The 133,267-nt window shown below is 37.6% G+C and overlaps 1 protein-coding gene across 1 annotated transcript; it reads left to right on the top strand.

The window, feature by feature from the left end:
• Positions 1–35,822: 35,822 nt before the first annotated feature.
• tox2 (TOX high mobility group box family member 2) lies at positions 35,823–132,868 on the top strand (the record flags this gene model as incomplete). The annotated part of the gene is made up of 10 exons (XM_079241771.1): positions 35,823–35,924; positions 65,025–65,117; positions 84,074–84,133; positions 101,948–102,235; positions 121,531–121,824; positions 123,113–123,343; positions 128,444–128,524; positions 131,588–131,998; positions 132,091–132,239; positions 132,826–132,868. The coding sequence occupies exons 1-10, from the start codon at positions 35,832–35,834 to the stop codon at positions 132,866–132,868; spliced, it is 1,743 nt and encodes a 580-aa protein (XP_079097897.1). The 5' UTR covers positions 35,823–35,831.
• Positions 132,869–133,267: the final 399 nt, after the last annotated feature.

Genomic DNA, 133,267 nt, shown 5'->3' with positions numbered 1-133,267 from the left:
AATGACTGCACAATCAATATTGTTTTATTATTCTCCTTGCAAAATAAACCACACTCTTGGTGGATGGGCGCCTCTAACTCTTGCTATCATCTATTATTGCCTATTTGTTGACATCAAACCAAATGAACCTTTGCCATTTAATTTTGCTGCTGATTTTACATGTATTACTATGTTTGGCCACTAAGTGGCGCCATTACATCATGGTACCATTTAATTCTGATCCCTCCTTCAGACTACAGATGGAGTCATTTTTAAGCTGTGCTGCTTCTATATTGTTTCAGATTTCATGCAAAAATGTGTTTTCAGACGTTCCTTTTACCTCATATGATTTTTATATTATTACCATGCCAACATCTTTTGACCTTTATTAAATGGTGCAAAGTTGAATCAAACGTTATGGCTTTGTTTAAACTGCCAATCATTGCTAGGTCAGTATTGTTGTCCCATTATTTATATTGTAAAGAATGTATAAGCTGCATACAAAAATAAAACAATTCAGAAAGACTTGTGCTCTGAAATATAAGTGTATTTTTGTATGTGTATACCCTGCAGCATTTCTCACCTTGTGTGATTGACTCATATCTCTAAACCAGGCAGGAATAAATGTGATTTGTAGGACTGCATTCTAGTTGGAGGTTAAAGCTAGTGAATGACAGAGAACCAGATTTGGCCCTACTCACACATGCCCTTGGGTGTTTTCTGCCTGATGCTGATGGACAAGAACACGTGGGGTTAAAGGCCTGTCATATAAATCAGGTACAATCACTTTAGAGGTGAAAACATGCATGATGCCTCTGACAGGGAAGGAAGAGTGGGGAACAAGAAAAGAATTTAAGACGACTAAAAAGTAACAACACAGATTTTCACAAGTTATCTGGGGTGTATGGTATGTTTGGCTCGCTAAACGTATGAAATTATATGGCAGAATGACCTCTGCTCAATGACTCATTTACATATCCTGCATTATATTTGGACTGCATCCCACATATTTAGTAAAAAAAAAAAAAATCAACATAGCCCAATAACATATGCTTTTAGATAAATACATGAACAGTTTTAAAAAATCCTGTAAGTGTTGTGATCATGTGTATCAAATGGAGCTAAAGTTAATATTTGAATACATCAAATAAGAAAACCTTTATTTGTTCACCATCAGGAAAATTGCAACTACAGCATAAAACATAATGTTGGTATAAAATTTAAAAACAGAAGGAGTACCTTTGCATAATGTGTGGCATAACCTACACATGGTAAGCCAGTGTCCAACCATGCAGAAGCAATCCTCTCTCATCATTCTGCAGTCACCTGTGTACTTAAGGTTCATTTACAATTTCACATCTGGTATCCATCCAGCCATTCTGGACTTCATGTTCTGTTTATGTAGTTTCTTTCTCTTCCCTCCCTAAAGCTTTTAAGAGTCCTCTAATCATACATAATTAATCAGGGTTTTCACTTAAATGCACTGCATTTCTCACTCCCATTATTACTTCAGAGGATGTTTTTAAGGTTTGAAAACACCTGATTATTATTTAGTTGCCTTAAAGCCTGTCGTTTTCTTTAGTGTACTGTAAGCCAAAATCTGCATAAGATGTTGTGATAGACTTGGTTGAATCCTACGGAACACTAAACATGTACATGATCTTTGACTGGCCATTTATCAACTTTTGCATTTGGTGGTCTCTGCTGATGGAAAAAATTAAACTTTATGAAACTGCTTTTTGTCTCCCACTCTGCTTTCTCTGTCTGAGTTTATATTACTTGTCTCCATTAAGGGACTCTCCCTCCACAACTCATTTCTCTCAAAACACTTCATTGTCAGAAAACGCATGTTCTTTTTTGCAACAGGAGACCATGTTGTTTGACCACATCTGAAAGCAATGGTGATGCAGAAAAATGACTTCCTTCATGACAAGCTGAAAGGCACTGGAGCAGCATTTAGACATTTGTCTTTGTAAGTCTATAAGAGCAAATGGATACCCACCAATCACATAGCAGCAAGGAAGACACATGTCATGTAACACCTCTGACTCACCTGATGTTTTCTTTTTTATTGAAAACAGAAGTTTTCTTTTTAACTTTTCATTTATTCTTTATTTCAAGCACTGCAAAATCCATCTTTGAAATAACTAATCTTATCATCTAACAAATCATATTAAATCATCAGAAGTCATCTAAATGTTAAATAAAACAGTTAAGAAGCACAGGTACTGTAAAATGGATATGAACATACAAAATATAAAATTGCAGAATGACTTCACCGAGCTGATTTTTATTAAGTGTAGTCCTTTTCTTTTCTTTTTTTTTTTTTTATTAACGCACAAGTCCAGCCAACTGTAAATGGAAAAGGCCGCGATTAATAATACATAAGAATTACCTTCATGCAATCGAGGTCTTCATTTTAAGAAAAATCAAAAGGCACAGTACACAAATTCAAACAACCAGCATTGTAAGCAGCTTGTCAGTAGTTGCAAAAGCCTGAAGAGGCATTACAATACTTTTATAAATGGGATAAATTGTGTGCAGTTGGGAAAAAAAGAGTAACAGAATTATGGTTGTGCATGTAGATCAATCCCTTCCTTTTTAATGTAAATGAAGCTGTTTGTGTGTGCACTGTGAGATATGTCTGATGTCATAGTATACTGAGGAACCCTATTTACATTTTTTTCTCGTCTCGTTTTCTTTAAAAAAGAAAGGTTTGCCAATTTCCAGAAACCAGATGTGAACCAATAATGAAAGTCCAAATCCACAATCCTAACATAAACAAACCTACAGCCAAAACAGCTCCATAAAAATGAAATGAAAAATAAAAAAAAAGCATAGAGCAGGTTCTTTATCATCTGAGGAGCTTTTGAATCATGTAAAAACACGGTGTTCACGTGAAATATGGTTTTAGTTTAAAGGAGAGATACATCTGTAACAAGGACAAAATATAAATCAAATCAACAAGATTTTTTTTAGTGGGTATTTAGTGTTATTTAGATCCTCCTTGCCCATCATGTCTCATAGTATTATTCATTTTTCCTACAAGTAAAATTTATATTATTATATTACAGTAGTATAATATTATGACCTCATATTACTTGTTGTTGTACTTAAACCATTCTGATGAAACAACATACATGCTAAATGCTAATGCTAGTTATCATATTCACAGAAAGCTGAGGTTTAGCTCAAAGATATTGAATGAAATACACTGAAATATGTTATTGTTCTTAGTTTTCTGTGTCAGCATACAAATATAACATAAAGTATGATGCAATAATATTGATATTTGTTCCAAGAGTATTATGATAATCATGCTAGCTGAGAAGCTAAAGCACCATGGCAAAGTCGTGGCTGTTTTTCTGTGGGGAGAAATGATCCGCATTGGTCTGAAACAGGACCGAGGTGGCTGACTAAGGATTTATATGTGAGGCTTGGATTATAATGATAACAGTAAACATTTTGATCTCAGTTTAATAACAACAGCCTGACGGGGGGGGGGGGGGGGGGTTATGCTGCTTATGTAATTTTGTTTTTGCAAATAACCATAATTAAGAGCATAATGTCATCATCTGGAGCAGATAGAGATGTTGCAGGGCTGCCTTTGTGTAGAAATAATGTTTGACATCTAATTTTGTTTGATTGTTTTATTTATTAATTACTGCTTCAGCCTCCTGACAGTACCTGTCAAAAGTTTAGAAACATTTTCCCAATAATTCAATGGGAGAGCTTGTCCACACGTTTTAGTTTTTGTTTTGTTATTATGTGCATGTTAAGAAAATTGTAGAACTGAAAGAGCGTGTGCTTTCTTTTTCACATGACTGTAACTTCAGGGTAACAGTTATACAAGAACTCTTGGTTTATAAGCCCTCATCTCAATCCATCAACATTTCATTGACAGTGACTTTGACAAATTCAATGAGGTTTAACTGAGATCATGCAAGCGAACACAACATTACACGTGTTGCTGTGGTTTAATTCCTCCATCTCAGTCAACAAGCCACAATTGAAGTGACTGATGTTGAGAATTGTGCAACCTTTATGGGATGTTTTCAGAGATGACTCAATGACAAGCTAATTTTACAGAGATTTGAGCTTAAACTTGACCTAGAAATGTACGATTATAAAACATGAAACAGAGTGACACAGACTGAGAAACAGGCACGCTCAGCTGCTGTGAACAGTATTACCTTCATGCTCATAGTTAGTGGAAAAAGAAAAACAGAATTTATGCGGGACTTAAAAATTATAAGAGATATGCTCAGTCTTTACACCATTACATAGTTCTTGATTGATGACTGCGGCATTTCATTTAAACCTACTACCCTTTGTCTTTTTTAATTTTTATGGATTGGTCAGTTTTGGCAGTAATTTTAGACAGAAACAAAACAACCAGCCTCCACCCACAATGCATGTGAGAAGTAGCTGCGATGTGAAATGAAACTGCAATAAAGCAGATTTAGTAACTGAAAAGAACACCCCCCCTCCCACCCCAAACATCCCCTCAATCAGGAAGAAAGTAACTTAAGTAACTTTCTTAGACCTTTGTATGATATAAAATACAAGTTAAAGGACACTGACAGAATCACATTATATGAGTGAAGGTAAGGAACTCAGTTTTTATCCAGCCATTCACTTCAATGTGTTGATTGTCCTTTATCTGGAAACTGTTGGTTTAATTAAAATAGTTTTTGACTTGTCATGTCTATGTCATCTAGTTATAGTTCAGGATTTAGTCTAACTCCTTGAAAAATGCTTCCTAAAAATAATAATAATAAAGGAAAAAAAAATCACTAAGTTCAAGTATCCAGTAATATTGGCCATCTGGCGAAATATATACCTACACCCTTGGAACGATGCACATTTTACAGCTTGCAGTGAGTTATTTAAGATTAATATTTTTCCCCAAATCAAACTGTGTCCTGAACTGCAGGCTTGTGTTTGTGGAGGAGATTCTTGGAAATGAGCCCACAGCCACACAGAAGATTACAGTTTCTCCTTTATCCAATTCTAGAAACGTAACAGAGAAATTAAACTAATCTTTGTTTTTCTGTTTTAATAATTTTTCATTGTTGCCCCTTAGAATTTAAACTGTGATGATTAAAATACTCTTTAAATGAGCAAATGGTCGAATGAGAATGGTTGAGAAGAGAGATGTATTTTTAAAAAAAATCTAGTTAGCAGTAAGCACCGTTTAAAGAGTTAGAGTCTAAAATGGGAGCTGAACTTTGGACTTAGGACATTATTACAAGTAGTTTTAGTTTTACATTGCCCTGACCTTTATTAAAGTGTCAATTTATTTGACTTTGTTCATAAAGTTTGATTGCCACAATAACCCACCTAGTCTACATGAAAAAAAACCTAGGTTATATATATATGTATATATATAATTTTATTTTATTTTATTTTTTTACTCATATTGTCGTCTGTTAGTCACTCACTGCCTTCACATTTAAGCTTTACCTCACTTTTCTGACAGTGTCAGTGCAGAGGGCAGCATGAGAGATGATTGTAGAACACTGCAGCAAAACAAAACTCCAAATTGAACCCCAGCTTGATTCGCCTCCACGTGTCTGACCTTTTAAAGCAAAACGAGACTCGTTAGTGTCACCCGGAGAAAACCCTGTTGATTAATGCGGCTACTTCCCTATCCCTGACGTCATTCCAAATCAGCATTACCTGGCCACTGGTATTTGTATTAGTCGAATACTGCATCAGATGTGAGGAAAACCCAGATTAAAACTGACAGCAGGGTGGGAGGGAAGTTAGCTTTCACATTTGTGGGAGTCTTTTTACATGAAACTAAAATCTGGGGCAAAGTAAAGATCACGCCCTTCAAGTCAAGATAAAATCTAAGTGAGGAGTCTGTGCAAAGAACTGATTCAGGCTTTTGTTGACTTGTGTAAAAAATATTCCTGCTCTCATTTGAAAGCAAATACTAGATCAAATTGTATCACACAAGCTAGCTTGTGTAAACAGATGAATGGCAAGCAAAAGGTACACAAATGTAACCGATTATAGGAGAAGAAATTATTTTCCACATAATTTGTTTATACATAAACTATTTAAATGCTGATTACAGCATCAACATGCATGTTATGTACTTCCAAGGTAATGTGGACTAAAATGTTCCCTGGACTGACAGTATGCATGGTCCCTGGACGCTGGATGGAAATCCTGATCTGTGACCATGTGACTGATAACAACACTTATCAGCTCCATTTAAGCTGCAGAAAGCTGCAGCCCATAAAAAAGTGCAGAATATAAAATTTACACATTTTTTTAGTTGAGGAAAAAATTGCATAGATCCTGTCTTTGAAGTTATTTTTTTTTCTTCTCCAGTGCATATTTTGTGATTTGCAGAAGCTGTGCATTTTCAAATTCCTTGCCATCTGTATAAATGTGATACCTCTCCTTAGTACAATGAACTGGAAATGGAAGCTGTGTTTCATATAATCCCCAAATCCATCCAACTCTCACATCCTATCATGCAAATTTGGTGCAGTTTGAAGAGAATCCGGTCTCCCAACCATATGCTTGAGCCATGTAAAAGATACAACTATTTATTATGCATGCATTGCAGCAAGCTTATGGTAATAAGGTTTTAAATTAGTGCTGGACATTATTGCTCTTCTGTATCACTTCTTCTAAAAAGATTTTTGTGTTCATCCCAAAAACAGAAAAAGAGATGAGATCTTTTCAATAGATGTATTGGGAAGCTATATGTGTCTGTGCCTTTCATGAGTATAATGTTTGACCATTTAATTCCACCTCGGAGCAGAGTGTCTTTCATTAGTATTGTGTTGTTATTAACCAAAACTTTAACAAAAAGAACATATGTTTGGTTATGTAACGATAGTGATTTGCCCAAATAGCTTGTGATTCATTTGAATTTTCACTCACTGTGGAATTAAAAGAACAAACTATATATAATTTTAAGTAAATTTGAGTTCAGGTTTAAATTGTCATGTCATATTCTATGTATTGTAGATGAGAAATTATGAAGTTGTATGGGCATTACAGCTCACAAACAATCCCCCAAACACAATAGAGTTTTATATAGTATTATGTATTACACATGAACCCCAATTAACAAAAGAAATGAAATGCACATTAGATATGAGTCAATAATTTCTCAAACTGTACTCTTGGCAGAATGTGCAATTCTTCTTTTAGCACATTGTCCTCTAAAGGCTCATATTCACAAAACTGATATGAAAAAAAAAAAAGAAAGAGTCAAGTACAAGCCTCTGGCTGAGTCTCTTTAAGTGTATGAACACTCAAAAATACACTTGCACAACAACCAAAAAATGACTTCCAGCTGTTACCCAGAACACAGAATCTGCACCTGTGTTAGAACACATTGTCGACCATTGCAGGAGAGAGAGCTAGAATATAGATCATGCATAAATGGAAAGAAGATACCTTGTCAATACCTTGTATTGAAAAAAAAATGAAGACAGCAACTTACTTTGGGTTTTTAAGAACTATATGGTGCTGCTGTATCATTATTATCGGTTGGTCTTCAGTAAATTCCTTCAACATAATCATGTTGTGAAGAGTGAGTCACCAACAGAAAAGAGGAGATTGTGTGTAAAAATGCACATGATAGATGTTACTGTGTCATCAAGCAAGTTCGGGACCCAGAGTTTTATGGTCAAAAAGTTATGGAATGCATCTTTGAGGTCAATTTAAGATGATTAGTAGAAAATTCCCATAATTCTGCTTTTAAAGCATTTTTATATTGTCTGTTATTTTCTATAAATGTAATTTGACAAATTCAGAATTTAAAAGAACTGAAAGGCAACACAGTCAAATGTCTTCACAATAAAGTGTGCCACAAAGGCCAACACACTATAAACCAAAGTTAAATGGAAATTCACCTATGAGACGTGATGTAAAATGTTTCTCTTGGTTTACAGTAGACATAGTTGAACAAAAATGAGCTTGTTATGATATAATTACCCCCCCCCCCAAAACTTTCACAATACTGAAACTCTTGCTTTGTTAGATTGTGTTAATGATGTGGAAAGACTCAGAAGTGTGATTTCTGTAAGTTTCACATTTCACCTCTAACTCTCAGGTTTTCATGGCTAGGCCAGGTCTGGTAGTTTCCCCAACACAGCAAGAATCTTCTGGCTCTTTTGTAATGGACAAACCCAAACAGGCTTAGTGTGCCAAACAGGAAAAATACTAAATATTTGCTGCCATGTTCTCAAATATATAATTTTGCTACACGTTACTTGAAGCAGAACAACTTTTTGCGAGCGCAGTATACGTGCATGCATGCTTATTTTCCTTTATTACCCCGGGTTTGCTCAGTGTGAAGTCACTCCCTGTGTTATTTTATTGCATGATTGTACAAAATGTGAGAAAACACCCACACTCTCCACACTGTCCTTAACGTATGTGCTTGTTTTTTCACCAGTGTAATCAAGTGCCTTGTGGCTGTTATTTCCCACCGTACAGATTCAATGTGAACTTGTGCAATGCAACGATTTACTTTCAGATCCAATGCAGCATTATAGCTGTTCTCACATATGAATCACCCTTAGTAGCTTGTGATGCCAGTGCTGCTACTATTGTTGTTTATTTTGTTATTACAAATTTGTAATCTAGGCTCTTTAGGCCACAAACCTTATGCAGAAGTAATGTGTGTCTCTTGTTTACATGGCTGACTCATCAGTGAGAGAGAAGATGCTAGTGTTACAGCTGCCACTTTGTATGATGGATGAAAATCTACCCGTACAGTAACTGTGGCACGGGGGATACGGAACATTGTAAGCTGTGACACTCATTACTCCATCTGTAGCCAAGACTGATTGAACACGCTACATATTAACTGTCTTTTCCTCTTAATCCAATTGTGTTCTGTGAGATTAAATTCAAACGCTAATAAACGTTTTTTTAATGACTAATTAATGTCACCCACCTTGCCAAGAATTATCCTCTTCCTCTACAAAATCTAATTGGTCCAATTAATCATGCAAAAGGTAATTAGCATAGTTTGATGTGCAGTAAAGCCACTGAAAGCCCATAAGGGGATTCTAAGAGCTTTTGTTTCTTGATACAAACAAGAAATTAGTCAAGGATGGAACAAGCGTAATGCAAAAGCACAGTAAATCACAATACAAAGGAGTGTGTTCTATTGTGATGGTCTTTACAGGACTGACAGCCATATTTATACCAAAGGCAGATGTGCACTGCACACAAATGAAGATGATGGTGGCTGTTAGAGTTCTGTACATTATCCTAGAGATTTACATGACGAAAGGCCATTCTGTAATACTGAGATGCACAGTGAAGCATGCAGGAGATCATTGTCTGGTATACACAGGCTTTCAAAGGTCTCTTGCTGTTGTGTGTAATGGACATGCAATGATAAATTTTTTTCTGTATGTGCAGGTAATTCTCTTTATGAAATCATTGCTTAGAGCTCAGGAATGTCACGAGGAGAGTTTTCAATTATTGTTCATTAAATTATTATTATTATTTGTTAATATAAACTTGTTATGTAACCTTTCATTATGACAAAGATAAAGCAGCAGATTATTCTGAAATAAACTATGTAATAATTACTGAAAACATGTGGTTTGTTTGAGCAGTTCTCTTCTGGCAAAAGAATTCATAGAATAATAATACCAAATGCTATTGAAGCTGATGCTTGGAAAATAACTTGTATAAACCAGTTACAACATGACCATCTTTAAAAATGTAATTGTGGAGCTTTGTACTCTTACCTCAAAGTAAAAATGTTTCTCACATAAAGGGGAACATTTTATATTTGGGTCAAGACAGCATATGTACAAGGCCCCTAATTATTATACAGATGCAACACTTAAACTAAGAACAGGAACCCAAGAACAGAAAATATCAAAACAGTAAAATAGTAAAAATGTGACAATCAGTATTTTATATTTTACAAAGCAAAAAGTTTAGTTGTGTCTAAATCTGCTAACTGAGATGTTTTTGAAGAAAAGACGTCTGCCAAGTCATTACAAAGTGTAAGTGGCACCAAAACAGTTATGTAATCTCTTACTAAGTTAACCACATGAAGAAGTTGACACAGGCCAAATAGCTGATGTTAATCTGACGTATATTGATGACCATTATCCTTTCCAGTGTTCTTCCTGTTGCTTACTCTCTGCCTAAACAAAGTAATGCATTTCTGCTCATCCTGCTCTGGGCAAGATTTATTAAATATTTACATAGTTATGCATCTTAATATCTGTAACCCTTTCGTAGGGATAGAGACAGTATAGCCTGCTTGGTGATGTAATAGTTTGTTTTTTTCCCAGTAACTTAGCTGTGTTGCTGGCAGTAATGCAAAGAAAACCAGTGATTATGTCATGATGAATGATTGCATTTTACTTTCCGTAATGTATTCATGTACAGTCAACAATGAATGACAAATAACTTTAACAAGTGTATAAAAAAAAAATCATTTTATTTAATTTACGATTTTAGTTTTGTATCTTTTTTTTTGGCACGACTAATCAGATTAAGCACATTTTTTCAGAAGAGCTGAGGGAGATTATGTTTCTAAGTGAAAGTACAGTTTAACATAATTGTTAAAAAAGAAGAAAATATCTAAGTAAAGTGAGTGACTTTAAAAATTGGAATTTCTTTTTTTTTTTTTTTTACTTCAGATACAATATTATTATTTATAGGTAGCTGAGCAGAATAGATTATTTAATGTCTGCACCAAGACATTGCATATCTTCTATAAGTCTGCTGTGGAAAGTGCAATCAGCTTTGCAGCCATCTGTTGAGGCAGCAGCATCAGAGTTACAGACTTAAATAGACTGAACAAACTGATCAATACGGCTGGCTCTCTGCCAGGAATAACTCTGGAGCCGCTGGAGTTGATTGTCCAGGAAAGAATGCTGCACAAGGTGCTGAAAATAATGGACAATTCTTCACATTCTCTTCACAACACAGTCAAGAAACAAAAGTCTGTTGAGTGTGATGCTCTATAAAGTCTGATGCAAGACAAAAAGACACCAGAGATCATTCCTGCCAGCAGCCATCACCAACAAGGCAATTTTTTCTTCTGATTATTATTGTTTTTAGTTTAAAAGGAGGAAAAAAAAAAACATTTCACAGATCAATATGCTGAGATAGCATGTAATACTGCATTATAGAGTCATATGGTCTTACACAGTTCATTTTAACCTCCTTAATCAATAATTAATCAGACCTCAAATCAAAAAAAGTCATTTAGTTTTGAATAAAAATGATTTTACAAGACAATATTGCCCTCCCATCAGCACTTTTAAATTTTTTTTGCACCATCTACAGTTTAGCCCTCGCACGTGTCTTATCATCTCAGTTATCACTCGTTTACACCACAAAAAAGGAAGAGAGAGAAAAAAAAATCATGCACAGAACAAGTGTCAGCAAAAATAGCAGGGTCTATAATTTCCTTCTACAAGCTGAGGTTGATTATGATAGTGAAATTGGCAGCAGAGCGTGGAATATCCCTACGGTGATCTTTTTTCTAAATCCAGCTCATTTCACGGGCCATCTCTGGGTCCTGATCTCTGAGACTGACTTTACTTGGCCCTAGCCTTTGTGCTGCTGGCATCTTGATTGGTGTTTCATAGACTTCCACATGTCAGTGCAGCAGCACCGAAGGGACCTGCAAGAAGGAAGTGATGCAACCACAAAGACATGTAAGAGCAGCTTGAAAACACTGACACTGGGGTTCGCTGACCTCAAAGGAAGGAAAGAGACTAAGATAAGAAGACATAGAGGCAGAAACAAAGAGAAAGAGAGAGTGACTGTTTAATAGGTGGTCAGAAGGCCTAAATGTCAGGTGGCGACAGTTTGAGACATGAAGGTCAAAGAGGTGTTGAAGATATTTTTGCACAACTGTGGCTTTGTTTCTTGTGCATCTGTCAAACCCATAAGCATAACTCTACGAAGAGACTTGCATGCCACAAGTAAATGTTTCCACAAAACTTGGATAAACATTCATTCGGTTTAAGACAGGTGGAACAAAGCCAAACTGCAGCGATGTGAAATTTAACCATAACAGCTTCAGCAAGAAACATTTGATTTTTGAGTAATTTACATCTGTAGCTTAAAAAACAATCTTGGTAAAGAGAGCTTTATCTGTTAGTCAAGGCCATTAGCAGTCCTAGTTTAAAGTGCCCTAGGCTCCATAATTAACTCCGCTCAAGCGCAACTAAACATTTTTGACATTTTTTCCAGTCCAGAATTAACTGTCACAGCACAGGGCGAAAGTAACCATCTTGTCACACTGAGTTTATTTGAGGACTGTGAAATGTTGTTTTTTCCTCTCTCACTTGCTCTTTGCCTTTCTTCCGCATTTTCTCTCTGCCTTCTTGACACAAATCTGCACATGCTTCCCAACCTGGATTTCATTTCCAGTAATGATGAACAAGATGGTGGAAAATGTGACTGGGTCTATTGTTTACATTGTTTGGCCAGTGCCATCATCAGGTTACATTACACTGCTCAGTTTTGAGGCAACATCCACAGCGCTAACTTGTCTGTTTGGAGTACAGCTTTGGAGCTCAGCCAGAAGAGGTCACATGACACAAATAAAAAATACTACAAAAGATTTTATGGGAGGGAGCATGTGGCTTCTGCAAATGCATGCATTGTAGGGAGGCTGTGTAGAGAAGCGCAGTAACATTACTGGCTCAGTTGAAAAACAGACAAATGGGAAGGCTGATGTAAATAGAAAGGCCCAGAGTACCGTAAATATGTAGCATAAATATTTAAAAAGAGACAATTGAAATTTATTTTTCAAATTTTATTATTTGTGAATTTTTGCAGTTAACAAATTTTATTCATAGAAAAAAACTGAATTCTCATTGCTGGATAAAAGAACAGAATGCAGCAAAAAAAAAAAAAAAAAAAAAAAAATCATGTTATAAACATTTCCTGTTTAGCAGATGGTGAACTGAAAGCAGTTAATCAGCTATAAAGTAGACTGCATTTTCTATTCAAATACTACAGCTGCTTAAGAGGGTTTTTCAGACTGTTGGAGGGCTCTTTAATGATGGTAGAATTGAGCTTAGACATCGCCCACACAAGTTACTCATAATATACTATATCTGCTAAGTTTCATTTATTGAGAAGACTTAGCTTTCAATCATCCCAATATGCTGGACTGACACAATGAGTTGGGACGTTATGAAAACCACATGTTAATGTCTGACAGGCCTTAAATGAAATACCACCCAGGAGTACTCACAAGTCAGTAAGGTGCAAATTCCCCACTGATGAACATGCATTAAACCCATCGCTGCATGGTAGCATTTCAGTCGTCCACAGACAATTTACCCAGTGCTGTAATTATACCACGTATTCCATATATTACTTTGAATGAAAGAATGCCAATTACAGTCCTTTCACTCTGTCTTTCTGTGTGTTGGCTGATGCCTACATTAAAGTCTGTAATTAAATTACTCACAGTAAAGCACTTACATTTTATATGACAACCTCTGACTCATCACTCAGCTGCATATTCCCCAACCAGCAGCAAATTTTCTTCAAGGCTCCGACTTTGGACAAGTGGGTCCAAATGACTGAGAAAGCCAGACGGATTATTACTTCTAACTCCATTCCTGTTGATATGGATCGAATTTATGTACAATATATTTTATTATCATCTGACAGGGGCATAAGACATTTTAAATTCTGATTTCCTTTTTTCTTCAAATGTATTTATTCTTTATCAATTTAAAAAACAAAACAAAAAAGCAATGCAGTGCTAGTTAAATATGCTGGTGAGGCACAAGTACAGTGCATGTGAATGAAGGGACTCTCCGATTAAAATCATAACTAAACAGAGGTTATTCAAAACTTTTCGCCCTGTAATAGTTTAGGCTTTTAACCACCTCAAACAGCTTTGCTTTCAGTTTAAATAAAAAGTCTCAAAATACATATACAGTAACTTCATACTCCCACATGTTTCACTGAGGCTGAAAATTCCCTCATCTGAGATGAGCGACTGCTGCAGGCTGCCGTTGCTGCACTGAAGAATGCTGGACATGGACACCGCGAACCACCCTGTTCAGGTCACACAAGCGGCAAAGTGAGAACTTTACACTAAATTGATAGCTTATTCGAGAGATTTATCCTGGTTTTGACGTACAAGAGTAATTTTAGCTATGCAGTGCGAAAAGCAGGACTTTCACTTGTATTTCACAGAGGAGAAATTCAGAAGTAGTTCAGATCACAGTGCAGTGTAAAAATGTGAGTTCTGGGAAGGAATAGGCCAGGCAGACAGAAGAGGCCCTTCTGATAAGGACGGAAACCTTCACTTGTCGATCACGTCACTTCTCTGTCAATATCTGTTTAATCCTTTTCTGAAAGCTGGTAGGTGCGGGATCTAAAGGCAAGTAGGAGGTTAAAGGTGATGTAAATGACAGCCTGCCCTACTTCACAAGCTTTTTCCCATCGCCTGTGCATTGTTGGCTAAAAGGTAAGATTTCTAATCATATTATTGTTTTTTGTCAGAGTTTATCTAAGTTATTGATATCATATATATATATATATATATATATATATATATATATATATATATATATATATATATATATATATATATATATATATATATATATATAATATATATATATATATATATATATATATATATATATATATATATATATATATATATATATATATATATATATATATATAATGTATATATATATATGTATATATATATATATATATATATATATATATATATATAAAAGAAAGGAAAAGAAAGAAAATATGTTTGATGCAGTGCTTTATACTGTATCTATCTGAATAAGACAGAAGCAGTAAAATTAATTACTCTTAAATGTGTGGATATAAACAAATCATAATGAAATGAGCACTGAGAAGACAATACACTTGTTTTGAACAAAAATACATTAGAGCTTATGTAAGCCCTATCGTCTCCATGACAACAGCTTTACTGGTAACATGGAGACACATGATTTGTGTACAGCCACAACAACATCTTCCAATTGAATTAAGCTGCACCTGTGCACATTATGGATGGAAATGGCAGACTGAGAGCGACTGTTAGTGAACCTTTTGATGGCTAGATATGAGCATGAGGCTGTTTTATTCTGCACTCTTTTCTTCACCACCGAGAGTACTTTTTTTCCTCAGACACCAGAAATGATTCATTAACATGTGAATGTTATCTGTTAAACAAAACTGATGGCAAAATATTAAATGGTTCATTTTCACGATGTTATTTTGATGCATGTGATGATAAAAATTCCATTTTTTAGGGGGAAGGAGGGTCATGTTTCCTTTTTTGTAGTAGTAGCAGTAGTTTAGCTTGTTTTTTCCTGCCTGTCACAGTCTCAAACTTGCATAATTACCTACACAAACAGAGAAAAATTTCAAATAAATGATCTCATTCTTACCTTTTCCCTGTTCTGTTTACAATTATTTATGACTAATTAAACTGAATTTGTGGAGAGAGGGCAAAAGTTGAAGTGCAACAAAAGAAAATTGTGTCTCAGAAGCTAAGGGTACACTTCAGATGTGGTCAGAGCTTCGCATGACCACTGTTAGCTCCGGTGAATAATTGGATGATGTTGGGCCAAATCTACATCCATATTACGGATGACAGTCATATAGCCATTAATACTTATGATTAATGCTTCCATTTGTCATATATATTTTATGCCTTCATTCAGCAAGGTAGTTAAATAAAATGAGGATTGAAGAGAAAGTGAAATATAACATATTTGTTCTGAGTGCTTTTTACTTTTCAGAACAAGAATCATTTCACAACTTAATCATACTTAGTAATTCTTTGTAGTGCGTTATGCATTTCAGGTTTCAGAGTGACAATGTGAATTTTTGATGTATTATTGTGTAATGTGTCATGTCAGCCAAAAGGTAATCTATTTTATGATTGCTATATTTGTTATTGTGGTGGAGTGCCAGCATTATTACTTTTTTAAAAGGACATCTGACCTCTTCTGCTCACTATGCATGATCCTTTCTTGTATTTTCTTGCTCGGTGGTGAAATAGAATAGTCTTATGGAAGGTTTGAAAATATTAAATATGACTAAAATAAATTTTTAAAGATAATTTTTACAATATTATAAATGAAATACCACTGGACTTTCAGATGCTCCAAATTGTTAAAGAAGCCGACAGCACTGAAGACGATGCATGTTACCATCAAAAGCATTATGGTGTGAGATTCAACAGAGTTTAACATCACATCAACTCATCGTGACTGGCCTGCTTTATTGCATGATAAAAAAATTTGTCCTAACTGTTCATTTTCACTATTAGGTGTAGGCTGTGTGCTTCAAGTTCAAAACAGAAAATAATCTGTAGTCTCTCAAGGTCTCAAAGGTTGACCTATCAACCCACTTCCACGTTCTGTCAAGAACAGGGAAGGTCAAATCCAATTTTCCCCGAGTTTTTATTATATACTATAACCTAGTCTATTGAGAGCAGAGGTGGCTCACTTCTCAGCAGTCCTCAAAAACTGCAATCCGGCAAATGTTAGGAGTTTCTGTGCTGCATATATCTATATCTATATCTATCTCTATCTATCTATCTATCTATCTATCTATCTATCTATCTATCTATCTATATATGTATATATATATATATATATATATATATGTATATATATATATATATATATATATATATATATATATATATATATATGTATATATATATATATATATATATATCTATATATGTATATATATATATCTATATATCTATATATGTATATATATATGTATATATATATATATATATATATATATATATATATATATATATATATATATATATATATACATATATATATATAGATATATATAGATATATATAGATAGATATATGTTTATATTTTATATAATTTTTTGGACTACTGGGTGTAACTATAAAAAGGAAGAGATGCAACATATACAACCTTAAAAAAAACACAAAATGCCATATTACACAAGCCGAATCATAATAAGAAATAAATCCAAGCCAAACCCAAAAACCTAAGCTAAATCTAAACCACGTAACATTCAACACATATGATTTAATTCCCTTGCTAAAAACCCTCTACATTCCTGATTGTTTACCACAGACAGTGTAAGTCGACGCAACCAGTGGCACCAGAATACAGATTCACCAGTCAAAAGATTTTCATTTCAGACATAAGGAAATTTGACAAATGAAAAACACACCTCATAATGCACTACTGAAGCTTTTACCTATCTCTTTTGTTAATTGTATTTGGTATCAAAACTGCAATGCGTGGAAATTAATTGCAGGTTTTTGGGAACAGAAGGTGAATGACCTAGTTGTGAGATACTACTGAAATGCATGATTTAGCCTGACTGATTCAAACTTGTACAATGCCTCTAACATGACAGCTTCACTTTAGAGCTCTTGAAATTTAAACAAGCTACTTGTCAGAATGAGACTTAAAAAGTGCATTAAGGTCTGACACCATAGCACTCGTTTTTGTGGAAATCTAAGTGAAATTAATTTCACTGAATGAGCATTCTCTGTGATACAGAGCAATAGACTGGAGGGAACTCTGGTCAGTATAAGCTGCCAAGAAGATCTAGCCAGGTTCACAGAGGCCCAAATTACTGACTTTTAGAGCTTTGGCTGTAAATACAACATCCTTAGCCAAACCATTAATCTTGCTGTGAATCACATTCATCAGTCCCTTATTACATTAATGTTAAAATAAGATAAGATTTTTAAGATTTATTTCCTGTTTCAGTCACATTAATGCCTGGTTTTACAAATACAGCCAAATAAATTTATTAATGCCAAAAAAGAAATGCTAATAAAATGTTACAAAATGAGCATTTGCAACCTTTATTCCACAGTTTTAGTAAACATGACATTTATGTCTGAAATGTTATCGTGAGCCCTCAAGTTGCTTTAGTTTGTCATTTTATATGGAAATCAACATGAAAAGTTCACCAGGCAACATCCTGACAGCAGCAAGGAATGACTGCAACTCTTGCATGGTATGTGACAGCTGAGGCAAAATAAAATCAGCTAAGCTGTAAATGAGTGCGCATATATCATAATTATCTTTTTTGTCCGGGAAGTCATTTTTGGGGTTATTGTTTGTGCTGTTTATGAATTTATTGTCATTTATTTATATAAAATCTTGCATCTGTCGAAATGTAAAAGGGACAGATTGCTTATATTATCTAGTAACAATAAATAGTCTTGCTGCTTGCATCTGTTTTCATTAAGTCTGAGTGGTGAAAAAATACAGCAAATTAACAATAAAACAGAATGCCAAAGCAGATGTTTGGAATTATTGATGTGTGCTGTAAATATTTTGATAATAGAAGTAGAGAAAACATCCATGAGAGAAACAAAAGGCATGGCCTTTTTGCACAAGTAGAAACTTTAATTTGTGATCTTGAAGGGGGGGGGGGGGGTGTGAGCTCCATAGAGGTATTTGGCTGAACCAAGCAAGATAAAAGCAAAACCCTGTAATACACTGTGACACAAGGCTCACATCAGAGCAGAGAAAAGAAATGGTAAAACCGTGCGTCTGATAAAAAAGCCATGTTTTACGTCAAATATTAATGACTTCATGAAAGGCTTTACTCATAGCAGTCGCTCTTCTGAATTTATAAGAAGCTACAGTTACACAGAATAGTGATAAATAGCATTTTCTAGCTCTAAAGCCACACCCTCTCTTTTAATAGATGGGTGCACAACACAAGCAGTCTCATTTCTCTGTCTCTCTCTCTTTCAGTACATTGGGTGTGCATGTGACCATGCATGTGCGTGCTGTGCTTTGTATTGGTGTAGCTTTGACTTATTTTTCACTTTTCCCTTTAACTTCCCGTGAGTAACCCGCCATAGGGGAAATACTTTACAGCTGTACGTTTATTTTTACGTGAAAACTCTGCTTAATGCACACAAAGAACAAAAGCAGGAATTTGGTGCAATGTTGGGCTTTACTTGTAAATTCCTGTGCTCATACTTAATTTGCTTTTCTGCTCAGTGGTAAAGTGCAGTTATAGAGCTGTTATATAACCTTGCTTATTTAAGTATGTCATGAGCCTAGAGTGGCTTATGTAACTTTACAAGATGGTATAAATCTGTAAATCCTCTCCTCTTTTCACTTATCTAAAATACAAGATACATCTTTTGTCCGGATGGGAATTGCTTTCAGAAAATCTGCGTGAAACTATCTTTGGTAGTGCTGCATGAGATTAGAGTTGCTAAAATGCTGCTGTCGCCACAATTCGTGGGATGTGCTGCAGTTGCAAATATTTCCTGTCACAAGTGAGATGCGGAAAGATGAAAAGGAAGATTATGTGTTATTTCAAATGTTCATAATTAATGTTTTCAAGTCACCAACAAAGAAATGAAAGCTCTTTGATGACTGTGGAGCTTGATAGTGGCTTGTTAAGTTTGTCACTAAGTGAACTATAAATACAGATTAAAATGGCTGCAGAACAAGGTTTAATTATTAAGTTAAAATATAGAATATAAAATATAAGAAACCTAGAATTTGAGTTAACTATGATCCTGGCTGATAGACTTCTGCTAAGTGAATGCTTGGGAATGTTTGAGGATGACTGGTTAGAATACTGCCTTGGCCTTATGTAACCAAAAGATGGTGTGTGTAGAGTGGATATTAACGTCTCCCATTTTGAGCTTTAATAATTTTATATCTTACAGCAATGGAAAGGTGATGGTTTTTACATACAGATGAGTGTTTTTCTCTGAGCAAATCTACAGTCAGAGCCTGACTGAAGAGTCCTTCACAACCCTTCCTGACCATTTCTGCTTTGACAATGATGTTTGTTGATGATGTTGTGATAGTAGCGAGGAGTGGATGCCTAATAAGATTGAAACAATCAATGATTTACCCACATGTGGGTGTTTTAGATAAGGTAAACAGTAAAAACAAGTTTTTCTTTAAAATAACAGATCAATAAAACATGCATTTTAACGCTATTACGTGGTAATGCACAACAGACCCAGTCGCACTGTTTGACTCCTTCACTCTTATTTTGTTTAAAAGTATTTTTGCACAGAATACAAATGTTCTGGGTGGGGGAAAAAACTTTGATACATTACTAGATTTCTATAAATCACAATATCAACATCGATTATGAACCAGTTGTTTAACATTTCTGGGTTTCTAACTATTCTGTGTTGTGTGGAATGCAAATTATGTCTTCAATTGCATGTGAAAGGCAGTTTTAAATATTTGTCACGCAAACAAAAAGAATTGTTGTGGGTCAACTATTTTACTGGACTACTTTTAGTCGAGCCTTGCTGATGTAACAGGATTGCGTTTGCTGCAGTATCATCTGCTGCTGGAGTACATTATAGCTTCAAAGATTAATAGCATTTGGGACTGATCTGAAATAAGTGTTTATTGAATCTACAGTTATGATTGTAGCGTGCAATGGTATGCACCAGCTTTCCTATGATGTATAACATGTTTAGGTAGAAGGCAGACTTAGTGAAATATTTATTTTTCATGTCACACTCATGGGATGTCTGGTACCAACAGGTTTTAAGAAAGCAATGGCCTGAGCCGTCTTGTAAAGGAAGGGGATTATATATATAGAACTGAGCTGTTATCATGCTTCAGGACCCACAATGGCCATGTTTATTTTCCACACCAAATAATAAACTAATCATTCATGTGATCCGTCATGTGGGTAAGAATTGCTTTATACTGTCTGCCCTTTCCCAATAGAATACCAGTTATCATTATAGGAAATAAAAAATAAGATAAACAACAAAATAAAAATAAACAAAAAGAGAAACACGTTTAGACAAAGGGACGGGTACTTTCAAAAACTGAGTGACAGATCGAGCCATCAAAGTCCCAAACAAACTAAAACCAAAGAAATGAATCAAACAGAAGCATAGAGTGACCAGTCAGTAACTAGAAGCAGTAATTCTTGCTTGCTGCATCCACCTGTGATGACCAGTACAAGACAGCGTGGAGCCTGGCAAGATGGGTCCTTTTATGATGCTGCACTTGCAAATTTCATGAGGATTCAAGTTCTTTAAGTACCAACAACACAAGTAAAGTTTGCTAGCTTACTGTTGTATAGTTATTAGCTGTAGTTCATTTGTCACTGAAAAAGGCTTTTGACCTTTTATGATGTGACATTATGGTATTATACAGTATATACTGCCAGAGGAGGTGCTCACTGTAAAGTTTAAGCAACAATGTTCTGTCTTTAGAAAGGTAAGTCTTGTTATGTTTATTGCAATTCTATCTATTCCATCATGCACTGTAGTATTTATGGTTAAAATTTTCATTACACCATGCATCCTTTTCCCTTTTCCCATTTCAGTCTGTCTCTTCCTGGCTATGAGGCACAGTTTCAGACATAAAAAAAATTCTATCAGCCCGGTTTGGCTTGCTGCCTGACCTGCAGGTCGACCGGCCACCAGAAAAACTCCAGGATTTCCAGATGGCCAATCCATTTTGGAACAGAAATATCAAGCTTGCCTAAACATCAGTGAAATGTAAATCGGAAATTATATTGAATTGGTCTAAATTTCTCTATTATATCATAATATCTATCTATCTATCTATCTATCTATACATACATATATATATATATATATATATATATATATATATATATATATATATATATATATATATATATATATATATATATATATATATATATATGAATATACTTATAGTACAGAGCTTGATAGTGGTGGTTTAATGAAAGAACATGCAAACAAACAAGTCTATCAGCTGTTTGCTCTTTATTATTATTATTATTAAGCTCATCAATTCAATAATGAATAACAAAGTCAAAAGGTACAAAAGGAAGTTTCTTAGTTTGCTTCCTGTAGGATGCTGATACTATAAAAACAACCCCCACAGTATCAGTTCCTGCAGGATTTGTTCCAGACACATAATAATGGGTCGACAAAGCCTCTCCCACTTCAAAGGCCTTTCAAATATGCAGCTTTTTGCTTTACAGATTCTGAAAAAGGACTTTTTAAGCCTTATCCAACTCATAAAATCCACAGAGAAATAGTGAGTGGTTCAATGAGTGTTCAAATGATTGTCATGTTTTCTGCGGTACATTGACAAGTCATTTTGTTTCAGTTTGTTTTGTTTTTTTCTTTCACGTGAACAGAGCCAATGAAAACATTGAGACAGAATGTAAATAATTGAAACCAGGCATAAACACCATGGTTCCTAAAAGCATCTTAGACATGATGATGTACAGCTTAGAAGTTAAAGTTTAAAGTTTTTCTAGTGAAGTATTCGACAGATGTTTACAGAATTATCGAAAAACATCAAAACTTCCTATGTAAACTTTGGCATTGCAGAACTCCACACATTACCACGCAGGCTTTACTGGGATAAAGTTTAGAATATAGTATTTTTGAGCTAAAGAAGAGAGGAACATCTGAATGTAATAAGTTCTCTGCAAAGCTTAAAAATGATTTGAGGATAAGGTGCAGCTTTACTCTGACCTTCAGAAACTGGGTCACAGCTCACAGGTTTCTGAGGAGCGACTCCGTTGCTTTGATCTGTTTTTGGAGAAGTAGCTTTAACCTGTAGATTTTTAGTTTAAGGCACCGCAGTGACCATGAACATAGTACACACCCCCCTGATTATGTTTCTTGATAAATGTCATGAAGATTAAACATAAATAGTCAATAGCATGCACGTGTAAAGTGAGTTATTACACCCTGTTGAATTTGGTCACTACATCTTCAGCATTGTTAATAACATTATGGACTTGTCAGTCGGGATATTCATGTGAAATGTTGTGTGTAAACCATATGGTGTGTTTCCAAAGGGTGTAAAGACACCTCACCTTTGCCATCTGAATTAATGGACTTAAGCTGTCAGTAACTGCACACACATTTCATTTTTCAAAGTGATGGCTCTTCTCTCAAACATGTAAATATTTTAATAAACTTAATGTGTTTGGATTAGATCCATGGGGTTTAAAAGCAAGGTTTTTACAGATAACACCAAACCCAATGAAATGAATAAATATACTGTTTATATGATCAAACTACATTTAAAAGCATTCTAATAAAAATGAAAAAAAAAAACAAAAAACTTTAACCGAGTTGAAGCTGGGAGACGCTTTTTTCTTCTGTGTCAAAAATGCCTCTCCAGCCTCTTTTATATCAGAAAATACTGTTTCATTTTAGTCAACTAAATTGATTTTTATTTGAATGCATAGTGCTATCACGTATGTTAAATACTCTACTAATAAGGCTACAGATGTTTCACTTTTGTTAAGGATATTCTACAGTAATTTCTCCTCAGAACGCAGCCACATGCACAAAGGGTAATTACTTTGTTTTGTTTTGTTACTGCCTGCTTTCAGCCATGAGCGGAGTGATTGGCAGCCAAACTGTTGACTCCATTTTCAGATGATGGGCAAATTATAGAACAGAGCATTAATTACATTGAATAGAAATAATTTTTAAGACAGTTATTGAGGCGTTTATATTTTTCAGTTGACAAATAACCGCAAATTATGGGAAACTGCTATCTTTCTGTTTTTTTTTTTTTTGTTTTTTTTGTTTTTTTACCCAGGAAGTGCCGCCTTAAGAGTAGAGGGATTAAGAAAGGTTTATCAAAATGGCCAATGCAACCTACAGTGCGGCACAACACGGTTCAAATTCAACAACAGCAGAAGGACTGCTGAACTCTGTGTCTTTGCTTCTCTCTTGCTTCAGTACCCTTTACATTCAAATGACCTCTAAAGGCACCAGCAGGATTAGCCTGATAGATATTACAGTATTTTGTCTGTGTCTGCTTTGTGCTCGACTTCATCGTAACCCTCCCCCACCATGTGAGCTGACCTTTCATATTTAATATACCATGTTGGGTAAAGGTCAGAACTGTTTTGGCTTCTCTCCACTGGTTCTGTTTTGTGATTGGAAATGCCCACGGAGTTTTCGATATATAAATATTTTCATGTTGCTGTCAGAAACATGCAAAGGGCAAATAATCACGGTACAGTTTACAGTCTGTGATTTCTGAGATTTCTGACAGGAAACGGCGGATCAGCTCGCACCTGAGTTTGCAGACTTTGTCCACTCATTAATTTCCATTACTTCCATTCAGTCAAAATCCGCTTTGACCTCAGGTTCATGGCGTGCAGGAAAGTCTTGAAATTACTGCGGGACTTCATGTATCATGTATCATGAGCTGCAAAATAAAATGCATTGTTATCAGGGAGAGCATCAACTGTTCAGAGTTCAGAGTATTATATTGTCAAGATATATACACATTTTTGTATTTTAGTTGCCGTACTAAAGCAGTGGATTGTCTTACATAAGATTTTGCAATCACATAAAGTGCCTACATGCAAGCTCCTCGTGACAGGTGCAGAAACCTCAACAGCCTCTTTGAAAACCGAATACCTCTTTCCTAAAGCATGTACATCATTACAGTAAGATGTTAAAATGCCGGGTAAAACATGGCACTCTCCCTCTATATTCAGAGTACTGTTGAAACAATTTTGACCTTCAACATAATTTACTCATCTACGGGAATTTTAGACTTTGTTTCATCACTCTGTCTTTCATTCTGTCATCATCTCTCTTTGTGCCGGTTCTGTTTTAAGACTTCAGAATGTGAAAGGCTCCCGTTAAGCCACCCCCCTACACACACCCCCCCCACCCATCCCTTCTCAATGAGATGGAAACATTAATCAATTAGGTTGGGCCCTTAAAGGATCTGAAGGAGATGAAGCTCCCCTCTCTCTGAAAATGAAATGCCACAGACTTTTAAATCCAGTCAAAGGGCATTTTTCCCAATCTTGCTCTCTTCTTTTTTTTCTCCTCTCCCTTTCATTCCCCACTCTGTGTTTCATTCATCTTCCCTCCCATCCCCCTCTCATTTCTCATGTGCAACATAAGTAGAAGGTCGGGGAATGAGAGGATGATGAAGAGGGGGGTTTATTCTGGAGTGGTATGGGAGGATGAGGGAATGATGAAACTGAAAACATGGGTAAAAATAGTATTGTGTGTAACTGTATATAGAAGCTCATGGAAGATAAGAAATAAAATTAACAGAATGATTAGGATTAAACTGTTTCTGAAACAAAGTCAAATCAGAAGAAATCCGCTTTGCTTTAAACCAGAAAACAAATGCAACAAATGACATATAATCTAATTAAATGCCATGTATCTCCAAATGAATAGTAAATATTGTGCGAGGTTGGTTTGCATCTGGTGAGATGCAACAGCAGCTAATTACTAGCAGGGAAAAGGGTCAGGCAGAGGGTGGAGCAGAGCCCATGAATGGCAGTTGTTTCAATGGATGATTGTCCAAGAGAACAAGAGACAACATAGTGTCATTATTGAATGTCAGTGGCCAGAAAAGGTTAGCAAAGGTTCAGCAGTGAACAGCCCTTTGTGGTGCGCTTTCCACAGCCTCGCACGATTTTTACACGCAAGCTTTGATACAAAACTCAACTGTCCCTTCGTAAAGAGAAGTGCAAATTCTGCAAAGCATTCTTTGGTAAATAATTGTAATATTCTACAATTGAAATGCAATATTTACACATACTTACAAATAATTTTTGCATGGTACATTATTATTTTGTTTTGTATTGTTTTGTTTTTTTCGTTGAAAGAAAATCCCAAAATATAGGCTCAGTGGGGTGTCAATGAAATTTATTTAGTGGGAGAAGCAGCCAACTTAAACCATAGCGAGATAAGAGCAGTTATGTATGGAGCAATAATGGTCCTTACTTACCTTGTTTCATATCCTATTATTCCATCTCTTGTCATCGTTTTCAATTGTTTCCTTGAACTCGGTCTAAATTAATTTACTCTTTTTGTGGCTATAATTATGTCTCTGTAGGCAAGCAAGCATCATTTTATGGACATTAATAAGGAGAAAAGAGCAAACATGCTAATCTGAAATGTTTTTGTTTGTTGGGTTTTTTTAATTTTATTTTTAAAGCTAAAGTTGGAAATGTGGATTTAGAAAATTAAGCAGCTGCATTTGAGGTTGCTGAAATTTGCCTAAAACTAAATTAAATTTCCTTTTCTGAGTAGCAAAGACATTTTTAAAGGCATGTACAAAGTGTTCGCACAAGCTGTTCCTTGACAAAGCGATTCGTGGAACAAACATAACACAAATCAAGCACAGGTGAGTTTTTTTCTGTTTTTCTTTATAGTTTGTTTCAAAAAAACAAACTATAATCATCTTCCACGGATTTGATTATATTTTTCCTACAGACATGCTGCTCTTGTTTTTAAACTACAAAAACAGAGTGTTTTCTGTGTAAATTAAGTTCATTAATTAGTCATCTCTGTGCTTAATGGACCTATTGAACTATTTCCTGTTTACCATCACTTTGCCGTTAGATGTACTCTGGACAACCTTAAATGGAACTGCTGTGAGTGGAGCTAGGCAATGTTATTACCACATCTACGTGAGTGTTAAATTAGATCTGAGAGAACAGAAGCAAAATACAAGACCTCAAATATAGCTTAAAAGCTGAAACACCTCATGCTAAAGCTCCATCATGCTCTTGTTGTCCTGGTGTTCATAAAGACACTGTTTGACCCAGAAATGTTCTGTTAGTCATTTCTGAAACTGAATGCTTTGAAGTGTTTTACAAGAAAAAAAAGGCATTAACATTTTAAACAAAATGATCAACAACAAGAAGTCTTGTGGTTCTCTGATAAAACTGCACCTTGACGGCTGCACTTCCCATAACTAATGTAGAACTGAGGCTCTTGTTACAGAGACATTAAATAGCACTTGCATAACTCTGCTTATTTGTTACAGATGAGAGAGTAGCCTAATGTGGCCTCTCTCATGTCGAAGAAGAGAGGGTTGCCCATTTAAGAAATGCAGAGTTTAATGCAGGAGTTCAAAAGTAAAGCCCATGCAATATATTGTACTGATCATCTGAGTCCTCCTCATGCAGTCAAAATGGTCATCTCCAGACAGAAAATGAATAAACACTCTTGTTTATTCATTTTCTTATTTAATTTTGATTAGCATTTATTTCACCCAGCAAAACATTAAATACAAAATCTCATTTACAGGATTGTTGTGACAAGTGCCAGAAAGCACTTGTTGGAAAGGGAAAAAACATCAAATAAAACATTACACATAAATAAATGTGTACGGACATGTTAGCAGAAGACCCTGAGGACCTGTGGAGCGTAGGTATAGGGTATTCATGGAAGAGACACAAGCTATCAGTATGAGATTGTGCTCAACAGGATTTGTTACTGTAAAGTGATGCAAAATGTCTGTGAGTTTTCTGTGAGTTTATGAGTTTCTACATGTGAAGAGCACAGAACCTGAACACCGCCTGTCCATGTTAAGTTCTGACTGCATATATATATATATATATATATATATATATATATATATATATATATATATATATATATATATATACATATATATATATATATATATATATATATACATGTATATATATATATATATATATATATATATATATATATATATATATATATATATATATATATATATATTTATACATATATATATATATATATATATATATATATATATATAAATAAACTTCATTGAGTGAGAGCAAGTATATGTTTAATAGTGGTGGCCCAAAAATGGAGCCTTTGGGAACTCCACAGAATATTTCTAGTTACATTTATACAAAATGTCTTTTAAATAAACTCAAACCAATTTTTCAAAAATAGTGACAAAAAGTGTCAGCAAGTCTAAAATAAAATGTTATGGTTTACTGTGTCAGATAAAGCACTGAGATCCAGTCAGCTGAATCTACATGCAAGCGGATGTCTTAAAGACCTTAACTGGAGCAGTCTCAGTGGCATGGTGTGCCCAAAACCTGACTGGTATGACTGGTAGACATCAAACAGTTACTTAGTGTCAGGAAGTTTTGTAACTGCTGAAAGGCAGTTTTTCTATAATCTTACAAAGAAAGAGGAGGTTTGATTTTTGGCAATAGCTGCTCATAAGTTATTCTTTTTCAGTTGTGGCTTAATGATGGAAGTTTTTGGAGTCTGAAGGAAGACACCAAAAAGCAAAAAACACATATTACTATCTGAAAAATATCTGAGGTCTTACTTTGAAGTGAAGTTGAGTGGTGAGTTTTAAAGCTATTATTGGCACTGACCGGCCATTTGGTGGTTCACTGTGGATCGACAATAGGATATCAATGTCTTTTTAGTGTTCAAATTCCTTTAGGTATGTGCAACGACTTCTCTTGTTTAAGATTGTTTGGGTTTAGTTTTTGGAAAACAATTGACAAGCATTTTATTTCAGCAGTGTTTGCCATTTTATATGTGTGTTTTGACTCAGCATTCTGCCTTTTAGACAAACGGCCAGGCAGAAGGATGTCTATCTATATATAAGGGAAATATTTCTTAAATATTTCATTTATATAGACGTAGCTTGACATGCCAGGATAGTCTCCTGTATATTAGAGTCAAAGAACTCTGTCAGCTTCCTGTAAACATTAAAACTCTAAATCCTCCATGAGCTGAAAAGATTTTGGACTGACGTGACTTAATGTCCTAAAAAGTCCATGATGTCATGGCTAAATTCCATGTCTAAAAGTCATGACAGACACCATTTCATGTGCCACCATCTTGCATCCTGTCCAATTTTCTGACTGTTGGTTTGAAGTTGGTTGCTAAGACTTTCTCAGGTTCTCAGATCCTCCCAGAACACTTTATCAGGTGTTTTGGAGGAGGAACAGGGCAGGGGTGTCCTGAGGACCCGGATTAGGAAACACTGTTATCAGGTAAAAGTCATGCCAACTGAGGAGGTGTGACCACCTGCACACATGATCCTCATCACATTGATTCCCAGCAGCTGCGACTGAATGACGGAGCTTCCTCCTAAATAGTGGCAGGTTGTGTGGCCAGCTGTGCTAACACACTCAGGCCAGGTTTGCTTATTGTCTGGTTTGTTTGACCAAACCCTACAACCACTCTGTCCTCTCCTGCTGCCTGCAGTCTCCCCTTGTTCTTGAGAAGCACCTGCTTAGCTTTTAAATGTTCATTTCATTTTATGTTCTCTTAAAATGCTCATACCAGGTATTCATACTTTGTACGATTAGATCATGGGGAACATTGTCATTTGTTTTTATATTTTTAGAATTATTTCTATATGCAGCTATTTAACTTGGTCCTCCATGAGCTGCAGTTCTGCAGTTTTCCAATGTATCCCCGCTCCAGCATGTGACTGACATGAAGTAGATCTGGCATCCTGACGTTCTGTACTGACTCATTCATTTAGGTTGGTTCTGTTGAAGCAGGGGCACATTAGAAACCTGCTGTGTGTTGAAGGCTGAAGCCTTGATCTAAATATATATTAGATTATATATAACATCTACACGTACAATACTTTTAGGAATTTAACTATTAAAAATCATCAATCAATCAGTCAATCAATCAATCAATCAATCAACTAAAGAAATCATGATACTTTAATGTTTTTTTAAATTTTATTTTAAATCAGTTCTGGTCAGGTATTGTTACACATATTTTATTGTTTAGATCTTGTAAAATACATTTTAAAAAAGTTTGTTTTTCCATATCTGGTGTGCTTTGGTTTACGTTAAGTATTTTGTTATTTCCCAGCTCCCCGGCAGGTTTTATTAAAGGACGTCAACATTTATCTCCATGGAAGTAACATTTAATAACTAGACTGTCAAGAAAGTTTTCTGAGCACCATATGTGATCCTCTTTATCCCTTTTACTTTCAGTGTCTGCATGACATTTACTTTGCACTTCCTTTCTATTAAGTGCTAGAATCTTTTTTTTTATTATTATATTCTAATTAAAGACAATGGCATAAGAAAGTAAATTCAACTCAAATTAGGTGCAAGGAAGTTTGACAAGCTGACATGTATCCCACTTAAGTAATGAAGAAATTCAGAGGCTTGTTTACTTAAAGTAGTGGGGAAATTGAAACACTGAAGTTGGTTTAACCCAAACAGAGATGTTTAAAATATTTCAAGTTTGGTATATCACATGAAGACATTGTTACTGGACTGCAAAGACAAAGATGACTTTGCTGAATTTTTTTTTTTTATCTTGTGTCCAAACATTACACAAAAAGTTTTTCTTTCTCAAACTAGTAAAAAAAACTAGTAAAAAAAAATATATTTTAAGTAGTTAGTAGGGATTATTTTATCTGTGTGGAAATTAGTCGCAGAGCATTGCATTTTAAAAGTCAGACTCAGTCTGTTGGATTTTATTTCTACTCTTTTACTACTTGACTACTTTTGAACTCTTGCATACAAATCAAATGTAACACAAAAGTGTGTCATCAAGTATAAACGGAAAAAAGTGAAGACAGTTAAGATGAACATTAAGAAGAACACATCCTGCCATCTAACAGTGTGTTCAGCATCAGCTCTATAATGCATTAACAGAGCATGTTGTCAGTAGCAGAGGTGCTACTGGTTACACCCGCCAGCATCATGTACTGACTATCAGGCTATTTCAGATGCAACAACAGCAAACTACAAATGATGCTTACTTAGATCAGCTGGAAGGAAAGGAACCTGGTTGTAAATGCATCCATCCTACTGTATTTCCAACTGCTCCAAAATAGGTCAGTTACGTAAGAGGTGATAAGTTTCTTTATTAAAGAAGAGCTGTGGAATGGTGACAAAATATTTTTACTCTTCTTGTTCCTCACTTCAGCAACAGTTCACCATGGGTGAAAGAGAGTGACACATATTGTTCATCAGAAACTCCTGCTAAGTATTTTTTTTAAGTGTTTGCACGTTTTTAAAAAGTTTCCACAGACAACTTCCCCGATGGTTGGTTGTATCAAACCATCTAACTCTTCAGTTTAGTCATAATCATGAAAGCAGCAGAAAGAGCAACTAAAAAGGCATCAAAATGAGATTATGGTGGGTGGATCAGTTGACAACCTATACCGGACTTTGACATGAGAGACTTTGTCTCTTATTTCAAACTTATAAACATTCTTGCTTCTTCTATTATTGACTATTTTATATGTGAGTTTATATTATTAAGCTGTGGCTTGTTTTTAAGCAAAGCAATATTTTTTTTCTTAAAACATTGGGCATGTCACCAATTGATTTATTTTTCTTCTATGTTTATTTTTGGAGCTGAATTTTAAATTGCTTTAAAATTGCTAAGTTTTATGTGGCCAATCTGTGAACACTGCTGGGCTTCAGTGTTGCATTGAAAAACACGTAAAGGCTGGAACATATTCAGTAGGTTGTAGGATCCATTTGAATTTTACATAGTCAAACATAAATTATTTGTGATTTTATTCTGTGCTGTTTTCTTTCACACAGATTGAATTTATTAGATTAAAGTGGTCGGGATGTCTAATAGTTCCCCCTCCTGTTTTCATTACCAAAAATACATAAAGTCAGATCTCTTCTCAGAAAGGTGTGGGTGGAATGGTGACATGCTGGCTTGAGACGGCTTTGGGTATAAATTCTTATCGTGTCAGTTTTGCTTTGAATTCCCATGCTCTGGGGTGGGTTCCATCCGAGTACACTGGGCCACAAAACCTTAACATAAGGTTAACCAGTGTTTAAAAATGTGACAGTTGTTTCCAGTTAAAAAGGAACATTTCTGTCAGCCAGGATGGCCACTTAGTTTCTTTTCTTTAAGGTAGATTCAGGAATATAAAACATGTTCATTATTAAAGTGCAGTGCTTGTGTCATTTTCTCCATATTAGAAACCCTCTTTACTTCTTTACCATTTCTGCAACTATTATTTCATTAGAGTGTGAGATAAAGCAAAGCAACCTTCCACATTTACAGATATAACACAAGGTGTCCTTTTGCTTTGGTCTGAAACACCATTACCTGCAACATTATATGCCAACAGAAGAAGCAGTTAATTGGAAGTAAAATCCATAAATCGGCTGCAGCATGACACTTAAGTCAGAAACTTAAGATGCAGAATAATTAGCAGTTAACTGGGATAAAAGTGTGCCTACAAAAGGAAAATATTTGTCTTCATTTAATTTATTATGTATTACAGTATGAAGACCAAATGTGTTTTTTTAAGCTGATTGCTTATGAAAGCACAAGTGAGCGTTAGTGGTTTTTTTCATGAAAAAAATCTTTGATATCTGTGAGTGATTCACTTCTATTAATTATTCCTGTACATGTGGAAGGTTGCTAATCAATGTTTTAGGAGTAAAATCACTTCCAAGGACTTCACAAAACCAGTTACTGATGACATCATTTAATAAGTATCATCAGGGTTATAACAGTTAATAGAAAATATGGCTTTACATTTACTTCCTGCTTACTAATGGTAACAGAAGCTCTTACCATTGCAATAACAAGTGTTTGTTCCACAAATTGTCCTGAACTGATGAATGTGTTTGATGACAGAATGCCAAATGATCTGTATACACTGGAAAGTTTGCTTTTGGTTGTTAAAAGTTGAAGCGACTTCGCCACCATCCTGTGATCCAACAACTAAGGCTTCAGTCTTTACATCTTTAGCTCACTGTTTACTTTTTTCCATGAACTTAATAATTTCCATCACTGATTTTTTTATCACCAATTTTCCTTCCTTGTGGCACATTTCCCTATCTGCCTGGCTCCTACTCAAAACTACATAAAGACTACACGCATTCCTTTCCAATGAAGCCATGAGTCCGCTTGTGCCAGATCCCCCCCGTGTACTGTATCCTCAGCTGTTAGAGTGGCAGAGGGAGACTGAGTGAACAAGTGACAGTGTGGGAGAAAGTGACAGACAGGAAGAAAAGAATCACACAGACAGCGACACAGAGACGCAAAATGAGAAAAAGAAAAAAAAAAAATTAGTATCCTTGTGACAGTTAACCTTATGAGCTTGGAGTCAGGACAGCCTGAGCTGGCAGCTGGTGGTGAGCCGCAACAGCAAGCCCACGGTGCAACCCATCTGTGCCTGGTATTAAAGCAGGCTCACACCCCAGGGCCAGAGCCACCATGCCGTGTAATAGCTACATAGACAGAGGCACAGTCCCGAGGGGACCAAAGAGTCACCCACTGGGATGACAATGGCAGTTTGGTTAACACACTTGTGCACAAAAGAACTGCCATACATACATCAAAAAGTGCAGAAAGCAAATAAAAGCACGCTTTGGCAGGAATGCTAACATTTAGTCCTGCCTTGCAAAAACATTATAATGACACATAACTGCATAAATAACAGCCCTCCACCCCTTTCCTCTTGACGGTTTGGCACACATTTGACTGTGAGCGAGGTTATTTTTCCTCTCTGCACCTATCTGCAGCTCTGGTTGGACATTGTTCTGTGTGTACATCCTGTTGTGTCGACCGCTGTGTCTGAGCATGCATCGAGCTCTTCCAGGTGTGTGAATCTGATTGTGTGTGCAAGGGTCAAAAGTGGAGCACCGTTGTGATGTGTATATTATCTAAGCTAGCTTGTCTAGTCTCAGTGTGTATTCTGCTGCCTACTGTTTAGCAGACATGCATCAAAAGAGGGAAAATAAAGAACATTTGCAAAATGGCTGTAGGCAGTAATGTTTCAAGAAAGTGAAAACAGTTTTTCAAGCATAGTGAAGCATTAACTTTATGCTCCATATTATGCCAATGTTGCACATCACAACAAACACCATTAAAGTACTTTAACACATTTATATGCAGGATTGTTAATAGAACTGCAGACAACATAGTGATGCACTATAAATCATACAGCATACAGAATATTTTAAATTTGCAATCAAAGCCTTTTGTGTGGCTTTAAATGGATCATTTTATACTAATGAACAAATTCATTGTTTCATCATTTGCTTTGACTGGAAAAGCCCAGTGACATGAAACAAAACAAACAAAATAATTCACAGTTGGACCTAAATAATGCCCCCCTTTGCAATGCTTCATTTTCGCTCATGTGTCCTCAAGCCCCTCCTGTGAGGTAGCAGCTCCTCTTGGCGAACACGCCACTATTATGCAAATCTCTCATGTTTTAATGTATACAAGTAACGGACGAAAAGCCCAGCTTCTCCTCTTTTCTACCTTTTTAAATGAACAAATATGGACGCTTAAATGGAAAAAGAAAGCTCAAGGCACATCATGTCGTTCTTTCTGAGAAAACATCACATTTTACTGGTTTTCTGATATATCAAAAAATATGAGAAATAGATATAAGCCGTTTCAGGCTTTTTTCTTGTCTGCAGTCTGTAGTAATAGTCGTCAATGCTCCTTTTGTCACTGCTAATATCCAGCGTTGTCATTTTGGTGTTAACAGACAGGCTAGTCAGTTATATTATGAAGAAACTAAAGAAAAATGTGTCAGGGAGGAGAGATGGAACTTTACAGTTTTTTAGGCTGTTATTTTTTTTTTTTTTAACCTGTCCCGTCCAGTATCACGACAGCAAAATGATGGTCTGGCTGCCATATTGTGATGAATCATTTTACTTCCCAGCAGTTTCCCAGACTAATGATTGAGACCCCAGCCATCCAGATGCTTGTAGGACTTTTGATATTTCAATGCCGACCAGCTGTCCAGTGACAAAATATTTTAAACACTCAAACTATATGAAACTATGTATGCAGAGACAGTATAGACACAACATTTTGTTCCTATTATCACTGGAAATGTTTGAGCCATAAGTGCTGTAGCTATTAATGACCTAAAGGAAAGACAAAGGCCTCTTTTAATGCATGATCAGATATAGAATGCATATTTATTCTCGCAGACGTACTGGGATATGATCTTGATATTTAGGTAAACTTGATAGTATTTCCCTTATGTAAAGCTTCATTGATTCAGGTCATAGCTATCTGAAGAGCTCAAATCGAAGGGGAAACAAGTTCAGCTGCTTTTTGCTGCATCAGTGCATCTTTTATTAAGATATTGCTGCTCCAGCTGCAGGTTTTATGATCATCTCAGAAAACACAAAGACACTTCACGTTTGCGCTATATAAACTCTTTCACTTGCAGAGAGTCCACGTGCTACTTTAAGTATTTTTACAGCACATTATTGTCAGTGGATTATACAAACCAAAGATTCTCTTTTGGTGATTTTTGTCAGCAAATGATGAGAATGTTTATTTAAATCAAACTAAAAAAAAAGGTTCAAACTAATTTTTTATTTAGTTAAGACTGATCAGACTCTGCGATGTCCCGACAAGACAGCTCTACTCTGTCAACTCAGAAGTCACTTCATTCCAAACTACATCCAGTTAATCCTCCCAACTCCGCCTGATCCTCGTCCCGACGGCCTCCCGCGCCCCTTCCTCTCTCTGACCGGTAGAGGTCGCAGCCGAGCAGTCCCTGGGAGGACGGGAGCTCGTGAGTGTGTGCGAGCGCTCTCTCATGACAAAGCTACAGCGCGTCTGGAAACCAGGAACGGTGAACTGGACTGGCGCTTTGGGAACAAGCGTCGACAAGATCCTTTCTGCATCTGAACCTGCAACATCAGCTCGATCTTAAACAACTTCACACAATCTACTGTTAGTTTTTAGAGATTTCTGGCGGAAGGTTCTCCCCCCCCCCACTTCACTCTCCTCTTCTGGTGAACTTTACAGGGATGTTAGTTCTTGCAGAGCATCACCGAATCTCCAGATATTACTGAGGTAACTGTAGAGCGGATATTATAAGTCAGCACCTGGAGAGACTCGGTACTCTTCCTCTTGTAGTTCTTTTTCTTTAGGTTTCACACACAAGAACAGAGGAGAGACCGCGTGAGTACGCGCGCGCGTTTGCAAGGGAGAGAGAAATCGCGCAGGTTTTTATTGGGGGGGGGGGGGGGGGGGGGGGGTGCTTTTCTCTCTCTCTCTCTTTTTTTTTTTTTTTTTTTTTTTTTTTTTTTTTTTTTTTTTTTACGAGTTAAGCTTTCATGCCGTCAGTCTTGCGGACTCAGAGATGGATGTCAGATTTTATCCTGCTCCCCCTTCAAGCGTGGGTTCATGTACGTTACCGACTGACTCCAGTTTGGAATATTACCACTCCAACAAGGTAAGCAACTGCCTCTACTTTACGCTCTTTTAAAGTGGATGAAATGTGGCCGCTCCAAGTGCAGGTTGCACAGAAATGCGCTGTGGCTGTGTGGTAGGGCATCCCGCGTTGGAAAGTGACAAGTGCTGCCCTTTTGCATCTCCTGGGATAACAGAGAAACAATCCCACAGGCAGCATTAGATTTTCATCCACGTTTGTTACGCATCATTTGTGTTTATCATCACTGACACCTTCTCTGATCTCGTGCACGTGGAGATCCCCCACGACGCCAATCTTACTAACTTACGTGAACAACTGAATCTAACAGTACTGTAGTTGCACTGTGAGCAGACTTCGCAGCGCAGCGCAGTGCATGAGCTGCTTTCTCTGACCAAAGCGAACAAACGCTGGATGTGCGCGCATGATTGAGTCTTAACCGATATTATTTTAGACTTGTAAAGAGTTACATGTATGTCTGAAACATATCTGACATAACGCGGGTTTATTTGTCACACATAAGGTCGCAGGGCACAATTATTCCAAAAGCACAGACAGCATTTTCTCCTAATATGATGTTACGTTATGCGTCAGAAAAAATGTGCTGATGTAAGGTTGTCCGCGCATCGATATATATATATATATATATATATATATATATATATATATATATATATATATATATATATATATATATATATATATATATATGTGTGTGTGTGTGTGTGTGTGTGTGTGTGTGTGTGTACTGTAATAGATGTTTAACAGAATAATGTAACTCGTAGTCATCTACCATTTAGTGCGCAAAAATCCAGCATGCACGTGATGTGTCATAACTTTTGTGGAATCAACCATTTCTCAACGACATAAAAACTCAGCCATATTGGGTTCAAATTCTCAATAATTTTATATCTGTCATTTTTAATAAGCTTTTGTGTTTATATTGACAGCACTGTCAGGACGTTTGTGTATATGTAGAATATTTGATGCACTTGTTATAGAAAAACAAATGCACTTTTGTTAATTACACCCAATGTTTACCAGGCTTGTTGATGAAGAAGTAAAAAAAAAAAAAAAAAAAAAAAAAAAAAAAATTCGTTTCATGCTTTTAAATATTGTGTATTCCCTAAATTATTTGTATGAAATGTCAATAGGCCTATTGTTACACAGCCACACTGGTCCTGACTCTTTGCTTCCCAGAAAGAAACAGATAAAAGGAAAAAAAAAAAAACCTTGGCATCTACAGGAAAGAAAAGTACACACAGACTTTTTCCAAGATTACAAGTAACTTTTCTTGTGGTCAAGTTAAAACTTGTGCAAACATTTATCAATAACTACACTGAGCAGAGTTAGGGGGCGGCATCAGCCTGTGTCCATTCAAATGAGTTTGCTTGCTTTAGCACCTGGAGGGAAGCCAGCAGGCAGTTAACATTAGCTGATGACAAAGGGAAACATTATAGCACAGTACACATTTCGAACTGTTTAAACTCCCTGTTCATCCAGTCACATGTATATATTATCCATGTATAACACATACAATTAGCAGCTCTTTCACACACACGCACACAGAGCACTAACTTGCAGAGAACTTTAAAGTACATTACTTAGAATATCTCAACAACAGTCATTTCTTACACCCAAATCTTCTGTATATGAACCTCTGTCCCTAAACTGCAACATGAAATAATTCTCATTATAATAAAACCAAAATCAGCACCAGCGGAGTTGTCTTTTTGATTAAACTGTAAAATTCTGAGTGGGTGCAGATATAGTAATACACATGCACACTTTAGCTGCATATGTATATTTAAACTACAGGGCATGGTTTCCCCTGACCGAGGCTGTGTTCCAGGTATTACAGTATTAACACAATGAACTGTATAAGTTATGATTCAGCAAGCCCGGAGTCTGTTTCCCTGCTAAGGAACAGCTTTGGGTTTCAAGGGCAGAGGCATATAACATTGTCATTACTGAAGTAACAGCTGTGACTAAGATATAAAATAGCATATTATCTGTGTTACTCCTGCTACTAAACATAAGTGTTGAATTATTATTGAAGAACTTTATTTGACATTTTTGCTGTAGTTCATCTTTACAGAAGCCTTATTTCAGTAGCAGAATGGAGTTGACCTCCATGAGAAGTACATGATAAGTACTGGAAATGAAGTTTGCAGAGGAGATAAGAAATACTTTTTCTCCATGTCTTAGTCTTTGTAATAACATAATTTCTAGTATTATAGTTTAATTAGTTTCATGTGCACTGCTGAAATATCAGCAAGCACAAAAGTTTAAAAAAAAAAAGAGACAAAAACAAAAGAAAAGATAAACTTCCCAAAAGAGGCCCTGTGAAAGGTGCCAATTCACCATCATTTACACATCTAGTTTTATAAATATACAGCTTGTGTTAAAACCACTGGTGTGATTATACATCACAGTGCAGTAAGTCAAAAACTAGGAAGTGAGCAAAAGTCTAAATGAGACAGTCCATATATAAAAGGCTGTTGCTTCCTGTTAAAACGAGGTAAACTTAAAATGCATCTATTAATGAGTGACTGCAAAGCCTTGTAGGCTCATAAACCTGAACTGTACTCATTCTGTTTTCTACCTGAAGGGGTTAATAATGTAAAGAATGTGTAAGCTGAAACGGGCTCAGGCTGATTGACTGCATTCAGACTGATGGTTGATTGATGCGTGACAGGAATATAGATCATTCTGACAGGATGATTGAATTTAGGCAACAGTTTGCTTAGGATGGGATATTAAAAATCAAAAAAATCCAATCAGCTTCTTGTTTGTTTCGTTTGTCTTTTACCTCACTGAAACACATTTCACATCATGGAAGTTGCAATGTTCAGTTTTCGGTCTGACAGAAGTCTTTCTGGTGTTCAGCAAATGAAATGTTGGAAACACTTTTTTTTTATGGTGCAAATTTACAACACCAACTCGTTCATGATAGTAATGGTTTTAAAATGATCTAAAACTGAAAACTTTAACCTTCATTAGAGTAACCACTTCTCCCCCGATGGCTTGTTGGGAAGGTCTGATAAGTTGCAACTGACTTTTTGCACCAATCAGTTGTTTTAATCATTTCACTTCTCTTTTAAATCAACATCTGACAGAGAATCAACTAAATTATAAAGGTCTCCAGACAATAAAGCATCCTGTGCTTGTCTTCATCTCATCGTAAAGTGCTTGATTTAAAAAAAAAGAAAAAAAAAATGTTCATGCACACTTCGGAACAAGTCAAAGGCAAACACGGGAGAGAAGCATTGATTTGTATTTTGCTTAGAACCCCACGGCACTGCTGCTTTTCTCAACCTCATCCAACTTGCATTGTCCTGCGCTTGCACAATCACCATGAGTCATCTTTACTTTTCGCCCAAGATTTCTCCTAATCTTTTTGAAGCCTCTCTGTATCTTTCCTCACTGAGTGGGAGGCTTGTTTGCTCAGTGTACACTCAGCTGTGTATACCAGCGCTGAAGGCCACTTCTTCGCAAATGCCTGTTTTAGTGGGAGACTATTTGTCAAATGCATTATGACTTGTGCATACCCCCAGGCAGAATCACTCCGGTGAAATGAAGTTGGACAGATTACTGTAGATGCTCCACTTTCTCCTCATCCCTCTCCCCTCTAACTGCACGGTACCCGAGAGAGCCTCTCATGTAATTATACTGTAGTTATTTTGTAGGTTTATAATCCAATGGTTTGCACATGTTATTCTTTACATACTTGCAGTCTGTTCCAAGTTGCTGCTTGCTATTTATATACAGTTAAAGATTTGACTGTGTTTTTGTGTGCAATGCATACATAATCCCTGTCGAACCTTGAGGTGCATGTGCAAAGTCTGTTTTAACAAGATAACTCTCATCTATAGCCTGATCCAGCTTTTTTTTCACTTTTTCATGCTTTATTGTGCATCAGTGTGAGTAACAGGCAGCTGACATCTGTCCATTCAAAGAGCAATGAGGCTGCTTTTTGCAGAACACGTACCACCCCTTCAAAAGTGGTTCGTTCCTTTGCAAATACTATCCAAATCACTGTATTAGTCACAGGATACTTCAAAGTGTGGACAGGCAGAAAAAAAGAAAAAACAAAACAAAACATTCCATGTTGAATTCTCAGAATGTATTTTTTTCCCCTCTTTTTTTCTTCTTTGAAATGCGACCGTAATAGAAACAGAAAAAAAAGGGAGTTATTTCAGTGGTACCTCATTCTGTACACAGAGAGAAGTTAATTACACGAAGGCAAGCATTCTTGGGTTGACAGCATGGACTTGGGGTTTTCATTGTGCCCATTCATAACATTCTGCTGACTGGTCGGTCCAGGTTGCAATATACCAACCATTCTCCCTGGGAAAATGTTAACCCGTGCATGGCTCAAATGTAAACCAAATACGGTCTGAGTTGCTGGGACTGGGGTCTCTCAGACTGGTGAGTTTATTGTTCTTACCCAGTTCCAGACAGTTAGCTCAGAACAAATAACATGAAATAAAGTAATGAAGTTGACATTGTTTTTCTTATCTTTTTTTCCTTTTTTTTTTTTTTAAATATATGTATCTGTTTTTTCCAAATCATTACAAGGTGTATTTTTTGGGGGGTGCCTACCCACTTCCCAGCTCTTTTCATAGTCAAATCTTTCTGTCTCTGCACTTCTCCCCCTCTTTGTGTCGAACTTCTTCTCTCATTTACCTTCCCAACAGCAATGTCAAAAGGTTATGCAGGGAAGCTGGAGCGCCTGGGGCTGATTGTGTCTTTGAGTTAATGATAAGTACATACAGTGCTATTCCTTGGAGCAGTGGGGCTAAGATTGTGCTGGGTGCACACGGTCCATTACTGTAGAATGAAAGTGGATTATTTATTATGATGTTTTATTTTTTTATTTTTAAATGCAAGTGAGACATAAGATAAAATCCAATTTGGAAAAAAAAAGGTATTTTTCCAGCCATACTGAGTTGATCATTTACAGCCATGCAAAACTTGACCCTCCTTGAAATGTGTAGGATTTTATGCAACTATGTTACGGCTTTGTTACAGCACAGAAAAACGATACTGTAGTTTCTGCACATCAGTAGTTTCTGTTTTATTGCTATACCTATAGGATTCCATTTTGGTATTTTGAGGCCGGTTGTCTCTTTTGAGAACAGTGCAGCTTTTCATAACAGTGATTTACCTCTATAGACTTAAAGTTAAACCTCCCGGACAGCGAAGGTGACAAACCAGTCTGCTGCAGTCCCATCAGTTTGCTCTGCACTTTATAATCTAGACCAGACATGACTCAGAGCTACGAGAGGTGTTAAGAGGGTCATAAGTCATGAATGGCTGAAAATAGATTCTGTAGTTTATTCTATCCTGCCTGCTTTGGTATTTAATCACCAAAGTCTATAGAAACAGTCTATTTGTGTCAATGATTGATTGGGTTAACTACCAAGAAATTAATCATGACTGTGCATTTTTTTCTTCTTTTAAAAAAAAAACTCTTCCAAGTGCGCATCTGCAGTGAACTGCTTCAATCCAAAGCATCTCGGTGCTGTTCTCACACCACAGTCTGGCAGGTTTATTATGAACGATCGTCAAACTGCTTTTAGAATAAGACTGATAGCAGTTCTGTGGGCCCAATCTGCACAAATGGCTGATCAAAGCCACTGTGAAACATCACCACATCACAAGGTGTCAGACTAATTCAGAATTTGACATTGATTGCGATTCAAAAGCCCGGCCCCAGCTCATGCCCCTCATTAAATCACATTAACCCTAATTATCGTCACAGCTCCTTGGAACCCAGATACTACAGTTGGGCTTGACTCTTGGCTGCTCAGCTGGAGGCTGGGTGTGTGTTTCAGACACTTGTGAGTTGTGTGAAGTCGAGTCCGGTCCTGCAGAGGCTTTTAAACTGTCTTCACCTCAGGAGTCCACTGGTTCCTCAGTAGCAGTCACCTTGACTGGCTGTCTTTCTCTCTTCTCTCTGTCTGCACACCCCCCTTTCTACTACCTCCCTCTTGCAGCCCAGTTTCCTTGTGCTGTTTTATATTCACTTCTTGATTGGTTGGGGGGGGATGGGCTGATGGAATCATGTTTGAGGGGTTAGCTGGTTAGTGCAGGGAGGGGGAAATAGATTTGGTGTGTGCATAAAGATAGAGGAAGAGAAAGGGAGAAGGGGCAGAAGATGGAGGGGAAACGTAAAGAGATTTTTAGGGGTACTTTATTTTTCAGGCTGCCGTTGAGTCTGTAATGTCATTCAGCGACGTGGAAACCAAAATGAGCCTTGCCACCAGATGTGTTCCAGTCCAGATAGCAACTTGAAAGACAGACGTTTATTGTTTTAGTGCATTTGGTGTGGTTCAAACCCAAACTGCATGAAATGCTGATTGATGGATTTCACTGAAGAATGTGTGCGTGTGTGTGCGACAGAGAAAGAGAGAGAGAAAGAGAGAGAGAGAGAGAAAGAGCGGCTTTATCTGATTTATTTAACCATTTTTGTGCCCTGCTCTGAGCTCTGTCTGCTGATGAAAAGAGAATACTGACTGCGTGTTTTGCTGTGTGCTCCAGTGGCATTTCGGTGCAGATTCATCTGTTTTCCATCAACACTTCAATATGAAAAAGCACAACCTTTTTTTTGACTGGCTGCTTGCTGCACTGAAAGCTTCGTGTACCCCTTGTGTTTCCCTTATTTCATCCATAGAATGCTGATTATATTTTTTTTTCCTGTACAGCAAACAAACAATAAACAAGCTGCTTAGTGTGTTGCACTGGAAATAATTATGGTAAACATGCTTAGCGGCTAGACAGTATATCACAAAGTTGTTGCATTAATGGTTTTGTTATTGCAAGAAGTCAAAGTCAATATTAACATTCAAACTGCTGTGACCTTCTGTTATGCGGCTTTATGTCTGTGGGTTACCAGGGGCAACAACTAAACTTATTGCCGTTGCTGACATTTAGCTGTATCCACATGCATGTGGTTTTGTCTGTAGGTCAGGAAGTGCGCAGTTCACTCATTTTTTTTCTTTTCTCTCTTTTTTTTAAGTTTACAACAGTCTTACAATCCCTACTGTGAACTGCATCTTGCTAATCGTTATGCATTAAGATTTGCAGCTCTCATTGTTTTAAGATGAAGACATCAGCATGCCAATGTGGAGACAAAACAAGACTAAACATTTTCATTGCACTGGAAAGCTGTAATTCCCCCACCAAGGAGGCTGATCTTCATTAGGCTAATTGCTTCATGTCATTCATAAACAAATAGACCACAAAGTGATTGTTCTAGATGCTGAAGATTATGAGCCCAGTCATTGGCCTTGGCAGATTTGTGTAAAGCAGGCTTTGCTACATAAATTAGTGTAACCATTGCATGAGAGAGCCATATCAACATTTCAAATAAGTACAGACAGAGCTCATCATCTTTTACTTTCATATTTACCACCCTGCAAAGAGCCAATGGTTCATCCAGCTTTTCTGTTTTCAGCTCGTTTCTCTCTGAATTGTGCATCCAACAGGAATGACTTTATCATTATAAGCTAAGAGGACGGAGTAAAGGAAAGGATCTTGTCCTGCAATTTTGTCGACAAGTCACGTGCATGACTGAGGACCTTAATTCAGGTTTTCATATGAACTTATGCTAAATCTGTTATGACTCAGCCCTTGTTGCATTTATGGCTTTAGTATAGGATAAAAGACAACTGGTCTAGGTGAAAAAAGGTTGCAGAATACATAAGAATAACAGAGAATTTGTCAGACTTGCAGCATTACATGTGTTTTTTTTTTTTGTTAGCGTTGGAATCTTCCTGCTTGATATTAGGAAAAAAAGCTTACTGAAGATGCCACAAACCCACCGATTCCATACGATACATGTATAAAAACACTAATAAACAGTGTCTGCGCTGTCGAAGAATGCAGCTGTCGAGTGTATTAAGAAAGGCTCGCAAGCCTGGGCAAACATGAACAGTTGTCTTAGCTTCCTGAGGCATGTCCTGTGCAAACAGAACTGGAGACGGCTGGTTCAGGTCCACACTGAAAGACCACGGGCCCTGTGAGCACACACACTCTTGCAGGTAGGCACACATGCACACACACCCACACTTACATGTAGATGCACGCATGTCCACACTCACGCAGTGTAAATAAACACATGCACAAATGTGAACACACAAACCTCTGAGATTTCATCGTGTTGTGCAGCAACATCTCAACCCACAAGATTACTGTACTTTATAGCTTGAATGTTAAGTAGCTAACCCTGTGATCAATTATGTAATCACAGTTATTATATGTTAAAAAGATTTTTGGTTAAGATGCATATGAGTAGAGCCAACTGAAAATTAAAACTAAGCAGTATCTGCTTAGCCTTTTCGACAGATGTTTTTCATATCAATAGATCATGACTGAGTTAGCTCAGGGTTACACAGGAAGTAAGTTAGCTGGTGAGGCCACCAAGGATTGGTCCTCTGCCATGTGCTGTTTGTGTCTGTGCCTCTCTGAGCCAAGTGTGTGTGTGTGTGTGTGTGTGTGTGTGTGTGTGTGTGAGCGACTCCCCTCCCTACCACTACAAACCCACAGTCCCCCCAGGCCTCTCTCCGCCTTAGTCTTGTAAGCCACCCCTGGCACTTTTGGGCTTTGTTCATAATATTTTCATTGTAGCTACGTCTCACTTTTCAGGAATTTCATTCTCCATGTATTCATAGTTTTTTTTTTATTTTCAGTGACAGTTCAGGTGTAATAATGACAGTTATTCTAAAAAAAAAGCCCTAAAATGAAACAGAAATGACATTTCATTTTGCTTCTTTCTGGATATCATTGCACAACCTACTTTAATGTTGCCTTTACATTTATTTACAAGTTATCTCGATAGTGCGCTTAATTTTTCAACATTTTTCTACTGTGGCTCTGTTTTAGGCCTCAGTATGTTGGTATGTGGGTGCAGCTGAATTTGAGTGTGTTCCCTCTGCAAACACAGCATTGCTGACACTCCTGGTTTCACTTAATCTTTTACACAAAGGCATTGGCATGTGGCAGGGCTCTCGGTTTCAGTGACAGAGAAAGAACGAGGCAGTGAGATGTGAGCGAGAGTACATAAACAGAGGTATAATTACTTATATTTTAAACCATTTACATTTATTTGTTTTTTAATTATCACCTAATTTAGACAGAGATGGTCTTTTTTTGGGCAGTGGGATGTTTGTAGACCTTGGAAGATCAACAGTTATTAGGACTTCCTGAAGTAAATACCCGATGCCTTCCAAGGAACGTTGGTTGCTTCAGGACTGTATTCTGGGTTGAAATGTACACAGACCTCCACACATGTCACCGTTTGAATGGATGATTTATTTTCATGTCATCCCATAATTACTCACTGGGTAAAATGGGAGGACCACTCTGAGATTATAGTTTGTCTTTGCAGTTAAAAAAGCCCAAAAAAAAAAGAAAAAAAAAATGTTGAGAGACTTTAAATGATTTGCCAACGAGCTTTATAAAGCATGTCTTGATTGTGTGGCATGGTTGGGAAAAGTAATTGGAAATGTAATCACACTGTTGTAGGAATGGAAATGGAAAAACTTTGGGAAACATCTTCAAAAAGAAAATACGTTATTGATGTATTTGTTTGTTTTAATGGAAACTGCAGTGTTACATGGAGTTTTGTTTTTAATTGGTGCAGTTCTGCATTTTTGCAGTGAAACGTTACCTTCTTGCTCCACAAGCTGTTGTCTGAACAGCTGGATTTCTTTCAGATGCAGGAGCATTGCATTGTGATTAGTAAAGAATGAATAGCCTCACTTTAATAGTTTTTGTGATTTTTTTTAAAATGTTTTTTTTTGGACTTAATCCAAAAATGGAACATGGCGACCCCTCATCTGATTCCTCAACTTTACATCAGGAATAAGACATCAGTGCTTCCCAGGTACACGCCACCTAATATCCTTTTAATTGACTAAAGAGAAAGTGTATTACCATGTGTTGATGAGGTTACAAACTGGCAACCGCGGCGCATTCTGGGCGCCAGATCTCCTTGTTCTTTTTGGTTTGGTTTGTTGTGCTTACTGCTGCTCTGCATAATGACAAGAGTGGAAGAGTGGAAGATTCCAATTACTCAGAGAAAGTCAAGGAGACTGTTGAAGTTTGAGAAATACAACACGAGCCGGGTTGCTGAGTGGAGATTTGGAATGTAATTAACTTGGTTTGGCTGCTTGCCAGTGAAAAAATACATTTCTTTCTTCTCATCTCAAATGAAAATGTAAAGAGTGTTTTGCTGAAAAATACCTGGAGGGAACAGTAGGCTGTTGAATATTTGTAATACAGCTTGCATTGTGCAGTTGAAATGAGTTTTGAGATGAGTTATCCGTTGTGGTTTCCCCTTTGACATTTCAAAGGTATGTAGCTTTTGAACCATGGATTTACTGTAATCTGTTTTTTTTTTCTATTATTGATGTGTGGTTGAGTTATAAACTGTAGATTGGCTTCTCTGCCATTTCACTGGCTTTACCATATCAGAAACCACAAGGCCGTGGTGCCGGGGCAGACTTTGTAATAATGTTTATATATAGTCACATATAAACCCCAGTTGTTGCTCCCCTTCTGCGTGTTAAACTGTACAGGACTGCTACTCACCATAAAGGGTGTGGGGATCTTGAAAACTTCCTCTGTTGCCCCTCTCAGTCAGCCTATGCTGGAACATTTAACAGATGTTACCAAGCATTGTAATTTGTAATGTAAAGCAAATATTGCCACTGAAATTACAGTCCCAGCATCATCCTGGATGGACTGAATTACCAAACAACAAAGTTTACATTTTGCAGTTTTATTAGAACTGCTAATGACTTATAAAGAATGAAATAAATAACTATCACCTCCTTTAAGTGTGGCATACTTGACATTTGATGATTTTATCTGGGCAAACATTAAACATGAAGTGGTTTCCCACTCCTCGAAATGACCACAGAACTGCACGAACCACTAAAGAAGCAGATGAATGTACTCAACTTTTTGGAAATTACACCGTTTACATTCAAGTAATTTTGTTTGTGGATATTCTTTAAAGTATTTTTGGCTGAATAATAATAGCAATTTCTGATTGGTCACGGTGTTGTGAAACTATCTTGAACTTTGTGTTCTGAGAGAGCCAAAGGACCTGGCAGATAGATGCAGTTCTAAATGTGAGCTGTTCGTTTTTTTCCTGTCTAGTATTATAAAAATCCAGCTGCCTCTGATCCACTGTTGGCTGATCTGCAAATGGATCAAGCTGTCCAGCGGAGCCTCCTAAATCAGTCTGGCATGTCGTTATAATAGCTTTTTCTTGTATGTGTCCTGTCAAATCATCTGAGCCTCTTTGGGTGCTATTTTAGTGTTAGTCACACAATCAATACAAGAAACTACAAGTTCTTTGTGACACCACTTGGTCCCCTGAGTGGAATACACTTGCATGCCCAGCGCCATAATGCTAGTGTTGTGACCCTTCAGGAGAGTGTAGTTTGAAAGCAGATCCGTGAAACAAGGCAGAGAGGTGCTGAGCTGATAAGCTAATTAGTGGACTCAGCAACTGCTGTGGTAATGGCAGATTGTGGGTTTGTGGGTGCTGTAGTGTACATGTGTGCTGTCATGCTGCACTGTTGATTTTTTAGAGGCTTAAGCCAGCATGCATTTGACAAAGCCTGCTAAGTGAATCAAAAGACTGTATCAGCAGAGAGACTATAGCCTTCTCAGGCTCCTCAATGGAGCTGCTAAAACAAAGTGAAAGGTGCACAAATGCATGCCAATAAGCCTCGTCTCTACACTGTTGTGCTTTTACATGCCACTCCTGTTTTTTTTTTTTGTTTTTTTAAAAAAAATACTAACTCACATCTTATTAGTGATTTTTTTTTTTAAATGTGATCCATGTTTCTGCAACATGGGTTTGATCCCCTGCTCAGGGATTCACTGCTAGGCTGTAACAAGATGTAGGTTTCTAGTGCAGTTCTGTAATTGTGCAAGCAGCTATAAAACAAACAAGAAAGCTGGAGAGGAAGAGGAGGTGTTAAGATGGAAAGATAGATCTTTATCCAGCAGACAGAAAGAGGGCAATTGAGCAATTTTTGCAAACTTACAAGCAAAACACAAAAAAAAAAAAAAAAAAAAGAAAGAGTGAAATGAAATAGATGTGGACCACACACTGCACATGCAAATAAACAAAGTCCTCTTTGCTAAGCACGCACGTGCTGAAATGACACCAGCTCTCACTTTCGGTTGTGCTCATGCACCTGCTGACTCTCAGTGTTATTGTGATTAAAGGGAATGTTGTTCTATACTGACACCAATGTTCCTACCACAGTGTGATCACATAGTAAATAACAGGTTCATAAAAATAAATCACAAAAAAAAAAAAAAAAAAAAGTCAAGGCAATTTGATCTTTAACTTTAATGGAAGTTAATGCATCATAAAATTCAGGCTGTTAAACTAAAACTGAAGTAGTTTCTATTTGTCATTTTTAACTGAATAACTCATTCTCACGACCTCGCAGAAGTCTGGGCGCGGGAAGGACACTAAGTTGTGACTAAAAATAAGTTTGTTTTACATGAACTGACATGATGACAACTGAACTAAATAGACGAAATGTCCAATAATCTGGTGGCAGCAAATGGAGAAAGAAAGACTGTTTGACTGGCTTCAGCCCACACCTTAACTAGGTGAGCTGGTTCTCTCTGAAGACCGGACCACACCTGTCAGACTCCTGCATCCATACTAGATTCAGCTTCTTAAACCTATTTCATTGCTAGTTAGACAATTAATTAAATGTAAATTAGGATTTAAAAAAATCCCACCTTCTAAGTTAATTGAATGGATAACCAGAGCTGGATGCCATACTCTGTTATTCGCTGATATCATTATTGGGGAAATACATTTTTAAAATCTGTTTTCTGCACATTGTGTGTGTAACACCTCATGGTTACGTGTTTTGGCAACAATAACAACAACATTGTATAAAAAAACACACTGACACTCTCTTCAGCCTTTAAAAGGAAAGCACATTAACCTCACACACACGTTCCATCCTCGCTCTGAGGGTTATAAATGGTCACTGTTGCCCATTGTGGTTTTATATCTGCGAAACAGTTGTTTAAATAAATGATTACTTTTGATTACTCTGACAGACAAACATGATTGAAGAAAATGTGCAAAGATATAAAAAAAACGAAGAGGTAATCTACAAGCGACTGCTAAACACCTCAGCAGGTTTTCTCCCATTACATCATTTCTTCGTTTGTTCTGACTTATGGGAAACCACTCTTTCTGCTGTGGGTCAGAGCTTTGTGACTCTTGCAGCTTCTTTGTGTTATTTTTACACGCAAGCTCTGCTTCTAGAAATCCTGCTTTTCCTTTCTTTTTTTAATCAAATGAGATTTTCTCATCAGTCAGACTTGTTTAATGTCCTTGGCAACTACTCTTGCTAAGCCGCACAACAAACCCAAGCAACAAAGCAACATGAGGGGTAAGCAGGTCTGGTGTATGACAGAGGTGAGAGATGAGCTAATTAGGGATTAACCGTTAATAGCTGGAAGGAGGGGTACAAGTGCCAAGCCCCATTTTGTTCCAAACACAGTATTATGTCTCTCTTCCTGGGCTCCGTTCACCCATCTTTCTCACCTACCATGCTTTTGATTTTCTCTCTCTCTCTCTCTCTCTGTCTCTCAGCTAGAATGATTTTCCCTCTTCTCTCCAACTCTTAACTCCTCTCCTTTTATTCTCTCTTTCCTCTCTCAGGATGATTCTCATCAGCCTGTATTAGCTGCAAATTCAGAACTAAGTAGCTGTGACAACATTCGCGGATGCTCCAGCTGCCACTGATTTATTGAGTTATTAAAGTAATGTACTGTGATTAAAAATGCTAATTTTTCCTAAATCACATGCCAGCTTACACAGTTTTCTTTTTTCAATAACTGATTTAATTACATGGAAAATGAAACAAGGGCTGATGATTCTATCAATGCAGCCAAATGCTTTTCCATATGAAAAGGAGTTATTTCCTAATACAGAATCATTGTCTCCTGGAGAAAGTGGGGTTCTTTCAGACTGATTCAAAGCACTAAGCAAGCTGCTAGGAGCACAAAATGCTCATATTTAGTCAATCATAATTTTCAGTTGTGTCATTTATAATATATAAAACAAGTTGGTCTCACATTTTAGGAATTTGTCTATGTATAACATGTGAGATGTAAAACACCCTAAATACACCACAGAGAAAGACTTACTTTTACGTTGCTTCTTGCCATGATATGAAAGCACAGCTTTGAATTGAGTGAGACAGAAATCCTTTAAAATCCTCATCTTGCCTCTAAAGTACACTCAGTTCATGTCGGGTAGTTCTGCTTTTCCATTTAAAGCAAGGATTTTAAATGAAGAGAGGAAAAAAAGTTTCCCAATATTATTATGAATTGTGTCCTCGTCTACTCTGAATAATTTCCTCTCCCTCAGGGGATTTGTTCAGTACGCTTTCCTTTGCTCATTTCGGCCTCTCATTATGCATTCATGTATTCGTTTATATAATGCGCAGTGCTGCAGCTACATTGGGCAAATCTCAGTCGTTTTTTTTTTTTTTGACACCATCGTGTATGGTAAATAACATTTCCTTCTTTGAATTCAGTTTTTTCCTTTTCTCTCCTCTTACACCTCAAGCAGTTGGTTTTCTCCAGCTATCTTGCAAAATATGCAAGGCCCCCTTTAGAACATCTCAGGATTTAATTTCTTCTTCTGCTACTGAAAAAGTAATTCTGATTTAAATAATGAGATGGAACTTTTCCCCTCGATCACTTGATCTCTGCAGAGAGCTTTCGCTTTGCTGCAGATAGCATCTTGCTGGATCATTATTTCAATGCTTTAAAATCTCTTCAAGATGACCAGAAGAGCTTTAGATATTGCTTGGATGACTTCCAAATTTCTCACTGTGTACTGTCACAGATCCTCAGCAGTATCAGTGCCACTTTACAGCCCTCCCCTCTAAATAGGACCTCTAGGTGAGTGTGTGAAAGTCCATGACCATGTCAGATGTCTTTTTTCCTCTCTTGATCTCAGTGGAGTGAGCGTCTCTGGCTTTCCAGATGTCCCGAGCATAGCAGTGGCTTGTCAGCTCTATAGCGGGGCTCTAAATGGGTCACTCTCCTCGATATCAGAGCTCCTTCAAAATGACACCACTGTTCTACAGATATTATGGGACACCAGGTGGCTAGACAAATATGGACTGCATATCTTTTTTAACAGTCAGAAAAAGGCTTAACATGGTAGATTTAGTTTAGAATTTCTCTGTTTAAGCTATATGAATGCTTTGAGGAATAACCACACCTTGAATTTATACATTTGCCAAAGAATTTTCACTTATTTGTGAAAGATTGTTTTGGATTTTTCTTTAATAAATGGCTATTCGCCTGTGTAGATTTATTGCGCTGCCATTTATCATCTTCCAGAGTGGTGTTTGCCTGTAGAAGCTCCATGGAGAGGAGCTAGGGTAGGAACCGACAGTGGAAGGAGAGGGAAAGAGGGAAGGCTGGGTGTATTGCAGTCCAGTGATTTCTGATTTATGGTTTGATTACAGTCTCTCCATCCTGCTGAAGTCTGGCTATATTGGTCTGCATCACGTGCATCACTTTCTCTTTCTTCTCACATGGCCTGGTCATGCAGCAGGCTCCGGCTGCTTCTCGTCAAAATGAAGCCCACATTTGCTCACACAAAAGCACAAAGGAGTGTGATGGCATTCAGGCACACACATACACACACTCACACAAACCGATTGAGATAAAATGAAGAATGGTTCTTTTGGTGTGTTAAAAGAGCAGCCTGACCACCATGCAATGCAATTTGCCAACAACTGGAACATAATATTGATATTCAAAAGCGCACACAGCAAACAAAGCAAGAAATAAGCAATGCAATGGGAAGTCTGATGCAAGCACAGATGCCCACTGTCTTGTATTTATGATATCCCACCCAACAGAATGAGAATCCACACATTTATTACTGCAGATATGAATAAGATACCAAACTCTCCTCATCTCAAATGTCAATGCTACTGTTTTGCTGAAGATGAGCCTTGAAAATTAGATAATGCACCTTTGCCCACCTGTAGCTGACTGAATGTTCTCTATTGAGAACTGCTAAGTGTGTTCTCTTTATATTGCTGCTTTTAACCAGCATCGATTCACCTGCTTTTAGACCATGTTGGTGGATGAAAAGGATGAAAGTTGCTAAAAGAGCCCTTCACTGATATTATATCTCCCAGCCCATTCACTAAACTGATGTTCAGCCTTGTGTTCAGGCCTCTTACTTTAAATTCTTTCACTTAAATTTTTCCACCAGTGACTGAGCTAGATCCCTGAGCTACTCAGGTTTAGCAAAAATAGAGCATTGTGATTCTAAAAGAGAAGTAGCCTCTCAATGTTATTTTAAATAAGATCTCCTGCTCCTCAAATGGAAAAAAAGTACACAAAACAACTAGTGCATCTCTTAATTAGTTAAAATGAACAATGACTGAAATGCCATACTTCTTTTGAACCAGCAGATGAGCCATCATATACTTCAGTCAGTCTGACAGCAAAGAACAGAGTGGAACTGATTGTTTCTGGCAACATGCTGGAAAATCTGAGATTAACTCCCACTAACAGCTGATGTTCAATACAATTAAACACAAGAAGAAAAAGCAAAAAAAAAAAAAACAGGGGGCCAACTGGAGTGATGGCTGAGCTTACAGCAGCTCTGATGTCAGCAGGTACATTTAAATACGAACAGCCATAACTGAAAGGTCATGACCCATAAAGAGGGGGAATGATTTGAGTGAAGCGTGCACAGGAGAGAAATGTCAGAGTGAGAATGGCAGGAAATATGTTAGTGACAAGGAAAAAGCTGCCCCTAGTATTCTAGAGCCCCGATGAGTAAAAATAGGGCATTGGGCAAGAAGGCAGGAAACCAGCCGAGCGAGGCCTCTAGTAGGAATTTCTTCTGGGGAGTAGAGATAAGGGACTTAACTCCCTCCTGTCTGGGCTGACCAGCTTCAACATGTGATATGTGATCACTGATCACTTATGCAGAGGTGGACAGAGGAAGAGATTGAAGAACTGAATAAATGATTTAAGCACCAAGTAAGTCATATGTGCACTTGTGCTTGCATTGTGTGGACACTTTTGCATACTTTGCAGTGACTTACCATTTATAGCATTGGCAGGGCATTTTGATTTGGTCCAAACATGTGTGTGAGAAACCAACAATTGTTCAAACACATAAGGACTCTGTCACGCAAATGCGCTATGGTGCTCTCAGACACACACACACACACACAAACACACACACACACACACACACACACACACACACACACACACACACACACACACACACACACACACACACACACACACAAGAACTGAGGTAATTGCTGAGGGGTGGAAAGTACCATGTGTGAATGTGTGGTTCGCCAGGTTAGAGAGTGGAAGTTAGACAATAAACAGTGGCCTTATCAGCCTCATGGCAGAGCTTCCAACCTGATCACTCTAACTCTTAAACATAAATATGACCCCTACTGCTGTTGCTTCAGCCCATGCACTCCCATGAATAAGCAAATTTTATAAAGAAGGAGCCTCAGTGGGAACTTTGTCTCAATGCTGAGGCTGTAGCTGGCTGTGTGTGCATTAGCCTTGACCCTGTGCTTCTTCACTGTCACTTTACCACACTGATCACGCTGCTTTATTTGATTTGCCTGTAGTTACGTGACATCACTGACACAAGATTTATCAGAATTTTTTACAAATCAAATTTTCAGCCCTACAGTGGAATGTGAGATTGATGGCTTGGAAGAGGGGAGACAACAAGGTGATTATCATATCATTGATTCCAGTAATTTGTACATGGAGAGGCAGTTGTTCAACTGGTGGGGCGTTCACTGACAACTTCACAGTTGACAATGTGGCCACTTCTTGTAAACTGTGGGCGGCTCAGAAGTTCCCGATGCTATACTTGTACAGTAACACAGTCAGAACTTGCCAAACATATACTAAAGAAATTAAAAATAGTGCACAGATTAAATGTTAGATTAACAATAGAAGCCATTGACTTATTATTGTGTTTTGAGCATTTGTTTCCTGTTATGGAAGTAAAGTTATTAATCTGGGTGATTCTAATAGATAAGTCTTATAATAAAGAAATTATTCATTTTTCTTTTACAAAGAGAGAAAAGAAAAAACAATTTGGAGAAAACTGAAGCCTGAAGATGCTAAAAACATCGAAATGCTGGAAATAAGATTGTTCATTACATAAAGAAAATAGAAAGGAAAACACGATTTCTGCAGCCCCCTGACAACATCTTCATAAAGATTTTCACTGAGAAAAGGAACCCTGTTACATAAGTGTCCTCATGTGGCCTTGCTGTGTCCAGTTACTGTCATATTGAGGACACAGCCTTCCCTCCAGCAAGATTGCAGTATGAGACAATAACCTAAATACCTGTTGGATTTTTGCCCTTCTTTCCCTCTGCGTTTCTGTGCCTCGCTCTATTTTCACGATCCCATTTCAGCCTTGCATTCTCACTCTTTTCTTTTCCTCCTTCTGCACCCGCTTACCCTCACTCCCTCGTGGTCACTCTCTTAAGTGATTGCTACATTTCATCTCATGGTAAATCGGCCGTCAGCCCGGTGAGCTATCATTATGCAAATGACAGGCAATTCAATTTCAGTTGGTCGGAGGGGGAATTTCTAATTAGGGTGAGGCATGGCACTCAAGATGGAGGGAAAGATGTAAAGACAGAGAGACAGTAAGGTAGAGAGGTGCTGTAAATGGATAGCAGTGGTAAAGTGAGAGGAGGAAGGATGGCTGGAAAAGGAGAAGTATCCATCCATGAAATCAACACCTGCATTACAGTGAATACGCTACGATTGGCTGCAAGTCTCCAACCGCCTTCACTTCCCCTTGTTTTTTCCTCCTCATCCAGTTCATTTTAATTACGCACTGGCATCTGTGGATTTCTGTTTTCAAAAAGACCTTTATGGAAGACTTGATCTCTCTTCTGCGCACATTCATGAAAACATGCCTCAGTTTGAGGAGAACTATGGGAAAACTCTGTGAATTCATATATGGAACACAAAAAACCCCCAGTAAAAATGTAAAAGCTTAACCATGTCTAATGTTTGCATGATACTGTACCTAGCAGAGTTCTTAAATTAGCAATAGGACAGTTTCACAGAGAAGGAAAGGAAGGGTGCTTTATGTAAACCAAGAAACTTCTGGCTTTGACATGACATATTTGCCACTTATGTCATCCTAGTTGTGTCATACCTTGTAGCATGTTGTGTACGTTATCTCATCGAAAATCACGACACTCTGTACCTTCGTATATTATACAGTAGGAACTTCCTCTTGATGGCTAAAGCCAAGTTTCAAGATCCCGTTTTAAGTGTTATTTTTAGAGTTAAAGTTATATTATAGTTGTCATTACAATGTAGTTGAGCATTACAATGACAATAAAGCTGAATGAGGACTGCAACTAAGAATTATGTTATTATGCATCGTTATGAAAGAGACAGAAAAGCAGCATTTTTTTCAGTAAACATTTAGGAAGGCTTCTTTTAAATTTAGATCTTTCACTGATTAGTCTGCAGGGATGGCCAACAAGATCAGACCACAAGGGAATAATGGCTTTTATATACATTTCCTCCCTACAAATAGATGTTTTTATCACATCATAATAAAAGAACTTATTATCAGGCTCTGCAACTTAAAAATGAGCAATAGAAAGCTACATATACAAATTACTTTTATGTGATTGTCCTTAAACCAGAAGTGTGACATCAAATGACATGCAAGCTATTTGCATTCATTTATAAGACCTTAAACACATCTCCAAATACGCACATTTTAAATTTCTGGTCAACACAGGCTGAAGTACATTGGGGCCTTCTAGCATCAATATTAAAAAGAAGAAAAAAAAGATGGTATTTCTCTATATCATGTTTTTCTAACCCTAGCAAAGCAGTTTTGGTGCTCTACCAGAGGCAACTAAGAAGTTTTTCTGCCACCACATCTCTAACCACAGGTTCAGCAGTGTCAATCTTTTGAAAGAATCTGTCACATGTTGTCACATCTGCCGGGGTCATATCTGACAGAACAAACATTCCACATGCAGGCATGGCACGCTCACAGCCTCTGAAACAGGCTACATGTCTGTCTTATATGCAGGAAACTGCTATATTTCTAACAATGGAAGACTAAACTTTAAACATTGTTCTATAATGGCTTTATTATGTAGATTAATTTGACTGCATCACCGATTTGACTCTTTAACTTCCTTCACTAACTCTTTTCTAAAACATGATGGAGATGTGTAGCATTTGTGTATCAGTTCCACCTTCAACTGGCTGAGAGAAGAGCTTTTGCCTGTGTTGCTAGCAATGTTTAAAATACATTGAATTTTTTTGTATGTTTCTTTAATGCGCATCACACAGAGGCTTTACAGAAAAGCATTTAAAACAAGTGATGAAAATAGCTCAGGCACCCCGAGATTTAACATGATAAAAACAATTAATGTATGTGCAGCATCTGCAAGTTTGTGAATTACATTTTCACACATGATTTTTCTTGATGTGGTGCTGCTGTCAGAGTGGACCAGCACTGAACAGCGGGCTTATTTTGATGGAGTGTTTCTTTTTCTTCCCATCGCCGTAATGAAACATCAGGCTTGTTTATGTTTTTTTTATTTATTCAGCAGCCCAGAGGGACTACATATTTCCTGCAGAGAAAAGAAGACAAGAGAGAAAGAGAAAGGAAGAAAATTAAACAAAGGAAAAAAAAAAAAGGCTTGGTCAAACTTTTCCATGATTAGGCAAATGTTCTCCTTGTACCTGCAGATGAGGCTTGTTTGCATACTGGGGTGGTTTGCATTTATGTTACTGCACCATTCACTGCCATTTGTGAATTATGTGTCTTTTCATTTTCTGTTTTGCAAACTTATCTGAACATGTGAACGTCTGAATCTGTTGGGTAGGAAGCATACATACCCATATGCACACATGCACACACTCAGAACAGAGGATTCAGCTGAGATCAGCAGCTCACCCTAGGCTGTCAAATATTCTGTCAGCACAACCCAAGAATCACAATTGGACTCTTTGGGAGGCATTAATTCAAAGCACTGTAACAATGCTCTCTGAAACCAAATCAACTGCATGTAGTCAGCATATCAACTCTCAACTAACTCTGTCCCTTTATTTCTCTATCTCCATCTCTTTTCAGGCTTCTTTTGTTGCACTTTTTTCCCCTCTGCTCTGACTTTGCAGCACAGTTTTTTCCTCTCATCCTTACCCCTGTTTTGTATTGTCCCCTCTTTTTGTAATTGAGCTTTTAAATCTTTCTGATGGTGACTTGCTTAACACAAAATGTATATTATGGATTCTACATCTCATACTATAAATGTGGCTCAAATTTGGTCAAAGTTTAGTGTTACTGTTTAGGGTGTGTATTCATTCTGAAAAATTACTGATTGATTTTGTTATCCCTACTTGGTATAATAAGTATTTTTGGCTTCTTTAGGATTCCATAATTAAAAATCTTACCTGTTTTGAGCAATATTAGCTCTTGATGCTTTGTTTAAGGATTTCTGCTGAGGATGAATGTTTGTGTGGAAATATTTACCCACTGTAATGCATAAATGCAACAGTTTGAGATACAGAAAAATAAAACATATACTGGTATTAGTAACATCTTTGTATGCATGGTTTTCTAATGGTTTTTCTCATTGCCACTAAAAAAACCTGAAGCAACATTTAGATTGTTGATGTATCTGCTGGGCAGAGAATATGGGCATGTTTGGTATGTTGTGAATCCTATGCAAGTATCAGCTGAACATGCATGTCAAACATCAGGAATAAAGTCCCATCGGGCACCCAGAGACTATGTTGTATGTGTTTTGAGGAACAGGTGAAACAAGATGCTAGCATAAGCTACAAGAGATAGTTAGCCAACGAGTTAGCAGAAGCTAGAATGAACAGATGCTAGGTGCAAGCTGTTGAGATGGTGATCAGTCTGAGGCTGTTAAACAGCTGTTAGCCCGTCCTCTGGCTAACATGTCCTCATAGGGTTTGCCATTTACTCTTCATATTCTTATACACAGTGAAGAAAAAGGTGTGTTGTGTAGGGTTGGTTGGTCGAAATTTATCTTTTAACCTTTTTGTAGAATGTTTTTCCAATTAAAACATTATGAAGTGACTACAGGTTTTGTAAGACAAGGTTGCTGCCTGAGTCTGCGCTAGTATAAATGGTTAAATCACAGTTTAGATGTTTTTCATGCACTGCTTTCCTTGACTCATGGTATTATTAAGATTACATGTGTTTTTAGTACATAATAATAATTTGGTCACCACATATTTTCCTTTGAGCCGTTGATTAGAATTTTCAAAATGATTAATCACAAGATAGCTGCGAATTACCCACATGACAAAATACAAAAACCTAGCTACTTCAAGCTACAGCTGCTCTGATGACATGAAAAGTAATTTCTCTACTGTCTGCTAATGGCAGCACTTCCAATGATTGTTTTGTCTTTATGTTTCTGTAAAAGTCAATCATGTCTAAAGGATTAATGGGTTTGTAAAATTCTTCATCCCACTCAGGTAACAATCAGGCCTTTACATAATTGTAATGTCTTCTTCTTCTTCTCTTGCCAGTTGGTACTCAACACTTTGGTGCATTACCACCACCCACTGCTTAGGAGTGTTGACCACAATGTTGTGGATTGCACAGGCTTTAAAAAAAATCAGTTAGTTAGATTTGCAAACTAATAAGTTAGCATTAGCACGCTGACAGCCTTACTTTTCTTATTGAATCAGATGACTGGTATATGACTTTATACCCTCCTTAGTAATCCCAAATTGTTAGGACATCATTCTGTCTATCTTCTGTCTGTATTAAAGTAATCTTTGCCTTTGCGTGTGCAGCTCACGAAGGAAAAAACAACTAAAAAATCCCCAAAAAATGATTAGGCAAAGCTTCCCTTGGCCATCTGTTTTATGCCTGTCACACGGCAGAGATGCTGCCTCTACTTGACAGCTATCAGTGGTAAGTTACCATGTTTTAATGCCACGTTTTGTCTTCAAAAACAACCTTATAAAGATGAGAGAATTTAACAGAAAGGAACAGAAAATTAAAAGAAAATGAAGTTTTTCCACCTCACTGTAGTGGAAAGAGCAAGGACATCGACTGCACTTTATTAATGCACTCCATCTTCTCTGTTTTTGTGTCAGATGTAATGCAAAGGGCAGGTGTGTGTCTGTTTATGGGTGTGAAAAGAAAGGTGACTGAAAAGAGAGCAAGCAAATTTCTGCCATCGGGAGTTATTCCAGTACATTCAGCTATCCTTGCCAATGGCTATGTTGTTAAAATGGTCTTTTGGGCCACTTTGAAACTGCCTTTGATATAAATAAGAGATATAATTCATAAATGTTGGCTCATCTCATGCATTCAGCTGCACTCTGACGCTTACAAAGCTTTATTATTGTCCTTTGATTTGAAATTAAGCTTTTCTTTTAGTGTTGATTTTGTCACTTTGATGATCATTACCATAGTGCCCCGCTCCCCTTCCCCTCCCCAAATCTGTGACTGGAACTAAAATCCTTGTTAACATCTGTAACTGCAATTCTATTATTCATTGTGGAGAGGCAGGGTTTAATCTACTCTCTAATCCACACAGTGATCTGAATGTAGCATCTACGCTTAGACACAATTTAAGAAAGCGCTGTTGAATTCCCGATCACACCTGAAAACATGCAGCGAAGCTCTACATTGTTGTTCAGCAGATGCAGAATCTGTTTTCCATCAGCCTTCTGTGACCTGAGACACAAAGTTATGTCAGGAAGAAATAGAGAAAACTGCAGAAGAGAAAGGAGAGTGACACTGTGTCATGGTTTGATAAAAAAAACAAAAAAAACAACCCAAAACAGTAATGTATCTTCACTGCAGACTGAACTTTGACTTTTAGTACTGCATTTAATAAAGAAATCACCATGTTTTTTTTCAGTGTTCTCCGTGTTCTATATAAGGATCATGTATGTTGTGCGTTTATTTAATAAATTGCATGGGCTGAGCTAAAAGTCGTGTTGAAATGAGTAAAAGTATCACATAGCAGCAGAGATGAATAAACAGATAGATATGCAGATAGAGAGAAGGAAGTGTGGAGTATCTCCAGTGTCTCCAGCTGATTTATTGTGCCCCAGTGTAAACTGTAATCCGTGTTGACTAATGGAGCTGAAACTATTGGAGAAATGTAAACACAAGATACAACAAGAGGAAGGGTGGAGGCAGCGCAGAAACAAGCAAACAGAAGAAGATAAGAGAAGCTGGGAATATAATGCGAAGACAAGACTGTTTTGAAATTAAATTTGAAGTTAAATGATTATCCTATAATCACTTGGCAGAGAGACGCAGGCTTATCGTTGTTTGTAAATACAAACTGATGTATTTGCGTGCTGAGTTAACAGAAAAGCTGCAATTAGTCATGAATAGCGTCAGATGAAAAATGGCTGCTGGTTGGTTATTCCCAGCAGGGTGTGAAGGAGTTTTAGTGTCAGTAGTGGTTTGAGAAGGGTAGCCTCTGGCTTCACACCCTGGTTATGGTTAAACTGCTTGTTCTTCGTTGTAGTTCTTCATCTCATTTACCTGTAAAGATGTGAATTTCTTTAGAAGGTTAAGTGGAATACATCTGATTTACTGCTAAATTTATACTTAACAAAAACCTCAGAAACTTCTTTCATGTGTTTATGGCGTATATTAATGTGAATTTCTTTAATATGGTCGTTTTAAAATCTGCTTCCCTTTGAAAAAAAACAAAAAAAAAACAGCATTCCATGTCTTTGAGGTCTATAAGTTGAAACTCACAGATGAAAGCAGAGAGACTGTGGATAAATTAACATCAAAAGATGAGTTAATCCCTCCCAAGTTCATGCAAAGAATGAGCTTGTTACATAAAAATGAGGAGTTTAAAAAAAAAAAAAAATCAGAGGTGGTTCCCATGAAATTCTTGTAGCATTAGAGTACATATACAACCTTACATATCTTGATCTACTTTCAGCTTTTATTAACAGATAACGTCAAAGCTAAGTGTGAAAATTACAGATGTAAATCACGCTAGAATATCATGTGTCGGCTCTTGTCAGATTAGATTTACATCACATTCATTTCAAAATGTCTAAATGAGAGTGATTCATCCCAGTGCAATATGCAAACCAGTGCTGCAGAGTGCAGCTGTGTTAGTGTCAGACTAAAGTCTACATAAACCACTGAAAAAGTGATTCATTGTCTGTTATTGACTGGTAGACCACCACAGCTTGAAAATGGACTGATATTATGTCTGTGCAGCATAGTTCATTTGTTTTATCAGGACAATATCAGAAACAATAACTTTGAGAGGGGTCAACGCTGCAAAGACTGAGTGCTTGTTTGCAATGGGTGGAATGTCCTGTAACACTTTTGGATGCAAGCATTGCTTCATGCGTACCCCTGAGACATGATGTACCCCTGTTCCCTCTTGATATATAAATACATATTATGTGTGCACGTATTAAGGACTGTGTATATTGTAGATGAGTGATAGTGTTTATTAAAAGGCCGTCCAGGCCTTGCATTCCTCTCATCACTGGAGTTTGATGTGTGCAGCTTTTCAGCTAATCTTGGAAGAATGTCGGTTTCAGACGGCACATGTGTTCCATTAAGTCCAGATCTGCATAAATAATATAACATGCAACAGCTAACATTACAGCAGGTAACTATACCCCCACAGCTGTGCCCTTGGCTTTACGGTGCCCCAACAGCCCAGCCAATAAAAAGGTAAAGCCAACATTTATATCTAATGAGAAAACGTATCGCAGCGCCTGCTGTGCCTGTAGCAAGCTGCTGATATGTAGAAAATATACTGTTAAGATAATTAATCTTTATTAGAGAGCAGAGCCTAAGATCCTGGATGCTGTTGGATACTAACAGTAATAAAAATCCCATAAAATCGCATTAGCCATTTTTTTACTTATATTTATTTTCTTTGGTGTGTTTGTGTAAAAACACAACATGTTAACTTAATTGAAGACACAATGGATCCCATTGTAATGATAGAGTTGATAGTAGCAGCAATAAACCATATGTTTACATAATAACTGATGAAAGTATTTTAACTTGTTTTTTTTTTTTTTATTATAAAAATGAAATATTAAAGTCAAATGTGGAACAAAAAAACAATAAAGTACTGCAGTTCCTTTGTCTCCATGCCTTGCTTTCATGCTTATTTCAATACATTTGTGAAAACCAGATCTTAATATTGTGATTATTATCCTATTTATGAATCATTTAGCTCTTATTAGATAATGGTTTAAAGAAAAAAAAATACTCTTGCTTGTTCGAATCACTTCTTTAGTGTAATGTAAATGTTTTAAACAGACATATAAGGTTGTTGCATTGTTGGAGTTCAGACAGAACATATAAATTTGCGCTTGTTGTCTTCCTGCTCTGCTTGCACCGGTCGACTTGGCTCTGCTGGGCGGTGGGACAGTGTTTGCTTTTGCTGTCTGCTTGGGGAAGTCCCTCTTTATTTCAAACCGGCTATGATACACGTGCTAACAAAAAGTTCAGAGGATGCCAGCTTCTTCCTGGCCTGGTGCTGTGTCTTCCTGTCGCAGATTAGCAAAGTTAGTAAGATATTGTGAACAGATATTTGTGTGTATTCAGTATTAGCTTGTATTTTCATAGTTTTCCAGATGAAAGTACAAATGTGTGAACTCTCCTTTCTGCTCTGTTTTGGTTTGAACTAAAGTTTGGATGTTCCAGATTAAGGGAGAGAGAGTGTGGTTAAACTCAACATGATATCTAGTCAGTATCAAAAAAGGCTCAGAACAACCTGGTTTGGGATAAAATATCTAAGAGACCCAAAGCCAGCCAAAAAGTGAAATGGGGTGAAAGGATCTCATGTGAAGACTGAAAAACTAAAGCAAGGTGTCAGAGAACAAGTGTAGCAAACAATGGTTCTTGTGCTTGCAAACCGTTGTGAGGCAGCAAAGAAATGTGAGGAGTTTGGCTGTTGCTGTTCTGGGTGCCAGCACTCCTAATGAGTCTGTCAGGGCCAGTTAGCACAACCAGGCCTGCTTGTGTCCCCTCCAGGCCGCAGACAGCTGTTATTAGCCGCGTAATGGCATGCCACAGAGCCAGATTAGCCTGGAACACTGGAGAAATATCAAACATTCACTTACTGCGGCTCCTTCTCTGGTTAAAGCAGCTACTGTATTCTGTGAGACATTCATTTAGCTGCGATTCCGGCAAGCTACCTAACAAGCCTCAAAAGAAAGAAAAAAAATACGTAAGAGTAGGAGATGGATTTAGTTTGAGGTAGCTCCTCTGACTAAGAGAAAAGGAAATGTCAGACTAGATGTATTTAACACCCAACACAACAGATTACACATCTATTTAGAATTATGTTTTAAAAATTAGTTAAGTCCAAATCAGACATTTTGATAATCATGAGAAGATAATTCATTTAAGCTTTTACACTATGAACCATCTTGCAGTGCAAAATTATCTTTTATAATGCCGTGTCACCATAATGCAAGCCGTATGAACATGTTGCATCCTGCTATCTATTCATATGTTTCGTTATAAGGACAGGAAATCAAAACCCCACACAGCAAGCATTATAGGATAGTCTGCACTGAGCATGGCCTGTGACATGCTAACAGATCAACACACTGCTAAATGCAACACCCCCCCCCCGCCAAAAAAGAAAAAAAAAAAGAAAAAAAAGCTAATCAAGCTCATTGAAACTGCCATTTTCTCTGTCTTGTTTTATCCATAGTGTGTTACACAATCCTTCGAATGTGTGGGTTTTGTGGTAATCATTCTCTTGACCCACAGTTGTAGTCTACAGAGTTGTGTTTATGCGACAGAAAAAGCTGCAGCGCATGGTTGTCGTTTGTGTACTGGAGATGTGTTCGGTCAGAAGTGAAAGTCAGAGCTAGTGAAAGGAATGCTTTCTCACTCAGTTGTTAGATATAGTTAAACACTGCAGACTGAAGCTTAACCCCTTAAATGTGTTTCTAAATGTGTGTAATGTTTTCATTTTTTCTTTCTTTTCTTTTTTCTTGTTCACTGTTTTTTCTCCTACATTTTATCATAATTAGCAGACTATTTTGATCAAGTTTGGAAAACAGGCAGAAACTGTAGTCATTTCTTAATATCAATTCATGTTTTATCATCTTGTTTATAAAAAAAAGCAGTTTCCACATCATTAGTTGTAATATTTGTTTCAACAACATGTTGCAACAGATAAAACCATTTAAGCAAAAATGGGAAACTGTTGAAATTAAGCAAAGAGCAATAATCACGTAAGAATAACAGAATTTCAAGGAGTCGCAGAGGTGCGGCGGGGTGCTTACAGTTGAGAGGGGAGTGAGGGGAGAGAGATAAAGACAACTAGTTAGATAAAGACAGTGAGATTTGAAGTGAATCCTGGTAGGTATTCATGCTGTGACTGTGGGCCACAGTGTCAACCCCACTGAGCTCCAATGTCTTTCCCTGGCAGGGACCACCTTTTCTCAACCATTAGCTTCCCAACTGCTGAGAGCATTTGCTCCAGTCCTTTAGGTTGTATTTTACAGCTAAAAGCCACATGTGGAAGTGCAGGGAGGAGCTGGCAGGCTCAGAACCCCCTACACTCTAATTATTAGCTCTGCAATGTATAGAAAGATGGAGTCATTAGAGTGGAGCAGCGCACAGGAACCCTGGCTACCAAACACAACAGCTTAGTGCCATTAGTGCCGCAGCATGAGCTAATTGTATGCAGTTATTATGTGTGTTACATCACCATGAGATGATTTGACTTAACGTGGCAGCCCGTGTGCATGCTTTGTAACTTGTCAGAAATGTATAAAATTATTGATAAAGAAAAAACATGGACCATAAAAACAGCTCACGTGCCCGTGTTGTACGATTCCCACATTCTGGATGAGAGAATGAAACTTGAGTGACTTTGAAACTTGAGTAGTTTTGAGCTGATGCAATGCAAATTTAGGTGTTGCTAATGCTGTTTTATGATGTGTTGCATGGTTCCCTGTAAAATTCAGATCATGTGAAAAAAAAATCTTTCTTTTTCTGCCCTTCAGAGCAGATACGGTGCTCCAGATCGAGGGGTAAGGCTCTACAGTTCCCTGCCAATGCGCCCCAACCCTGACGGCAAGAGACTGCCCTCTACTGGGGTAAGACTCCTTTCTCTCAGCCCCCACTCACCCCTGCTCCCTCACCCTTCCTTCTCATTGCTAAATATCATATTTAATGCGCGGCATGCCACATAGGAGAGTATTTCCTCATTAGCATGGCAGGGCTGTCCAAACATTATCACAGTGGGCAGAATTTGAGAAGAAACCAGGCTTCAGACTTAAAATCTTCCTCTTGTTATGGCTTCTTACCTCACTTTTCACCACCAACTGACCCCAAACGTTGCCTCACATTTACTCTGAGAGATCTGCTCAGTCCGTGCTCTGTAAACCATCTCCAGCTTCCAAAGAAGCAGGCATCTGACCCTGTGGTCATTGTAGTATCTTCCTAGTCGCCTTTTAAAGAAGAGGTTTGCTGCAATTTACCACCTCCTATTAAACACACACAAAATTTTCTCACTTTTGGAAGAAAATACTGTTGCTTCAGGTCTGATTCTGTTAAAAATATTTAAAAAGCAGGCACTGGTAAATGTTTATAAGCATAACAATTAAAATATTTTGTTGATTTCTCTTTTTTTATTCATTTGAGCTGCTTTTGGACATCAACATCAATTAGAGTGCTGAAAAGATTATGTTTGTTGAAGCTGGAGCACTTGCACACTTTGACTTTGAGAAAGTTCTGGAGCAGTCTCTCTGCTTTGTTTGTGAAACTGCACCTTAATTCTTTTATATATATATATATATATATATATATATATATATATATTAATAAATAATCTTTTAGTATTGCAAAAATCATAATTAGAATCTGGCGTGCCTTGCTTTAATGCATTTATGTAACAAAGGAGAGAAAATGAAAGAACAATAGAGCAAAAAAGAGAGAATTTAATTTCCCCGTTTTTCATGTTTCACTCCATGCAAGTGCTTTTTGAATTATCTCTTCAGCGCTGCAGGGCTCAGTGAGAGGAAGAGTGGGTGAGTTAGACAGAGGGAGGGGGAGACAGAGAGAGACAGGCAAAGTGAAAGCCGTGTAATATTGTTGGTGCGCACCTTTTTTTTAATTACAACAGAGATTGTATTGATGTCTCTGGCCACATGTCCTAAATCATTTATCAAGGGAGAGAGTGCTAACAAAGCATTTCTAAGAAAGCCATCCTCTCCCAGTGCCTAGAATCATATGTTATCTGAAGTGAATATTGTTAATGCTTTTCACTGGAGAGACCCACTTACAATCATGAGAATGAGTTCCTTGTCAGGATGTGCATGAGGTAGTAAAGATATATATCCTTTCTCAACTGATTAACTGTTACACAAATTAAACTTTGCATCTACATTTCTATGTAGGAGTTGTTTGTACAAATATGGTTTCGGATAGACACCAGTGCAAGACAACAAATACGCCTTAATAACCCCATTTTACCGTTAAGCAACATCTAAAAGATAGCATCTTTTGTGCAGATAAGTATTTGCAACAGAAGACAATATGTGCTATTTATGCCCCCTCACCCACCCTTGGTTTTTCAGTCATTTCCTTTTGTCTGTTATTACCTGAGTGCAGAGACAGTACAGTAGCAGACTGTAGCTACAGGCTGCACGGAGAGGAGGGGAATATAAACAACTTAACATGCAGGAGGAAACCAGACGTTTTTCCATTGCACTTATCAGGTGCTGCGGTGAGAGCAAGTGTCAAGGTGCAGCAGCCCCCTCCCCTCGTCCCCCCTCTCACCCATCCTCTCCTTCCTCCCTTCTTCCTTCCCCCTGTACACCCCCTTTTATTTTTTGCCTGATCGTTATCTCTTTCTCTCCCTCTCTCTTTCTTTCTCTCTCTCACTCTCTTCCTTCCCTCACCTCACCTCTACCACTCGCCACGCTCAGTTCAGTTAAAAGTGGGCTTGGCACTTCCGCAGCAGCTACCCCCTCGCCCCACCCCACCACCACCATCACCACCAACACCACTTCTTTTCTCTCTGTCAAACTAACCTCCAATTCCTGCTTTTCACCTCTATGTTTCCTGTCAAGGTGCACTGCCCACCTTCACAGCAACCCCCTCCCCTGCCCAAAAAAACAAAAACAAAAAAAAAACACTGGCTCTGCCCCCACAACCTTTTCTTTTTACTCTTTCAACATCTTACAGCTTCAAATGCCTACAGTTTATTCTCTAAAAGTTGGGTGTTGAGGGTGTGAGCTCATCTCGGTGTGCATACAAAAAAAGAATTCTTCTGTTGAATTAGCGGTTATGATAAGAGCACGAATCTCTTCCAAACACACACGTACACAAGGGAAAATGTCCACTTATACACCACACATGAGCAGTAACATCTTACTATCTAAATTACTCAACGTCGTCAGAGGACCTACCGCCTGTCTTAGTGCTGCGAGTGTGTGGTTTGCAGTTTGCAAACAGTTTGAAAGTGAAACAGAATTCCTGCTGCTTAAAAATGGGGGCAATAGCACAGATTTTCAGCTCATCTCTCAACGGAGATATTCATATTGTTTCATTTGTGTGTGACAAATACTTACCCAACACAGGAAAAATGGCAGATAAAAAGAAGCACTTTGTCTGGCATTTCGCCCACTTCTGCACTGCTGGCTGATGACAACGTGAAGTTGCCGTTTTTCAATCAAGGCTGTTTAATGGCGCTACTTGAAAGTGCACATCTGATATTCATCCAAAAAAAAATAAATAAATAAACATGAATTAATACACTTAAAAAATTAAAATGTTACATAAATGGTACATACATACAGTTTTCCCCCCTAATATATAGATGGTATTGGGGTCTATTTTCCATTCATGTGATGTAAATGATAAAGAGGACAATCAGCAGTTTCTCATTCTACGAAATGAACCAAATCTCGGAGAGAAGAAAAAAAAAATCCTAACACACTTGACCTCAGATATTTTTTATGTCTTCCTCACATACATTTATAGCTTCTAAATTGCTTTCTGTGTAGAAGTAAAATTTCTAGTTTACTAACTAAATGTGTTAAATTCTTTTTGCAAAATTTTTACAGTTGCTTTCCACATATGCCTGACAGTTGGATGGAGACATAGCTACGGTCAGATTCTTAGATTTGTAATCTCTAGAGAGTGTTTGGCACAGACATAATCCTACTTTCAGAGAAGAGGAGGACAGAGTGCTGATGCTGAATCCAGTATGGAAGTGGCTGGACTGTGCTAATGTGCAGCAGAGGCAAATATTTAATCTCTTTAAATTCACTTTTAAATATTTTTCTATCACTCATTTACAGGTAAGATGCTATTATTGCTATTCCTATTCTTATAGCTATTCTTATTCTTATTATGATAATAATAATTTTACACAAAAATGTTTTATTATCCTTTATTATCCTTTATAACCAGACTTGCACTAGTCCACTTGCACCTTTCTTATGATGTCTTCTACTGTTTGATTTTGTGCCTCTGTTGCTCTCAATCATATGTAAGTCGCTTTGCATAAAAGTGTATGCTAAATAATTGTAGAACAAAATAAAATACAATAGAATAAATTCTAACAGTGAAATTTAAAGTTTAAAAAAAGTCCTAAATACCACGTAGCATGTTTTGATTAACAGTAACAAATTGTCTTTTTCAGTGTTTCAATTGTCAAAGTAAAAAAATATTACCATCAATTAGAAAATGCTTGATATATTTTCTTTGGTGTTACTCTTCATTTGGTGTTACTTTATTTTGTGTGTCAAAGCTAAGTACATTGTATGAGTAGAGTAGTGTGGAACCATTGAAAGGGAAATATGTTGTGTGAGGAGTCTGCTTGTGTTTGTGGATTCATACTGTATGTTCAGGTGTATATGGAAGGATGGATAGAATGATAAATCACTCGTAAAATGTTCATGCATAGTGCCAATAGCTCCAGATGACACATTTTCACGGTTGGTTAATTCTGCTAAAATCAGTGTCAGGTAACAGTAATCTACACGATTACAAATGACCTTATCCACTGGGTGCGAGGCACAACAATTGCTTAATCTGGTTGAGTTAGGGTTGTTTAAGTTCAGCTTGGATTCTTTTATGAAGTCAAACTGTTTGAGCTACAGCTCTGGGTGTTGTTGTTGTTTAGCTCTGCTGCGTTGACAGTGGTACATACAGAGGGTGAGGGTTCACAATCTGCAGTCACACAGAGATGACAGTATAATTTCAGGACTGGTTTCTACATCTCTCACTCTCTCTGCTGCTTTGTCTCTCTGTGTCTTTTTCTCCAAGCTGATTTGGAGCCTTGCATAGTCAATTATGTAGGGAGTGAAAGATGGAGTGGGGGCTCTGTCTTCCATATTTTGGTGAGATATTAATATTGCATGAACGCTATTCTGTAGCGAATATCTAAAAGACTGCCTATTAAGGCAGCAGCAGGAGAAAAATGTGACAGACGCATGCACACATACACACACAGACATACACAAACACACACACACACACACACACGCAGATTTTATGCATATACAGAAAGCCAGAGAGCAGACGTAAATCAGCCAGGATCAGGCGCAGGTTGTTGTAATTAGTGTCTTCCTGATTTAGTTTTAGTAGGATAATAAGAATGACTCACTTTACTGTTGTATATGTCATGTTTGTTTCTCTTGACATGGCTCACATCACAGTGTACAGTGAATCTGTTTGATGTTAGAGAAAAGAGTGATGCTGCACCATAAGAATGGAATATTTTAATCACCCGGTTGAAAATAAAACAGAGAACACGAGAGCCTGCCGAAAAAAAAAATAAAAAGACAACAAAGCTAATTGGAATATTGAATATTGTGAAACATGGGTAATCTGATGGCAGGCTATTTATTTCCTGCTGCTGGGTGGGTATCAATGATGCATGCAGTGTGTGTCAACAGTGACAGGCTGAGAAGTTTCCGTAGCGATGACTGAGAGGCTCAATGTGGACACTTATTGCTCTTTGGGTGCTAAGTGGCACTGACACTGTACCCTATGTGAAAGACATCTCATTTCATGACACAGACTGACAAAAGCATCTGATTTTGAGGCATTACAGATGTGAATACAGAATGCAACAATTTCAGCTTGTTTTAAGGGCTGAGAGTATGCATATATCAATGGTAAAAACACAACAGTGACTAACCAAACACTGATATTTGTATGTAAACCGGACAAAGGCAGCACATCTTCTCAAGTGAATTTGTGACATGTCTGCCAGCATTATTTTAATTCTTTCTACAACATACTTCAAGTCATATATAACCTGGAAAACAATGGAAATTTGTTAAATCAAGTTGAAATCCTACAATATAAAAGGCAAAGTTGAGCTTCCGCCAGTTTCTAGTCCATCTATCATAAGGATATATTTATTCATATTTTATATATATATATAAAAAAAATTAACAGCTGTGCAAATTGAAGGTTAGAGTCAGCTGCTCACTGATGTTTGGAGAGTAAATCTTCTGATCAAAATGATAACAGCTCTTTTTGGCTGAATTGAAGTGAATTAAATCCACATCTCAGTATACTTGAGTGTAAACAGACATGCAATAATTTTTTTTTTATAGTAATTGGAGAAAATTTCCTGGAATGTTTCCTTCAGCAATAGTAATGATTGTTGAGTAAAAGAAATACCTTGCAGAGGTTGGACCGAGTCGATGCTTTCTGTTGTTGGTAAGCATGTTGCAGTCGTAAACCAAATCAAGTGGTGGAAACATCCTGCCTATCAAACGAATGCCCACATAGCATTTTTCTTGTAGGACTCCACTTGTGTTTTGTCCGCATACTGCTGCTTCCTCCCGATGTACAAAAAAGATGCATGTTGGGTTATTACTCTAAAGTAACACTTGAAGTGTATGTTTGCATGCATTCTTAAACAAATCAGTTAAAGTGGAACTATTATGTGCATTTCAAGCTGATTTATTTTTATTTCTGAGACCAGAAGGGCTGGGATTGATGGAGTTATTGTCACAAATCGCTTTATTTACTTCAGACTGACCCTCTCCGTAGGCTGTCAGATCAGCCTGTGGGCAAAACGAGTGGATTGAGACTCTTCGGCATTAAGCCCCGCCTCCTGCCAGATATAAGTTGCCACTGATTGGTCAGCTGCCACTGCACTACATCGGGAGCGCGCACCGCAACAGCTTTCACTGTCATTGTAACATCTCATAAACAGAAGGATTAGGCTAATATGAACTCAATAAAAAACAAAATACAATGTCAACACATAGCATACAGCCCTACATGTTGGAATCTGAATCAGAGCCTGAAAACAAAGTGGAAAACAGCAACCCACAGCAACGAATGCAGCAGGATGTCACTCTTTGGTAAACTCACCAGCCATCGTTAGAAATAACTTTATCTGACGTTTTCCACCCACCTGATGTATTTGTACATGCCCTTGTTAACCAGTAGAAGGTAACCAATCACCGAACCTTATCCCCCGGGATGTCACAAGGATTTCGATGTAGAAAAAACTCTCTAAAATGACGCGTTTTTGTCGCCATGGAAAGCGAACAGAGAGAGTGCTGGAACTCAAACTCAAACTCAAACATGCGTTTAGGTGATAAAAAAAAACTGCACCGTTCACATGTCTGATGAGGATTCAACACTGTAACACTGTAGAAAGCTCAGAAAACTCCAAATACCATAACAGGACCCCTTTAAATGTTCTTTCTTAATTACTCTCTATGTTGGACTTACAACATGTAACCAGGTGTACTCTGCTGCCAACTCAGTGCAGCTGGGATAGACTTCCCAGCTTCATTAAATGCTTAATAGGATAGAACAGGTAAAGGAGAATGGATGCATAGACTACTATTCACGAATATGCTGAAGTGACACCTTTTCCCCTCTTGCAGTCCTTTTGCCAGCTGCTGTCAAAAGTCCAGAAAGCCCGTCCTGGTGTGGCCAATGAAGCCAGTTAGTCTTGAACCCAGAAGCATCAAGCTGGGTGGCTCAGTGTCAAACAAGTGCTTTGTGACCTAACAGCACCAGCTGGAGTTTAAAGTCCTTAAAAGGCAGATTCCCCACAGTAATGTCATCATCCATGCCTCAAAGAGTTTGGGCTAAAGCCCACTCTGCTCTTTTCTGAAATGTAACATATGTATCCCAGCTACCGCCAATGTAGAGAGAATGATGTGGAAGGTGGTGGTAGTTGAGGGGAGAAGCAGAAAACAAGTGGAAAAAAAAAGTTCAGGAAACTTTACATCTTAACACACACACTCGTCCCCCTCCGTGTCTGATGTTGGCTTTCTGTGAAATTCAAATGGCAAAAGCAGATAAAAAAATGAAAAGGAAGAAAAAAAACCTCTGGCTTTGTAGGGGAGGGTTTGGGTTGGGTGGGTGGGGGGGGGGGGGGGGGGGGGGGGGGGGGCTGCCATCTATGTATTAGTGCTCTGTAAATATTACATGAGCCCCACATTCGCTCAGTTGTTTGGCATTACTTCCACTGGATGGGTATATTATTTTAGAAACCATGCCTTGTTTATGGAGAAGCATGACCTACTTCCAGACACTCCCCTCTTTCTCTTTGGTATTTTTTTTTCCTTCTGTTCTTTCTTTCTCCCATTCTGTTTTCTTCCCTCACTCTCTCATTCACTCTCAGTCTGCAAAATCTCAACTGCTTGTCCCTACTGAACAATTACAAGGCAGAGAGACCCAAATGGAGATGTTTGTAGAAAACAACATGTGTATAATTAAGGTTTAATGAGCTCTTGTCAGGGTGGAATGTGCAATTAGATTGGTAATAGAAAATTCTGCCCGAGCGCTTGTGGCAGAGGCTGGATGTGGAGTCGGCATGGCAGCGAATGAAAGAACACTGAATTATTTTGAGTCATATTGACAGAAGAAGACATCGCTGGATACTGCATTTAGATTTAAATACATGGTGAGTGCCCAAAAAACAAAAACAGGGATTTATTTTCCCTTTCTGGTGCAACATTGTGTGTTTTTAAATGACTTGTCCTTAGCAGGTTGGTTTCTTGGACAGCTGAAGTTATGCTTCGCTGTGATTTGAATGCAGGAAGTCATTAATATTATGGCCTGCAAAATATAAAGGCTGAGCAGTTTGTTAATCAGTATCTTGTGTTTTTTTTGTTTTTTTTTTGTTTTTACCAAGAGCATATTTGAACGCACAAACTCATTGTCCAAGCTAAACGTTTTGAGAGAATCCGGATTTCATATTTACATAGAAACATAAACATTACTAAAGAAAATGCTGCCATGACATCTTTCATATTAGTCTAGCTATAGCATGCTTGAAATTTAGAAAGTGCTGGGCTCATGCTTGCTCACTTTTAAACAAATAAGTTTACAAGGTTACTGTAAAACTGGAGAGGTATCATTTGTGCTGAATAATTTGCTATTATATTGTTATTACAGTCTTCACAAATCAGTGAACATTTAAAACGAGGTGTGGTGTGAGTTTCAGTGTTCTCATTTTCAGTTTTAGCATCTCTTTAGTGTCACTCTTCAATGTGGAGGACACGGATTTTTATCAAACTGACAGTGGAGAAATTAAGTCTACAAAACTTTAATTCTTCTGATTATTTGGTTGAGTTTCAGCACAAAAATATTCTTTTTTGACTTATGGCAACGTCTTGGTTTGGGTTGGACAATGAAAGCCACATGTTAGACAGTTTTCCCTCCTGCAACAAAGTTCTCCTCTATTTGTTAGGTAACCATAGTGATGACTGCACCGACTGCCATGTCAGTTGCAGGGGATTGCAAGTGCTGCCTTGTGGTGTCCATTTTAGATGTTTATGGGCTTCTGTTACAGTCAAACGGATGTGAGTACACAGTGTTGTCTACAGACCAGGTAGCCATTTCTGGTGCTCCCTCAGCGCCTGTGCGGGAATTGTGCGGAGTGTTGCAGTGTCGTGCTGTGGTGGTCTGTAAAGTCGGGGCAGTGGGGAACATACAAACACACTTTCTGAGCTGCTATACGAAATATACACCTGTATTCTTATCAATTTTTCACCTGCTGAGGCCATTTGAAAGCTACAAGTAGCATTTGAAATCATTCAGCTCAATCTTCCTTCTTTAAAGTAAGTTATTTAAGAGAAGGCAGCTAAAACCTGGTTTCGTTCCCTGCTCCAACTCCAAACTCTATGGCTTAGGTCGATAGAATTTTTTACCTCACACTCATACCTAGACTTGTCTGTTAAATTTCATGCTTACAGTTACTCTGCATATTGGAATTAAAGTTTAGCTTTCACCTTAGTTTTGGCCTATTTTAGTGAAATCTTTAGATTCAGTGATTTTCATAAAAAAATTGAAAAAAAGTAAAAAAAAAACTGAAGCTGAATGCATTTATTTTATATACTGAGCTCAACTTCAGATTCAGTGTAATTCTACTGTACTTCTACTTCAACTATTACAACAACTACTACTACTAATAACAATAATAACAAATGTGTTCTTTTTGGTTTTATTTGACTGTGAGAATATAGCACACCGTAGCATATATCTACTATAAGCACGTTTTATCTTATTTACATTGTTTGCTGGCTTACCAGCATTACATGCCGATGCTGGATGTTCAATATTAATGATAAATAAGGCTAATTAGCCTTTTCTGAGTGGTAAGGTGTATTTGAGAACACCTTTGGTACAACTTCAAATGTTGTCGACCGTCCTTTCTGGGCCAAATACATTGATTTTTTTTTTTTTTTTTTTTGACTGAAATACTAACATCATAAAAATCATACTAAATCATAAAATAAAATATTTGTGGCCAGCTGTTCCAGTTGCCAAATCTAAATCATATCTTTTATGTAGTCATGGCATATCTTATGCCATGACTACATAATTTTCTTTAACTCAACAGTATCGTTTGTGCACCTTAAAGAAAACCATTTAAAAAGAAAAAAAGCCTTGGGATTCAAATTATATTTCAAATTCTAATGTGGAGGGTGTCAGATTCATTAAATATTTAGTGTGTGGTGGTGGTGGTGATAAGTCAGAGAGAAAACACAGATAAAATGATCATCTCTGTGGTGAAACAGCAGGACACATACTGGGCAGCAGAGGAACATCAGCCTTTGTTTTCTCTGTGATACTGTGAGCATTTTTCTATTTCTGTGTTTTTTTCATTTTAAGTGGCATAGGGACGCATGCACACTTCCCCACCGGTCCCTGTGTTATTTTAAATCAGACAGTTCTGAGTACAGTAAAACCAGGTATCTTATTACTCTGCTTTTTTATGGTCTCATCCTCTATTCTTACTGTCGATTCTCTTGCCTTGGTGAGATTACGACTTGAAGGTCTGGTGGAAAACCCACACACAGAAAAATTGTGTTTAGCTTTTTCTGAATTACTTGACTTGTCCCTGAAAGAGAGGGCCCTTTGTTGGCTTCCTCTGGGACTGCAATTGAAAGGCTCCTATTGTGTTGTAAGCACTATGATATAATGTGAGTGGATTTAATAGATTTAATGGAACAAGCAGACTTAGTTCTCAGGCTAGCATGTCATGAGAAGCATCATGTTTTCAGAGATCAGGATCATATCTTAAAGAAATGAAATAAATTGCCAGTGTGATGCTGTGACTGAAGCCTGTTAAGCTTTGATAAATATTCTTGATAATTCGGCTCATGCAGAATTTCTTTTTTCATTTTTCTTAGCTAGTGTTTGATATCTTATTGCTCAGAAACATATTATTGTGTCCGTCTTCCACCCGATTTATGTTGAAAGTCAAGGTTAGGCAGAGTGGGGAGAGCTGAATGTCAGCCATGTGTTAGCTTTGTTTTCATTGTGTTAACAGAAGCACAATGGTATGATTGTGTGGCCATCTGAAACACTACACCTACCCAGAGCTTTCGGGGTCAGAGGTGAGGGGAGATGTGTGTGCCTTTAGCCTGATGAACCATACATTTTGAACAACCCAGAAACCCAAGAGTAATCCACCCAGCATGCCATTGAAACGATTCTGCATTGCCTGCTCGTTTACATACCACATCTATTCATCCGGCATTCCTGCAGCATTCTCTCATTCTCTAACTATTAACATGACTTTTCCCCATTTTTCTCCTTTTCCCTTGTTGCTTTGTAATCTGTTACTACATTGTCTTCAGGTGCTATTTGAGGAGTGGCCTGTCTCTTGAAACTCCTCAGAGTGATTGACAAGACCATAAAGCTGAGCAATAAACCTAAGATGAATCTTGTATCTGAACACTGATAGAGGCAATTAAGTCCATCATAAGCAATAGAGAGAATACTCTTCCCTTGGGACTCATTCACTTGCATGGCTTAACATGATCCCCAGCTAAATGCCTTACTTTATTTCTCCTTTCCGCTCGCAGCTTACAGTCAAGCACAAATTGAGCTGATGGTTTGTTTTTTTTTTTCATTCCTTTTCACACATTTTGGTGTTTTTGTCTTGTCTGTCTCTTTCTGTCTGACATTGTATGTCTCTCCCTCTCCCTAGCTTTCTCTTTTCATTTCTCCTTGCTGTTTTGCTGTATTTGTCATGGTAATGAAAAGAAAAAGAAAAAAAAATCACCTGCTCTGGTGCATTTTGTGCTTTTTCAGCTGAGAAAAAAAGGGCAATTCTGTTTCTTCTCACTGGTTTCTGTGTGTTGAGGTTTAAAGGTAATGAAGACCATATTTTATCTGCATGGAGTTATATGACCGGGCGTGGCAGAGAGGTCTGTTATGGGAAAATAAATATTATAGAAGGTCTAACTTTGTTATCTTTATCACACTGGGATCGATGTGTGTGTTATTTGACAGGATACATTAAACAAGCATGTAGGGCCAGTTTGCAGTATGAACACATCCAGAGTATAAAACATAATGCACGCATACTCTAGTTGTGTGAATAAAGAGTGCAAAAATGCATGCGTGTTAGGGACACATAAAGGAAAAATACACATGCAGCAGCAGATATATTGCTGCCCTGAAATCCATATCTACTTAATAGCGAACTGCCCCCCATGTTTTCTATGCTTTGGTTATACGCGTGTGTGTGTTCTTGTCTCTTTCTGTCTATGTGCCTGCCAGTGAGTCATTGAATGCTCTAATGACCACAGTCCTGACACAGGTATTTTGACTGCTGCCGCTTTCCATCGGCACATTGACTGACATGCGATTAGTTACGCTGGGCTGAAAAAAAACTTGGGAGGCGCATGCTGTTACCATGAAAAGATTCCAAGAAGGAGGGTTAAGTCCCCCCCCCCCTCACATCTCTCCTGCCTCATCCTTCTTTAAATCTGAAACGACTCTGGCTGCGGCTAGACTCTGTGATTTGGTAGTCAGTTCATACAGTAAAGCACAGCTGGATTCACAGCCACATTATGAGAAAACCCTCACCTTCAGATCAATGCGGGTTAGCTGTGGCGCAGAATGCAAAGCAACTGCTGGAGTGCAGCGGGAATCTAGAATCGGCACAAAGCTAATCTGAAAACCTTTTTGGAGTCGATTATGCATTGATCAGATTTAACTGATCCACTTTAAATACATGTCTTATTCATCTCAGTCATTCGAGATTGCACACATTATAGAGAGCAACGATCTGCAATTAGGACTCAGTAGTGGTGGGAAGGCATACGTTTTGTTTTGGATCATTATAAAAAAAGAAAAACAGATTTTCAGTCTTACAAGTACATGGCTGGTTTGTTTGATTTTCTTTCAAAGCAACATGCTCTTAAGTAATGTGGCAAGAAGAAAAAATGTAGACCATAATATTAGAAACCATCCTACATCCTACAAACAATAACAATGGAATTAATTCAGCAAAAGCCGAGATATTTATAAGTCATTTTCATGAACCAAACCTTTCAGAGAGGAATGAAACACAACGAAGGCAGTTTGTTTGTGGTTGATTAAAAATGATCAGTCATGCTGATATTTTTTGCTCATCTGTGAGTTTGTAAATTTAATTGGATCTATTTTTTATACTGTCATACAGTTATGCTGCCTTTGCAATTTCTGTGCTCCTCAAATATGTTATGTAAACCTCCTACAAACATAAAAAAAAGTAGACGAGAAGTCAATTCAGCAAAAAAAAAAAAAAAAAAAAAAAAAAAAGAGAACTGATCCTGTATTGCATGAAAAAACCATAATGAATATATCTGACTAGTAAAAGGAACTCAACCACCAGGGTAAGCAGCTCATTTGAAGAGGAAATTAGAGTCAGACGTTTTCAATCAATTGAGATGACAAACAGGTGCGAGTGGGCGGCCTGATCTAAAGAACAGGATCTATCAAAGTCTGAGCTCCACTACACATGTTGATGTATCATGTTAAAAGCTCATCAGTCTGGAATAGGTTACAAAACCATCTCAAAAGAATTTGGACTCCCCCAGTCAACCAGAATGCGGCCTAATGAATGGATTTAAAGAACATTGATAAACACCCCAAGAGTGATCGACCAGTAAACATCACTCAAAGTGCAAGAAATGCAATAGTGTGGAAGCTCATAAAGCACTCAGGGTGACTTCTAAACAACTAAAGGCCTTTCTTGCATTGGCTAATGTTCATGTGTTTACTGTCAAAACACTGGAAGTCTGCGGAGTAAAAGCAAGTATTCCCCAAAATAAGTATCATCGATTCTCTGCAGTTTAAAGAATAAAGGGAAATACTGCAACAAACAAATGTAACAGCCTTGTACCGAATGTGAAACATGGTGGTGGCACTATTATGATGTTGTCCTGCTTTGCTGCTTCCGAGCCATCAGTGTGCTGCCGTTGTTATTTTAAATAAAAATGTGAATGAATCGGCACATGTCGTGTTATTTAAAATGTTATTTAACATTAATATTTCCTCCATTCGTTACAATACAATTTTCACAACAATATTTTAATCTTAATATCTTCATTTGTTTGACTACGTTTTGTTCACATGTTCAAGTGTCATTATATCATAGCATGCAGCACAATATAGATCTGATGCATTAAGCTTAAGCAGTAAACTAACCTAGTTACATTCACTGTCATTTTTCATTGTGATTCTTATTTACTTAAAAAAAAAACGTGTTTTTCTATAAAAAAATAAAATAGTAAGATTAGGTTTAAAGTCTGTAGAAAATGCTTTCTGATATGCTGCGTTCCTGTCAACTGTTTTATAACCTCAATGACTGTGTGCACTTCCTGCATCAAACTGACATTGGTTTGGCTTTACGCAAACACAAGGTTATTTATAGCACCTCTCCCTCTTTATTTTCTCCATCCTGTTCTCTCTCCCTCTCTCTAACTCTCTCCTCTCATCTGTTTGCATTTCTGCTATTCAAACTGGAGTCTGATGTCAAGTGCGTCAGCTGTGCAGGCCTCGGTCATCCCTTTTCCTTCTCAGGCCTCAATCCATCTTAAGAATTTCTCACTTTCCTTCCTTCACCATCTTCTCCATCTCACTGTAGCTTTTCATGCTCTCACCTTCACTCCCTCCTCCCCACCTACTTCCCTTGTCCGTGTTTTCCTTTGCTCAATTGTTTTGTTGTAGATTTGACCACTATGATTAATGGCCTCAAAGCCTCAGGAAAGCAAACACGGAGAGACACGGCATACTTGCCCTTCTCATGCAAAACTCCGTCTTCTTATATGGAAACTGCTTGTATGTTAAGAGATTTAAATAGCTGGAGCAAGATAATTAGGTACTCAGATTTTATATGCACATCTTTTTATGTTTTGATACCTGCCTTCAGTATTATATTTCTGGTTGAAATCGTGAATTCTTTTTCTGGCTCAAGTCCGGCCGTTGATTTGTTGCACATTAATGCACAGCATAATCAAATATTTGGCATTGCTAGCTCTCATCTTTGACCGTTTCTTCTTTTTCCTATTTCACCATTATTAAATTCATCCCACAGGTCTGTTAAAGTCTTTACAAAGCATTATTCATGCTGTACGTAGAAATAGATTCAAATTTAGAGCCTTCCAGGGCGCTTCACTGTTACATATCCTCAAATTTAATTCACTAACAAATATAAAAATATACAGCAAGCAGCAAGCCTGCCTTTTGAAACAAACATGTGGGTCATGCTTTCATACCATTTAGATATGACCCATAACAGCATTCTGTAAAGTACAACCTCTACAAGCAGCCGAAGGGAAATACAACTCATTTAAGCATTTTTAAACACTTAGATGGCACATTATTTGCAGAGCTTTCAATCATTCACTTACAACATTGAAAGTCATATGCACGTTCATTACTGCCATATAACACCTGTTTTTCCAGTTTTGAGACATGCACAAGTTATACATTAGTGATGGTTCTCAAGCATACAGTTATTTTTAGGTGCTTGGAAAGGTTACTGGACCATATTTTCTGGGATTCATCCACTCTTGATCACTGCTCAAAAGTTGTTATAACTTTAGCTGAAGATGCCTTTCTGAATAAATCTGATCTTCATCCATTCACACATGCAGTGTTGTCAGGCCAAACCAGTTTGACCTTAGAACAGCCTAACTGTGAATGGGAATCTCCCCACTAACTAGTTTGAAAGACTTTTTGTGAAGCGTTTTTTTCACATGAGAAGTGAAACATCTTTGAGAACCACAAAATGAGATCTACTTGCTTCATTTTCCAGCTCCGATCGATGCATTTGAGGTTTTTCTCACTTCCTGATTAGGTTGAGGCAGTAACATTACTTGACTAGTGTTAGAATAAGAAGCTATTTGGTTGGGGGTCAGAAAATGATTAACGCTAGAGCTTAAATACTTTCTTTTTACAAAGTGACCATTAACATTATAGACATCATTTTAATGCAGCAGTAATAAGTTTAACTTGAGGTTCTGCATCAAAGGTCAGCACTGCACCGGGAAGTCAGTGTAATTGGCAAATTAATATTTACAAGTTTACTAACAAAAACACAACTTCTTGTTTTTTTTCTGAATGCAGCATTGCAGCTTAAATGTACCTGCTGTAAATATCCAGCCATTAAAAAAAACATGTCCCTCTGCTCATAATCTGCTTAGGTACAACCAAAGCTTATCACCTACCTATTAATTTGATGAACAGGCATGTGTGGCATTGTTATCCTATCCTAGGCAATGAAGTTATTAATTCATTAATTTGTGCATTTTCTATACCACTTAGTCCAGTTAAGGGTCACAGGGAGGACTGTAGTCTATCCAAGCAATTAGCAGACAAGAGGCAGGGTACACCCTGGACAGATTGCCAGGGCAATGAAATTAATAATAATAATAATAAAAAAAAAACATGGTAAAATGATTTCCTTTAACAGTCTATAGTTTTAGAGTCTAACTGGTAAACTAAAACTGGCCCAGGTGTTAGCCTGGATCACTTCTACTGCTGCTGCATCTGTACAGTAGCTGAGCTGATGATTGGCCAACCATACAAGTGCCAGGGAATTGTTAATTTTACCTTTCCTCTCAATTTAGATGCTTTTTATTGTATTAAGTCTTTCCTCAGTGCTTCTCTCCCATTGTGCAGCAGCACAGCTGCATACACACATTGCACCACAATTTGCTCTTTAACATTTTTACAACTGTTTTCCTTTTTGAGATCCGTAGGTGTGAAAATACCCTTTTCCTAGATACTATCACATCTTGCAAAGTGTGATTAGGCAGAATGTAAAATCATTTTCACAAAGCAATAAAAGAAGGAAATTTCATTTATGTTGCAGAGCACAATGGTTGTAGCTCCAGCTAGCTAATAGTGCTATCAAACAGATGTCATTACACCACGACTAACAGTCCCATCAGAGGCTGAATGATATGCTTGGCCTCAAACTGAATAATGTTTAAACTAATTACTTTGAACTGCAGTTTGTTTACCGCTCAAAAGTGCAATGGAAGCCTCATAAATGGCAAGAATAATGAAATAATCATGCAAATAATTCTAACTGATACAACAGCTTAATTGCTGGAACTTGTGGCCCATGACATACAATAAAACACATCATTTGAAAAGACTAGTCCTTTTTCACTTCTTAGCAAAGCTTAAGGAAAAAAAAAACCTTCAGCAACTTCCTGTAGGCAGATCTCCATCCCATTATTTTATTCCACAGTATCCACAGTAATTCATCTCAGCTGCTACCAGCTGTCTTAAGGTGTGTTTTGTTTTCTCATAAATGCTTGGTGCCAAATGGAATCAGACAGAGAGGCAGGCAAAGCCTCTGGGAGTGTGCTGTGTCTGTATCTTTCAAGTTGTGGCCTCCGGCTGTGACCCCAGTGTTAATCACTACAGCCAGAACAACCACGGGCTCGATTGCCAAGACTTCTGCAACAGTCATTCTGCTCTCCTCCTCTGCATTTTTTTCATTCATGGTCTCTGTGTTCGTTCTGTTATTATTTCTCTCTTTCACCCCCCCCCCCCTGACACACACCTGCAGTATTTCTCCTGCTTGACCTCCTACTTACACAGGATTGCTGTCATTCTCACCATTAGCTCCTTGTCTTTCTCATCCTCTCGCCATATCCTCAAACTGTCACCTTTACTTCTAGCTTTTGCCTTCACTTTAGGCTTTTTAAACTTGGTGTTTCTGTGCTGTAAAATTGCAGGGTTGTCATCTTCTTGTTACCTTGACAAAGTGCAAAAAGAGCTAAAGATTGTTCCCACATCTCTGAGTCTGTCTGGTTTATCACTAGCTGGGCGGCTGGTTGGGAGGGATGGTAATTTGTCAGTTTGTGATTTATTAGCCATGATTCGGATTAGTTAAAGTAATTGGCTTGGTGCAAAACAGTTGGTTTGGCAAGCTAAAATTTAAGCAGTTTTCATCTTTTTTTAAAAAACTTTTTCACATGCTTGCATGTGCTTTGTCTAATCTGACAGACAAGTCTTTGGAGGTTTTACTAACAGCTTCATATCGGGAAAAACGGTTAATCTGTGACAGTACAGCACACATAAGAGGGAAAAAAAGCATCAAAAAGTGACCTCCTACTGCTTTAAAAAGTACTATTTTAACAGAAAAAATTTTTGATTATCTGTCTAACATGGAAAGTAAGTGTGAATTTGTAGCCATTCTTGCAAACTGCAAACACAAGGTTTGCCTGTAAGTCCATACACAAGTCGACAGTCTGTGTGTTTAGCAAAGAGACGCCTGACATCAGCAGTGTTAACGTGACTATGTTAACGAATGATAAATAGAGTATTTACCTTACTTAAAATCCTTTTTTTTTTTTTTTTATTAGAATCCCTACATTTGCTTACACAACACTCAAGTTAAGCTAATGTCAAAAGTAAAACATGACTTATGTAGTCCTAAAGAAAAATGTTAAGGAAGCATCCAAGACATGAGGATAGGTCTTCTAGGCACATCGTACATCTGTGAAAGATTTTATCACTGACTAAAAGACAGTCCATCGCTCCTATCCTTAAAGGCAGAAAGATACAGCAATGTTGCAAAATTTATTGAAAGCTTACTGTTACTGTAATATCAACAAGAGCAATGTCAGCATTGCAAAGACAACAATAAATTCGCTTGAAATTTAGGTATATATGGTATATTAATTTGGGTTGCATGCCAGTTTGGGAAGGTTCTGCTTTTTCCATATTCTATAATAACCTGCATGTGCAGATATAGTGGTGAAAGGCACCACTTATACAACTTTTACAACTGACATTAACAACATATAGTGAAGTGTGTCATTCTTTGCAAATCATGTGTTTTCAGTGGCGATAGGATATCATAGATTTCACCAATATTATGCATCTCTAGTGCGCACTTTTTCCATCCATGCTGGAAAAGATTGAGTGACTGGCCAACTGGCTGACTTACTAACTAGACATCCACAGGAGCCAACATTGAGCTCCCAGTGTTGTGATTATCACTCTGTTGTGCCTTTGTCGCTTTGTCGCAATCGCAACAGTTAGGTGTGTGAGCACTTGCGCACACACTTGCACACTGTGGGCAAGCTGAGACGGAGAGTCTGAGTTACACAAGCGTTGACAGGGCCTAATTATACATGTCTCTAATGAACTGTAATTACTGACATCCACCAGAGCATTGAGGTCTATAAGCCGAGGACTTGCAGTCATTACACTGCTGTGTTACACCGTTTCTGGATCTCCACTGCCTGACTGAAATTTGCTGTCTCTGTAATCTGCCTCACTGTTTTTGTCATTTATCTCCCTCTTTCAGTTTGATGGTGACAACATGTACATGAATGAAAACAACCACGAGTTCCTCCCACCAAACCAGGTGAGCTCAAAATTGCTTTTCCTCTTATTTCATCCATTCCTCATGACTGTTTACTGAACTGGTGCGGAGTAATTTTTCTTCTCCCACAGTTTATTCTTGTTAGGGTGAGTGATAACTTCTTGTTCCTGAGAGCAACATCAGCAATATGTGACATCAGCTCAAAGTAAAAGCATGAAAATCTTATCAGACTTTTACAGTTAGAGAATAAATGAAGTTACGTTTTATTATTTTTTTTTCCAAAGAAATGTTTGCATAAGATAAATACACAGAGATAAATTACTTATGGTTGAGACAGCATTAACTTTCAGAGTTAATGTTAATGTGTTGTCCCAGAGTTCATCAAATAGAGCATTGTCTCAGTTTAATTGGGTCAGTTGAACCTATATTACATTTGTTATTTAATATAATATTACACAGATGAGCAGTAATTGTGAAAGTATAAAAAAAAAAAAAAATATATATATATATATATATATATATATATATATATGTTAAAAAGTAACTTTTCTATTCTTACGACAAGTATTTAAATTTAATCACGCCAGCCTTAGTTTAAATTTATTTCAAGTTTACTGAAAATATACAGTAAACCTACAATTGTAGTTAATATTATGGATAATACAGTATCACTGTTACACCTTGCTAGTTAAAAAGGAATAAAACCAAACATGCAATAACAATATTATAAAAACTTAGTAACCTTTTAAAAAAAGGCTTGGAGAGTGGCCTTTCTGTGTGGAGTTTGCATGTTCTCCCCGTGTATGCGTGGGTTCTCTCCGGGTACTCGGCTTCCTCCCACCGTCCAAAGACATGCATGATAGGTTAATTGGCCACTCTAGGAATGAGTGTGAGCGTGAGTGGTTGTTCGTCTCTCTGTGTGGCCCTGCAATGGACTGGTGAGCTGTCCAGGGTGTGCCCTGCCTGTCGCCCAAAGCCAGCTGGGATAGGCTCCAGCTTCCCCGCGACCCTGAATTGGAATAAGCGGAAAATGAATGAATGAATGAATATTAATCAAAATGTTATTCTTGTTTTATAGATGGTTATCCACATGTTTAGTCACCAGTAGTGCTTTTTCATTGTTTCTGTTAAAGAGACAGAAGCTGGATGTAAGCATTTTTATGAAAAGTGCCTTACAGATAAAGTTTGATTTGATAGATTGAAACCAGAGACCTTTAATCAGCCAAAAATATCCAAATGCCACAAAAAAAAAAAAAAAGGCACTGGGAACTTCTCTCAGAGAATGAACCATTAAAATAACTCTGTCATCATAAAATTTTAATCCACTTTATTCCAGCTGTGACATTTTCCTCACACCATTTTTGCTCCAGTAAAAGCCAACATGCAAAATGTTTTGGCCTCACAGCAAAGGATTTGTTAAGTCTGAATGGAGAGCGAGTACTACAGTGCATTACAACCCTGCCAAATACTGTAGCACAGCTGGGAGTGAACAACTGGAAGACCATATGGTTGTGTTTGGACAGGGGGATTTGTGGAGTTGGGAATAAACCCATCTGACATACACAGGGGAGCAGGGAATTTGTCCCTGTCAATTACAATTATTAAAAACCAACCCATGGGCTACAGCGAATGTGTGTTTCTGTTGCACTTCATGTTTCTTTAAAATTCTTAATGCCTTGGTTTGTTAAAAATGTGGCTCGCAGCCCAGAATGAGACGCAGAGCTGCAAATGTGGCCTTATTCTGCAAGTATAGTTACTTAAATGCTTGTGACAGCAAATGTATCTGCCACAAAGTGATTTTCATTGAGATCTGGCTGCTTTCTGACAGCACTTCATGCAGATATTGAGCTGTGAATAAAATCCCAAGAACAACAGCTATTATCGACCATTTTGATTCAGTGCATGCAGCTGGACTGAAGTGCTGATTGGCCAATTACAAGTCATTCTGATGTTCACAGTTTTTTTTTTTTTGTCCCTGTATAACTGATGGACAGATGAAACATTACAGATATGGCGCTGTAGATGGACACAACATTTAGTGGGAGAAAGGAAAGTAGGGTTCAGGAAAGCAAGAGAGACAGATAGAGGGAGAAATAGCGTGAAAGGCTGTGATGGATGAGAGACGATTTCGCTTTGCTCCGTGTTATACTTTGTTTACTCAAGATCCCCTCATATTTGACATGTGCCTTGCTCTATTCTCCGCTTCACCAAGTTTAGCCTCTCCTTCCCTCTGACAGCTAGAATCAGGGAGGCCTTAAGGGTGGACACACACTCTGACAACAAAACACAAAAATGGAAGAAATAGAAAAATGTGCACCTCTGTTTTGTTGTTGTTGTTGTTGTTTTATTTTTGCAATTCTGCATCACACTCTGATTTTAAGTACAACGTTTCATGCATTCACACTGGAAAAGTATCCTCCCAACAGATTGCCATACATGTTGATTGACTGAGGCAAATGGGTACTATAAATCCATACACTGCTTAAAGGAAATGTATTGTTTTGTCTTTGCAGTTGCACAGTAATGAAATTCAGTTTGCAGATTAGTTGTAAAACAAATTTTAAAAGGTAAGTTTAACTAGCATCCAATACTTTCTTGGCCATTTTTCTCTTTGTAAACTGGGCACGTGACTCCTGATACGTCACGTCCAGGGATACGTCAATGCGGAAAAAGTGTTTCCATTACCCTTTTGCGATGTACTACTAAATCAAAACATCTGAAAAATCATGTCATGACAGCATGAAAACCTTTTAGCAATATTTGAGGTTTTTCCAAATGTAGGTGTTTCCATTACACCTAGTTTGTTCATTGCAATATTTATGTTTTGCACAATTCTAGAGGTTACAGAATCACAGCTTATGTTCAGTTAATGTGTCCGTTAATGTTACCATGCCATGTTCACTTAAAGATATTTTTTAACAGCATGTAGCTCTGCTTCATTAGTTTAATGGGTTTACACAAAAACATAATACATAAGTATAAATCAATCATGCTCTGTATTGATTTAGCTTCTTTTACAATAGAATTGACTTGTAAAACTAAAAAAATCAGAAAGATAAAATAACTTCAGGACTAATTTTCTTTTTTTATTTTTCCTTTTGTTTTCTTAAAGAAATACGCCTAATAGAAGCATGGCTAACACATTTTCAGCTTATTCCATCTCGAACAAAAGCAAATCACACTGCCCAAAGCTGACTGTTCTCTACTCTGTGTTTTATTATTACACTTATCTTTTTTTCGCCGTTACTTTCCGACTCCCCCTCTTTTGCTCATTCTCTCACTGTTTCTCTAATTCTCTCTCTACCTTCCGCTGCATTTAAATGCATTTGGGTCAGTGGTTTGGCTTTAATACTCTATGAAAGAGCTTGGCTGACTCCCACTTCAGTTTCTACATGTAATTGCTGTCTTTAATGTGGCTCACCTATATGAAAAGACTTTATATACATAAAACACTTTCATATAGGTCATAAGCTTGGCCTTATTCTGTAATCTGGCCAAGTAACCACATGAAATAGTGCATAGTTGGGTATCTTTTTATAATGAGTAACATGGAAATGGGGTCAGTGCCAATGTCATATCGATGTTCCCATGAGCATTGTTTTCTGACTCTGCTTAGTCTGTATTGTTTCTTCCAATCTCTCTCTTCCCCCTCAGCAGAGTGACAAAGTGTTACTGATTCAATGACAAGGCCATTGACCCTGGTCTTGGCATCAACAAGCTCTTTGTCTGCCCCTGTGGCAAGTAAACCAGTCATGGCAACATTGTAGAAAAGAGTAACCATCAATGACAAAGTGCTGTGGCATCGCCGAGGTTTGATCGCATGAAAGCGCCACATTGGGTAATAAAAGATTGCCTTCCAAGTAAAAACCTTTGTTTTCAATCCATTTGTTGTAAACCTTCACCTGAAGTGAGATTTCTCTTGCTAATACTAAGCAGAACCGTGCATCGAGCACTATCAAAGATAATTTGCTGAAGAGATGCCTTCTCATAGCTCCACGAAAAAAGTGAAAGAAACGGTACACCTCATCAGCACTTTACCTTGACAATGTTTTCCTTTGATGTCTTTTCTTCCTGACTTATGAATTAATTTAGCAGAACTGCTGTTTGAGAGAAATATGTCACCGAAAAGAGAAAAAGGAGGAGGAAACTGAGTGGGGGGATGGTAAAGATGGAGAAACTGCACAGGGGAATAATTCAACTAATGGAGTGACTGTTTGGATATTCAGCAGAAGTAGGCATGGAGATTATGATCTTGCAATTACCGTAACAAGGTTTTATTGATTGGCTGCTGCTGTAGTGTCTGTGCTGCTGAGATGCTGCATGGGGTTTTAACATGCACAGTTTGTGTACGTGTGCGTGCGTGCGTTTGTGTGTATGTAACCCAGCCAGTTACATCATAGTAGTACTACCAGAGCACTACCAGTACAGAATCCTGCTCCATGGTTGCTATACCATTCAGCTGTGGCCATTTCCTGATTATCCAAGCTGAAATATTATGGATTGCTGAGTTAAAAGGGTCTTTTTGAATGACTGGTGATAAAGTAGACTACATTTGCATTTCAGCTCACTTTTAAGTTAATGCATTGCCCTCCTTCCTCTTTGAATAAAATGATTAAATGCAGGTATAAAATGATGGCCTCTGCCAACCAGTGATGGGAAAGTTTATCTGTTTTGAAAGTTAAGTGTTCAACTAACAATTAAAGAGTTTGATGTTATTTCTTCGTATCATTTTGTAAGCAATTTTTAAGAGATAAGGCACCCACTTGAGTGTTGTAATTGTAATTGAGGAGGCGGTTGAGTACCAACATCAAGTCTGATGGTCACAGAGGCGATCGATCAATTACACTTTTTTTTTTTCCTTTTTTTAATTGTGAGGCAAACAAATGTGATTGTGATTAGACTGATGAGGCCAGTTGACAGACTTTGGATCATAAAACATGTTATGTTTTTATTCATCTTGCTTTTAATGAGAGATTTAGAGTTGTAAGAGGTCTTGTTAACAAATTGGAACAGATATGAAGTCTGTCACATTATTCAAGTGCCTTAAATTTTAACTCCGGTCTTATGAATATGATTAAGCCTCCCTCTAAAGCTCCCAGGTGTCTCTCATCTCCCATATGTTTCTGATGAGCTATTGTAGAACATGATCCCACAGTCTTTTATGTCCAACCTTTGACAAATCTATCACCTCCTTCCTCTGTGCCCTGAATTAAAGACTCATTCCACCTTCCCAGTTTAGATGAGTAATTCTCTTGTTTGGCCACAGCCCAAACCCCAGCCAGCATGTCTGGAACCTCGCTGGAGTCTGATTGGTCAGATTCAGTCGTGTGTGACTGACAGGAAGCTTGCTGATTGGGGGAGACAGTATCTTTGGATCATTGCGCTGATTAAAGCCTTGCAGCGGTGGTTTGTAAACTCCCGCCGTTTGCAGTACCCAGACTCTCACCCCGGCCCTGCTGGTCTGAATTACAGCTTGGTCACATTAGTTTGATTTACAGCTTCCTCATGCTGTTTAGATTGGAGCAGGGTAACGGTGCGGTAGGCTCCTCCTCTACACTTCCACCTGCCCACCTCCCTCAACTTTGAACCTCATCGTCCATTTGTCACTCCAATCTTGCCAATTCTAAATCTATCCCCTTGTCCCTCTTTTTCTTTAAAAAAAACTTTTCCTACTTTCCTTCTATTAAACTCCTTTTTTTCTATTTTTCTCTGACTCACCCCTTTGGTTTTTCCCATCCCCCTGTAACTCTTCTTTTTATCCTTATTTCATTGCACGTTCATGCAACTTCTGGTAACATCCCCTTACCTTTCCTACCCGACAACCCTCTCTTCTGTCCCCCAGCCCATCTCTTTCTCCCTCTTTCACTCCCTCACTACATCTTTTGTGAAAATGAAAACAAAGAGCAGCCTGCCAAAATATTTCTATAGCCATTCGCTGACGAAGCAGGTTGCGGAGACAAAGCAAAAAGATGTGCAGGCATATTTGTCGCTGCAGCAGAAAGATGGAAAGCTCTCTGCCCGTGGCCTTTTTTTTTTTTACAGCCATTTGGAAACTCCCCGCCTCACCCTGCTCTTGCCCTGTTTAAAAGCCCTCTGTTTAGAATACTCCTCTGACATAGCACCATGTATAAATGCACAGCTGTATATTTGTGTAAGGCCCTCACTCTGCCAAGCTGTCCATCCCCCTGTTGCCTTAGGTGATCAGTTGAAACTAATGGCAACCTTAATGTGTTTGTGTGGGCCTTTCACTCCATTGGATAAAACGATGGAGACCAAACACTCACCCTTGTGCTCAAACACATGCCAGAGTTCTGTAAAAGACATTTAATACAGCCTGTACACTCAACCATTTTACAGCACAACACAACAGCTGTGTGTTTTAGAAATAAAACTTCCAAAGATGACCTTGAATTAGTTTCCCCTAATGGTTGTGGAAAAAATGTTATGGGCTATTAGAGAAAAAAAATATCGTACATGAACCACAATTTCTTCGGAAAATGTTTGCTTAATTATCAATGCAGTGCTGACAACATTTAGCAGTGAAATATTTCCATTGTTTAGAAAAAGTTTAGAGTTTTTACATAATTTCTCTTAATGGATAAGTGCGCCGCATGGTGGCAGCAAACTGTAGTAGGTCCTATCATACAATCATTTGGAAGTCAATTACAGTCAAGTTAATTTTTCAAGATCTTTTCATGCTGGTTCAGAGGCTGTGCTGCTCAAATGATTTCTCTGTGTACTTTGGACTCTTTCAAAACTTGTTATGAGGGGTTTCCATGGCAACGGAAGAGTTGTTTACCAGCAGGATCAAGTGATGAAGCCCTCCAAAATCAAGATAATCAGCAAAATAACATAACAAATCTGAAAGGAATTGAAGAGGAAGCAAAGAGGAGCATTAACAAGACAGGGAGAAAAATGGTGGAGATTTAAACTATTTCTCCCAACCCTTCCAATGGAGATTGCAAACAAAACAGACGAGTTTGAGGTGCTTTCAAGATTTCGAAAAGAATTCAGGAAATGCTGTCATCTGCTTTATGGAAAAGTCTTAATTTGTTTTACTGTAGTTTTTAAAACAAATTTAAAAAAAGATTGTTCTAATTTAAATACGTTAGCTTTTAATGTTTACTTTATGGACATGCAGGAATAATACAGCCATTGCATTTGATTATTGGATGGGAATTAATTTTTTTCTTTGAACGAGTTAAAAAAAAGCTAAAGGATAATCACTGGTAGTAACTATCTTCGCGGGTTCTTGTGATACAATTATCTTTTTATATTAAATACAACAGCTTTCTTATACTTTCATACATTTAAAACAACACAACATCATATATTTGAAAGCATTTATTTATGAGTATAATATAGTCTGAGTGGATAATTTGACGTGGTTAAACTTGACAGTTAAGGCTTCAGTATAGTTTCTGCTTTTCTAACCAGCAGAAATGCTGTTCCACATTAAGCTCCTAATGGTTGTTTGCTTCAGTTGAAGAGCAACAAGAAAAAGTAGCGAAAGCCTTCAGGGCTTTCCCAGGTGTAAGAAAAACAGCAGATCCAGTCAAACCTGGAAATCATAATGATCGTAGTTTACATGTAACATTATCAAACCAGAATTAAACAAAAATAAATCAATAAATTTCAGTCTTGAAATAAATGTTTGAAAGGATCTTTTTTGAACCACCACCCTGTAATTGTCATCCATGTACTATGATGCCATTACCCAGAAATAATTGAATGAAAGGCAACAATGCCAGTAGGGATGTTCGATATTGACTACATTCGACATTCTGATTTTGTCCAACTCCTAATTTCCAAAAGCAACATCAGCCAATGCCAACATATGGACAGTTACCTCCTAGAAAAAAAAGCAAACAAACAAATAAAAAAAAAAAAAAAAAGTAAATTATTTCAAGTTGCTAAGATGCCAGTGATTGATGCAAGTTTCGACGTCTTGGTTCCTTCTCGCACAACCACTGTTTTACAGTCATATGATGTCAAATGTCAAATTTAATGTCTGGAGACACTTTGAAATAATTCCAAACCAAAGACAAGTGCATGAGTCCTCCTGCAAGCTCCTTTTGCTGCAAGTGCGAATGCTGTTTCGTGATCAGAGGTGTATAAAGTAGAAGTAAGTAGAAGTCCTGCCATGTCTTTGGATAAACCTGTGCATTTAAAACACATCTTTTTACTAACAGGCTCCTCTACCTTGCAGTAGAGCTGAGTTAATTAAATTCAGCTGGTTTAGTGACTGGTTGGAAAGAGCTGCCGGACGGGACTTTTACTTTATTGCACCTGGATTTTACACCTCTGTTTATGATATCATCAAGTGTGTGCTGATGGACATCTACCTTAACGTTGAAGGTTGGCTCGAAAATGCAGAAGCCATAGAATTTATTGCAAGTTGTGCAAAAAAAAATCACATAACTATCCATGGCATCTCTCAGATTTTTTACATCTTGAGTGAGAGAAGATGCAGGTGAAGCATTTGATGAATAACACATACAAGTTATTTAAAAGTTATAAAAACTGTGACCAAATTCCAAAATTACATTATAATAACAATATTATAATTGATAACAGTTATGGCTAATTTTGAGGGTTTTCAACAATTATATAAGCAATTTTTGTAACCTAACATTTTATCTAATCTTGACTGATGGAGGACCTTTTTTGGACACTTTTGTGTTGATCAAGTGCAAGTTGCAGAACAGAACTAGTGAGGGACAGGGAGGTTCATTGACAGTGGAGAGCCGTCTCCTCCACTCACAACCAAGCTCTTATTAACAATGGCACCATGAGTACAAGGGTCCAGATGTTAGTCTCCTGCTGCCACCAGCTGTGCCAGCCTCCAATACCCAGCCTCATTGACTCGAAATCAGGGACAGAGCACACACACACACACAAACAGAACAAACAGTCTCTTACTGTTTTTATTTTTTTTTCTTTTAAGAGCAAGAATTTTAAAGGAAGATGCACAAAAGCATTCAAGCACTACTGGACAAACAGCTCTACAATACCAAATGAGTGACATACATATGTACACACTCTCACCAGCCACATGCTCTTTACAGTCCTTTTCTCTTGATGTAGAGTTAGCTGCAGGAGTTATTTGTGGGTGACAGGATCCTAACAATTCTCAGAATAATGCACATTTGTTTGGATGACTGCGCCATCAGCGCTGCCTTTGTCATTTTGAACATTGTTAGAGTCAGTCGGTACAGATCCACCATCCCTTTATTCTGTTTTTTTTTTTTTTTTTTTTTTTGTCATTTACTTGCTCTTATAACAATAATTAGTTTTGTCATTCAGACACAGTGGCACCATTGTCCACATGCTAATGATGATTTTTTGACAGTGGGTATGGACAGAAGATAACTGTGGCATCATTAATTAAAGAACAGTTGACTGGCTGCTGTTTTTTGGCCTTGTTGAGTCTCTGGGCTGCTTCTGTGCTGTTGCAACTGTGGCTGTTGTTTTAGAAGAGTTGCAGAAGAGGCAGCAGTGCCTCAATGAATGAAGTTTAAAAAAAAAAAAAGGTTTTGCCCTTCATGTGACATGTTTGCTCCCCACAGGAAGAGATAGAGAGGAAGTAACACCCTATTTCAGGCCAACATCGTAATTCCAGATTCACCCTGTCAGGCAATAAGTATGATTATGCTCCTTATTTGAAATGTTGAATTCATTTCTTTCCCTCCCCCCCTTCTTTTCCTGCTCCCTACTTTTTCTCCTCTCCACACTCCCCCACTCCCCTCCCCCAACATCCAAAGCAGTATCAACGTTGGCGTCGCAATCACCCGAGATGACTATTGGGGAAACCTGAGCTATTTTGTGCACCAATGGTTTGTTTTCTGACCACATTACTGGAGATGACAGTTTTGCCTGACACTGTGGCAGCTCCGCCACACAATAACATACCATGCTTTGTTGCCACACGACAACAAAGACTCCGATCTTCATGACTCTGTTATATTCTTTATCTTTTGTAGAAATTTTATGGAGATTTTATTTAGTGTCAAAAAGTGAGAATCATGTAGTTGTTGACAAGACAGCATGTCATCTAACTTTGTCTTTGGCTAAAATCAGACGTGATCTGTTGGAGAGGAAGACAGATAGCATATTCTACATGATTGAAAGTGGGAATAAATGGCAAAAGAAGAAGAAAGTAACAGCTCAGTCACAAAAGGCAGCTAATGTTCAGGTACTTTTATCAGCTTGCAGAATAAAAAGAAAGTGTATGAGATTTAGACCGGAACGAGGGGTACATGGGAGGTTGTGTTTATTATTTGATAAAGCCTCCCTTATAACCTCAGCATGTTGCACAATAACTCTGGCTCTCCTTCAACTCTGCGGTGTGCCACTTCAAATTAGTCGCTTGCAGAGAGGGCCTGTCCCGTCTTTGCAAAATGCATTAGTGCACCACTCAGAGCTTCATACAGCCTAGGGTTAAACACAAATTATATCATTTCTGTCATCCAATCAAATCACACTGACCCTTAGACCTGCGAGATGAGTCAAATGTGTAATGAAATATGACATGGCACAAAAGCTCTGATTCTAATCTGTTCTGACACGCGATCAGATGAGGATGACCTGCTGACCCTGACTGACAAGTGAAACGAACACTGGGAACAGGATACACGAGGGAGAAGAAGGGAAGGAAACATAAAAGAAAAGGGGGGAAAGGTATATGCAATTAGAAAAGCTGGTTTTAGTCAATGGGAGGTTAGTTAATAATCAGCTCAGTGTCTGAGGGTGAATGGGCCCATTTGCATCTTTGGACATTAATTACACCCCTCATTCAAACCATATTTTCTTTCCTATTAGAGTTTATTTCCTTGTAAGACTGTGTCCCACCTCCTAATCTCTTTCTCCGCCACCTTCCGCCCTCATGATGAACCTTTCCATCTCATTTAGATACTGAACAGACAACATGTAAATGGTGGTTCAGCATCTCTGTCCAACTGCTCTTTTCACTGTCTCCAAACAGTAAAATAGTGACAGACAGATAATGCAGCTCGACTGTTTGAGGGGGAGATGTGATGACAGAAGGATGGCTGGAGGGGGCAACCAGGGTCATTGTGGATGTTGAGCAGGGACCAGAACTGTTTCGGCTTTACAAGGGATGGATCCAACTGATGTTGGGTAAACCAAGAGAGGAAGAGGAAAGTGGAGATGTAGGGTGGCTGTAACTAGATCCTCTGCGCTCCCCCACTCCTCCCACTCTTTAGGTTCTCAGAGAGAAGGCTCTGTGGTGTGTTGATACCCTCTGACATGATATTGTAGCAAAAGAACAGCTATGGTTTTAATTAAGCCTGAGATGAGGACGAAAGGAGGTGGATAGATAAAGAGAGAAGATGAAAAAGGGAAAGGGTTATGAAGACAGCCAGCAAAGAGCTCATACTGTTTAGATTAGGCGTTTGGAAGTAAGTGATCCTTATGGTCAGACATGAACCATTTGCCTTTGTTGTGTTACGTTAAAACAAGAGCTGCTGTGCAGCCTAGTAAACAGGGGCATTCATAAGTATACTGTACAATCTTGCTTTAGAAGAGCGATGGGAGAATGAATGAAAATAGATGAGGCTCTTAAATTCACCCCAAAGATAAATCCACTGTTTTCTTCGCAAACCGGACTGCATGGAAAGGAGAGATAACAGGGCCTGACTCTGTGAGCAGAGCGCTGCGGGGTGGATAGGAGAAGGTGTTGGAACGAGGAGCGTTGGAGGTGATGGAAGTGGTGGTGTGTGGGGGGATTTCAAGCATAAATCACCACTGTGACAAAGCTCTCCAATAGGCAGATAAGTGCACATTACTGTTAAGACAGATATGTCATCGTCTGTCTTTGAGTCGTCCATTCTGTCCTGCTTTCAAATGAGACGTTGACTTGAGAAAGCCGCAGACTCTTCGTCTGTGTAGAACATGCTGAATTGCCCTAAAAACCCAGCTCTTAAAATGGAATAGTGTCACCTTTCATTTCTTTAGATGAAATGTTCGTTTCATGGCTCTCCAGGTAAAATAATAATTCCATAACAATGTGAGGAAATAACATGAGTTGCAATATGATTATTGTCATAATAGATATTTCCACAACTGAGCAGTGTCAAGACGTCTTAATATCTTGTTTTGTCCAAGCAATGGCTCAAATAACAGCAAAAAAAAAAAAGTCAACTCTCATATTTGAAAACCTGGAGCCAGAAAATATATCTTTTAGTATCAGTTTCCAATACAGATAGCAGATTCATTCCTTGTCCATCAACTGATAGCTTGAGCTCGAAATGCAACGATGTGCCAAGATCATGTTTCTTACTTAAACTACAAGGCATGCAGCTTTTTTATCGTACAAATAAATTATATTTGACAGCAAAATATTTTTTAAAATGTATATACGATTTAATTTGAACTGGGTGACGTCCTAAATCCTGATTTCTGGAGGCACCGCAACAATAATCTAATAGGACGAAGAATATACAGATAATGAACCATTAGCCACAGTCAATATCATCTCCAGAAGGCCTTGAGTACTCAGGCAGTGTTACAGAGGGAAGGAAAGATCTGTGCCAAATAAAAGACAAGCTGGAAAGCTCCCCAATCAATGTTATTTTCTCTCTCAGTCCCAGACCAACTGTCTATTCATCTGTTTCTCTCAAAATGAAAGGTGTGCTGGTATGTAACACTTACAGACGAGAGATCTGTCGCTTAATTAAAATGTTACAGATTGTGTTTCACTTGCTGTGCAGACAGCATACTGTGTGGTGGAAATAATGTTCCCTATAGTGGGAACAGATGAGGTTAATAAAGGATGTGTGTGTGTGTTGAAACAGTCTGTGCAAAATATATATATATATATATATATATATATATATATATATATATATATTTTTTTTTTTTTTTTTTTTTTTTTTTTTTTTGTTGTTGAAGGTGATTGAAAAGAATACAATGGCAAGTATCTCATAGGGAGAAGAAAAAAAGAAATAAGTAGGCGCAAAGCGATTGTTTGACAAGCCAGGTTGATGCCACAATACATGCTGGCCTGTATAATCCATCAAGTGTGTTGCTTTTGTTTGGATTTTTACCTTTAGAGAAGAGAAGAGCATACATTAGCCATAGTGCACATGTGGTTCTGTAGTTACGATCTCATTCTGAATAGAAGCATATGAATAATTTATCTTGCCACAATCCAACTGGGAATGTCCTTGGTATTTACATTTTATCATCAAGGGCACTGGATGAGCCTTCATGGCAATCTAACACATGACACATCCTCAGTCCTTGTCCCGAATCGAATGCAGTAAAAAGGAGCAGGGAAATATTTCTGTAGGTTGGATGTTTATTGATACGCGAAGAGAAAACAACAGATTGATGAACACGCGCCGTGATGACTAAGCATGATAGTCTTAAGATTACACATCGGTCTTCCACACAGAGTGTAGCACCTGAAGGCTCACAGGGACACGCAAAGGGACTCTTTTTACACAATGGAGCCAATGTTTACAGCAGACAATTTAGTTTCCTTCCAACAATTATGATGGGAATTGAATCTCAGGAAATGTTCGTTTTCTTGTCCATTAGACCACACAATAACACCATCCCCGAAGGTTTACAAAAACATCTGTCTTCAAAGGACAGTCCAGAAAATTAATATCAACTTGCTTACAGGCTATGTCAGGACAAAGTACATCAAACTGAGCTAATCCCACTTCCTATTTTTTCTCGTGTTACATTTAAGAGTGAAATTGTGTTGCGTGTTTCTCTACATTTTTGTTTTCTGACAAATAATTTGTTTTCTCAGTGTACGATTAAAATAGCTACTCACTCATGAGATATTTTGACTTAATGGATTCATCTCATTTGGCTTTGAACACACACACACACACACACACACACACACACACACACACACGATCATTCACAAAAGAGATATTGGATGCATGTTGCAGCCTTCTTCATCCTGCTACAAGGTGTGAACATTTATAAAGTAACAGTAGCGGAGAAAAGAGCTTAAATGAAAAAATGAAATACAAAGATATGTTAAACTGTTTTTACCTCAAAATGATCAAACGTCATCATTAGTTAGTTTGTAATGTTGATTTTATGATGTTGACTGAAGACTCTATGTTATTCCAAACAGATGCAAATATTTTTTTTAAATATAGAACCACCATTTTCTTTTATACCTTAACAAGTCTGTGTGTTTTTTCTGCCCAGAATGATCAAATAGCCCCTGGTTCTCATCTTTATCCTAAAGCATGTTTGAGAAGAAGAGGAAAAAATTGTACCCTGTATCCTTTCTCCTTCTCTCCATCTCTCCATGCCCCTTATTTTCTAAAAGTATCTGTTTGAGAGATAAATGACCACTCTGCTGCCGAGGATGACAGCCTACACAAAGATGATATTGAATTGATTTCAGAAATGTTGCAGAACTGACTGTTTGATGTATACTGCTAGACATGAATCATAAAAATTCTATTAAAAAACCCTTGAATGGCTGACACCAGAATATTATTTGTGATGATTAATTTGACTCAGTCATTACAATGGGAGTCAAGTTAGATCGTCTCAGACAAAATTGCTTTTCATTCCCCGTTGAATTTCCCTGCTATTTTTCTTTTTCTTTTTTTTTTTTGTTGCAGAACTCTGATCCGATCGGACTTGCTGTGTTCACGCAAAAACACACACCTGCTTGGAACATTGGTCTCCACCATTTACTGATGGTTGAGAGTATTTTTTTTCATTCCAAAAAGAGGCATTTGTATTGGAAACTAATTTAAACAGAGCGAAATGAATCTGTTTTATTCCATATTGATGGAATATGTCATTTAAATTAATCTTTTTTTTTTTTTCATGAAGTTATCAGCAGTGCCTCTCAGACACATTATTGTCCAAGTCATGTATCCAATCCAGGAATCCTATATACTCAATGCAGCTGAATACATCAGTGTATGATCATTATTAAGGCACCAATGCTATAGTCCATAAATAAGAATAATTTTACGACCTGTTAGTTATTTTTTAGTGCAGTCTTTTAATCATTATCAACTGCATAGTCAAAACTATTCAAATTAAATGCTGAATGGGTCTAAAACCAAAAGAGAATCTTGAAATATTTTGTGCACGTTCACGTTCATTTGCTTTTGAAAAACCATTAGAACCCTGAGCTTTACCCTTTTTATCTGTGGAATTTTTACTTATGTGTGTATGTATATATGTATATATGTATCTATGTACAATATGTATGTACAGTATGTATATATCATATTTACAGTATGTATGCATATATGTATCTATGTACAATATGTATGTACAGTATGTATATATCATATTTACAGTATGTATGCATATATGTATCTATGTACAATATGTATGTACAGTATGTATATATCATATTTACAGTATGTATGCATATATGTATCTATGTATATATGCATGTATGTGGTATGCATGTATGTATGTATGTATTTGACAAATTGAAGTATTAATTGACACAACTGTTGGTGGAGAGTGCCATTTTTACACCTGAAGTCCTTAGCAATGGTATGAGAATGAATATTGATCTATTTTGGGGTACGTCATTTTTATAGTCTGAAGGGCATTTTCATACCTGAAATGTTTAGGAGCTATTCCGGCTCTTGCCTTTTCACTGAAGAGTAAGTTAGGAATATAATAAACAAAGTAAAAGCCTGTATATATTCCTGTAGTTTCACGAACAGTCTTTTTGTTACGGTATAACATTTTGCTGCCACTTGGGGATAGCAGGGATGCCGCTCTTGGATATCAGTCTGATAAACTTTGCCTGCAACCATACTCAAGATTCATGAAGTGTTCTGATACCATAAATGTGAAAGAAATGAGGGATGTCAACATTCAGATATTAATGGATTTTTTTATTTTTTTTTATTGTGAGCTATCCAGAAACAAAGCTATTACATGAGTTGTTTAAGAAATCCATATTTGGCATTATCCTGGCTGGCATTGTAGAAGCTAATTGTGGGCATATTTAGGTACCCTGTCACAGCTGTGAATATAATCCTCCAAAAATCATTTCATCTTCCTTATTTATGAATATTCGGACAGTTTTCAAAGCTATATTTAGAGGATGGCCTCAGTATGACCCATTTGATAAATCACACAATTAAGCACTCAGTCATCACATTTGGCATTCTGGTCCACACTTACCAGTGAATTGTAACGAGATTTATTAGTATTTTGTACTATTGGTACTTGCTATCAGCAAGTACTCAAATATAAGTATTTGCACTTGCACTCAGTTTGGAAAAACATGCGGTATTGTTGGAACAGCCTGAGCTGTGGGTCATTTTTGGTTATTTCCCCTTATCTTTACTCTGCTTTAGCAAAAACACAAGTCAAAGTGGACAAAAATCAGCTTATTGGTGAAGTGAAGTTCAGTGTTGAATAGAAAAGACCATCCTGTGCTGTTTTCTCTTAAGCATCTTTTTTTTTTTTTTTTTTTTTTAATCATTCCTTAAACCTCCTTGGTCTGAGTTCAGTCTGCCCATCCCAGTCTGACCGCACTTTTAACCATTTAGCATTTGATGAACCAGTAGAATTATCTCTGAAACTTACCTGAGGACTAGTGTGCCCTAGATGAGATGAAACATTCATTCAAATCACGACAGTGTGACAAGGAAATGTGCACTGTCATAAACCAATATTTCATTCTCAGCAGAACATATTAACACTAATTCTGAATGTGAGATGTTGTTTCATAGAAATATGAGCTTATATGTAATTTAATGGCAGCAACACATCATACAATATGTTGATGGTACACATGTCTATGGCTTGTAATTGCTTATGTATGTGTATTACAGCTTAACTGATCTGAAACAATCAGGGATCAATGTCAAGTCGATCAGAATCACTTCTGTCTTGGTTTTTAGCTACTTGTTATTCCTTTTAATATGCAGTCTGTGCATTGCATTTACATACAGAAATAACTATTCCTCAGTCACTGCCTGAAATAAGCAGAATCTGTGGGTCATATTTGACCAATTATAGACATTTGTCAATGATGAAATGTTTCCAAACAATCTAAAAAAAACTGGTATCAGGGGCCTTTTTGGAGATGAAACCTCTCCATTAGTCAGAATGGAAGCAGCAATCCAGCAAAGGACTTCTTAAAAGATCCAGATATTTTTTGACATATCAGAGAAACATTTAATTGCCATCATAATGATATTGCATTATAATCTTTATACTATTTTTGTATTATAACATTGTGGGACCATATTTCAGTTGAACATCTTGTGTTTGGCTTAAGAGCAAATCTATCAATGACACAAAAGATGTTTTACTATGTTGGATTGTATCAAACGTAAGAGTTCAAAAGTTTGGATTAAGCAGACTCGAAGTCTTGTTAGACTCCCAATGAAACCAGCAGAAAATACTAGCATGATGAGCTTCAGCCATCTACGTAGTTGCCACATCTTTCCACTGACTGAAAAGTAAAGATTTCTTCAGGAGACCTGCTTCCTGTTTGTTGACAACATTACTTCATTTTGAGTTGATGAATGAATTCTTTTCTCCAAAATGTGTGTCGAACCTCTGGTCTTATATATCGAACTTCACCTGAAAGAATTATATATATATATATATTTTTATGCAACTGCTCTACTTGTGTTACACTAATGAACCATGAAGTTTATTTTCACCTGTCACACATAAAGTATACAGACTACATTAGTTTCTGTGAACATAGACAATACTTAATTCATATATATATATATATATATATATATATATATATATATATACATATATATATATATGATTTGTTCTTGCTTAATCCAGTAATAGAAAAAAGCAAACCTTCTCATCTTTATGTACATTTGTCCTTTTACTCAGAGCTACACAGGTCAGACAGGAGGTGGCGGAGGGGGAGGCGGAGGAGGTGGCACCTCCAGTGGAAATGGACCCGGGGATGAAGACTATGAGATCCCCCCCATCACTCCACCTAACCACCCAGAGCCTCCTCTTCTTCACCTGATGGAGCATGACTCTACAGGCTACCTCTGTCACTCACTGCCACACAATGGGCTCATCAATCCATATTCCTACACGGAGCTGCCCACACTCATGATGCCGAACATGCTGGCACAGGACAACCACCTCATCTCCAGCCAAATGCCCTCGGTAAGTTCTACCACTAACTTCCGAATCTCACAGGGGCTCCAGACTGTATAGCTACAGAGCTGATGGGTAAATGTCTTCAGCAATGGTCAGAAATGTTAATTGTCTAATTATGGTCAAATTGGTTTAAACTGTCAGAGGAGTGTTTTAAATCTAAAAACTACTTTCAGTTGCAAAAATGAAGAGAAACTTTACTCAAGCAGATTGCAACATTCCTCTGGAAGCCTAAAAATTAAGATGGAATACCTGCAAATGCTGTCCAAATGATTTAAAATGATCAAGGGCTCCAGAATAGATCCATTCGAAACGATATCAACCTTGTTACGACAGCTGATTTCTAATATGAAACAAACCAAACCCTTAAAAGGTAAATGTAATTTTCAAGATAAGTAGGCTGGGGCTAAGTGGGGGGACCAAATGATTGCTCGACGGTTGCCTTGTCAGCGCTAATGCATTGAGAAAAGGATTGTGGGTAAATCCATCAGCATCATATCTGCCTCGACAGCATGCATCGGTCAATCTGTCAGGCCTTCAAACATTGAATACGTGCTGATTACTCCCTCAGCTCCACACAGAAAAGCTCCTCTACAAATTAGCATCTCCAAACCATAATTGCTTTCATGAGAACTGCAGGAAAAAGCAGGTTTTTATCAGTGCAACACTCTGATTTAAGTAAAGTTTATGGATAAAAAAATGACTGCTATCTTTATTTAGAATCGCTCTTGTCTTGTAGATAAAGTAGCATAGTGCTGAATGTGGAGCTGAGTTAGAGTTCAGATTATTCAAATTATTCTTTTGTACCCTACTTTGGAACAAAACTGTAAGCACCTCACAGAAAAGTGTTCCTTTAAAAACAGTGTCAGATCTGAATGCTTCGCCTTTGAAATATGAGCTGATTGATGTTTTTTATTGATTGCAGCACTGAGATCCCAATGAAAGAACAGATATGGTAAACAGCATTAACATAAACAAGATTCCTTTGTGCTCAGTGTTTGAAGGTCAAGAATTTCATACCTTCAAAATTTACTTGATATTGACTGAAATATTATAAACAGTTACAGAAATAGTGATGTGCCCGTCTGGTAATTTAATAAATTACCAATATAAGTTGAGATAAAATCTATTAATGTTTTTTTTTTCTTTACTTTCTGTGCATTAGCTCAAAAAACAGGAGTCACATTTTTTTTCTTTTGTGTGTTAATAAAAAAAAAACAAAAAAAAACCCGACTATTTCCCAGTCTACATTATGCAAACAGATGCAAATCAATATAAAGAATGGTGTGTAATGTTGATCATAAACAGGGGAGATGGAGGTACACAAGAGTCAGGGTATAGTCAAAATAAGTCTTGATAAACATCTGAAATATAAACATCCTATGCATTATATATAATGCAGGAATATTCTCCCTGATGTATTACATCCATGCATCATTTATCTTCATATTCATTTCACATTTTCGTCATGACCTTTAGTGAGGAGACAATGGTTGATTGGCCAGTCTTTCACGCTGCAGTCAGTCTGTTTGTTTCTGCTAGAGTCGCACTCTGCTTTTAATAGATTGGATTCAGCAGGCACTGTGATCAAAATGCATGAGATTCTAGATGTTCCAATCACACACAATGAACATACATTTAAAACACATGTACAGACAAGGGCTTGCGGTTGCTTCCGAATGCTATACTGATAAGAGCAGTTTATTTCAAGGGCACTTTTTAGGATAAAGGTGCAACTATCTCAGTGTGATACTATAAATGTTATTTTGTTTGGATTAGAAAACAACATAAAGCTCATTGTATGACCAGTCTGGAGCCAATCCTACCTTTCTCTTCCAATCCTTTAGATAAGAAAAATAGAAGAAGAGCTTATAAATTACTACATATATTAAAGGAAATTTCAGGACTGGATTTACCACTACTGAAAATAAAACAGTTTCAAATATGGTGTTCTGTGATCATTTTGCTAAATTACACTTTTCAAGCAAACCTCCTAACAGTGGTGGGCTTTCTGACTGTCTGAATATAAAGCTTAGACATCTTTTCAGTGCTCAGCTTTAACTCCAACTGCCAAAAAAGCAGCATATAAAGCAAACTCTCTCTAAATCAAATAGTCTGCCTGGCAAAACTACCAAACCGTGGCAGAGGTTCATTTGTGCTGAGAACCAAGTGTCTATTAAATTGGTGCCTCACCTTGACACAGTCTGTTGAGCAGAGTAATTAAGCAAACTGTGCAGTTCAAACATGAGATGGTATCATTATGAATTCTTCACTTGACATGAATGGATAAATAATGAGTCCTATTTCTAATTTCAGGATGTTTTTTTGGTAACTAAAGCATAAGCTTTACAATGCAGCTGCTGCTCATGTTGACATTGTACATTATGTGTGTGTCTATGTGTGTATATGTATTTCGGTGTCTCCAATATAAACAATATCACTGCTGTTGAAATGGATCCACTACATCTGGAGGTCAGGCCTTATATTCAATCTTGAGCACACTGAAAAAAAAAATCCATTAAGGTTCATCTTTCCTGCATCAGCCATTCTATTGTGGTGCTGCAGTGAGATCTGTTTTCATCAGGCAGATTCAATACGTGAGCTGGGCAATGAAAAGATTGCAATAGCGTTGGATGAACAGAGGAGGGGTGAGAAGGGGGGGCAAAAAAAAAGCAAGAAGAAATTGTAAAGAGGAAAAAAGGTAACTCTTATTCAAAACGAGCATATACCTCCAGCTTTCTGTACCTCCTGGTTTCATTATTAGATATTTTCGAGATAATTCAGTTGAATGAAATTAGGTTATTCTGTCAGAACAAAAGACGTAGAGCTTCTGGATTTTAGATGTGAACCTATTTTATACAGGTATGCGGGCATTTGAAAGTACTCCAATGTTGATACAGAATGAAATAAACATGTAATAAATAGGCTGTTTATATAACATGGATTTAGGGTTGAGCGGCTTTACTTTAGAGTTTGATCACAGTCAGCGAGCGAGATCTTACGGGCCAAAACTACAAGATTTACATTCAGGTGCTAAAAATAAATATGCACCTGTCATCCTTAGTTTAAAGTTTTAATTGGACATTCAAACTTTTCAATATGTATTCTAAATATATAGTTTAACTAATCGTGAAGCAAAACTCGAATGAATGTTTTATGTAACTGGACTCCTGCTTGGTTTGTTAGGTGCATATACGGGATTGTGTTTTTGGTATCAAGATACATCTGGCTTATGTTAAAAGGCTTGTTAATCAGAGAGGCAGATAATTCGAGCATTTTAACAGTTCCTGGACAACTGATGGGAGACCATGCTAGATGTTTTCAGATGTCTGTTTGTAGACTGAAGTGGCGTTGATCAGACACCCAAACAAACTTTTTTTTTTTCTTTTTGGGGAGAACAAAAAAAGCCAAAATTCACAAAATTCAGTTGTAGACTGAAGGCAGGCTTCCTATTATTATTATTATTATTATTATTATTATTTATTTATTTATTTATTTAATTTACAAGTGTTCAAATACTGTATCTGCCTATAATCCTTACCTGCTAGTGGACAGACACACCCAGAATACCCAAACACCTGCTTTTCCCTTAAAGAACTAAGTCCCAGTGTGATGGACAGTTGCATTTCTTCTTGAACTTATTCATCTCAGATTAACTTCTAATCATGTGCTGCTTATGGATTCTTATTGTTTTGCACAACATAGAAGAAAAAAATCTTGCTTGGAGTCCTTAAGAGAGTCAGTTTCATAGTTTTTCATACAGCATGCAACACATGGAACAGTATCACATCATGGTTGAGCGTTCAGCGAATAGAAAATATCAACAGTAGGATTCATGGAAGGAAAAAAAAAGTATTTTTATGTATTAAGCAACAAAAAATCATCTGGTCTTAGAGATACTAGAAATTAATCTCAGTTAAATAACAACAGATGAAAGCATTTTATTTACAAAACTAAAATGCTAAAATGCAGTAGAGAGTGACAACCTTCAGGAATTTGTGGAATAACTTTTTGGGAGAAATCATTTTAAATAATTGTTTTATTTGTGACATTGTATCATCATTGTAGAGTAATTTTGGTCCATTATTCTTTACGTCGCTGCATTATTTCTTTGACTTTGGGGCTTTTGTTTACACACAGTTATCTAAAAGTTATGCCACGGCATCACAATCAGGTTGTAATTTGAGATTGGCGTGATCCATTGCACCTTAATTCTTTCATTATTCTGTTGTGGATTTACTGTTGTATTTGAAACCATAGTCCTGTTGCTTGACCGAGTTTCAGCCTTCACGTTTGAAACTAAAATACTTTAGTATACAGGGGAGATCGTTGTCAACTGAATGACTTAATGGGGCTCGTGTCCTGTGGTTGAATATCCAAACTAAATCATCAACCCTCTACTACAGTGTTTAACACTTTGTATGAGTCATCTGTGCTAATTTACTGTGTTTGCTTTTACAAACCTAAGCCATGCTTATGTGCTCACAGCACATAATTTGCATGCTGGGAGCATGGGAATCGGGGCAGTGTGAACTCCATGGTGGAGCTAAATATATCTATCATAATTTTACAAAACTGTGGTTAGGCAGCTCTCACAAATGATTTGGTTTAATTTCTTATGAAAAATAATGCACCAAACTTTGGAGATATCTTACAAAATTCTGAAGCCATCATTGCAAATAAATTTGCAGTACTGTATATAAAGTTCAGGATTATTTTAAGTATTTCTTTTTAAGTTTCCTTTAGACTACATTGGCTTTTTTTTATTTTATTTTTTTTTAAATAAATTTTTACATTACAAAGGCCGTATAATGAATCAGTTCAGTAAAATATTCAATTCATTACTAATGAAACTTGCTTACCAGTTTAAAAAAATGAAACTTATGTCTAATTTTACTCATATATGAACAACTGTAAGAAATTCACTTTTTATTCTACCGATTATCAAAGCTTGAAAGACATAATTAACCTTTCTTTTTTCATTTCTGAAGAGTCCTTTTTTTTTTTTTTTTTTCTTCTGGTGGTTATTGTGTTGTGGTCCGAAACCCCTCCTGGACAAACCTGATATCTTTCAGAGAGCCCTTTTCTATGATGCTTTGGTGCACTTGGCCGGGCCTCTTTCTGCTTCTCTCTGGTAATGCCCCCTCCCGTCATAGCATCTACAAGTTCCAAAACACATTAGACATTTAATAGCCTTGCTCAGGTTGCATTGATCTTATCAAGCTAGCCCCAGAAAGATACACATCTCTTCTGCCATTGGTGAATAATTTCTGGACTCCCGAGTAAAGTGGCCACATTGTAGTCAGTTCCACCTTCATTTACATGAGAACTTGACAATGCAAAACTGTTTGATTATCGGATGGATAAATGTACTTATATATGCTTCCCACCTGTGCAGCGATAACTGCTTCTGAAATATATTTAAACCGAAAAGCTCCATATTCAATTATGATTTATTTAAAATGCTGCTCAAATCCATTTGACCTGTGTCTGCTACTGGAATAAATTATCTTTGATTTAGCACTTCTTTTTTCATCTTCTTCAGTGGTGCATGTGGTATTAGCCATCATCATACTGACTTGGGTGTGATGTTTTGAATATGTAACAGATGATGAATGTATAATCAGCTTGGGGATGTTATGCATAACAGCAATGTATGAGCAGCCCCAGCTATATGCATTAGCAGCCTTAGCTCCATCAAACACCAAGGTATTATCTCATTTGTTATTTTCCCGAATACAAGACTTGAATCTGTCAAAATGAGGGTCACTTAGTTCATAATGACAGTTGTGGCACCTTTAAGGGCTGGGAGCCGCATTCATATTCAAATTCAGTCTTTAATTTCTTTTGTTGCAACATTTCAGCGTAAAAAATTTCCAAGCAGGCTCTTTATCCTCTGTTGTCGAGGTTAATTATCAAGTATTAATCCCACCCAGATTGTCATGTTAAGTTGGATGGAACCCTGTGTTTTCCTCTCTTGGTTTAATTTTCCTCACAAGGTATTAAGTGCTGCTGGCAGGTGCTCGCTCCACAAGCCTGTGTGAATGAAATATGAGCTGCAATGTCAACTGAACTTGTCACAGACAAGCTGGGATGAATTAATGATAAGGGGAGGGGAAGGTGCGCTTTAATGTGTTCTCTCGCGGATGGAGGGTCCCAGTAAACATATTATCTTAGACTGTACACCTGCTGGGTTTTATTCTTTTACAGGGGGGAAAAACTAATCTCAAATTGAATATGTAAAAATATGTCAAATTACTTTTATTTTTTTAAGAAGTCTTGTAATTAAATGTGTTTGCATTTTATTCCAATTCAGACTTTAAATTTGTTTTATAGTTGTCTTTTTTTAATACTTTGTGCTCTTTGAGGCTTATTCTGGGCTTTTCGTTTAGATGAAGAAAAACCTATTTCTCCTTCATCTTCCGACAATTTTTAAAGGGATTAGAGAGTCTGCAAAAAAAGAAAATAAAAAAAAGAAAGGAAAAATGATGGAATGTCTGTCGCTTTTCACCACAGTTCAACAAGCCCAGTGATAGAATGAGACTTGTATTACTTATTCCAATGTTGATTCAGGCGTAGATGATTTTGAATGATCAATGCCTCTGGTGGAACAAAAATCGCTTTGCTTGTTTGATGGCCTCTTGAAATCTACAGGAGAAATGTTGGCTGTTCTGTAAACTGCCTTCCCTCTTTTCTTTTTTTTTTTTTTTTTTCACCCCACATTTTGTGATTATTTATTTTCAAATTGTCCCTAAGGCTAATGTTCCATTTTGGTTTTTCACACCTCCCTTTCCCATAAATGAACCATCAGAGCCATAAATCACTGGACAAACAGAGACTTGTGCAAACCGTGAAAGGTTCAAAGATTTATGTAACACATTCATGTTTTCCACTTCCTCATTTTAGTACTCCACTGGTAAAGCCTAGCTAATAAAAGGTCCTATTAATATTCCCTGTTGCTTAGCAACGGCAGGCAGCAAGTAATAGCATTCTGTGGAAAAATAGATGACCGATAAGGAAAAATTCAATTCTTTTCTCATCTCCTGGGAGAAAGTGCCTTATTTCTCTGGCAATGTGATATGAAACTGTAGTTGTATATTAAGAAATATCTTAAAAGAAGTATAGGTTATTTTCCAATTTCACCATTTTGGAAGGATTTTTATTGCTGGCTGGAATGGCAGCTCATCTATTTTCTCTGCACTGATAAAGTCAATTAACCTAAACACATGCGAGGATAAGGAGCCGACTTAATTTCTTTTTTTTTTCCTTTTTCTTTTTTTTAATAAAAACTCTGAAATGGTAGATTTAAATGACACTAGCACCAAACTTAAAAAGATCACCTATCTGAAACAAATTACATTTCATTTATATTGCAGGTGTAATTTAAACTTGTTTTATACAAACACAGGCCAGTCTCTGAGGAAAAACTTTTCTAATATTGGTGTTTATCATTGAGATCAGGTAATAGAAGAAGATCTCTATAGTAACAATGTCCAATTTAGATAATTCATCACATCATATTTCAAAACAGCTGGGTAAAAGATCCCACACGTGCTGTCATCACCCTCCTCAATAACACTGTAGATGTGATCAACAGTGGCATTCGAGCAAAAAAAAAAAAAAAAGAAGCCAAAGAAACAAATGTAGATCCAACTGCAGCAGATAGCTAGTGTTATGAAGCAGACACAGAGATAAGGGATTTCATATTACACTTAGCCACGCGCCCCTGCTGAGATTTATCATGCCATGAAATCGTGTCCATATTGCACTGTGCCCCAACTCAACCATCCATCAGCTCGTTCTGCTTTCACTGGCAGGAATATTCAGCCATGGTGGCAGTGAAGAGCCATGTCATCTCCCTCTGGGACGTCTCCCCTGCTGTGCCACCAACCACCACTCCAACACAATACCGCCACTCTGTTAGCAAGAGTGGCTCTGGTCAGGGTGATTAAAAACCACTGGGTTTGTTCATATAGCACATCTCAGGGTGGTGTGCAGGTTTCATTCATGGGCTGCAGGCTCCTCCATGCAGTCATCATGCATTTGATTTGGACTGAAATGTCACCAAACGCTTAAAGGTCTGAGTAAAGCGGAAATAAATGTACATCCAGAGTTTGTCACACCACAGACAAATCTGTTGTTAACTACCCAGCCAAATAATGATTAAAAACAATCATCTAATAAATAAGATTAGATATAAAAATCACAGGGAAATAAGCTCTTTTCTCTCAGACTCTGGCAGCGTGTCTGCACAACACTCTGATCGACAAACCTCAGATCAGTTTGAATGAAACACAAAAGGCAAGAAATGTGGACTTAATTTTATCCAAAGCGAACCGTTCAGATGGGAAATCCAAGGCTGCAGTTATCAGATATTTCTGTTTCTTTTTGATTACAAACTAAGTTTTAAAACTACCATTTGCGTGCCAGATATAAGTCCTATGAAGGTTTAAAAGTACCAGGTGTCGGTGGTGATCTTCAACACCATCATTGCAGCTCCACATGATATGAATTTACAGAGTTTCCATTGATTGTTTTTTACTTCCAAAACTTCGATTCTCCCAGTCAACCTGAATCTTGAACTTCAGCAGTGCAGTTAGTTTCTGATGGTGTGTTGCCTGGTCTGAAGTTAGAATCAACTCCTCTTTTATCCAAACAAATCTAGTTTTTCTTGTTTCTATTATTTCTCCAAAATTTAAGTAGACAGTTTGTGTTCAGCTAATTCTGGTATCCAGGAAAAAGGCATTACAATGAGAATGGACAGAAGGATGCTAGGAGATTAGAAGAGGTGTTGGCTTTTACTGTAAACTGAAACCCATGTCATAGATGTATTATAAACTTACCCTAAAAATCTTCAATCAAAAACAAAAACGCAAAAAAATAAATATTTCACCAGCCCAGGTGCACACACCAATGAAACAGACGTCTTTGCTTCCCGATATGTTGTAAGCATCTATGTAACACACAGTGTTTCAATACAACCATGAACTTGCTTTGCTCTGGCTTTAAAGAATGCCAAATATAATGTCAATCTAAACATTTAAAACATTGTCTGTTAAAAATCTGCCATAACAGGTTTATTTTGTGTTAACCAACGCTTCCAAACCACTAACCTGCAGTGTCGGCTGTTGTTTTGCATCAGGAAAGTTAAGAATAATCTTCTGTCTGTATAAACTTTGGTATTTTTAACTCCAGAGAGGAGAGAAGTTAATTTGTAAGGTAGTCTGCTTTAGTAATAGTTCAAAGCCTGTGAATAACGTGGCGATGGCCTCGATCAGATGTGTGAGATGTGAAGATTTTACATACATATATTACTTTGACATGACCTCCACTTGCATGGCGTGTACAGTACTGTATGCTGGTTTTTTTTTTGGGTTTTTTTTTAGATATGTGTGCTCTTTGTTGTTTTTGTGCTCATTACTTCTGCATTATTTTTTTTTTTTTGTTTGTTACTACGCAAGCACAAGCGCACACACCCTATCATACACAACTGCGCACACACACATGCACACAAAGTGAGGTTGACATGGCAGTCAGGAGTCTCATTAGTGGCAGTGGTGGAGCCTTGCCTTCTGCTGTCAAGAGTGTGTGTCCCTGCCGCTCCTCACAACCGTCTCCTACATGTCATGTCAGGCAAAGCTCTGATTCTCTGACGCTGTGCTTTGTGAGGTGAGCTCAGAGACACACCCGGGCTGAGAGGGAGCAAGGAAGGGGGAGCAAGACACTGTAAGAAAGAATAAGAGGGAAAAAAAAAAAGACTGAGTAAGAAAAAAGAGAAATGGGGTGGTGGTAGGGGGAATAAAAGCAAAGGAGGCTCTATCTAACATTACCAGTAATGAGGAACATGGAGGATGGTGCCGTGGGGGACATCATGACATTACTATCTGCAAATCTACCACTGGCTTTCTGCTTCACATTCACTCTGAGAAACAGTCAAGAAGGCAGTAGTGAAAAACACCAACAAAGAAAGTCTCTACATAGAAATTGGTCTGATTAGAGCTTATTATGCTCAAATGTAGGTATTTGTAATTAGTATAATAATATAGCATTGGATGAAAAAGAATTCATATAACCTGAATGCTTTACATGGCTTTATGCAAATGAAGAATCCTGCACCATGTTTAAAAAAATGCAAGTACTTTTGCAACTTTCATATTCCAATGTATTTTTTAACATATAAACATCAGTCTTTAGTGCTTTTGGTGCAGATAAGTTACATTTTGCATGGGTAATAAATATAGTTTGTAATATTAAATTAATCTGAAAGAGCTTCACTTACACAAACTACATATGTACGTTACATTTGCCATGACACAGGATTATCTTTGTTTTATCCAAGCCACATCATGCCTTTTAATAAAAAAGCAATAACTTGAAGAAATGTCGGCTGTCCTGTTAGATGTAAATATAAAAGACTTAAAAACTAGAATATCCATAAATTATAATGAAAACAGTAATTCTTTAAAAGTGACTTCCTTGGATATAAAACATATTCAGCCTGATCTGTTTGCATGTTTTCAAATGTTATCTATGATGAAGGCAGTTGCTTTTTATGCAATCTGATTTTTAATCAGATTATCATCATTATCCTGCACTTAAAAGATGACAGTTTCTTCCTGTTTGTCACTTTTTCATTTTATGAAGAAAGCAGGGATCCAGTTCGACAATGCAGTTTATGGAGCTGAGTTTGTTAACCCTGAGCTGGTAGAAACTCTGAGTTTTCTTTTCTAGAAAGCCTAAAGCTGAATTTGTTACCATGGTAACTGACTCCATGAAGTGAACATCCTCAATAGCAATTTCACCTTAAAGAAACCTGAATTGCACAATAAATAATGTAGGCTAGACCTGTCCCCACCTCTCGCCCAGTAATTGCTGGGATAGGCTCTAGCTTCCGCGCAACCCTTAATTGGACTAAGCGGTTCAGAAAATGAATCAATGAATAAATTAAGTAGGCTAAAGAATTTTTTAGACTACAAACAGATGTGTTACTGTTTCCTGATCAACATCTCGTCACACGGTATTTTGCAGTTACAGATTCTACAGCCATATGTACCCAAAATTACACATCATAAACATACAATGACGTCACAGAAAGATTTGTCCTTTCCACTGTAATACTTCTTTATTTTTTTTATTTAGAAATAACTTTTCTAATAGCACTGACAACACAAAACATTTTAGAAAGACAACAATACGGTGAAGCATGAGGAAAGTTTTCACACGTCTGAAATCATAATTCCATAACTGTGTGATGGGTAAAGATCTATTGTCATCCTCACTGCATCCCAGCAGACAGTGTCTCCTAATTATCCCCCCACAATGAGGACATCATCTGCTTCAGTATAGTTTAAAATACCATATGTGGCAAAAATCTGAAGATTAACTACTTACAAGAGCAGTTTTTTGTTGTTTTTTTTTTTGTTTTTTTACTGTAGTTGATTATACAACAGAAATTATACAATACATAATATGTAACTGGGGAGGTAGGGAGGGGGGTCCAAGAAAACTTTGCATGTATTCCAGTTCAGAGTTGTGGGGAAGCAACTAGCAGGCGAGAGGCAGGGTACATCCTGGACAGGTCAGCTGGGTTTAATCATTAGATGCAGAAATTACCTTGAAATATTTCATTTGTATATTAACCTGTGTGAAATTAAAATATACATGTATGTTTTTCTCCAGTTGGACAAAATCTAAATAAGATTTCAATTTTATTCTGTCCGCCAATATTTGAGCCAACACTTTAGTTAAATATTCGGTTGGTGGATTTGTGGATTCGAACTTCCACATTGACTGAGGTAGCTTTTTTTTATTTTGCTTCCCAACTCTGGGTAAAGACACTCAGAGTTGATTGAATCATCTCAAAATGGTTGTTCTGGACCCCAAAACTCAGAGTTGCTCAGCTCAAAGTAAACCCAGAGTTTCTTTTTAGACTCTGAGCTATTTGATCCTCATTTCTAGAACAGTCTCCAGGCAGATGCATAGGTGTAAGCCGTTTGGCTTTGATAAATCAAAGAAGCTAATTCCATTATAACAGTTTGGCCACTAATACTGATAAATTAACTTTTTTTCTCTCCTTCTTATAAAGTTCATAATTAGACTTTCATTCCAGTAGACAGCTAGTTTGTGAGGACATAATGTTTTCCTCACAAATTAATTATGATCATAGTTCAGCTCAGGAGGTGCGGCGGCATAAATATTTTCTTTTCATTTTCAATTCTCAAAAATGACCTTAAAATGTCTTGTTTTGATAAAACACAGCCACCTCTATGGTAATAAGTGAAGTTGAAGATTTATTAGTGTGTTGGCACTCTGAACACAGCAGCATATAGCACTTAAGTCAGTCACCTTGCCTGCATGTTTAATATTCCATACAGTCATCGCAACTTCTTGTAAAACTCATTTAATCAAGCTTTAGCAAATTCTTTGAACACTTGTGTTTTCCTTTTTAACATCAGGCATCCACTGCTCATCATATCTCCTTACTTAGCATCTGTCTGATGTCACAAGGAGGCAGATACAGCGTTTTGCATTTGCTTTCATACTTAAGTAGCGTGTGATTCATGAATCCACTCTCTTATTAATTCTCCTCAGCTTGTGTAAATGACCCTCCTGGGCATATATAAGCTTGATAAACCAAAGCCATGCATGACGGGAGAGAAAGAGACACAGAGTGGGAGAGAGTGAGGAGGATGAGGAAGAGGGAGGGTGAGGTGGGAGGCTGGAAGGCTCTTTGAGGAACAGAGTTGTTAGCGCTTTGCCCTCAGGGTGAATGAGAAGTAGCTTTGAGGGCTGCGAGACGCAGGGTTTGTTCCCAACCTAAAGGCGTGTTTACCACCTTGTTGCGCATCGGCTGTGCTTTTGAAGGATCCGTCTCGAACGCGCCTCTAATTAAAGCTGTCATGGCCGGGTGCCTGCAGGGATAATGTTCTGTTATTATAGTCATTTGTTTCAATTAAACGCTGGCTGATTTTACAATAGCAGCCGTGAACCTGTGTGAGTGAGCCATCACTCCAAACAAGATGGCTCCAGTCAAGCAGTGAGTGGGAAGGAAAAGTCTTAGGAGTCAGAGAGGCATTGATCGCTGTACCGTGTGTTCAGATGGGGCGGGACAGGATAGAGAAAGTTTCTGTTCCCGCTGACCAAAACAATTAAGCGGTGATGTATCGTCTGAATCCAAATCAGACAGATTATGCAGCATCAGAGAAAAAAAAAAAGCTCAATTGATTGAAATTCAATTCTTGTTTTCATTAATTATTTTAAATCTGACAAAAATGGGTAAATTGAACCTATAGTTGTGAAATACTTTATCAAAAAGTGACAGACATGTTTATACATGACTACCATGTTTATTGATTCAAGCTTTATTTTACTGCTATAAAATCCATCTGCTTTATGGAGGGGGGGGGGACGACGACAATGGCTTCGTGATATTCTATCTCTCACACAATGTGCTACACATAATTGGAAAGCCTTTGTTATTTAACTCCCATTTGACTATGATGTACAAGACATGAATACCAACACGACGGGCACATGAAGGCAGGGGAACGTGTTCGTGCCAAGTTTACAGGTTTTACATCACAGCTTAGGTCTGCCATGCTGCTCATCACCAAACGCAATATCTAAATGTCCCGATGCTACTAAGTTACAGGAGTGATTTTTACTATCTACAGTACATGTTGTTTTTCATCTGCAGTTTCTTTGAAATTCCCCTTTTTTTTTTTACTCTATCTGTCCACAGGATCTCTTGCCTTCCATCTACTGGAATGATATGAGTGCCCAAAAATGAATAAATCTGGAAAATAGCTAAATATTTTAATATTAGTGTAAAATATATTTTTTTATTTATTATATTCCTTTTTTTAAATCATTCCCTATATATTTAATTATCCTTTTCTTTTTTATCAATCATTTCCATATTTATTTCTTTATTCTTTTTATATTTTCCCCTATTAGCTCAGTGGTTCCCAAACGGGGCCCAGAGTTGCCAAGGCGGCAAGGGGGGTCAAGGCTAAATAAAACTTGCAAGTTTTGGCACTGGACAAATTTATAAAAGTACTCATAGGAAATGATGATAAATCAACAAAAGAGACTTTGAGTAATAAAAAAAAAGAACAAACTATGATGGAGCATATCTGTCCCTGCTTGACCAGTAATAGTGATCATCAATGGTGGGTAATAATAAGACCACAGTGTTTTGCACGTACCAAAATATTATCTAATATAATGAAGTATGAGCCCAAACAAGTTACAACAATACTTTGGAACTTTGCAAAGATTCCTGTTTTAAAATGTTTCACACTGAAGCAGAAGAATGGATAATAGTACTGACTGGTTTTAATTATGGTTACCTACAATACAGCCACTAAAACTAAAGAGGCATTTCTTGGTATGTTGCTTTGGTTCATGTGATGGGAGGGGGGGCTCGACATTATTGTCGTAGATGAAAAGGGGGCCCTGCGTTTTTAGTGCTCTGGGCACTAAAAATATGTATTGCTCTGCCTTCATTTCATACTGTAGCTTCTTTTTGTAGTGACATAGGGTTCTCCTTACAGTCATCTTCATTATGCCGTTTTTAATATCAGCAGCAGGACACAGAACCTGGGAAGTAAAAGGACGCTGTATCTAAACAAAGCAGTGTAATGTAAAAATTTACAAGCAATTAATCTAACTACAAAATTATGCCTCACTGGGGGATTATGTTTCACAACCTACAAGATGCATGGATCAGATGACAATGATTGCACATTCATGACTGCATGTGTTCATTACCTAAGCAAAGTTCAAAAGCGCCGTCCTACAAAAATTGGACCAAAATATCAAAGAGGCATTTAAGGTCTGATGCAAATGACACTTAAGCAATTACATTGCTTACTTTTCACCTAAAATACTTTAAGATACAGAACAGAGTGAGCTGTCATCATCTGTGCTGAACTGGACTTCTCAACACGGAAAAGAAACCCCGCCCCAAAGCTGATGATTGACAGCTTGGGTCCAAGGAAATACATAGCAAAAACAATATAACAAAACAAAACAAAAAAAAAAAAACGGAAAAACAAAAAGAAAGAATTAAAAAATAAATGTGAAAGATAAAAGATAAATGATTCAGAAAATAAATTGCGTAAACAGAGAAAGGAATAGAAATGAAAATGAAAAAAAAAATTTTTAAAACATATTTCCTCATTTATTTCCAAATTCTTTTCCAGTTTTATTCTTTTTCAAGGCTCCATTATGCCCCATCATCTACCTTCCCAGTCTGGTTTACATCACAGACACTTGCATATTTACAAGTGCTCTGCTATTTGTGCCACAAGACTATTGAAAATTGAGATATTATTACTTGCTTGTCAAAGAAAGACAGCAGTGACCAATTAAAATATGTTGCTCTTTGTGCATTCCCACCTCTTTTGGACAGCTGTTTGGTTGATACCATTAGGAATTAGCATACAGTACCTATGGCAACCGGCAACCTCTGTCAGATTCTTTCATAATAGTTGTGCAGCCGTCTGCAGATGGCTTTATTTAGCTCAGGCTTTATGCTGTTATGTGGTAACTTCTTGTTTTTCTTGTTTTCATAGGTAGGAGCACCAATTAAAAGCACGCCTAGACATTTTCAAAAAGGACATATAATGACTGTTAGAAGCACATTATCACAGTGGGAGTGTTTTGAGTAAAGTGCATTAGTTCTGTTATGTTATAAAACTGGCTTTAGTCATACACAGGAATGTGGATTTTTTTACTTGTCTAAACATGTGCTATTAGCTACACACTTGTGAAATAGTTTATGCTTTCATAGTTTATTGACTAACTGCTTCATTAGTGAAGACATAACATTGAGCTTTAACTGAGCTAATGCTGTTAGATATGACGGTCAACATAAATGACTAGTAATGAAATAAACAACAACAAAACAAATCAAATTTAGCATAATAATGTTATATGACTCATAACTGTAGTTACTTCTAAAATTACTTCTATTTGTTTGTTTTTACAGTATTTTATTGATACATAGTGTACTGTATGTTGGTGTGGGGAGTCTGGCCTGGGATGGGGTAGAGGCAGGTAGAGACTGTTTTTTTTATCACTATATTTATATATTATATCTTTTTCTCTGCCGTTTCACTGGTGCTTTGAATGTTGTTGTGTCTTATGCAGTTACAAATAAGGGAATCTAAGTTCAACTGTATCTGCTTCAATTGAGGAATTTTTGATAAAGTTTAAGTGACCCTGTGGTGTTTTTTTTTTGTTTTTTTTTGTCTCTTTGCTCTTATGAGGTTGACACCAAGTACCCGTGATGCAGCAGTGCATTCCCTTCTCTGAACTGCTCTGCTCTGCATGTCTCTTTCTTGTTTATATTAAACACAGTGTGACTCAGATTAAAGGGTGACAATTTTGCCTGGAGGTTGTTGCTATGGAAATGATTCTGCTATAGCTATGATAGGCCATTCATGTTTGATTAATTGGTTTTTCAATGCTTCTTGGTTCGGGAGGACCCTTAAAGAGTAAGTCTATGGAAAATTGGAAGTAAATGGATTTCTATTTCCTTCTTTTGACTTCTTCCTTTTTATTTTTTGTCAAACCATTTCTTCTCTTTAAAAAAACTAAAGCTATTTCCTCATGTTTTAAGAAGTGAAGTAATGGTGTTTTGAATTATGACTGGAAGTTTGAGATTTCCATGTATGGGGGAGGTTACATCTTGGTTATTTGAAATGCAAAAGGCATGTCTTTGTTCACTGCTGGCTTTTGTGAGCAGCTGCTGAGGCAAACACAGAATTTAATGTTGTGTGAATATTATGAGCTTTCAAAGCAGGCCAGAGCCGTGCACAACATTACTCTGTAGTGCATTTTTATTCTGGCAATCTACTGGGACCAATTATGATTAGAGAGCCAAGCCTTCATCTCTGAACCTCTGCTCGTGTTTATCAAGACCTCATATGCTTGGGTCTTTTCAATTTGATCTTTTTAGCACTGCATTAACGTGTAATGTATTATTTAATTCATAAATGTTTAAAAGGTATAACAAATGCTAGATCATCACTTTCTGATCTGTAAATTGCCAAACATTCCAATTTGTGCCCGCATTAAAAACATCCTTTAGTCTGATCTCATGTTATGTCCGGATGAATCTTGAAGAAAAAGCTTTTGATGCGGTTTTTATTTAAGATTGAAGATGGCTATGAACAGAACTTTGTTAGAGTCTGACTTACGAAAGGGCGGTCTCCATGTAGGGGTCATTCTCCAGCTGTTAGTACTGCTTTTGTTTCTATTTGCACTCCAAGACATTGCAAAAGGTGTTGTTTAATGTAGCACTTTGTAATATTTCTTTTCATCACAGCACACAGTGGGTATAATATATCTACAGGGGGTTGAAGGTCTTGTAGATCAATATCATTGACTTACTGATTACTTTACCAGGTACTGAAAGCTTTGGCTTCTCAGGAAGGAATTTTCTAAAGCCGGAGCTGAAGTCCTGCATCATCACCAACAAGACCACTGTGTCAGAGTTGGAGATGCTACATTCATTACTCATGGGAGTCATCAGAAGTCAATTGGAATCACAGATTGTACCATAATATATTGAGCAAAGGCTTAGAGTTGCATGTCAAGTATTTTTGGCCAAGATGGGATTATTTTATGGAGGAAATTCCAAATGTATCCTTTTAATGGAAATAGATTAGTTAACAAGGTTTGATCAATGCCTGGAAAAGGGTTTTAAAGTATTACATTTTTGTGATTTTTGGGCTCCAACCAACATTAACAGGTTAAATTTGATAAATGGCTAATTAAGCAAAAATATCTAGCTGTGAATTCAAAAGATTGAAAAGTGAATTTCACAAAGGACACGTATCTTCTGGTCGCAAGAGCACAATTTATTTAGTTTTTAGAGAACTCGTGTGAAGTCAACATAAGCTGTCTCGTTTGGTTTAATTTTTTTTTTATTTTGAGCTAATTAACCCTTGTGTATTTAAATTTGACCTGTTTTAATGTTCATGTAGGTAGAAAAAAGGCCCAGATTTAATATGTGCAAGTAAGCACATGATCATGTATCATAAATAGCACCGATAGCAGTGTTTAGTTCTACGGGTGACATAGTAAAACTCACCTCGTTTAGAAACACAGATATGACCAGTTCATTTTGGCAATAACCAGCTGGTGTACCAGAAGAAGTGTGAATTAGCATAGTAATGAGTTAGATGATAAACGGGAGATTGTAACTGACCAACATCTCAGGCATAGCTTTTTGCAACAACACAGGGCATTTAAGCACAAACCTGATTTCCCAATCAAGTCAAACATAAAAGCACGCAAACAATGACAAGAGCCATTATAATCTAACAAGATTTAACTCATAGCCACTATCAACACAGTCTACTATGGATTTAATGGAAAGAATTTTTATTCTAGAAAACACAGATGTTTTGTTATAGACCTATCAGTGCATCACCTCATCTTAGTTGTTTTATTGATGATTTATTTCAGAGTTTCCGTTCTACTCAAGGTCGTTGCAGATTGCGTCCCAACAACAAACGTGATTCTGTGTTCATTAAAACAAAAGACAATCACTGATGAGTTGCAGAAGGTTTTCGTGCATCAGATTTTTCATGACTCCTTGAAGATTTTGTAATTGCCCTTCAGTCAGCTCAGGATAACATTGTTCTACAGATGTTCTGTGAATGTCTCCTCACAAGTGAATTTACTAAAATAGATCATTCTTCACACATGTTCTCTTCCCCACTCCACGGCAATAAGCCATGTCACAGAGCACTAAAGGAGTATTTTTATCTTAAATAATAGTGCAATTTGGAGTGAATAGTTGGTCCAAAGCTAAGTACTTTTAAGTAACTGCAAGATTTATTTTGGATACTTTCTTTCCTAAATTTTGCTCTTTGAAAATCCCATAAACACATGTGCAATAAAGCCAGACTCAAAGCGTTACATGTACACTTGCATAACCCTTAATACCAGCTGGAATTCTTGAAAGCTAACACTAGGTCTGCATGAAGTGCAAACGATGGTTAATCTGCACTCAAGTTTATAAATACAGGCGATCTCTTATAAAGAGACAGGAAAATTTTCTTACACTTTGACCTGTGAGGCCTTTTTTTTGGCTCTGACCTGTTTCTTCCAACACACTGCAATGTATTTTCTTTATTGCATCATGTAGATTCATCCAACACACTGATATTTACTTAAATTTGAAAATGTCATCTCCACTTCCAAACCAGGACATTTGGCTAATTGGCAGACTTATTATTCTGAGTAGAGGAGAGTATAGTGAATCTGGTGTTCTTCTCTTACCCCAGATGCAGGACATGGCTTTGCACCACCACCACCACCACCACCACCAACAGCAACAACAACAGCAACACCATCACCAGCACCCAGATGGCGCTCATTATGATCCCGCCCGTAACCACCCCATGATAAACAACTCTCCTCCGATACTGCCCAACCCCATGAGCGCATTGTCCCAGCTAAACCCTCAGGGCAACCGGAGTGCACTGCCTCATGGTTCCCCTTCACCTCCCGGAAGTAAATCAGCCACACCTTCCCCTTCAAGCTCCATTCAGGAAGAGGAGACTGATCCTCACTCGAAGGTATTCATGTGGCTTCTCTGGCTTGTAGTAAAGGCGATGAAGGCAAGAGCTTCGCAGAGCTTTTCCTAAATGGTTCACCTGCTAAGTGCAATGTTGAGTTCAAGAGGAATAAAGGGATTGGTATGCTTGTGTATCTTTATTTGGTTGGTTGGAAAACTGATATGATTTTGCAGGAGTTGATATTGAGCAATATCTTTTCTTTTGTGAGAATAATCACCAAAGTGTGGTGTTGCATTTTAATGATACTTTAGATTCAGAGTTAGGTAACTGGGAATCCATTAATGTCTACTGGCCAACTTAAAGAAAGATCTTAATATAAAACTTCCCCTTATTCATCGTGCGTAGGATGATTTAATGAGTTGATATTCAACAACACATGCATAATTTTCTTCTCAATCTTGCCCATGTCTGTCACTGTTTCATCATGCTTCACCATGTTTTCAGTAACAATGTGGCTCGTAAGCTACCACTACTTCATTCCAATCACTCATTTATTTGAGTAAGAAGAGACAGATGCTTGTTTATTTTTATTTGGTTTATTTAAATACGTAAAACTTATTTAATAAATTGCCCAGAATCCAATCTCTCCATGGATTTGCTTCATTTCTGTCAGGGGAATGTAAATGAGTGCATAATGAAATCTGCCACTTCCTCAGTGTTTCAGATTCATCTGAGTATTTAGCTGCTAGCTTGAAGAGATACAGCGTAACAGGAGTGGGATCCTTTATTTAAAAAAAAATATATATATATATATTTCCCTGCCTATACATCTCTGCTGCACTTCGCACTGCGTATGTGAATAAAAATGATTACCATCTCTCCTATCAGTAAGTAATTCCATTTGCTCTCTCCAATTCATTCTGAGACCACATCAAAGCCGCAGCAGATACATCAGGTGATTTAAAATTCCTTTCACCCCAAGCATGAAAAGTCTGAATTTATGACTTGCTGAGCAACTGCAAAATAAAGATTTGAAAAGGTTTGATAAATTTTTTTCGAGTTCATGTTATTTTTGTCAAAGTGAAGCAGACAAAAAAGCTGCTGTCACCCAGTGCCTGTGTGTTAAAGTCTTACTGTCAGTGAAACATTGCTGCAATATTCAGACATTGGTTACTAAACAGGAGGAGTTGAATAATGGAGTTAATGAAGTTTACACGCTTCACCTGGACCCAGTGTTATAAGCATTTATCTCAGACACAATTATTCATTCTAAGCATCGGGAACTGGAGACTTATTTTCAGTGTCAATAAGCAACCGTGTTGTTTTCTGTGCGCTGATGGTCTTTCAGATTGCGGGTGAGAAACGGCCATCATCGGAGATGATAAAGCCCAAGCCCAAACCCCAAAAAAAGAAGAAGAAGAAGGATCCCAATGAGCCAACGAAGCCCGTGTCGGCCTACGCCTTGTTCTTCAGAGATACCCAGGCAGCCATCAAAGGACAGAATCCTAATGCCACATTTGGAGATGTATCCAAAATAGTCGCCTCCATGTGGGATGGACTGGGCGAGGAGCAGAAGCAGGTACATCAATGATCATTTACACTGTGTCCATACAGATTTTTATGAACATGTGTTCTTTAGTTTTGGTTCCTTACAGTTGTTTTAGTGGCATCAATGCTAGTAACACTTTCACATCTTTTCAAGGCAGAGAAAGAATCATTTTGAAGAACTCATCAGAATGCTTAAAAAAAGCATCCAGTAACTTTATTTGAGCAAGATTAAAATTGTCTGCTGACTTGAAAAATACAAGTCAAGTACCCTATTCATGGCTTGTTTTGGTCAGCTTCTGATGTCCCCCGGCTCTGATTAGCATGTGGTCTTTACAAAGAGAAATACTGCAGATTTGGTGATTTCTATTGTTTTTTTTTAAGTGTTTTTTTTTTTTTTTTTAATGTGGCACATATCTGCATATTTGCTGTTTTTTCATTTCTACTGTACTTGAAATAACATGTAGAGAGGAAAACACTATCAAGTATCTTTAATAAATTAATCATAAAAGCAACTTTACATCATATTTACAGCCAAATTTGTCAAAATTTAGAGATCTGGAAAGTTGTTTTAGACATTTTTGAACAGATTGGTCAAAATGCAGCTGATTGATATCAATCAGCTGTAACGTGTCCCTGTTAAGACCAACAGAACGTTTTCTGTTGTTGTCCACAAACTGCCTCCCCCCCCCACCTATTTTTAAAAAACTAATTTAAAAACGAATTTCTTTTCCATGGCTTGTAACTAAGATTGAATTTTTGACATTTACGCCTTTGTGTTGTTTCACTAGTATTTGTCTACATCTGTTTCATGTTGCTTTCTTGTTTTTTAAATTGTACAGCACTTTGGTCTGTGTCTGCTGTTTTAAATGTGCATATAAATCACTTGACATGATTTGACTTTTCCTTTGCAATAGAGTGAGAGGCAGGGTATGTCCTGGCCAGGTGGCCAGTCCATCACAGAGACAAAGGAGACAAACAACCATATATGTACATTCTTGGGGTCACTATAAACATGACCAGTTGACCTAACATGGGTGTTTTCTGACATGTGGAAGGACACAAGGATAACTTGCAAACTTCATGGTAAAAGACCTCAGCCCGGATTCAGATTTTGAACCAAATATCCTACTGACACATATTTTAAAGTCATGCTGGACAGCAAGACACTAAATATAGAATTTGCATTGATCAGAACAAGGACAAACAATTTTCTGTTAGATCAGACACTAGCCAGTCTGATCTTTTGCTGTTGAAGTTGTTGTGTGTCTGACTATGAGATATACAACACACTGATCTCACAAATGAGTCACGTCATTTCCTTTCATATGTGTATCTATGGATAAGATGGCGTAGATGCCGCAGAATCGATCGAAGAACCTTAATTATTGTAGAAAGGTGTTTTGAACCATTAGCAGCTATGTTATGATTTAATTCTTTTATTACTTCACGCCTGCATCTGAGACTGCAGTAACATCTCCCAAGCAGAACCGTTTCAATTCCCTTTAACATTCCAGAGCAACAAGACAAAGTCAAAGTGCCTTCTCTGTGCTTGTGGTAACAAATGATGGTGTGAAATGAACGGAAAACGAGACAGTCTGATGATCATGCACAGACTCATATTTTTAGAATATCCAGTCAGGGTGCAGCCTATTAGGTGTCAAATAAAAGCACCTGTCTTCATGACAAAGTGCAGCCCATTCCCTGCAGCCCCAGCCACCATCTACTAGATCTCATCCAGCACGTGTGTCTCTTTCTCCCACCAAATCTACTTTATACGCTGGACTTTGGAGGCCGTCTGTCCCTTTTATTTGCAGTTAATTTTTGCCGCCTTCACTGGGGCTCTTCACCATGAATCTTCATTTCGCTGCTGACACCCTTGAATGTGAATTCCTCATTTCCTGTCCTTTTATTTATATCTGTTGCCTGGTGATTTGATCATGCTGGGAATACAAGATTAGCAATTGCCTCGTCCTTGGTTTTGCCTCAAGGACATCTGCTCCAGAAATGTTATTGTTTGTGCTTCTTAACCCTTCGCATCCTGGTGCTTTTTTTTTTTTTTTTTTTTTTTTTTTAGCCTCAGATTTTCTGTTTTTCTCTCTCTCTTTTCTCTCTCATGGTAAATGCATTTGTCCTTCACAGTGGTATCAAGGAACAGAAATAAAACTAGCTCCACCGTTACAAAAAACACTTTTCCATTCAGCTTGTCACTAAACAGCTACATTTTTTATTTGTTTGTGCATTCATGTGTTTAATCAAACGCGTCACCTCGCAGGACATGTAATTAACTCGAGGTAATGATGTCATTATGGAATGAAATGTAGCACCCTGTCTGGGCAATAACCCTGTGATTGTTCTAATTATTTTCACAGGCTAGCACCATCATTTATTACAGTACAACAAATGGGTAAACTTGATAGCAGTGTATTTACAGAAAAGAACCAATTCACTTAGTAGTCATTAAAGCCATTTAAATTTCTGTAGTCGCTTTTTCAGCAGTGGGAAAAAAAAACCTGAAAAATTATGGACCACCAATGTTAGAGGGAAGTATTTCAATAATGAAACCTTTCTCTACCAATTTGTCACTCTTTGAAAATCTTTAATGCACACATTTAATTCCAAACTACTCTGATCTGTTGACATAAGCAGAGTTGTTCTTTTTCTTCCAACATCGACTGTCACGTCATCCCAACAGGACCGTTGAGATGTGTTCCATAACGTTACAGTCAGACCCTCTGGAGCCACGCAGGAGCACCAGAATGTAAACACAACCCTTCCCCGACACACAGCTTTATTTTTACTAGATCTCAGCTCCTGTTTCCAATTACCTATAGCGCTCCTCGAACATACCTTGCAGTAAAATTCACATAAATGCAGTGAAGGCGATGTTTTTTTGTCCCCTCTTCTCTTGTGAAGCAGCGATTAGAAGCTTCACAGTTGGGTTTAGTGTTCATCTTGTGATTTCTTCTGTTGTGCTACAGTGTGTTTTTCCTACTTTGCTTGTGTTGCGTATTCTTCCGCTTTGTCCTTGAGCTTGGCAGAACAAAGACTTTTTTGTCTCATGATTATGTTTATATTTTATTTTTTATTAAAATGTTTTCAGAGCTATACTTTTTGTTGTTGTTGTTGTTTGTTATGATTATTATTATTCCCAGCGGCCTTTTACTTTATAGCATGAGATCAATGCATTATTTGGGTTTTCTTATCCCTCAAGGTGACTACATGTTAAAGCTGCTCCAGAAACACAAAACATTTTTCTTGTTTTTGTTATTTCAGAGTAAAATCGTTCTTTTTTTTTTTGTTTTTTTTTTCCAGTAGTTGGGAGGAATAGTGATGATAGGTTTTTGGGGAGGAGGGACGAGAGACCTCAGCTTTATTTAATTGAGTCTGCTTTTTGGATTTGTTTACTGGCAAAAGGTCAGAGATAGAAGCGAATAGAACACTGTCACTTTGTTTAAACAACATGCTCTGACATTAAATCCCCTCCGTGGTTCAGTTTTAGCTTCAGTTTCAGCCCTTTTTTGTTCTATTTCTGTCTTAAAGTCTTTATTCATGTTTGTTTTTAATTTTACCTGTTCTTTACACCTATTCCAATTAATCTGCTATGTTCTTATTTGTTTCCCTTCCTCCTCCCCCTCCTTCTTCTCTCGCCGATCGTTCAGTCTTCGGGTTGCAGTGTAATCACTCCCTTCAGTGTCAGCAGGGTGCAGGGCTATTGTCTCCTGTAATTAACTGGTTATCAAACAAGTACAATTCATTAAGGTACAATTAGGGGCTAATTCAGGCGGGACACCTCAGTGTCAGGATTACGATGGAGGCATATGCTCTCCCCTTGCAGCTTTGTTATTTTTAATTCATACTGACCTGCAGCCTTTGACGGCTTAAATTGCTAATGAATCCACTCACTTTCAGATAATTAGACATCCTTAGGCATGGTAATTTATTTAAAAGTATCAGTCATTGTGCAAATCATTAGCTGTGTTAAATTAATTTGAAATTAAAGCTGTTGGGAGTAGTTTGGTTAGATGTAGACATAAGTCTGTTAGTGTATAAGAAGTGAGGAGCCATGTTTTTTCTTTTTTTTTTTCTTTTTTTTTTATTAAATCGTTAGAATTTACAGTTCCAACTCTCACCTCCTCATTCTCATCTTGGCCCAGAATATCTGAACATATATCATGGAAGGAAAATGATGATAATATTGTAAATAGTGATGAGTGAGAAGATAAACATCAGCTGTTTGAGCAAGAGATTGTATCTGCCTTCATCCCGGTTTGTTTGCTGTTCTATGTGTTTGTCTGTTTGTTTATTGACTTTGTGTGTTAGCGGCTGCCAGCCTATGTGCATCTGGCCACACATGAATGCTTAATGGTTATTCTATCCCACCTCTTTCAAAGAAATGACCCTGTCCATGTTGCCACAGACAGCCTCTCACAGAGGATCAGTAATTACCCACTGCATCCACTCACTCTCACAAACACACACTTTGCTACATATTAAAATGCTTCAGAGATGAGCTGAGATCTGAGTCTCCTTCATTGATTTAAGGTTGGACTTTTTCCGACTTGCTTTCACTTCATCAAAAAAGCCAATGGCAGCTTTAAAGAGTCTTTGAGTGACATGTGATGACATTAACTTGAATTCCCTGTCTGAACGCATCATTTTAAGGTTCATTCAGAAGGCTCGAGATTGCCTCTTTGCTAATGCTGCTTTCAGTTCTTTTATTTATTTATTTCCCCCCCTGTCCTCGTCTGAATGATTTGCTGGGACATCAGCTCTGATTAAGAGATAAGCTGCAGCCCTAATAGAGGAGGAGACTGAAAAACACAACACAAAGTGACAAACAGCATCTCACTCCTCATTTCATTTCTGTTTTCAGCTTTATGTGCACAATATGTCTTGACATTTCATTTTGGATGTTTTTCGGGAAATGAATTATTCATATGAATCAACATCATGCAGATGGTCACATCCTCTTGACCTGATAATTGTTCAGTGAATGCATGTGAAATGTTTTTCATCACTACCATGACTCCTAAAATTTCCTCCACATCAGTCAGTGTGGAACACAGGGTCATTTTAGCCTTTGGCATTGCCTTGTAATCAAACATTGTTATTGTTGTGTTTGCTCCTGCAGAGCTACAAGAGGAAAACAGAGGCTGCTAAGAAGGAGTACCTGAAAGCCCTGGCCGCCTACAGAGCCAGTCTGGTTTCCAAGGTAACAGCAGGGGTCACATCTTTGATATACATGGGTCAGTGGCGATATAAGGGATGATAAATTAGACAGAATTCCTCTCACTCTCATTTCAAGTAAAAGGTCCACTAGCTGTATCAGAGGTACACACACACACACAATGTATATATATATATATATATATATATATATATATATATATATATATATATATATATATATATATATAAATATATGTGTGTGTGTATGTGTGTGTTTCTGTCTATTCAAAAGCTGTGTATGTGCTTTGCAGAGAACAGTGAACATTAGGCCTCAAACACACCCGATTTGCAACCTGTGGAGAAATGGATAGTTATAGCACACTTCTGTGAGTGTGTGCGTGCTCATCAGCGTGCACATTTACAAGTAGAACTGGACATTAGCTGTCATTTGCTGTCCTGATGTTTCTGTCCTGCCTGGTGGGCCACTAATGTGTTGGCTGAGGTTTGCCCACACCCTCTGCTCTCGTATTAGAGTTAAAAGAAGAAACATGAAAAGAAAAAAGAAAGTGACATTGTGAACGTCTCACATCTGCACGGTTTCCACAATAGTTACAGGGCTGTTTCAATCTGTTGGTGTGCTGTATTTCATTTCTGCCTCTCTGCATTGTTCTTCAAATTCAACTCTAAATTGCATTAGCATATAGCAAGCTCCTCCTCCTCGCCTTCCCTCCTTCATCCCCCTAGCGCAGCGCCACACTTCCTCTCATACTCATGGGCCGAAAACAAGCACCTTGATTAAGGCATGAATAGTTAATTCATCAGCCTCTTCACTGCAGCATATTTCCAACTAAAAAGACCATTCTCATCTCTTGTCTGGGGTGCGATTAGACATTCATGGCAGAGCCCCTATACAGAGGCTTGATTGATGCCATATGCTGGTAGATTGCCAGTCAAAAGTCTGACAGACAAAAATAAACCTACAAACCTTTCCTTCACTCATTCAAGAACAGCCAGAGTGAATGCAGGACTGAATCTCGTAATTCATCATGATCCTCTCTCTTTTTTAATTACCAGTAAAGGAGTCTTTTCAGAGTGAATCGGGGTGGATGGAATCGGAGGTAATTGGAGGATCATTTAAAGGGTTTACATCCTTAGTGTGCACCTGTTGCCTTTTTGTTTCGCAATGCTTGTTAGTTTGTTCAAGAAGAGTTTAGGGGAAAAAAAAACAAAAGTTTGATTGCGTCTTGCTACATGTCGTGGCGTTTCTCAGATCCACAGGCAGCTTTTTACTCCATATATTATAAGTAAAAATTTCAAAGACCTTTTAGCACAAGTATGGACATGACCACATAAAACCCATCTATAATAAACAGTCCTTGAATATCAGCTTGGAATAGAAATAAGCTTCAACAAATCAAACCTACCATCTCACTCTCCCCTTCTCCCTTTATCTCATTTCTTCAGTATTTCATTTTCCACTTGACCCTGCAAATGTGTCTGTCCCTCTGCTTTATCCATCCCTTCATCCCAGTCCATTGATTATTTCAGGGATTCAGTTGGATGGATGTGAGCCATTACTAAACAGCAGACTGCCACATATCACTCTAGCCAGTTTGACAGTTAATGAGAAACACTGGATGTATATCATACATGGACATATTCTGTCCGCATAATAGAAAGTGAAACAGATAGGCCTGCAGAAAATATGTCGATGTGTGTGTGTGTGTGTGTGTGTGTGTATGTGAAAGGTGATTGGGCACAGATACAAAATAAATAAAGAATGAATTAATAAAGAGAAACTGAAAAGTGACCATGTGGATAATAAGCTGTTTTTGCTTAAATAGTGCACTTTAAGTTGTAGATAAATTGCACAGAATTACCAAATAATTGCATAGAATGAATATTTCTTTGAGAAGAAGCCACGGCATCTTTTTATTTCTTGTATAAGGATGCCTGAACATTTGCTTTTGAATACTAATTTCCAGATACCTGCTGCTGCTGCTTTGCAATTTCTTCACTCAAGTTTAGTAACTTCACCTGAGAAAGTTGCCAAGAATTATAGGACAGTGTTATCAATAAATGACCCTCAGCTTCATCCTTTGTTGTATGCATGCTCATATCTGCCTCAAACCATATTTACATCCTAAAATTGCACTGTATTTTCATGCTAATATATTCTATGTATGGAAAGAGCAGTTCAAAACTACTAAGGAAACTAAGGAGCAATAAATACCAAAGATCTTCTTTGCCAGGAACTCTGTCCAAAAGGGCAGTTTAACAAATAGCTTATCTGAATTAGCCACAGCTGCAACCTTTGTGCCCCAAACAGAAAGCTCAACCATTAATATTCCAAACAAAACCTGGAATGCAGTGAGAAATGCAAGTCAAAAACAGGATGCCATGATCTACAAATTGTTTCAACCCTATTTGTACTAAATTGACCTGTCTGCAGTCCACACCTGTCAGTCACTGAAAATATGAAACGAAAATACAACAAAGCGGGCGCGGAACGGTGGATACTGTTGTTGAAAGACGAGGTGACGCAACACAGTGGCAAACATGCCCATGGCATCAGTTTCAAAATGAGGATATATTTTTTGGACAATAAATAAGTTTCTTTATTTTTATTTGATTTCATTTTACAAACAAATTTGTGTGTTTCAAAGCTCACGTTTGGGTTTTATGTTGTTTGTTTATTTGTTTTTTTGCTCTTCGTTGATCTGTGACTGTGCTTTACAATGATGCCCAAAGATGACTGCATCGCTGAGTTTTGCAGGATCAGTCACATTGATTATACTTTGAAATCTTATTGTTATAGCTTTCAGTATAATTTCTTGTGCTTATGATGTTAATGTACCGTTTTCAAAGATTCGGAAGCATTGCAACACCAGTAGTCAGACAGGTAGTTGTAATCATTCAATCAGACACGTTGTAAACAAGCCAGATGATCTAAACCACTTCGTGAAGGTTTAGATCAACCGGGAACACTTAAAAAGGTGCCTTTTGAAAAGCGTGTTACAAAAACAGGATCTGAAGTATTTTAAAAAGTGAAGATATGCTGAGAGTCGGCGTAACTCTTTTCATTTCTTCTCTCTTGTCCTCTCAGACATACAATGACCCAGTGGAGACGAAAAGTGCCCAAACAAGCCAGGCTTCTCCACACATGATGCCAGCCAACCCGCCACTGTACAGTGTGCCACCTCCCCCTCAGACATCATCACCATACCTGGGGCCCGGCGCCTTCCCTCTCACTGACCTGCAGAGTTACGCAGGACATGCCCCACGCCACACTCTGTCACAGACGCTCAGCCCATCGCAGATGCTACCCAGCATTAGTGCCTCTCCCCCTTCCTCCTTCCAGATCAGCCCACCGCTTCACCCCCACCAGCAGCTCTCCCTGCACCAGAGCTCGCTCCTCAACCAGCCTATCCGCATGCAGCAGGTCCAGTCCCAGCCAATCATCTCTCACCAGATGGGACTTCAGGCCTCTCTTCACTCCCCACCTCCAGGGCAGCAGGTACAGATACTGTCTAACCGCATGATGTCTAAAGAGTAAATATTTTGCTCAAAAGATAATTTGTGATAACTTTTGGGATGCTCCTCCTGCAGGGATTTTCCCACCTACAGTCAGAGTACCAGAAGAGCATTGGAGGTTCCCAGTCTCCAGGAGCCCCTGGCCCTGGTCCAGGCCCTGGAGTGGCCCAAACCCATGACTGGGACAGTGAATACTGCAATCGAGAGTGTGGCAACCACTGCAGGTTCGTACGGGCAAATTCATAGTGTCAGTGGGAACCAATCCAGTTCAACCAATTGGACCCATTGTGCTGTTTTACGCTTTTGTTCAGGAAGAAATCTCTGTAATTTAAGGTTTCTAAACAGGCCACATGAATAATATAGATGCAGCTCAATCCAAGTCCTAAACTGGAACTCAAACCAGCATGTAGTAATTTAAGATAATTCTGCCAATGCTTTCAGTATGTAAGTGTTGGAAACTGTCAAGTCCATTCCAGAGAGACAGGAGAGGCAGCTGGAGAGGTAGTGGTGAGATAAAAGGGCCCGCCATGTATTAGTCAAACAGCAGTAAAAAAGAAAAAGACAGATGTTTCTAACACAAGTTTTCACTTACCAAATTTCCTGACTGTGTGTGCACACACTCGTGCCTTTGCTACTCTGCTATTCCTGCTCAGTTATTAGTCAATTAGCAGGGCTAAGTTAGATCAACACAGAAACCCTCTTAGTTTTTTTTTTTTTTTTTCTGTACAGTCGTACCTTCAGTCAGGAATTAATCTTTCACTCTTTTTTTTATTGGGTTGATTGATATTTATTTATTTATTCTTTTTACAGTGGCAGCATGATAGGCAGGGACAAGCCACTCTACCTCACCTGAAACTGAAGATCATGCTCTGCTGAGACATACGACACCAAGGAGTCTACTATTACCCCCCCCCCTCCTCCCGACCCTTCTCCCACCTCAAACTCTCTTCTGATGCACACACTTACATCCGGTGCATGTAGTTACATGCACAAACACACACGCATACCCAGGTCCCTGAACACCACCACCTTTTTTTGTCAATGTAACTATTATTTTCTCAGTTTCTAGACTTTGTGAGCAGAGTTTTTGACTAGATGACTACTGTCTGTACCACTTATTGTATTAGCAGTTCTCTTGCTGTTTGAATTTGCCAAGCACTTATAAAGCCTCCCTTCCCTTCTGTCTGCACCCTCCCCCTAATTAAACACCCTCCCACCCCACTCCATGGTGCATCTAAGTCCTCTCTAATGT

Source organism: Telmatherina bonti (genome assembly GCF_933228915.1).
Source record: "Telmatherina bonti genome assembly, chromosome: 6".
Taxonomy (NCBI): domain Eukaryota; kingdom Metazoa; phylum Chordata; class Actinopteri; order Atheriniformes; family Telmatherinidae; genus Telmatherina; species Telmatherina bonti.
This window is presented reverse-complemented; position numbering and strand designations above follow the sequence as displayed.